The following is a 112,919-nucleotide window of genomic DNA, read 5'->3' on the forward strand; positions in this document are numbered from 1 at the left end:
TTCTAGCTTACCAGGGCCTAGTGCTGCGTTAAGAGTAGGGCTAAGACTAAGCACATACGGGTCCTGCCTTTGGCTCTGTGTCACAGGGCTTTGTACCTACCTGTCTGACCCTATATTTTCCTTTTAAGGTTTTCTTTAAATACTGGAGCTTTGATCTTCCCTGAGTCCTCTGTAACACTTCTTAGGAATTTGGTTAAGGCAGGTTCAGATGAATAATAGTTCACTGGCCTGATCCCTGACCTGCTGAACAGATCTTGAAATAGTAACTGGAAGGATACTGGCAAATATTTGGGATAATGATGGTTGCAGTTGGGAAACGGTTGGATTGTTTCATCCCAGAGAGGAGAATGAGCAAGAGGAAGGTGGAGCTGGGGGAGGTCTGAGGTGACTTCGTGGCTCTGGGCTGTGGTGGGCCGAGGTGTGACGTGGGTTGGTGGTGGGTGCTCTTGGCTTTTATACACCCATCAATCATCAAAATTTCCTGGAAATGGAGAGGATTTTAAAGGCTTGGGCAATGCAGGGCTTGGTCGCACCACGAGATGGTGCAGCTGTGCAGCGTTGGCTTTTAAAGGCGCCGTAAAGGAAATTTAGAAGACATTATCTCAAGTAAAATCATCACCACAGCTTTGGTTTCTGAATCTCCTACCAGGTTTTGCACTCCACTGGTCCACAGATAGCATCTTCCTTTGGTTAAAAACCTCCCTTAGTATTTCAGAGGCAATGTCTTCATTTGCCCGATGAATGCTGAGTTTCCTTTGGGAAAGGAGCTGGTAGCCCCACAGCAGAGTACAGGGCACATTAAGTATTTGCAGTAATTTTAGTTACTGATCATTTATTTTTCCTTCCATGAAAATGCAGAAACATATGATTAACACCTGAAAAATACAGAGGGAAATTAGTATTTCCTGAATAGCTGAATTCAAAAATACATCCTTACACCTTCCCTAGTGTGGTAAACCATTTCTGCACACACACACACGAAAGCTTTGCTACTAACCTTTTTCTTTCTCTTTAAAGCGGCATCATTTTGTATCGGGATTTGGCTGAAGCGCATCATGAGGACAGTGGACAAATGTTAAGTCTCCAGGAGGGGGAGGAAAAAACGAGGGAAGAAATCTGGTGCCAAGCTGGCAGGTGTATAACAAGGCATCACTCCGGAGCCTGTTCCGCATCCCTGCCGACCCACATGCCCTGAGCTGTGCCAAGACCTGAGCCAGCGCATGGGGTGAAGGGGGACAGCAGCCGGGCACCCAGGGCTTGAGGCCAGGCCAGAAGGGCTGCATCTGCCAGGGGATGTAGCACCCTTGCAGGGATGGATCTCCCTGTCAGTGCATTGTCTGGTTTTACGTGGCCATCACGCTCTCGTTTGCTGCGAGAAGGTGGATTTGCAATGTGTAAGCCCCAGCTGGCAGTCCATCTCCCTGCTTTCTGCTCTCATTGCATTTCCAGTTGATGGTCCTTCCCACCTGGAAGAATCTGCCCCATGAGGAGAGACTGAGGGAGTTGGGTCTCTTCTGCCTGGACCTCATGACAGCATTCCAGTATTAAAAGGTGGCTGTAAGGAGTATGGAGGCTCTCTCTTCACAGGGATTTATGGAGAAGACGTGGCAACAGCTACAAGTCACACTGGGAGAGGCTTTATCTTGAAATGCGAAAGAAATTTTTTACAGTGAGAACAGTCAATGACAGAAACAACCTCCCCAGGGACATGGTGGAGTCTCCATCGCTGGAGGTTTTCAAGATGGCACTGGACAGCGTGCTGGATAACCTTATCCAGGCTTCCCTTCCACAAAAGGTGGGACCAGATGCAAGGTCTCGTCCGACCTCAGCTGTTCCTTGATTCTACAATTCCCACGTGTCTTCTTCCATCTCCTGGCAAGTTGTCCCCGGGAACGGGATGTCCACCTGTCCTGGTGAGAGTGAAGGGCTCTGCAGCTCCAGCACCCAATGAGGATTTATCCAACCAGTGTATCCCCAACAGCTCTGCCACAAACTCTCCAGCATGCCTTGGACATGCTATTTGCTCAGTTGTTTCCCACTCTTTTGCCCTTTGTTTTAGAGGACTGAACAGATTTCCCCTAGTGTTAGTTGTTTTATTTCTCCAAGTGCAAAACATCTGGATCGGAGGTCATACTAAACCCCTTGGAATCCTCAGTAATTCTGGGGAGTGAAACCACTCTTCTCATTCAGAAGTGTTCAAAAACCATATGGATGAGGCCCTTAGGGGCATAGCTTAGTGGTGGCCTTAGCAGGCCTGGGGTAACGGTTGGACTTGATCTTAAAGGTCTTTTCTAAGCTGGTGGATTCCATGATTTAGTCACAATATTTTAATCTTGCTTGTATTGCCATTTGAGTAGGCAAACACAGTTACTAGAAAGGAAGTTGTGTGCTCACCAATGAGACAACATGGGGCCAGAAAAGTTCTGATGGGTATTTTCAGATGCACATGGGAGAAGCAAACCCCATCTGGCATCACCGGGGAATATCGTGCACCATGGGGGGAGCCGCTTGTGTTTAAGTTGAAGATTCATTCATCCTCTTAGAGCCATTCGTATTTTTTACAAGATGCAGCTCCAGCCTTGAATCAGTCTGTTTATTAATATAAGCTGCCCTTGCGAAGAGTGAAAAAGGATTTAAATAAGCACCGCAGGTTTTCCTGCCTTCCCATGGTGAGGGGGAGTCTGCCTTCAGAGTTAAATCCCAGGCTGGGATCCATGCCTGGGCCAAATTCCTGACTGCCAATCATGGGCAGCCTCCAGCCCCATGGGCCCTGGGGGTGCTGGAGCTAAGGGGATGCTACCACAAGTAACGCCTGCATGTCTGTCTGCAAAACAAAGGTGTTCTTTGTGCTCCAGAATTCCGATTATCTGTGAATACATATTCCTCATGAGAGGTAGAATAAAGGTGCAACTCAACTAATGTAACCCAGCCAATATGGAGAATTTAAATTAAAAGGAGAAAAATTCCTTGAGAGGCATCTCCCAACCTTTACAGTGATATATTGTGTGCCAGGGAAAAGGTCAGGCTCCAGTTAATGATTTGATGTTAAATATGTCTCTGATCTCTCCAGGATCCTGTTTCTCCTTGAATTGTTTCCATAGCTTGAATGCTTTTGGGGCACAGCTGCTTCTCACCTTCACTCTGATGGAAAGGAAGGAAATTACCTGAGTTCCCATCCTCCGAGGGGTAAGAAAAAACCCACAAATAATATGTTTTCTAATATCTTCTGTAAAGGCTTCTGCCTTGTCTCATTTGATTCCCTATCATCCTGGCTTTCCTGAAAATCCATGTTTTAGGAGCTAGAGGATAACTGCTTTTCATCTGCCTGCAATGAGTCATCTGCGGGTAGCAGAGGGAACCAGTTTTTCTGGCTGTTTCACATTTCCTAAATTTCAACTTCATAGAAAATCACGTTCTTTTAACTTCTTTGTAACCAGGTTGTCAGCTCTGGTGCTTTATTGATACGTTTTATAAAATACTGGTTTTGACAGGCGGGATTGCACAAGTGCTGGCTTCCACAGCATGGTATGGTGGGGTTGGACAGCACCTCTGGAGATCATCTCGTCCAACCCCCCCATTTTCTATACTTTCACCCATATTTAGGGATCTCATCAACAAAATGGTATCAGCTCCATCCTGGAGACAGAAGTGCTGAAGCAGAGCTACTAATTAGCCATAATAGAGGGTTCTCTTCCCTAATAACATTTTCAGCCTTAGAGGCAATATCCCCTTAGAACTATTCCATGATATTAGTTAAGCAGAAATCGGATCTTTATGAATCTCCATAATTCAAGAGAATGGCAGCTCATCCTCCAGCAAGATGAGCAGCTTGATAAATGTACAGAACTGCTCCAGCAAATGAAGTGGTTCAGGAGCTGATGAAACTTAACCCAGAGGGAAGTGAAACATGGTTAGCTGCCGAGATGGTTGGTGGGACAAGAAATCAAAGTTGTTTATAGGTCTCTGCCTTCAGGGCAGAAGAAAGCTGTTATTGTTTTGTGTTCCTCAGTGCCATTAAGGGGCAACATACTCATTTTACAGATGGGAAGAGGGGACACCATCCCAGATCATGTAGGAGACCTGTGGCACAGCTTTATCATGGGCCCTGCATCCCCTGTGTCCCAGTCCATGGTCCACAGTGTGGCCTCCCCAAGTATCAAGTCTATGCACTCACCACCCAGGTACAGCAGCATGGGCTGTGGGTGATGGGGTACTGCCAGTCTTTACTTGACTGGGGCATGTTTGATTTACTAGTCCATACTGGCTTGCAGCCCAAACCAGTAGGCATCCCATTGTCTTCATAGGAGAGCATCAGCCTCTCAGCTCTGTGGCAGTCCTCCAGCCGCAGATGTTTGCTGTGGTAAGGGGCCAGGCTAGCTATGAGAAACCTCATCCATTGCAGTGGTGTGTGCCTTTGTAAAGCTGAAGGACTGAAGAGAGAAAAGTATTCTTAAAAGCCTAATCTTGCTTGTGTCTCCATATCCTGCCATTGCATCAGCTTTGGTTTGGATCTGGGTCACCCAGGCTGTGCTCACATAATAGCCAAGAGCTAGAACAGCTTGGGTTCACTGATCAAATAAATTCTTTGCATCCTGGTATAAAACCACAAACCATCTCCTGTCTCTGCTTCCCCACAGGTATCAACTCCCAGTGCAGCACAGCACCTCAAAGTGGCCCATCCACAAACCTCCCATCTCTTGTCTCATGGCACAGGCTTGCTCTTGATGTATTATTTTGAGCAGAAGCTGGAAATTTGGAGCACAATGTCTGGAGCAAAACTGGGATAAGATTAAGCCTCAGATGTAGCCTATAAAATCATCTTGGTGCAATATGATCTAACAAGGACTAACTAGGTGAGTTCTAGTGGATCATTTTGATGGAGGGGGAATGCATGATTGCTCCCACAGACTTCTAGCTTCACTCTGGGATGTCAAAGGTCTCGCTGTAGGAGAAAAGATGTTTTAAATTACAATCTTTTATCAAAACAAACTGCAAAGTTGTGAATTCCCACAGACTTTCTGCTCATCTCTCCTGTTTTATGAAAAACAGTCACATTTTTAATAGCATTTTCTAAGTTCAAAACAGTTTGGTGTTAATACTTCCCATTTTTTCCTGAAATGAGCAGCAACTATAGCCTCGTTACTTTTATTTGCTAACAGCCTTAAGAGCTGGTCTGAGGGCTGTTATATGTAATTGCACTACTGTACTGAAAGAAACACAGAAATGGGAAAGCAAAGGCTGCTGCAGTACCAGTGTCCTGTTTGGCCTCTGAACACTCAATTTTAAGTTGCGGCTAGCCTTAAACCACTATTCAGGGGAAAGAACTGGAGGGTGAGATTCTGATTTCTGGATGATCCTAATCCAAGTTGGTAAGCTGTGTGAAGGCACTGTCCTGCTTTCCTGAATGTCTGTTCAGAGCTTAATCCTGATGCTCTGCTTAAAACTGCACAGTGGCAAGGTAGGAGGGGAGCATGACTTTATTGGGCGAGGGTGGGCAGGAGGATGGGAAGCACAAGCTGTCAGGTACCAAAGCTGCCTTGATATCTACAACAGAGGCAGCAACTTCAAAGCACTTCAGCTGCCCAAGTTGGGAAACATTCAACATCAGGAAAAATAACATCAGATGCTTTTTGCTGGGAAGACCTGTCTTGGGAGAAGCCTCCCTCGTCACAGGTCAGCCCAAGTCATTAGGTCCCTATGGCCAGAAAGTCATATCCTGTTGAGGTCAGTGTTTTCCCTGCGGTTACCTGGTCCAGGCGATGTTCATCTCCATTTGTTGCCTGTGCAGAGGTATGTAACATAGCTTTGCTCATCCTTCAGCTCTCTCAGCCTGATCCAGAGTGCATTGCTTACAAGAAATTTGAGCAAAAATTCCTTTAGTGATGCGAAATTCCTAAACCCTCCTATCTCAAAGTCATCTACTTAAACTCCTCCGTGGGGCTTTCCAAAGATCACTTCTTAATGCAGTTTCCCTCAGGGAGAACCCTTTCCTGCATGGTTTTGGTTACTGCCTTGAGCAAATTGAATTATCATGCTAGAGGAAGATAAAAGAGAGGCATTGTTTTAAACGCTGCTGCTGTTTTAGGGAAGGACCATGCAAAATCATATTGCTGTCAGTGGGGCTGTGGATGGAGTTGCACCTGACTGATTGTCTCCCAGCCAAACCAGGGAAGCGGTGCAGGTGATGGGTCTCTGAAGCCATGGGGAAGCAATCTGCAGTTCAAACACTATGAGGAGCAGAGGTGAGTTTTCACAGTGAGGATTAAAACTAGAGATGTGAGCAGAGAGATCTCCCTGCATGACAAATCCAAGCAGATCAAATACATGAATAGAGACCAGAAGCCGTGCTGCAGAAAAGGAGTGGGGAGATGTGGCAGCTGACAAGGTCTGGATCACTTCCGCCATCCTTCAGAAGGAAAAACAACCACGAGTTTAAAAAACCAAACCCTTGCCAATAAAAAAAATACCATCTCATTCGAGGAATATATTCAAATGGGGAGTTATGTGAAATCTGGGAAATATTGCTGCTGCTCTTCTGGATGCCAGAGAGACTTTGGAGCTGTGCTCAGTGCCAGTGTGCTCTAGGGGTGAAATTATAGATAAAGTGGACGGGGAGTGCCACAGAAAGGAGGGTACAGAAAGCATGGCCTGTAGGAAAGCAGCACACAGAGAGGTTATTCTAGAAGAGAGGAGGTTGTTGTCAGGATAAACACCTGCTTTTCAGCACGATGTCAGATTTGTCTCATGTCTAGAAGACAGCTCTACCTTCAACAAAAGATTTCAGCAATGTATTAGGACTGCCGCAGAGCTATGTCCTAGCTGCAAGGATGCATGCATGGTGCAGTTGAATAAGATGATTGTTGTAGGTCCTTTCCAACTGAAATCTTTCCTCTTTCCCTATTTTCCCTTTTTTCCTTCCCCCCCCCCCCTTCTTTTCCTTTTTTATTTCTTTATCCTTTTTTTCCCTTTTCCCTTTTTTTGAATAAGATGATTGTTGTAGGTCCTTTCCAACTGAAATCTTTCCTCTTTCCCTATTTTCTCTTTTTTCCTTCCCCCCCCCCTTCTTTTCCTGTTTTATCTTTTTATCCTTTTTTTCCCTTTTCCCTTTTTTCCCTCTTCTCCAACATGAAAGCAGGATACCTGGAGGATCTATGAACTCCCTTTAGTGGAGGTATTGAACAACAAATCCGGACTGCACTCTGTCAGAGTGTGAGTCTGCAGACTCCACAAGCTGCCAGTCACGTATGGCCTCTTCAGGATCCTTCACACTTCGTCGTTCCCTGTGTAAGGGGAGACACCCCTCATCTAGACAAACAGAGCATGCACCCTGCCACCATCACTGTACTGCTGGTGATGCTTCTTTCCCTGGACCACTCCAGCGTCTCTGGACAGCAAGGCACCATGTGTTTCTGCAGGTACATATCTGCAGCTGGGATTTTCTGGCACGAATGCATCTCATCTTGTAAAGCAAATGTTCTGAAAGCTCCCAGTGGCAAGGAAGGATGCTGATTTGCTGATAATTTGCTTTCAGGGCAAAGCACCCCAGCGAAGCAGCGTTAGAGGAGCCTTTGGGAAGTGTAATCCAGCTGGAAAGGCTGGTTTAGGAGAGGAGGAAGAGGCTGTAAGGAAATAGCTTCAAGCCTGCATCATCGGAGATTTTAAGTGCTTTGGAGTTTGGCTGAAAAGGCTGAGAGCTGGGGTGTGGGTTTTTATTGAATAATCACCACTTTGTGGGTGAAGTGAAAAATGTTCCGAAGAAATCTCTAATTTGTCAGTTATTCATGCAAACAAGCAGCTCTGCACCATGAACTTCCTATGTAGAAAGCACGGTCCTTTTAAAACGGCAGGTCCTTTTGCTCCCCAGGCAGGTTATCAGAGCAGCAATCCCCATGCTGCCTGCTGCAGAGGAAGTAAAGACTGCAGCTGCCAGGACCAGAGAGGTGTGCAAACACGCACATTGCTCCGTACTAATGGCTCTCCTTCAGCTTCACTCTGAAGCTGCCTCAACTGCCAGAAACTTGGAAACCAGTCCATCCTGTTCAAATCCCTTCCCTCCACCAGTGCGTTGGAGATGGGCTTTTCCCTTGTGGGACTGGAAAATGATTCATCCACCAGCCCAAGAATGTAACCCTGGAGGCATCGTTTGCAGCCCTCTCCCAGAACGCTCTTCTGGAGCTGGATTTCTGTGTGGAAGGAATGTGGTCTGGAAAAGTCCTCCCAGTAAATCTTTGAGCAAAGAGGAATCGTGTCCTGGTCTCATCCAAGATCTCCTTGTCTAGGAGAGAAAATGTCCTAAAACCAAAGGCGGATGCAGCAGATCTGCCCCAAGGGCCAGGACTCACTTCCTGCTCAGGGAGCGAGTGCCCTGCACCTTCCTTCTCCCGAGGCTGGTGAGCCTCAGTATCACCCTCCTCCTCCTCCTTATTTGCAAAGGCAGCAATGCTTTTGACTCCAGGTGAGGCACAACCCATGCAAACACATCCAGAAAGCCCACATGTGAGTGCACACTGGTGTCATCACATGCGAAGCAATGTCCCTGGCACCCCGCTATCATCTGTCCCCAGGCAGTTTTGGTAACAAGTGAAATTGCTCGTTGCATTGTGCGAATGCCTGCAGATAGAGCTGGTGTCCATTTCTCTCTGTTGGATAATATGTATGATCCAAATAAGCCAAGCCCTGGGTGTAAGGGTGGCTTTGACTTCATGCCAGAAATTGCTAAGGTAGTACTACCCTTTGCAGGATGAGCTCTTTATGCCAGTGCTGCTGTTCAGAAAAGCCAGGAAAACAAAGCAAGGAGAAACACTAAACTGGCCAGATTCTGCTGGGGAGCGGCACAAGGATGCCCCAAGGATGACCTCTCGCTGGTATTAGGAAGAGTCCTGTCCCACACAGAAGTAATGCAGGTTTCTTGTTTAGTGTCCAAACACGGTAACCAGAACTCCCCGGGAAAAGGCTCACGCAAGCTCCTCGCCATTGCTCTGACCAGTGCTAGCGTTTGCACAGATGAACCATCAAAAGGTTCTCAGGAGGACTTGGATGTATCAGCCTCAGGGCTGTTTTCAATGAAAATGAGAGAGCTTCAGGGAGCATCACAGTTCCTCACCAGCCTTGCATGCAGAGACTGATGGTGGCTGGGGGACACCATTTCTTATTGGCACCCACATCCATAGCCAGCTTTTTAGCTCCAAATGCAATACAGTAGGATGTATGGCTCACTGGGTAGTACAGGGAGTACAACAGCCTTGAGTTTCAGCTTTGGTTTTGACTTTGTGAAGATCATTTCTGCTAAGGCACCTTAACTCTCTAGACTGTGATGTTGCCTGCATCGTGGTGGCTGTGTGGAATCTTCTACCACTGGAAAGCTGTAATAATATAAATCAAGTTGTTTCCCTCAAATAGCTCCTCATCTTCCATTTTTGAAAAGTTCTGTGGATCCTAGTTAATCCAGCCATCATGTGGTCCCTCACTTGTGATCTTTGGGCTGGTCTGGCAAGGATTAGGTGGAGATGATGTGCGGGCCATAGGTCACACAGGGAAGTGTGTACAGCACCCAGCAAAGTGTCAGCTCTTTTTTCATCAGCTGAACCAAGGCTGTGATGAGTATCAATGCCCTTCTCATGCTTGCAGCGGTGGAGCTCCTTCCAGCAGTGTGACGTGACCAGCATCTGATGTATGGGGGTAATGGACCAAGCACACACGTCAGAAGTAGATGGTGCTCTGGGCCCTTTGGGACTGAGAAATACAGGGAGGGACAACATGTAGCAGGGTGACAGTTTCTCAGTCTTTTGGGTGATTGATTTTTCTTGCTCCTTCCTGGTTGGCACAGGCAGGGCTGCGTTCCTACAGACAATAGCTCGCTGCATGGCTGTCCCCAGCACCAGCTATCTGCTGCACCCTGAGCCCTGTAAGCGTGATCTTGGCTCTGCCTGCAGGTCCCCAGGCTCAGCAGCTTGCATGATTTGTTCTCACACCCCTTTGCCTCCTAAGACTTGGCATTTATTAGCTCTGTTGAGCAGATGTGAACAACAGGAGATACTAAAGCCAGCTCAGCTACCAGACCGCCTGTCCTGGGGAAATATTTACTCTATTTTGGTGAAAGACTTGGGAACAAACACAAAAGCCCCTGAGGAAAATCAAGATGTTCCCTCAGGGCACAGTTCCCATCTGACACAGTACATGGATGTCCCCTACACTCTCCGTGTCTCGGCAGCTGCTATGACACCAGTTGTGTGGGGGAGGCTGGTATGGTTTGGCAGCAGGGCTTCAGGATTTTATCCCCAGCCCTTAGCAGAGAGTAACTTTCTACAGTCACACGTGCAGCTGGAATGGAACGGGTTAAAAGTTAAGTTTGCAAGGGAGGGAGGAATTATTCTGTGGGCACTCAGGTACGGTCACCAGTGTGAGCTACTGGGTTTCCTACAGTTGTGAGTACTGCTGGTCTGCCTGAATGCTGAAAGACAAACAGAAAGGGCGAGAGCACCAGTAACCTTGGCCAGTAAAGCCAGTGTGTTCTGCAACTGTACCTTCCAGCACCCAATGAACCTAACCCACGTTGTTAAAACCATTACGATCCATTGGCTTTAGTGAGTGGTAAAGGACCAGCTTTATACCCCACAGGAGAGAAACCCAGGCCACATCTCCTGCAGGGCTAGGTGAGCTGTTGGGGACACAAGAACTTTCTGTTCTTGCTCGGACTTCCCATATAATCTTGTCCAAAAGGTATAAATAACCTCTGCTCGCTTCAGCTCCCAGTGAGAACAAGACATTAATTCCTCATCTCGCTTGCTCGCAGTGTGAGTCCCATGAAAAGACAGTGCCAAGGAGCCTGGGCCTCAGGGGGTGTCACCACCATGGCACGAGTGAGTTACCCCTCCAGTGCCCCAAGGGCTGCTGTGGGATAACCTTTGCCAGGCTCACACATGCATTAACCAGTGCTGGCACGGCTGAGCCTCCCCTGCCTGGGCAGCTTCTGCTGTGAAACGTCTCCGTTCTGCTGGGTTCATCTGACGCTGGAAATCGCAGAGGCTCTGCTTGATGACCCTGACCAAAGCGTGCTGGAATTTGCTGGGTTTCATACGGTTTTCATTAGGGCTGAGAGAGAGCCCCTGAGGTTTTGTGAAACTCCTGAGCCATCCATCTGTATAGCAATTTGCAAACCCGCCCCATCTGTGGGGATGTTTGGTTTTACTGATCCTCTGCTGTTGTCTTCCTCTCCTCACTGCCTTCTTTTTCAAGGTAGACACACTGCTCTACCTAGGGGAAACATCTGCTCCATACCACGGCTGAGGACTGAGGACACAGTGGTGACAGGATGCTCAGGAGGAGGTTGTTTTTTATTAGCAAGTTTTCAGGCTGGTATTTGAGTGATCTGGGTTTGTTCTTGTCTTTACTATCCGGTTTCTGCAGTGATACTGCTTGGGAATCGTTTTCCACCTGTATCCAGTGCTCCCTCCCTGGTATTATCCTTATAACAGCAGGTAATAATCCCTGCTACTGTCTTAGGGCAGACATGAGACAGGTAAGCATCTCAGTGCCAGGCTCCCACGATGCCTCACCCTGGGATTAAGTCTGCAATTCATCTGCATTTGCTTTGAGAACGGCTGAATCAGGATTTAAGATCTCTAGAAGACTGTAATTTAATAACAATAATCAGCAGCTGATGGTCCAAATCAGCTCAGCTGGTTATGGCTTATGTTAAAATGAGAGAACCTCTCAGGAGCAGAGACACAACAGTTTTGCTTTCCCACATATTTCTCCCCCATGGTTAGACTCTGCAAAGTCCTCCATGTTGCTTTGAAGTTCACCCCATTACGCTCTCCATCTCTTTACCTAAAGGCCCAGCTCCTGCTGAGTCTTCACTGCCACCAAGTACTTCCCTAAAGCTTTTTGGCATTCTGGAAAAGCAGGCTAGTTTTCTGAAGCCATAGCAAATCTAAGCTTTTCTAGCACAAACCTCATTCATCCTAGCAGACAGTAACATGGAGGACATCAGGTGCCCAATTCCAGCATCAGCATTAGTATGGTTTGACAGTGACCTTGGGGTGATGAGTCTGGGGGACTCAGGTCCTTCTGGAAGCCTCCTCAGACAGAACAATGTTCTGAATAGATCCGGATCTAAACCAGGGCCCTTGTGCCGCGTTCCTCCCCTGGCTGGAAGGCAGCCAGGGCTGCTGTTTGCCTGTGCCACGTCATGGTCCCACCTTGGCTATCCTGTTTGCTCAGTGCACCTGCTAATTCATGGTAGCGGCAGGCAAGAGCAAGTGGAGAGAGGTGCAGGGGAGCCCACGCCCGCAGTGCACACGGGCACTGTCAGACACCCCAGGGATTGCCACCTCCCTTGTGCCCAGGGAAGCTGCAGATTAACCTCCTGAAAGGTGATGGTAGTTCTCTTGCTCTGAGGCAGGAGCTGTTCACCAATGGGAGTCTGGGAGAGACACCCTCTGTGTTTCTCTCTGCAATTCCACAGATGTAACTTTGGAAAAGAAAACATGCTGCAGAATACTGCTCTCAAAACCTTCAGCAGAAGCCAGAGCTCGTGCAGGAAGACCAAGGGCTAGGGGGACACTGGCATGGTAAGAATGTTTTCATCAGCTGTGTTCTCTCCCATCAACATAGTCAGTGCAGTTATAGTCACTGAGGTATTCTCTCCTATGCTAGTAGAGGCTTAGAGTTGTGCCGTCCACATTCAAGGATGGGTTATAGACATTTTAGGACATAGAAGAGGGATTCAAAGCTGACCAGAAGCCTTGGAAAACCTTGCTGTCATGCTACAAGATGTCATCATCTCTGGCCCTCTCCTTTTCTTTTTCTGGGGGGTACTTTTTCCCATAGCCTGGGGAAACATGAGTCCCGTATCCCCAGTTCACAGCCCAGCATAGCTGGCTTGAAATGGGTTTTGCACTAAGATTGCCAAGCAGTAATTTGGAACAACAGCTACAGGTTCCTTCTGCCTCAATGTGGTAAACTCCTGTGCCAGAAGGACTGTTCCTGTCCTAACCTGGTGTAAGCTGCTGGCTCCAGGAAGCCGAACTGCATCTCTAGAGCTCTCACTAAAACTTGAAATGAGTATTTAGCCATGCGTCGTGGCTTGCCAAGGCCACTCCTTTCTTCTGAATTCAGAGGAAACCATTTGGCCCATCCAGACCTGCTTCCATGGGATCCTCCATGCACAGCATTGCCCAGGAGCTTTGCTAAAAAGGATCCTTTGCAGGATCAAGGCTTCTCTGTGTGCTGAAAGCCACTGACTGACACAAGCTGACCAGAGGAGCATGCAATGACTCCTTACAGCTCAAGACGATGTATCTCTGTCAATGCAGCATAGCCATGCACCATGGCACTGCAGCACAGGAGCACTCCTCACCCCCTTTCCCAGGCATCTTTTCCTGTTCCAAGACAATTCCATTAACGTTATTAGCCATTAACCAGCACTGTTACATGTCAGAGGCAGCTCTGTGCTGTTCGATCAGCTGGTGCTCTCACAGAGCACTTCCTTACCAAATCATTTCCTTGCAAAGCTCCAACCTCCACTGGTCCAAGCCTGCCAGGCCAAAGAGCAAATCTGTGTTCATTTTCCAGCACCAGACCTCCCCTTGCACACAGCCAGGCCAAATCCTGAGGCTGGAGCTCCATCCTTCTACAGCTGCCAGTCATCCCTGCCTCATCATCATGATTAGATGGCCATCATCGCCATCATGGTCATCATTGCAGGTCAGATGCAATGGCTGGCTGAGATGTACTTCTCAGGGGGTCTTTTGCTTCAGCAAGATATAAGCCCCAACAAGTGAGATCCTCACACGTTCTACAGTCAATATACATGCATGTATATTGCTTTCCCATCTTTTTCCCCATACTGGGGATCACAGCAGATGAGGGAACAGTAAATTATAACCCAATCCTCCTCTACTGGATCTGCAAGAGGCATGAGACCTGTAAGAGGCACTATGTAGATTTTCATCTGGACATCACAATTTTGCAGGGCAGAGGAATGCCTGAGCAAGGCTATGTGAGGAATGTATAGTAAAATGTCACATGCTTTGGTTGTGGGTCAAAGCAATCTCTCCTGAAACATTCTCAGAAATCCATTCATTGCTGTGGCTGTCACAAGTCAGGACATTTAACCTCACCTAAGAAGTGATGGGTCTTTGCACGGCTGTCTTGGGCAACTTGTGGGGGTTTTTTTCCTCCTTCCCTTGCTTTTCCAAAGTGTGAGGCCCCTGCGGTGTTATCTCATCTGCAGGGTTTGGCCCTTCCCTCTTCCTCCCAGAGCTCCATACCCAAAAGCAGGGTGGAAATACCTTTGCAACATGTCATTTGGCAACTACATCCTTGGCAGAGCCTGTTTCCCCGTGACAATGTTAACCTTGTCCACAAGCACGTGGGGTTGTCAAGGCTGAGGCGGTTGTGGGCCATTACACTGCCAAACCTTGAGTTTGCGCTTCAGCAGATTTCCTCCCAGCAGCTTCTGATTTACCCCAGTATCAACTTGTGACAATATCTTCAGTGTCTTAGGCTTGCACTAGGACACTCAAAACAGACTCATCTGCTATCTGTGTGCATGAAACAAAGAATTAAACCACATGGTCTTTGAGCTCTGGGAATAGTGAGTCAAGGCTTAGGACCAGAATATGAGTGCATCAGATCATGAACATAGGAATAATAGCTGGACAAGAACATCTCGAATAATGTTCTGCTTATGAAAGTCAGGCTATTCTGTTTCCACCAGTACTGAGTTAAACTGCTTGGAAATAATGTTTTCTGCTTCATAACCCTGTGGCATGACCAGAATTAGCAGGAAGCAAAAGTGCCTACAGCTCAGCCCTAAATGAGCCCATGTTTTATGACAAGCATTTTCTTTTCCTTTCGCATTGACTGCTTGACATATATTTCTACAGATTTGGGCTCTTTAAAAGCTCAGCATGATTATTTATTACTTCTTCACTGTGGTGATGGAAAGTGGGGAGAGGCAGCTCAAACATCATCTGTGCACGAGCCTGAAGTGCTTTATAAACTGTGGGTATAGGAATGACATGCTTTGTCCCAGAGCTCAAATTCATGTAGTCACAAACACAGAAACAGGTTGGTTTTAATCAGTCTATATCGGCACTGAAAAGGACTCAGGCACACAGCAGCTATTAATTAAACCCTTGGTGCTGGGCATAATGACTTCATGTGAGAAAAGGGGACAATGGAGTTTCGTGCTGATCCTCTGAGATGTCTTCACCCCATCTTCTGAATGTCTCCCACCAGAGCTGCTGGTGTATGACCCACACCACTGGGCCAGTAGTGGACTTGGGGTTGACTCCAGAGATAAAAGCAGACCCTGTTGTGGATTCCCATCTTCTGTGGACTGGAGGAAGACGCAAAACATGGTTCCTCTGTTCCCTACAACAAAGGAAGTCACTCAACGTGATGAATTTAAAAGAAGGAAAGAATGAAAAATGAAAGGTGAAAGCTGCTATGGGTTTTATGAGCTGTAGCCTGCAGCCATTGAGGGATAAATTGCTTGCTAAGAGTCAGTTTTGCATTTTCATCCATGAAACTAAGATCTATGAAGTGCTCTTCATATATGGGCACACCCAGGCTGAATGAGCAGGTTCAACCCATGCCCTCATTTGCAGCTATCTCTGTGGTGCACCAGTCTGTAGGTAATGTCACAGGTATTTTGGGTGCTCTTCCTATTACAGGTCCCTTAGGTGGTCAGTGGACAAGATCTGTGGAAACTGTTGGTTTAAACCTCTTCTGACGCCTGGTTTAGCTGATGAGCTGATACGTATCTATTTTCCATTTGCGTGGGTTAGTCTAAAAAATTAAGGAAATGGCAAGAGAAGCTTGATGTGTGGGAAGGGAAGGATTTGGATGGTTCCCAGTCCAGAGAGCTCATGTAGTCTCTGTCCCTGGAGGTATTTAGAACACATCTGGATGCAGTCCTGGGTCCCCCAGCAGCAGAACCACTGGATGATGGCAGTGCCTCCACACCTCTCTAGAGAGGGATGTTCCCTCCACCGCAGCCAGCAGCACCATGCAGGTGCCAGGCAGGACCAGATGGGAATGCGAGGAGATAGTTTATCTTCAAGTCATCCACAGCCCCACAGTGGCATCAGGGCAGCTTTTGGAGCAAGTGGCCTGCATATTACAGATGCTTTGTTCTTAGCAAAGAGCTACGATATCGCAACAAGTACCCACGGACACAGCCTTCTGCCTCAGAAGGTGGCTACAACAAACACTGCTGGCTTTGCTTGGGTTTATCATTACTTTTCTCCTGGGAGGGCAGCCTGGTTGCATGCTCCAGTGCTCTGTTAGGTCCCAGTTTCAGCCAGGAATCTTGACGGCAATCCTGACCCCTGCTCCCCATCGCCCTGGGCTGCAACACTCGCAGGGCTCCAGCCTGCAAGGACAGGGACACGTAGCTCCCTGAGGGCAGGAGCAGGCTCTGTCCTCAAGCCAGCTGCACCAAAACTCAGGACAAGTTGGAGTCAGCGGCTGGAGTCAGTCTTGGGCCCAAGCGCTAATGTGGCACTGAGCAGCACCACACCTTGCTTTGTCCAGCAGAGACAGGGAAAAGGGGGGGTGTGGGGTGAAAACCATCCCCTGCCCTTTCAAATCTGGACAAATCGGGTTTCTAATTAAAGCAGCGCTTAATCATTACTGCTCCGTGAATGCAGAGCTGGTGGATATTTGATGCAGTTGGTTGAAACTCTCTCATACCGGCTCCTTCTTCGTCCTTCCGTGAGCCTGGGAATGGGTGTGATCTCTGAGTAGGAGTGTCTCTGTGGTTAAGTAGAGGATTGAATTACCGAGCACTGCTGTTCCCGAGCTGACAAGGTAGCAGAACAGCAAACAAAAGTGCCTTGAAACTAGCTCACCAAAGAGGAGAGAAGGCGCTGGGTTTGGCAGAGAAGGGAGACCTGCGAGGACACCGTGCACTTTCCAGCAAGGTAGGTGCCTTCCTTGCACCCTCCTGAACTTTATTGCTAAAGCTGCTGAATGACTTTCGTTCTGTGGACAGTAAGAAACAACAACAAATAATTAATAGATTTAATAGGTTTTAAAGAATTTCTCACCTGGTGTCAGCCAGGATGCCTTTACTGAAAGCAATGAGCCCGTGCTGATTTGCTGTCTCTGGGGTTGGAACACACAGCTATCTCAGCTCATGAGAGCCCATCCCGGCTACATATCAGCTCCAAGGACACATGCTTTTCATTTAGCAATCTGCACAGGCTGGCTTTGATTTCACACAATGAGCAATTAATGGTGTTTTGTTTTGGCCTGGTTTGTTTTATGCTTTGCTGCCATGAGGATTAGCTTAAAGTTCGCCGGTCTTTGCAACTCATTACGGGTCCAGACAGCGACACAAGTTCTCATTGATAGCTCTTGTGTCATCTAATCGATAGATCTGCTAATGGCTGAACTGCTGGGTTGTTTTGCTCTATAAGTACAAACTGTTTTCTCATCCTGTTCCAGATGCAAATTGCACTGAGGTAAAAATTGAGTTGTAATGGAGTTGAGCTGCAGGCTTATTGCCAATATTTTGCTTAGGCGTGCCTATAAATACTTAACACAAAGGAGAACCGATATGAATTAGCATCTGTGGGAGGTTCACACTTATTCCAGGCTGCCCTAGCACAGTTGTAAACAAATGTTGCAACAGATGAAGCAAACTGGCCCCACCAGAGCAGCACTGAGAGCGTGAATCACCCAGGTGCACTTTACACACTGCCGCTAAATGGGCAGATTAGAACCTGAGAAACAGAGATTAGAGCATCAGCCTTCCTCTTCTTTGCCATTCCCTGCCTGGTGGGAGCAAATGTTAGCATAGGCACTAGCCAGCGCAGTGCACGTCAGGAAATCCCCGCCTTCCCTCACCTTCCAGGTAAGCCTCCCCTCCTCCTCCTCCTCCTCCTCCTCCCTGCACAAACAGGCTGCCCTTTTCCTCCTCCGCCTCCCTTCCCGCTGGCAGACACCTAGGTCTCATGACATTATTTCCCAGGCAGAACTTTGTGGCAACAGTTGCCAAGGTCTCCCAGCTGGGAGCAAAGGTTTTGTGCCATGGCTGCAAACGGCGTCACCCTGGTCTCCTGCCTTTCCTTGTATCCCTGGGGCTCCTCGTTAGGCTGAGACAATAAATCCCTGCTCTTGCACAGCCAGGGATGCTGAAGACGCTCACGGTGTTTCCTGATCTTTTCCATGGAGCTGAGCGAGTGTTTTCTGGACTTTAAGCATGAAGGTTGTTACCTTTTCAGCTATGGGCCCCCTGGAGAGGCGCGGGACATGTGGCATGGAGGAGATGCCCCAAGGATTCTGTGACTTTGGGCTGGATCTGTCCTGCATCCTGGGCCTCCAGCACCACCATGCTGCTTTGTCCCCAGCCAAGGAGGAAACCAGCTCAGAAACCTGTCCCATGGTTGGGAGATGCTGGGGTTCTGTTCTGTGCCAGGCACATCCTGCTGGACAAAATGCCTTCCATTTTAATAGAGCCAAATGCGTGATAGTCCACTTGGAAACAGAGCCGTGCAATGCCCTGTGCAGTGAAGGAGAGCTCTGGGTGCAGCCTTTGGGCTACCTTTAGGTTACCTGGCCCAGCTGCATTTTAACCATCCCTGGGGAATGAGCCATCACCCTCCCTCAAGGTCCCTCTTTCATCACAGGGAAAAGGCTCTTTTGCATCCTGCTGAAACTTGCTCTGGACTGACACAATGCCACAGACTGGGCTACGCATGAAGTGTCCAACTGCACAAGGAAGGACTCCAGTGGGGACACACCACACCCAAAATACCTCTGCTCCAGCTCTTTGTTTATTCACATATATACTTCAGTTTCTGTTAGCCTTCAGAGAAACAGATCGTACAGTCACCAGGGGATACACGCTCCTACGACTCATTAAAACCTCTCCTTTCGTGCTCTCCCTCTCCATATAATACAACCCTGGAAATGGGCCTAATTGTGATTTATCTTGGATGAGTATACATTTCCACTGTGTTCCCACCCATTCTGAGTGTAAAAGGAATGCAGAAAGGGGTGAATATTGTCACTGTGTCTTTGGGACCTCTCAGTCTGAAAAGTCCTGTGAGAAGCAATCTTAATTTCCAGCGTGGGGTGATGTGTATTTGATTCAGTTACCTCGATTTCCAAGGATCTCTGCTTGAAGCAGAAAACCTACCATTTGTTATGCATCTTTATCTGGGCCTATTCATGCTTATCTGAGGCAGTGCTGGATAGAGTAACACTGAAACTTCTTATTACCTTATTTCCACGTCAAAGACATGAGACATAGGGGATGCTAAATTGCATGGTTGAGCTCCATCCTGGGCAGTTCCAGTGGAATGAGCTATTCAGAGCAGCTGACCTCTCCTACCTAAAAATGTCCTGTTGCTATGCCCTTGGATGAAAGAATAGGTTTCTGTCTGGCCCTTTATTTAAAACTGTTCTTAAAAGAACAGCTGGACAGGCAGCACAAGAAATTATACTCTTTTCTGGGGGAGTTACAGAGACTGTCTAGGTATCTACGTTTTTTGCTGGGAGTGTGCTAGAGCCTGAATTACTATACTTTGTTGCTGCTTATGAAATAGCTGCCTGGGTCTGAGCAAATCCCATCCATTCCAGGCTTTCAGATGCCTGGTCCCCTTCCCTGTGCTCAGACAGAACTCCCATTGGCAGCTCTGGGTGCAAAAGGCAGTCTCGGATGAATGACTCTCTCTAAAGCTGTTTGCAGTCTTTGCAGGGATGATTTATTCATTTGGCTTTGTGCAGTTGACGTGTCACTTTGTCAAAGCTGGCCTTCGTTTCTGCCAAGTAGGGAGTTCACACTCTTCCCACATTCATATGCTCTGTCCTGCGTGGACTGGGTTTCACTTTTTATGACAAGCAAGTGCCAGACGCACAGGTGCGTGGGGTTAGGCTTTGCTCCTTGCTGTGCCATGTCAGGGGAGAGCTCAGGCATGCAGGAGCCCCAGAGCTGGGCAGCACAGGGTTTAGCTCACAAAATCATGATGTACCAACACCAACACAGCACGTGATACCATAGGGGCAAAGTTATGCCTTCATATTGTCCCTTGTACCTCTGCTCTCATTCCCACTAATCCACCCCGTCTCTATTTGCCCCATTGTCTCCCTGGACCCCTTTCCTACCACAACAGTGAATAGCCACTGAAAGCCATCTTGGGAAGAAGAGACAATCACGGGGTCTCCCTCAAGGAGCAATCACTTAAAGTGAGGAGGTTCAGGTAGAGACTGAGCGGCACCCACAAAGTCAGAGGAAGATCGAGAATGACCTCACAGCAGCCCACCCAGTTTGAAAGGGTTGAATAAACAGTGATAAGCACGCTGAACTCAAGCCTAGAGGATAACACTGGTATGGGTGATTGCTGCCAAAAAGCTGTGTGTTGCTGGTGCTCCCTTGGGAGAAGATCCTGTGAAGGTAACTCATACCTTGGGTCAGCACCCCATCCCAGCGGAAGCCTGGGTTGGATTGATTGGTACTGATACTTACGTGTTTTGACATAAGTTAGGTGTCTTTTGGCAGAAGTGTGTCAGCCAACATACATAGGCAAAAAGTGAACTTTACTCTGCAGCTCAGAAAATAACTCTTTCCCCTGAATAAATCCATTGCATCTCGTTGGGCTAGCAATGGAAATGTAGTCATCTATGGAGCACCATGCTTCAGTCCAGATCATTTCATTTGCAATTCAAAATGTAAACCTGTTTTTTTGCAGAAGTCCTGGGTTTCTCTTTTCACATTTGATGTGATGCTTGCATATCCACACTGGAGCAAAACTGGAACAGTCCTTTTGATAGTTAATCTTGCAACTTCCTACTGGAAAGCCAATGCTCTTGGAAGCATCTCTCCAGATGGTCTGAGCGGAGCCAGACCAGCACCCCTGCTCCATTACCATCAAACAAGGGTCTTGATAGCAAGGGTTATTCAACTGCACTAGTTAAACTGTGCACCAGGGAAAACCTGTTCTTTATCTTGCACACATACATACATGCACATATATGGATGCATGCACTTAAAATAAATAGAAAATGGTTATATGCAGCACCAGAATCGTAACTTTTAGACTTGTTTTTTATAAGGATGGACCAGGTGGGCAACGGTACTTGGGTTTAACCTGTGGTTTTATTTATGGCATTTGGCTTGGTTCATGCTGACAGATCTGGTGAGCAGAGTCTCAGGGCACAGTGGATGGGACTGAGCTCCCACGCTTAGAGAGGTGAAGAGCATCGTGGCAAACAGAGTTTTCCATCTGGGGGCTTTCCCTATAAGCAGAGGGGACAATAAGTCCCTCCTGACCAAGATTCAGTGGATCTGCCCTAGACCCAATGTCAAGATGAGGGGAACCACTCAGGGAGAGTTCTCTTCAGCACCTAAAACTAAGACATGCAAATGAGAGTGTGTGAATCCCACCCTCTAAGCCCCTCTCGTAGCCTTCCTCAAGGCTCTTTTAATCCTGCATAGGAAGTGGTGCCCTTTCCTCAGTTTCAGCTGGGGAAATGCCTTCTTTTCAGGGTTTCTCTTCAACAACCTTTCCGTAAGCTTCTGAAGTGCATGTGCTCCCCAGGGCTCAGGAAGGTCTTGCACAGGTGACCAACCACACGTGTTCTCCTCCCTGATGTCTCAGCTCTGGTTTTACTGAACTGCTGTCAATAGGTTAAATAATGCTCCATTAAAATGCTGATGTGGGAAAGAATCATGAGTTTTTTCTTAGGATGGTGAGTAATTAGCAGTTTGTGAGAACATTTCTAATCTGAACCACTTCTCTGGAAACCAGGAACAGGAATTTAAAATGGCTTCAGCTTTGTTTTCCTTCTGCGTGCATCTCCTGCCTTCACTGTGCCACGAAGCTCTGCCTTTGGATGTAGTGCTGGTCCTGAGCCAGTGAGCTCTCCCTTTCACCAGGGGAGAAAGAGCTGAAAGAAAAGAGAGATTTGTTCATAATGAATTGGCAAGCTACACGCTTGCCTTTCCCTTGGGATGGCTCTGTACCATTACTGACTCAGTAACCTCATGAAAAGGAGCTGGAGGTGGAATGGATACCCCTGAAGTAGGTGTGCACCAAGCTGCATTTTATTATTTGAGAATAATACACCTGGCACCATATCAGGGGCAATGCTGCTGCAAGGCACTTGCACACAGAATGCTTTTAACAGCTTCTTGTGCCACTGCTTTTTTCCTCAAGGATCTTCAGAGAGAGGTGGGTTTGCATGGGAAGAGTTTGTTACCGGTCACTGGGACTGATCTCAGGGGGAAGTTACTGCCGTTCAGACTCTGATGCTGCTTCTGAAAGCTTTGAGTCTAATAGGGCTGCCCTCAGCCTGCGGAGATGCTACCTGCCTGGGAGAGCCTGCTGCTTTCAAAGGCATCCTGGAGAACAAGGACTTCTTCGGAAAGCAGGAACTCAAGAGCTGCATGGCTGCTCTGACCTCCTCTATAGGACACCACAGCAAGGGCTGCCAACCTCCACGTTCAGCCAATTTGCTCTGACTTTTCCAGTGCCAGTCATTGCTGAGTGCTGGGCTCTGCATCCAGAGTGATGAATGTGGAAACTCAGACTTCATGACTTGGGAGTTGCGGCTGGTGGCAAGGCTTTCCGATCCAATTCATCAGTACATTGTTCTTACATTGTTGAGAAGTTTGCTGGGACAATACAGCTCTACTGTTCCCAGGATGAACAATCAGTTGTTAAAATTTTAGAGGAAGGATTCAGAAATAGCAGCAGTTTCGGAAAAAATCTGCTCCTACAAATCAGTTTCACAAGACCATCTGCTTGAAGATCAGACTGCTGGAAAGCTACCAGCAGTGAGATAGATAGAGAGGACAAAGGAGGTCATAAAGAGAGGTGTGGAGAGATGAGCAAGATTTTCTGGATGGAGAGAGCTGCTGAGCTAGAATTTATGGCAGGTGGAAATGAGGGGACTAGTAAAATCAGAGGACATAAATCATGAGTTGCCTGCCCATCTAAATCAGATATCCTCTGGGGAATCCAAAGAGACAGACGAGATACAGATTGAGGGCTGTTGCAACTGGGAAGGTGGTTATATCACAGAAGCTTTGTATTTCCTTTTGCTCATTGCTTTTAAATAAAGGTAGGATTGGAGAATTAGTGCAAAGCCCATCCTCATGTGGCTCACAAGGGGCTGACAGGTAAAGGCTAACATCACCAGTGGGTTTTTGGGGAAGACCGTGTGTAAACTACTAAGTCAGAGATGACAGAAATGGAAAGGGGGTGAAAGCACAGGCTATAGGAAGACACACTAAGCGGAAGGTCTGATTCTTGGTACCGCCTGAGAGAGAGATTGAAGATGGGGTAAATTTCCAGGGTTCAAGAGACACAGCTGGGTCCTGGGGAGACTGGTCAGCTTTTGTCAGACAGGGCGAAATGGTTATTGCTCTCACAGAACCTGGGAACTGGCTAGGTGGGTCCAGGTTTCTGCAGCTTTGAGCTTACTGAGCAGGGAATTCAAATCTCTCCTGAAGCACAGAGCACTTCTGGTTTGAGAGGCCATTAACATAAAATCAACTCAGTGGCTCTCCACTTCATCCCAGGCTCATAAATCTTCACTCACATTAACCCTGTACAGACTTTAGCATCTCAGTTCTCAGCATCCCAGACTTTGCCCAGTCAGCAAAGAGCTGGAAAGACCGGTCACCTGTGACAGAGGTAGCTGCTTGGATGAGATGTTATTTGGTGATCCCTGTCAGCCATTCATGGAAAAAGGGAAAACCTGCCCATCTGAACCCAGTGAAGTCCCTTCTTACTTCCAGAGCCGTTAATCCTGATAAGGTGAGCAAGAAGCTTCTTCACAAACTTAGTTCATCCTGTCCAGTGCTCCATCTCAAGTTTTGATCCATCTCTACTGAAAAGACGATTAAAAAATCCCTTCAACCCCATTCACGATCCACTCAAAGGATTTGGTAGCATGGACAGGGGATTTTCTCTGACTGGTGGAGGTGGCTGAACCATCAATCCATTTTATTGCCCTAATGCCAAACTGATGGGAAGGCACAGCTTGCTGAAAGTACAGCACCTGAACAAGGGCTCACAGACCCTGAGGAGTAGAGCCCAGAAAGCACATCCCGGCCATTTAGCTGTCTCATTTCAAAGACATTAAGTAAAGACGAGCCTGCCAGCTTTCCTTATAAGCTGTTCCAATAGTTAATTGCCCACCATGATCAGAAATAGCATCTTATTTCAAGGCCTGTTTTACATAATTTTAGCTGCCAGGCAACAGCTCTTTCCAAGGAGGCAGAAGTGCTCTCCATGGTCAGTTGGGCATGTCTATGAAGCCCTCTCCTTGGCTCACTGACCACACAATGCTCCTGAATCGTGCGCAACTTAGAGGAGGAGGGTGAGTCGAGTTGTACTTTGTCCCCTTTTGTCATCCCCCCGACACATACCCTGTTCCCTGCCACATCACCATGTCCCAGCACATCCAACATGGATAGTGTGATCCAACTTCTCTGATTGCTACCCTTCCTGTGACTGTGCAAGAGGACAGGAGCTGTCACCGACACATGCACATACGGACATGCATGTCACAGGTGCTCTCACCTAGGCAACTTCGGCTTCCTGACAAAAGAACGGATAAGGATATTACGTGAGTGTTTGGCAACATGAGAAAGAAGTCAAGCCCCATTGCTTGATCTCCCTACCTACCATTTCCATGTGAGAGAAAAGCCTCTTTTACTCGTCCTGCGACAGGAAAATAAGGCAAATTATACTGATTGAGTACTGTGCCTCTGAACAGTCACTCGCTAGGCACATTCACAGTTCAAAGCAGTGGTCCCAAGCTGTAGTTGATGAGCCACACAAGGAAACTCAACATTGAATTTCATTCCTCTGGGCAAAACAAGAGTTAACTGCTGTCCTCTCTGCAAACAAAAAATGGCACCTACTTGGGCCCAGATGCCCAACTATAATGGAGACAATGAAAGCAATTCAACAGCCCTGGTTTACCTCATCTAATGCCAGTCCAAGTATTCCCAATAATTAGGCCTTTCAGCCTGGAAAGGCTGGAGCCACAGCTGCTTCCTATTTTCCTGAAGCTGTACAGAGCATTACTCATTTCACTGGGGTTTTTTTATTACCGTGACTACAGCCTAGTGAGTATGCCGCCAAAACCCAGACAAGCCAAATCAGGCTTAATTCAGAATGTGCTTCAGGAGTTTGAAATGATCTCCTGTCCCCCTTCTGAGTCCTTATTTTCCCTCCCCACCCAAACAGCCTGAGTCTGCCTGAAGAAATGTCCTGCTAAGTCTGCTTTCCCGGCACATGCCAGGTTGACCAAAATGAAGTAGTGATTGCTGGCACTTCCACCCAGACTGTTATTCATTAACCAGTCCTGGGAGTGACCTTGACACTTAATTAGTCATCTAGTCCTTCCTGAAGGCAAAGCTTTTCCCCACACTGTGCTTGTTGGAGAGGAGTTGGGGAACATATTTAGCAAACAAGAGTGTTGCTGTGATTTTGGCAGTGTGTGAAGAGGAGCAGGTGTCATAAATACCCATCTGCCTTCACCCACCAGTTTTGTTATGAAGATCATGTTAGGGAAGGCTTTGCTTTTTACTCTAGAGGCTCCAGGTTGTCTTTGACTGTGACATCCGGCCACCGACATGTGGTTTCCAGGTCCTCTGAAATAACAAGAGCAGCTTTTGCTCTTTGCAGTTTAATTTATACCATCTTAACCAAGTGGTGATGACCCAGCAGAACAGCTACAAGCCAGAAGTTGCCTTTGCTATGCAGTGACCACCTCTCGGCTGTGTTCATTGTGTGAGCTTGTCTCCTTTTTCCATGGTGCAAGAGTCCCTGGAACTAGTGGACACAGAGTAGCTGGCCCTGGAGATGGAAATCGGAGAGTTACATGTTACAAATCTGGAGACAAAGAGGCGAACTACAGCTGCTCTAGTGCCTCTCTCCCCACTTTGCAGGTAAAGCTGTGTTTGTGTGCAAGGAAGCAAATGTCCATTCCTGGTACTAGTTGGTTTTGCCTTGGTGAATTCCCTGGAGGCAGTTGACTTCTGCTTCTTGTCAATTTGTATTTCACTTAGGGCTGGGCAAAACTGGTTAGATTGAGATAGAAACTGACCCAAACACCGCTGTTGAAACCCCACAGTGAACCCAAGCCCCAAAACATCCCTTTTCTTCTTTTTAAATTGGAAAAGTTTCTGCTCTTCCTGATTTCAGCACAGATGGGAAGTTTTCACTCCATAAATATTGAATTTTGTGTCTGGACAGGAGTTGAATTATAGGGTCATCTGACTAAAAACCCACATTAAATCATTAATGCAATAAGCTGTCTGATTATATTAAGTCATATTCCTATTATTTCTAACTTGGCCTCCAGCTGAAAGAAACTGGAAAGCCCAAAGGAAACATCCAGCCTTGTCTGTGCTTCTCACTGCCCCAGCTTAATGACTAAGGAGGAAGGGAGGGATAGCATTTCCCAGAAAAGTGGGGACCAGCACTAATGGAGAGGTTTCAGGTGAAGAAAGGAGCCCCAGGAGCAGAGGAAGTGTACCCAAGATCCCTGCTTTAAGTCAAAGAGGTGGGAATCAATAGAGCATTGCTCTATCAATTATCTTGGAGGGTTTTGTCCAGCATGGCTGTCTGTGCTTGGAGAAATCTCAGCATCCTTTGGGTTAACTTTTCCAATGGGAGAGGTTGGGATGCTGGACGAAGCAGGGAACCAGCTGTGTCTCACAGCTGGCCAGCTGCCGGTTTCCTGCACTGTTAGCAAGCGAGCAAAATGCCTGCTGCCTTCCACAGGGAGCAGTGTCAGTTTTGCTGGAACACTTCCCTCACATATAAACATCTTTACTGGCTTTGTTTTCAGGTCGTTCCTGTTTTGATGCTGGAAGGGAAAACCCTAAATAAATTAAAAAGATAGCTGAGGGAAGGAAGCTTCACTTGTTTTTTTTAATTTGAAAAGGGACCTTTTGCATGCAGTATTAAATGTCTTTTGGTTAAAAATCTGAACTGGGATCATGGTTTTGGCTTCAGTCCCTGATAGCCCTGGACTTCACAGTAGGTGAGTCAGGATGACATTCAGAAAGAGTCTAGCTCCTCTGTAGACACTGAAATATCTTTCTGGATCTGGCTTTTAATCTGTGTGGGTCTCAAGTATTGAATTGAGATGAAAAATTGAGATTAAAAATGTCTTTTTTTACCCCTTGCTGCCTGTCTTCCTGTCTGGAAGCTATATGGAGGACCTGAGGAGGAGATGATTATTACTAAATACACTCCTGGTAGGTAAAGGAGGCCACATGAACTCAGTCTTTCACAGTCATTCAGATATAACCATGTTCAAGAAGGAGTGAGCGTGTCTGACTCCTGCTACTGAGCGCTGCCAGACTGTGGGTGCCTGTTCAGTTTGCAGAGAGGTGTTGGGGCTGTTCTCAACAGTCTGTGTCTCTCTACTACTGCCTGTGTAAGGAGCCAGGGTCTGGCAGTTCTCCGCTGTGGGAGGTCTGGATGGACCAATGTTTCTGCCTAGAACGTCAATTATTCTGCTCTTACTTAGTGTGCAAACTTTTCAGGAGAATGGCCATCGGTTCTTACGACTTTATGGTGCCAATGCAGCCCATTTTCCCATGTTCTCATAGCACAAGCAATTAACATACCTTCTGGCAGGGGATCGTCTGTCTTTGTTCCGTCCTTCAGAAGAAGCTTATTCCATGGCTTTCTGCAATAGCTTCTTGTAGTTTTCATCTTACCATGGCTTAGTTGTGCCCAGTTGAGGCAGCCAATGGCACCGTTTCTTCTCATAGGTGGTTTCCTACAGCCGAGCAGAGGAGAGCAGACAGGCTGTGGCCTACAGTCAGTGCAGCCTTTTCATCCAGAGACACAGAAGAAAATGCAGTCAATCAAGTTGTTGTTTTTTAACATAGTACAATTGTTCAGTCTGTCATGAACAAATGTAAATCAGGGGAGCGCACTGGCAAAGCAAATGGATGCAAAACACAGAAATCAGTGAGCTGTGTTTTCTCTTGAAACTGAGCCTTGATCTCTGAGCAGGATTAACTCACAGAGGAAGGGCTGGTATGGGTCTTGCCCTGACACAAACACGATCTGTCCCATGGCTGCTACAGTGGAGCTGAGCTGCTCAAGAGACACCTGCCATGCCCTCCTTCCTGGAGGTCTGCTATTGTCTCTGCCACCCTTCATGCCATGATGGGAACAAAAGAGTCCTGATGTCAGGTCCAACACCCCGGTGAATCCTTTCTACCTATTTAAATAGGGGAAAATGACTCCACACCAGAGCAATGGTATCCTATCTAGTCTTTGCTGTGCTGCGATCACACACTTTGCTTGGCCCCCCATGAACATGGACAGCCTGGGAATGAGGGTTCATCCCACCTAACTGGTGATGACTGCAGCTGTGCTCCCTTCATAGTCAGCAGAGAGATAGTGACATTTCAAGGTATAGATTATCTGTACTAAGCCTCCACTGACAGTAAGAGGAACCCAGGAGACTAGCACACTTACTGCTGTATCCAATTATATACTTCTTTTGTTTTTCCTTCTTCCTTTCCCTTCCAGCTCAGACTGCAGGATGACAGACGGTGACACAAATCTCCCAACTATCGAGAGAAAGCTGGGACTGCAGATATGGGGCATAGAGGTAAGACAAAACGCAGTGATGGCATATGTCCTCTGCACCTGTGTGTGTATATATGTTTCAAGAAAGAGATATTCTTGAAGTAATCTGGGTGGGAAAAGAGGGTATTACAGATAAGATACGGTGGGAAACAGGAGACCCAGTATCTCCCTATGCAGCTTTCAACGTGTTATTGCTTTGGTTTCCTGCTCTGTGAAACAGCGATAATACTGACTGAGGAAACATGAATGTGGTGTCACTGAAGCTGTGTTTCCAACACTAGAAGCTTTCTCACCCCCTTCAGGAACCAATAAAAGGCTGCTTTAGCATGCTAGAAATTAATTCCCTGTTTCACCAAGAAGAGGGTTTATGCAGAGGTAACCTTAGTGTGTATGAGCAGCTGCTGTGGGCAAAGCACCCATTTTTGCAGCAGAAGCATCCCATGGAGTCTATTTGCACTTCATCCTTGTCTTTCCAACTCTGATCAACGGGTCACTGCAAGGAAAGATACTGCAGCCTGCAAGTTTCCTTCTGCTTGTGGTGGTATTTGATTGTGGGTTGGAGCCGGTCTGTGCTCAATTCTGCTTTTTCTGGCCCAGTTTTCCAAGAACATTCCCCTGCAATGAAAGGGCATAGACTGAGGTGCAGAGTCCACTCCGGGGAGCAGTGGGAAGGCACTCCAACACGTCTCCAAGTGGTGGTGGTCTTCTGCAGACCCCAGCTATGTTCCACATATCACAGGGTCTTTCCCTTTCCTCTCCAAAGCACTGTAGTTAACTTCTTCCCAGAGGTTCTGTAATTAGAGACAAGGGTCAAGCTGGTATGCTGGGGAGCAGGTCAGCCCACCAGAAGAATGTATGTCTCTGATTCCAGGGAACCACAGAGCCTGTCCAAGCCCAGGAGCTGCAGGTATTCTGGTGGATGGCACATCCAGGCACCTGCTCTGGGCAGGCATGGCTAGTTAATTGTGCACTTGTATGAGATTAGGGTACAATTTGGGTCTGGAGGAGTGAAGGACATATCAGTGTCCTCAAGTTTGTCTTTTCTCAGCACTGATAGTTGATATGAGCCCCTGGTAAAGTGGTCATCTTACCAGAGCTCTGAAAGTTATCCTTGAACTTATAAGTACTGAGTAAAAACCATGCCCCAAAACTAAATTTAGGATGGGATGTGCTCACTTTCCTGGGAAATTACCTACAAATGCAAGCTCTGGAGCACTTGGGTCTTCTTTCTCTATACCTACAAGATTGTAGAAGGTCAAGGAGACCTTGTCAGTCTGTCCAAGCACTATAATTTGTCCCTTCTCACCCCTTAGTACTTTGGGGATTTCCCTCAGAAGCAGCTTTTCCCAGCTCACAAGCACCACACAGATTCTTCCTTCTGCAAACCCCAATTATCACCTTAGTGTTTAGTGCACCGCAGCTGTCCTGTTTCACACACATCAACTTCTGGCTCTGAAGTTCTAGTAATGACCCAAACTCTCCTTTCCTTACAGAATATGAAGATGGTTCCTATACCTGAAAAGGCCTATGGGACATTTTTTGAAGGAGACTGTTACATAATTCTGCATGTAAGTAAGGCTGGCAAACACTGGTTGCTGTGGCAGGCAACTGGTTCAACCCTTTTTCTTTAGTTCTGACTTGGATCTAGGTAGCCTCACTGGTGAGAGCACCACTGTGATTGTGCATGTGTGTTCACCACCTAATCAAGCACCTGCATTTAATGGAGCTCTTGCAACAATATTGTATGCTTAGTAAATCAGAAGTCCTGAGGAGCCATTAGCTTAGTTATTCATTAAAATCCTTTATCTTCTAATCAACTGAGTCATGTCCAGGCATGGCAAAATAGCCAGTACATTCCTGGCAAACTAAATCAAAGACCACATTTGCATGCCTTGTAGGAGTCTTTTGAGGGTGTGAGAAGTGGCCAAATGGAAGGTCTCATTTTCAGCAGATGATGTGGGTAATGGAGGTGTACCACCTATCCTGCATCACACAAGCAGCACAGAGGCTCTGCAGCCCTTCTCATGTCCCCATTAGGACACTTCATCTGTCCCACACAAATTTGGTCCAGACCTACTTGCAGCCAGCTGAACCCAGGCTAACCAGAAGCATGAGGAACTTGGGAAGACCAGCTCTACCCTATGGGCTGTGCAAACTGCCTTGTGTTCCCAAACCTCTGTGGAAGGATGGTGTGTTGCACTCAGCCCCCAGAATTCCTTCCAAATCTTTTCATCTGCATACAGCAACCCAGGGCCCATTGTATTAAAAAAGTTCCAGACAGTGGAAACCAAAAGCACTTCCCACTTCCTGAGTCTGAGTGTCCCTCCTGCAAACATCTCCATCAGTCAAGAGGCAGCAAAGCCACCTCTATCGCACAATAAACAGTTGTACATCCACTATACATGAAGCCAGGAAACCAGGCTGGGATAGTGATATAGAATGAGTCTCCTGCTCTACTTCACCATGCAGAGCCTTTATGCTATCTTTCAATGCTGAACTGATTTGGTAGTAGCCACCAAAGACATGCTTTGGAACAGAATATGAGTGTCCTTGCAAGGAGTTTACTGTAAATACCAGTATAGATTTTGATGCTCATAGGCTCAATATCTTTTCCAGGTAGAAAAACCCTTTAATCAATCCACTACACTCCTTTGCCATGGCAGATGGGAGGATAAAAATATTCATCTTTGCATTCTGCATATTCAGTGGAGGCTCTCCAAACAAAGATTGTGTGCAGGACAAAGGCAGTTTAGTACAATGTATTAAATGGAGCAATTTTGCCACAAATTAATTATCTGTGCTAGAGGAACTGAGCTGTATTTTATTCCAAGTTCTTCTACCGTGTTTCGCTGTGGTATCACTGCACAAAGCAAATAAACAGAACTTAGTGTCAAATCCAGTTTATAAAATGAGCTTTTATTACCTTTCCCAGGTGTCCATAATGGAGTTTAACACAGTATGTGCTGAAAAATAACTGGCACAACTCAGATAACGATAAGAATACCTGTTCTCAGATCGCTTGTCTCCTCTTTCTAGGCTACTGGAGTTTTCTGTAATAAGACAAATCACAGCATGCACACATAGGCTCAGCTTCATTTGGAGTTATGTCTGTTTTGCAAGTCGGCAGGAATTCAGAGGCAGTTTGTGTTACTATGTAGTGTGATATGAGAAAGAGAACAGGAAAGAAAGGGTAGTATCTCCAGGCAAATAAACAGCGGCGTACATTACATTTAAAAAGGCAATCTATGAGAAGAGTCTCCCTTAAGTTTGAATAAAAAACTCTACAAAAGTACAGCAGGTTAAACAAATTAAATTTTGTAGTTGCACAGGTGCTCAGTTTTCCTTGATGACAAGAGTTATAAAGGAATATCAGACAGTAACATCCTTCAGTTCAATTTGTACATAAAGCCCATTAGTGTTCTCCTGAATAAGGTCCTTGGCTCCAGGTTGAGCTGCCAGAGAGAATCCTAAGGCTCCGTCCTGCCTCCCCTTGCCCAGGAGAAAGGCAGAACTGGGAAAAGCTCTGGGAAAGGTTGGTTGGTTTTACCAGGTTTTACCTGGTTTTTCCAGGTTTTAGCAGGTCTCCTGGGGCAGTGATATTATTTGAAACACACATATGGGCTGTGTCTTCATTCTGACTCATCTTTCCCACCTCTTCCAGACCAAAAGAGCCTCTCGTGGGTCTGCTGTGGATTTGCATTACTGGATTGGCAAGGATTCATCTCAGGATGAACAAGGGGCCGCAGCCCTGTATGTCACCCAGCTGGACAATGCGCTTGGAGGGAACCCTGTGCAGCACCGGGAAGTGCAGGGACATGAGTCTGAGACCTTCCAAAGCTACTTCCGCAATGGCATTATGTGAGTAGTTCAAAATACCCTGCAACGAGGTGGGTCATGGTCCCTGGGATTTCTCTGCTTCTCTATATCTCAGAGCCATAAGTGTTTCAAAAACCTGAAAAATATGGACAGTGATGAAGTTGGTCAAAATCCAGAAGAAAAAATTCTCATTTTGAAAGAATCATTTATATTCATTAAGTCTGGAACCATGACATTTTGTTCTACTGGTAATTTTCCCAGATATTTGCAGTAATTTCCTCTTAACCTCCCTTTTGCTCACCCTAGGGTCTTCTTTCCTCTCCTCCACACACTTCAGATAAATATGCCCGTTAAGGCACTTCAGACTAATACTCACTTTGAAGTGCTGATTTGTTTCATACTTCAAGTAATATTCATGTAGTGGAAGTAAAGTCTCTAAAAGACTCTAAAGACTCTAAAGACTCTAAACTTCTGCCACCTAAGAGATACTGTTGAATCCAATCTTGTGGTCTTTGCTCACATTGGGGTCTTTTAAGGTGACTTCAATAGCTGTCTTCCAGGGGGGCCTTCATTGCCAATAAACAGCTTAAGTGCCTTGCATTTAAACAGCTGAAGAAGACTCAGATGAAAACCGATCCTCGGTCTATACTCTATATCCCAATCTGGCTTTGTGCCTCTCTACAAGCTCTCATGAGTTTCCTCAGGACTTTCGTGAGACAGGAAATTGGTTTTACCCTCATCTTAAAGATGAGTAAGGGAGAATGAAGGTTTCGAAGGACATGTAGGTTTATAAGTCTATTTGGAAACATATCTGCTTCTGAAATCAGTACAAGTTAGGCTTCATCTTGATCTAAACCACATCCCTAAGATTGAGCAGGAAGTCTGAGGCGGAATGAGAAATTAAAGTAGGCTCCTTCCACATCTTTACAGGTAGACTAATCACCACAGCATCCTCTTGTGGGTATGTTAAACTGGACCAAACAAATCTCAAGTATTCTGAATCACATGCCTCACTACATTTGCCAGCCTTTTCCAAGCTATGATATCTTAGTTATCACCAGAATCTTGAGGTGTTCTCAGACCATATAGGTGAAAGTGTTTTCTAACCAGCTCTAACACTTTATTCCCTGCTACACAACAGCTACAAGAAGGGAGGAGTGGCTTCAGGATTTAAGCATGTGGAGACCAATATGTATAACATCAAGCGTCTTCTTCATGTCAAGGGGAAGAAGCATGTATCAGCCACAGAGGTAAGAAGAGACCTGTCTCCTTATGGATCATTTCTCCTTGCCTCTCCTCCTACACTCATTTTCAGTCAGGTTCACCTGATAGCTAGCTCATCTCTGCTCAAGGACCCCTACTACAGGGTAATTTTCAAGACCTCACTAGAGGGTTTAGTATTGTCATGAGAGAAGCCATTGGGCTCAGTGAAGAGCTGAGTGCTGGAAAAATGAGTGTGTCATTGCATACCAGTTCTTACATCCCCCAGGGGCAAGATCCAGTGGCTGCGATTTGTCTCCTGCAGTGCTCGTTGTCCTCCCTGGTTTGCCAAACACTTTCATTTCTTCATGACAGGTAGCACTTTCCTGGGACAGTTTCAATAAAGGTGATGTTTTCTTGCTGGACCTTGGGAAAGTGCTGATTCAGTGGAATGGACCCAGCTGCTGCATTGCTGAGAAATCCAGAGTGAGTAGAGGCAAAAGCCACTTCATTTACTAGTAATATTTTTTGATGCCTAAGGATAAAAAAAATAGAAAAACAGCGTTCAGTGTTTGCACAGTGAAAATCTCAGTGAAATCAGCAACACAGGTAAACAGAGAAAATCATGGTAAATCTTCTGCTTGCCCATTTGCTGGTATCACAGGCCCAAGGAATTGCTTTCCTTTAGTTCAGACCTGGCCTCAGTGTCTGTGGGCACATCACTAGCTCTGGCTCCAGAAAGGCATCCAGCCCCCTCTGGGGAGGTCCATCTCCATCCCTCTGTGCCCTATGGCTTGTATGACATAGGACTAAAAAGTCAGTAACACCAGTAGGTTTGGCTGCAGTAACTACACTAGGGGTAGATGAATTTCCTTTCTTTTCTGCAGCATCACTGGGAATTCAGTCTTTGTCAGTATGAGACAAGTAGGAATACATAACCCAAGTGTTGATACGTCAGATCCATAGCTCTTAAGGCACTTTGCAAAGGGGTCTTATTGTTATTTTCCTGATAGAAAAAGTGAGATACAGAGATATAATAAAGAAATCATGTCAATGGCTCATCAGCAAAGTTGGTGGCCAAACTCATAACCACTCATCATATTCATGAAAAGGTAGGCAGGCCCGCTCTTCGCATGATGTCACTTGATGAGCTAGGAGAGGTGGGAGCTTCACAAGAAAGGCAGTTTTCCAGGACACAATGGCTAGAGGAGAAGATTGAATACAGAATGGAGAAGAGACAAAGAAACCCTCAGGACACAGAGAAGGGAGAGCAGGTAGAGGGACAGCTGCTGTGAGGAACAGGACATGGCTCATTTCAGGCCTGGCAATCAAGCAGGTCATTTTCTAGGTCTACAAAGAGGGGCCCCTTTCAGAGCTATTGTGGTAAGAGACATGGAAAAAGAGAATTCAGTGGAAAATTGAGATTTCTGCCTAATTAGTTGCCTGGCATTCACACTGCTTTTTTTCACAGAAAGCATCCACGTTTTTTGAATACTTGAAACATTTAAATGTAAAAAGTCACCACGGAGCATCCAGGGTCCTGCAGCTCTGCAGCATCCAATCTCGTTGTCTTCAGCAATGTCCTCAGTGTGCGTGTCTCTCCCAGAGCATGTCACAAGATCGGTGGACCTGTTTATGTACAGCCAGACATGGGTAATGCTTCTTGTGGCTACCACATGCCTGTGCTTTGTGGGAGCAAGCCCCTGTAGTGATTCCAGCTTGGTCAGTATGAGACAAATAAGAACACGTAACCAAGTTATTGATAGGTCAGATCCAACATAAGCAAGATTTTCCTGAGAGTTAGTTCCTAAGCAGGCATTGCAGACATATACACTACTTTATATAGCTAAATTTGGAGGACACTAGAAGCTTCAGAGAGCTGTGGTAATCTGGCTGGGACTGTTGGTGCTCAATCTTTGCTTTAGGTCTGAGGGTCACCGAGTTTGTTCTCAGCCTCACGATTTACCCCCTGCTGATCCTTGTACAGGGTCTCATGCTGGCTCGCAGCATCAGGGACAGTGAAAGAGGCGGCCGCGCTCAAATTGGCATCATTGACAACGAGAAAGACTCCCCGGACCTCATGCAGATCATGAAGATGGTGCTGGGTGAGAGGCGTGGGGAGCTCCGAGATGCCATCCCGGATACAAAAGCAGATGAGCTGCAGAAAGCAAATGTTCGGCTCTACCAGTAAGTCCGGAAAAGTTCTCCAAACCCTGTCCTTTCTCACAGTGAGCACTGTGAAGCCTGACTCTGCTTGATGCCTCTGTGTTCCAGCGTCTATGAGAAGGACAACGACCTGATGGTACAGGAGGTAGCCACCCGGCCCCTGACACAGGATCTGCTCCAGCATGAGGTGAGAGAAAGCCATCAGCCTTTACAGTGAGAAAAGGATGGTGGGGCTTGCTTTATTTTCAGCTGAACACTTATTTCAATGGGATACCCCATTTCCTGAAAATTACCAGCCCTTCCATCATTCAGGTTTATCAGATGTCCTCTGAAAACAGGACAGTGTAGCCCTACCACAGCCTCAGTAGTAGCCAGTGGCCTACTACAGCCTCAGTGGCCAAAGGCAGGTGATTCATTGAGGCTGTTCTAACAGGAGATGGCAAATTGACCCTCTCAGCCAAGGATGACATTAGCTTGGCAGTCAGAGTCAAGGAGAGACGTGGGCCAGGAATAAATTCCAGATGGAAATAAGGCTTCTTAATACCCCATATCTGGGGATAGCCCTCCACCTGCAGAATTCAGAGCAAATGAATACTCTGCTCACAAAATCATGAAGATAGTTATCCTGCTGTAGCAAGTGGCTGGTCTCAGTGATGCACACTGGAAGGAGACTGCTTACAGACCCTCTGGCAAAAGGCTTTCAGAAAACAAAAGCTTTCCTAATATCCTCCTGGCTGAATTTTGGCAGAGAATTGCTCATCCTTAACTCTCTGCAGCACAAACAAGCCTATTCCAAGACAGTGTAGGGCTGCAAGGCTCCAGCTCCCTTATTCATGCTGGTGTCAGCCTTGTTAAATCTCAGTCTCCTTTTACAGGAATACGAAACTTTCATTCTTTTTTGTCAAAGTTCAGCCTGAAAAATGAGAAGCCTTTGGTCACACAGTTGTCTGGTTGAAGCACCAGCTCTCTGCAGTGGAGACAGGCTGCCTGGCAGCCACCTCATCTCCTTTGGGTTCAGGATTCTGCTGTGTTTCACAATGATTCAACACTTTCAGCTCCAGACTAGGAACACAGAATAGTCATGCAGATGTCTAACTCTGACTTTTCCTGCTCCTTTAGTAGCAGATTTGGCATAAATGAGCACCACCATCAGCAGCACTGAAGCACAGCAGGCTGAGGATTATATTTCAGCACTTTTCCTCCAGCCTTTCGGAGCTGGTGTTTGTCGGTTTGGGAACGTCTCTTAGGAGATGGTAATGGCCAGTTTTGAGCGATGCTTAAGAAAAATACATATTTTAACTCATTATAGTTAAAGGTCAGCTCCCTGGGTCAGGTGTGCTTGCACTGTATGGTTGATGGTAGGTGTGGTCCATTTATGAACCATCCTGTGTTGCCTTTGCTAATGATTGCACCAGGGTTGAAGCTCTGTAAGGCAAGGAAATGAGCTAAACCAAAATCTAATCTGAATCTTCATGAAGGATCCAACCAGAGTAGGCTACAAACAAGGACCTTTGCCTGTGTGGAGTTTTTTACATCTGTTTTTTCTGTTTCACCTCAGGACTGCTATATTTTAGACCAAGGTGGTTTTAAGATTTATGTCTGGAGAGGAAAAGCCTCCAGCCTGGAAGAGAAAAAAGCAGCCTTCTCTCGAGCTGTGGTGAGTTGTAATATAGTGCAAACAGTGTCATGGGAGGTTAACTAAGCGCAAATCTAGATCTGACCACTAATTGCAATTAAGTGTAGGTCTTAAAGAGCTGGCCTGCATAATAACAGAGAGAGAAGTTGCACATCTAAGCAAGGCAAGATGATGCAAACACAAAATTGCTAGTCACTAAATTGCACAAGAACAAAGACCTGCCACTGAAACTAGGAGGAAATTTATAAAGAAAATGAAGTATAAAAGAAAATCTTCATTACTCAGTAAATGGTGGACTGCTGGCACTGTTGATTGGACACAGAGAATCAGCAGGGTCAAGATGGGATTAGACAAATTCATGGTCAACAGGTCCATAAACAGGTAATAAAGGGGCTTTTATATCATCTCTAACATCCATGACCCAATATTGTGGCTGCTGAGGAGAGTGAAGGGATCAGACTGAAGCCAGCCACCAAGCTCGTGTATGCTCACTAAACAGCATCTCTTAATGCCGCTGTTCCAGGCAGCATGGACCACTGCTTTGACCCTGAAAGCATCTCTTGTGTTCCCAACCAAAGGTAACATCTTGGGCAAGTCAGTGAGAAACTTGATCTGGGCTTTCTGTAAAAGCCAGACCTTTAATGTAGGTGCTACAAGCCTCAACCGCAAGTCCATTATAAGCAACATGTCCTTTTCACATCACCAATGGCCCAGGTTCTGCATGTGAATTTGAAGGTGATACAAGGCTCTTCCAATGGGTAGAAAGAGATTGTTAATAACTGCCATTAATTCAGATTGGCAAACCTGAGGCGAGACCAGGATTCATGTTGAGAAAGTGCACATTAGCATAATGCCCTGGTGCTCCTCCAGATGAGCTACCATGAAGTTATTTTTTGGCAGAACGTGCCTCAACACTTCTTTCCATAAAACATTAGCCTCAAGGGAGCCTGAGCAAGAAAGGCATTTAGTAGGTTTTTTTACAAGTTGACATGCTGAAGTGAAGACTACAAGGGATCATAGCTTTTATTTCGTTTACTCAGTTATGTGGATACCATAAACAGACTCATCTTCCATGAGCTCTTACTAGGATATACTGAACTTCAGCAGCTCCATCATCAGTAAGGTCTTACCTGGAGACATCCAGATTCAATACAGATTGCACCTATTGTCTTAGAGAAGCAAAGCTTAGAAAAACTTCACCTTAAAGCTTATCTTGCAGTGCTCTTTTCAAAAGCTTAGATCAGGTGCTTTATATTAGGCAATCAGCTCTTCAAATTCTGGCCCTGGGCTACACATGTAGAACAAAAGATATCTCTTTCTTTCAGTGCGGCAGTTGGGAGGGATGGGAGGACCATCTGCTCTGCTTTTCCCTGGAGGTAGTGTGTGGCTGTAGTATTTACAGCAGAAGATGAATGCTCAGAAGCCCACAGTCAGGCTCCTTCCCTGAACCATGACTGATGGCACTGAACCTCCAGGTCATCCCAGGGCCTGCTGAGATAAGCATAAGAGTAGTTCCCAGAACTGAACAATGACTTTGGCGTTGTGGCAGAACAGATTAATTTTCTTCCAGGCACCTCTGCTGAAGTAGTCTTCTGACTCAATAGTAGCTCTATCGTAAAGAAATAATTTGGGTTTGGGGGAAAAAAGTTAAAAAAATAAAGCAGAGATTTGTGAGAATTTAGTCCTTTCAGAACACACATCGTGCTGTGGGGTACTTAACTGACTCCATCCTTTCACTACCTTTCAAGCCCTCTATCATAACACAGGAAGATCCGTCTTCCTGTTAAGAAAGGAACAAAATGTTTGTAAAAAAGCAAAGAACTGAACTAGGCTCTTGGGTCATGGGCACACCGTATCACTGCTCCCTCCCCTTCACTCCTAGATCCATCCCTAGAAGTCATCTACAGAAATATCTGAGACAGAGAAGGAGGCTTTTCATGAGACCCACTGAGAGACATTTTTGTCAAGACTAAGGCGCTATGTAGAGATTAAGTTTAGGATCCAAATGACTGGCCTGTAGGGATAGGGTGAAGTTCCCTAAATACAGAATAAACATGGCTATGTGTGAGAGCTTGTAGACACCTCCATTTGTAAGTCTGAATGCAAGTCTTGTGGTGAATCCTGTCCTTGGTCATGCCACTGTGTTCAGTGAGGGATGTTCACTCTTTGAGATGCTTCAGGTCCACATCCCTCTTTATGTCTGTAAAAAGCTTGGTGTATCCCCGCTGATGTCCTTTTTCAAACCCACTAGGGTTTTATCCAAGCCAAAGGCTATCCTTCATCCATCAACATTGAAGTGATCAGTGATGGAGCAGAGTCAGCCATGTTTAAACAGCTTTTCCAGAGGTGGACAGAAAAGGATGAAACACAAGGACTGGGCAAAATCTACACTAGTGGCAAAATTGGTGAGCATGTTTGTCCTGACTTTGTCTTTCCTACCTGGGCTAAGCAACAGCTGAGGGAACATCATTCACATTAACTGCCTCCTGCCTTCAGTATTTTGAAAATCTAGTGCACATGCTTCCCATACCTTGTATTTTCCACCTTCTTCAGTAGATGCAAAGGATTCAGGAGCTGAAAAGCACTGAGAACTGCTGAGGCTTCTTATATGAACCAAACTACTACTTAATCCAAATGTAAATGTTGACAGAAGATCACTGAAAATTTGTATGCAAAATTTCATACTTTCAGAACTTTTTTATAAAGGACTGATGCTAAACCTGATGAGGAAGTGTTATACGACATTCTGCTTTCATTTACACTGGCATCCACCCAAGACCCTCCTGACATCAATGGAATTATTCTGTATTTACACCAGGTGTAAACGGTGCCTCAATTTATCACACTGCTGAAGTGAATATTACAATGCATTAACCCCGGAGAGTAAACAATACCAAAGAGAGAGAACTTGATGAATGATGGGACGGTGACAGAGATGCTGGATGTCTCCATCAATAATAGCCTGAGAGCTGCAAATCTCTTTCCCTTACAAGTTTTCTCCACCTCTATCTCTCTGTGCTCTCCATAAATACTCTCTCTCCTTACCATAAGCTGGAAAAATGTAGCCATTTTATTTCTGAAAGCAACATTCTGGAAGGAATGAGGTATGTATGGATTTGGAAAACAATTATGAATTTTCAGTCAGAAGACAACTAGTATTTTTACTAGCCAGTTGTCACTGCAATGTGCATATGGCCAGTTGCCAACCTGTAACAGGTCAACACTGGAGCATATGAACTCTTGCATAATCCAAAATCAGTATTAGCTTACTAGTGGCAAGACTGGCTTCTTGCAACCGTAGACAAGGTTTTTCTCACATGTAAAACAGTCGTGTGCGTGTGTGAGGGTGATGCAGGGCATTTGTATGTTCTTGTTCATTCACTGGGTTCTTGTTTTTATTCTGCTGGTGCATGCAGCCAAGGTGGAGCAGGTGAAGTTTGACACCACTCAGCTCCATGCCAGACCGGAGCTCGCTGCTGAGCAGAGAATGGTAGATGATGCCTCCGGGGAGATAGAGGTGAGAGAGCTCCTTTTGCTAGCAGAGGATGCAGTAATCAGCGTTTCACACAGACCAGATGTATAGAGCTGTGATGCTGTGCCCACCTACCCTCCCCAAGGAAGCACAGCTGCAGCCAGAGCAAAGTGCTTGTGAACTCTAATGCATCAGTTACAGTAGCTCAGGGGCATTTCTTCTCCAACCTTTGACCAATGGAGCAAAGCAGTCACCATGATGACTCCTCTCCTGCCATGAGTGTGGGCCAGGAGACTGATACAGTCAAACACTCTCTGTTTAGGCCATATCAACCAAATTTGTACAGAGCAGAAGTCCCTCTCCCATTCTTGTGGCCTCTCATGGAAGATGGAACTGGCTGGGAGAGGGGCTGTGAGGGAGCTGGAGACTGCTTCTCCTTGAGGACCACTGACTGCTGAAGATCCATTAATGGCACATGTATCGTGACAGCCAGGAGAAAATGGACTTTGCCAGCAAGCACTTAGTCAAGCTGGGGGAACTGGCATCCAGGGATGGGTTATCTTTCCAACTGAAGACCTGAACTTCAGTGGTCTGCTAGCAAAGGGGGGGTGCTCTGTCTTTACAGACCCCACTGCTGCTCACCAAAATGTTTCTTTCACTAGGTGTGGAGGATTGAGGACTTGCAAATGCAGCCGGTGAATCCCAAGACATATGGGCAGTTCTATGGAGGTGATTGCTACCTGGTCCTGTACACCTACTTGAGATCAGGCAGGCCTCACTATGTCCTCTACATGTGGCAGGTAGGTCAAACAGAAACAGTGATTGCGTTGCCTATAAGATCGAAACTGCAAGAAGTAATTGCACAAAAAATTTGCAACCCAAGCATTCAGAAGAACTCAGATACCCTTTGCTCCTCAGTTGTCCATTGCAAATATCCCAAGCTGTGCTTTCTGGGCAGCATGGACACTGAGCTCAAGAAGGCATCAGTCTGAGACCCAGCAGTGTCAGAAAAAGTGAAGGATATTGGGGCTTATAATGCTGAGGTCAAACCTTGCAGTCTTTCAGATTGTCCCATAGAGCCTCAGCTCCTGGAGCCCTGTGGGTATATAAATACTTCTGCTTTCCTTTTTAAAGCATTTTTTTCCTCTCCTAAGAGGCAGAGAGATGCTTTGAAAATGGGATGCTAAAGTCTTCAAAACCAGGATACAAGTGAAATTTAAACATCTGGAAGATTTAACTCTGATCTCACGATATTATATGCAGGGCTTTGGATTGGCAAGATGTTACATTGTGCAGAGCTTTATACCCTGCATCTCATCAGCGTGCATGAGGCATCTCTCTGTCTTCCCCAGGGCCGTCATGCCTCTGTGGATGAAATCACTGCTTGTGCCCTTAATGCCATTGAGCTGGACAAGAAACATGGGGATGAGGCTGTGCAGGTGCGCGTGACAATGGGCAAGGAGCCCGCACACTTCCTGGCCATCTTCAAGGGCAAGCTGATCATTTACGAGGTAACGCAGCTCTGTCCATGTGGGCAACGGGAGGTGCAAACACTAGTGTTGGCTTGGCAGTTGGAATGGAAATAGTCCAGAAAAATGGGCTGATATTCAGGAATGACACTGCCAGGTCTGCATGGGCTGGCAGATGGAAGCGGTGGAACATTTCTACTGCTTCCCAAGTGGCCTGAACACCATATGTGTAAACACAGTCCTGGACTGACCCAGACTCAGCTGTCCACTCCTGAGTTCCAGTGTTAATGTGTGATATTCTTTCTAACTCTATCCCAAAATATTTTGCAGTTATAAGAAGGCAATCTTTCTGTGAATTACAAATTACACTATCCAGAATGGATATGCAAAATAGCTTACAAACTGTTACATGATTTGAATTGTCCCTGTCTGAATTAACTCCTAAGCCACTTTACTTGCTGCAGTGGCTGCTGACATCTGTGGTGGAGGCATTGCAAATGGCTGGGGAAGAGGGGGATTGTTCTCAGCGTTGGTCCCACCACATAGCTTCCGTGGCAGATGTTCAGTGAGCCACACACAGCTGGAAATCTGAGTCCAGCTGCCTTTCCCTGTCTACATGGCAAATGCTTTGCAGGCAGTAAGATCTGCTCACATTGAACTTGAGCATCTCAGTGGGAGCTGGTCAAGGCTCAGAGTTAATCAGGGAGAAAAGTGGAAGTTATGCCATGTAAGTTTTATTCTGACCTGGAACCAACAGGTACTTAAATTTCCTTACCTGCTCTGCACAGAACCATGTTCCATCATTACAGCTGCGAGCCCAACAGTCTTCTTCCTCCAATCAGTTGCACTCTGGATTTGATTGTCCTCCTTACCTCACAGTACCATCCTTCTCTCTGTTTTTTTGCAGGGTGGCACGAGCCGGGCTCAGAAAAGTGCACCCGAGCCGGCGGTCCGCCTCTTCCAGGTGAGAGGCACAGATGAGATGAATACAAAGGCCACAGAGGTGCCAGCCAGGGCCTCCTCGCTCAATTCCAATGATGTCTTCCTGCTGACAACCAGCCAAGTCTGCTACCTGTGGTGTGGAAAGGTGAGACTGCAACGGGTCCAGGTGAAACAGCTTAAGGGAGCCAAAATTGCTGATGCTGGGCTTGAGCATCCTACCTCCACTGAGCTATGGAGGTATACCCTTAGGCAGGCAGCCCATTAAATTCCAGTGCAGGAAGGTGCAAGCTGGAGAAATCTCCATCTATGAAGGATTAGCAGTAACACAGCCTCCTCTGTACAAAAATAACCTATGTTGGGGTTCACCTCATTTTAGATGTTCATAAAGCTTTCAGCTGAATAAAGCACTCCAGGTTCTTACAGCACCCCAGCTGTAACAAATTATCCAGGATTAGAGCACATTCATTTATCATGTTTCAATTTTAGGATGAGATGGTATATGAAACCAAAGCAGAAGTGATGCCCAGAGAAGTTGCAAAGGCCCCATAATTTCAAGTGTTCCAGGTCAGGCTGGATGGAGCTTTGAGCAACCTGATCTAGTGAAAGATGTCCCTCCTCATGGCAGGGAGGTTGAATTAAATGATCTTTAAAGGTCCCTTAAGCCAAACCTTTCTATGAGTGTTGTCCTATATGCCATTGGCTGCACTGTATGCCCATTGAAGGACTAGAAATGTATTCTGAGTGACTAGCTTAGATGAGACCCTCAAAAGCATTCCAGCAGGTCTAAAACTCTCTAGAGGGGAGGATAGAACCTAGCCAGCTTTTCTCCACAGATAAATTTTGCCAGTCTGTACCTAACTCCACCTCAACCTTCTGTCCTGAACACAGGGATGCAGTGGAGATGAGAGGGAGATGGCAAAAAGGGTAGCTGACATCGTTTCCAAGAGGGACAAGCACACTATTTTGGAAGGACAAGAGCCAGCAGAGTTCTGGGAAGCCTTAGGTGGCAAAGCACCTTATGCCAGTGAAAAGAGGTAAAAGTGACCTGCTTGTTTCTCCAGGTTTTGCCAGGCAACATTAAGCAAGGGATCAAAACTTTGATACTGTGTCCTCACTAAAGGGAGCACAAGGTTAGGGTATCACCAAAAGCTTGTTCGGAAACCACACTGAGATGTCTCTTTCCTAGATTTTGGTTCAGGCCTTCTGTGAAGTAGGAGCTGCAGGTCCAAACCCTGCTGAAAGGAGTGTGCTACATCCTCCTTTCCCACAGTAAATCCATTCCATAGCTTGCCATAAGAGCTACATGAACCACTTGCTCCATTTCTAGCCATTATTAGCTTTATGGGCAGCCCCATAAGATTCATGAAACTATATCTGCTTTTGAACAACCTGGATTTCCCCAGCCCTCTGGGCAGGTGATGGGTTCCTTTGCAATCAAGCAATGTGATGTGGCTTTCACCTGCCATCAGGCTCATCTCCACAATGAGAGAAGTGTTCTGCTTTTGCCTGTTTTTGGGTGGAGGAAAAGTTACCTTCAAAAATTGTTAGAATGGTTCAACAGTCCCCTGAGACCTGACATTGCTGATTTTCATGCCCTCAGATGAGTGTTGCCATATTCCCACCTCTTCCATCAAGGTCATGACAAGTAGTGGCATGTAAACCATGGGGAAAAGGTTTCCACCTCTCTTGTTTTTTCTTTCCCTGCTGCGCATGAGGAAGGTTTCAAGAGCAGATCACACAGTACCAGCCTCGCCTCTTCGAGTGCTCCAACCAGACGGGTCGATTCATCATGACAGAGGTGGTGGGTTTCTGCCAGGAAGACCTGGATGAGGATGATGTTATGCTGCTAGACACATGGGAAGAGGTCAGCACAGAACCCCCCTCCCCTTCTCCCCAGACACTTTCTGACAGGTTAGGGCTCAATTGGTTTGAATCCAACATTCAGTGTGAAATCAAGGGCAACATGCCTTCTGTCCCATCTCCAAACACTTCATGATGCTCAGTCAGACAAGCAGGCGTATGTCCAGTCCTCACCCAGGTACAAAACATGTGAGTAAGGTAGCATTGCTCGCCTTGCTTGAGAAAGGAGGATACTGAGGCACCTGGTCCATGCCCTACTCCAAGGTGAGAAGAGCTGGACATGCTCCAGTCTTTGCCAGCTCATACAAGGGGGTGGCACCCAGAAGCCCTCCCCTTCATTTTCTAGCACCAATGGTGACAATGTGCTTTAGGCTGTTGGAAAATGTCTCAGAGGAGTTTGCTTACTGAGTTAGAGTTTTGGCCCATGCAAGGATGGGATTTAGCTACCTTGAAATGTACAAGAGCTGTCTCCTGAAATATTTATACTTTATGCATGTCTCAAAAGGCTGGGAGTAAATCTGGGATCATAATCCCAGGGGACTATTGGGACACAGCCTTTTCAGTCTTATTTCTGCTCCAGTTGGCAGGGAAGAGTAAACAGCTGTGTCTGCACAGGTCCTAAGTACTCACTGGGCTTCAATACCTTCTCTCCTTGCAGATTTTCCTTTGGGTTGGCAAAGCCTCCAACACATATGAGAGGAATGAGGCAATAGCCTCAGCTAAGGAGTATCTCAAGACCCATCCAGCAGGGAGAGACTTGACAACTCCAATAATACTGGTGAAGCAGGGCTATGAACCCCTCAACTTCACAGGATGGTTCAATGCTTGGGACCCCTACAAATGGAGTGTAAGTTTCTAGAAAAGCCCTGCGGTGTGCACACATGCTCAGGGGTGGTTAAAGGGTGTTATTGTCAGTGAACATATCCTTGATGCTGCACAGAGCAAAACCGTGCTATGACACCTTGTCAGCCTGGGGTCATTCAGCCTGGAGAAGAGAAGGCTCTGGGGATTGCTTAGAGCAGCTTCCAGTGCCTAAAGGGGCTGATAAGAAATCTGAAGAGGGACTTTTGAAAAGGACATGGAGTGATAGAACAAGGGGGAATGGCTTTAAACCAACAGAGGGGAGACTGAGATGAGACCTTAGGAAGAAGTTCTTCCCTGTGAGTGTGACGAGGCCCTGGCACAGGTTGCCCAGGGAAGCTGTGGCTGCCCCATCCCTGGCAGTGTTCAAGGCCAGGTTGGACGGGCCTTGGAGCAACCTGGTCTAGTGGAGGGTGTCCCTCACAATGGCAGGGGTTTGGAACTGGGTGATATTTTACATCCCTTCCAACCCAAACCATTCTGTAATTCTATGTCCTGAGCTTCATGGCTTCCTGGTGCTGCTACCTGAGCAGCTTTTATTCCTTTACCAGCAAAAACTACCTGTTTGGTGAAACCAATATTTCTGTAAATATACATAAATGTGCTTGAATTCACAATATTCACATTTTTATTTGAAAAACCAATTAGGTTCCAAATCAGGTTTGTGATTTCAACAGAAAATGTGTTGGGACTGCTAGTAGTAAAATCTTCAGAGTGAAAACAGAAGCATCATAGAGAAAACTAAAAAAATAAAAAATAAAGAATACATTTTTCAAAATGCAGCCACATAAAAAATGTTATGACCCAGCTTTAAGGGCAAACTCTGGTGAAATTAAAGATGCGAGCAGACAGGCCTCATGTTCAGGTTTGCAGACTACCCGTCAGAGCCGAGGAGCTCCTGAGCGAGGTCACCCTTGCTCCCTACATACATACAAGCCTTCTTCTTCTCAAAAGCTGATTTACAAATAATAGCTCTTTGCTATGTAGAAATGGAAACCTGCCCCAGGAGATGCCTGGGAAAGAAAGAAATCCTTTCTCTCCTCTTTCAAACTCATGGGCTTCAAATCATTTCAGGAGTATAATGTGGAGCAGAGATCTGTTCATGTGGCCAGTGCATAAGGCTGCACCATGCAGTGTCTCTGACCCTGGTTATGCGCATAGCTGGGCAGAGGAAGGAGTGATGCACTTAAATCCATGCAGACCATCCACCAGCCAGTCCAGCCTGCCTGGGGACTATGCTGCAGCACAGCATGTATTGGGAATAAAGGATAATCCTGGGCGGGCTTTAGTGGCTGACAGCCAGAGTAGTGGTTCATACAAACAGGCAGGCGGAAACAATGGTGCCAGGCTGTGCACCTAAATTCCTTCCACCTGATGGCACTGGTGTGAGTGACTTAAATGAAAAAGGCAGCTGATGTGCAGCTGAGAAAAGCCCAGCTCCCAGGTGGTGTATTCTGAGAGCCTTTCCCGGTAGGCTGCTGCTGATTGTCCCTTCTCTCTCCTGGTGTTTTCAATGGACATCAGTGGTCAAACAGTTCATATTTTTTAGTTGCCCAGAGGGCTGTGAGTGAAGTCCCATGCTGGATCCTGCAGTTGGGACAGCCAGGGCAACAGCACAAAGGTCCTCAGGGGACTTCACGCTGCAGTAAGACTCATAAGAGATATTTTATTTCCCCTAGCTTGGTTTGCATTGTCTTTCTTTGCAGCCAGTGTGGTGGTAGAGAGCCTGTCTTGATAGCCAGATTTGGAGAGATAAGACAGCAACTCCCAAAGCAGCAACCCTTAAAACAACATTGATGCTTAGAACAAAGGTCAAAACTTGGAGGTTTTTTTTCTGAGGAACTGCTGAAAAACAAGGATACAGCTCATAAAATATGTGCCTCTAAAAATATCCCCTGTAGGCAGCTTCAGCAACTACAGACAAGCAATCCAAACTGTTGACATCCCAGAAACATCTGGTGTGTGTGTGTTCATTGCTCAGTTTTGGGTCTAAATCTGTTTGCTCTGCAGCCCATGTGTTTATGTTGTTTTCTTCTTGTTGGGGAACTTTGTTGGATGATTCTGCTAAGAACTGACATCTCCTGGCTGCTTAGGAAAACACAGTCAAGAGCTTTGCCAATGTATTTAGTCTATTCCTTTTGCAGGAAATAAAGGGTAGCTGGTAATACATGACACCAAATTATAAGAAGTCAGGGATTGAGACTTTAAAAAAACTTGTTGCTTTAGCTGAATGAATCAGAGAAGGGGGAAAAAGGAAAAATGTTATAAACCAGATTTTCATCCTTTACAAGATTCATTTAAAATTTTAAAAATGTAAATTCAGCATTAAATATGATTTGATTTTCCTTCTCCTCTCTGAAGTCTTTACATTTCCTGTTTTCACCTCTTATTGTTCAACTGCAAAGGCTAAAGTCCATTTGCTTCTTTGTTTTCAAGTGAAAGCTCAGATTTTGGCACAGTGTCCTGATCCCAGGAGCTGGGGTTTGCATAAGGCACCAGGTGGCATCTCAGTGGGCACCACTGGGCTTTAAATTCATACGATCTCCTGACCCTGTTAGAGAACAGGAGCATGTGCTAACTAAAGGCAGCCTGTGTTTTCTACAACTCTCTTAACCTTTAGGATGGCAAGTCCTATGAGGAGATGAAGAACAGCTTAGGAGACATGTCGGCTATATCCGAGATCAAAGTGGTGAGTTGCTTCTTGACCACATGGGTGGGAAACACCTGGGTTTAACCACCACCGCGTGCCCCAGCCTGTTCGCACAAAGGAGAGGACATAACGATCAGAGCAGGCACGGGGACCTCAGGCTGTCAGGATCAGAGCTGTGCTCCTCTGTGGAAAGCAAAAGGAGATGTGATTAATAACCCATAAATACACACAGATCTCCTGGGTCTTTTCCAGGCCTGTGAGCAGGAGATTGACCAGCTGTTTTCTAAGCTACGCATGTGAATAAAAGTGTGTGCAGCTATGACAGTGAGCAGTTAAATGTTTTATGAGTAGTTTGCAGTGGTCGTGTCCCTGAGACTCCGGACAAGTGACCCCTGGTCGAGAAGGACATACCCAATGTGAGATAGAGAGCACAGAGGAAAGAAGGTCCCAACAGTCCCAACACAACTGTCATACAAGATCAATCCTGCCCTGGAAAAGGGCAGGAGAAAGGCTGTAAGGAAGTGGCAGCAGCTTTGAATAAGGAAAGATTGCATATCAGGGAGGGGTATGCAGGTAGTTTAGAAGTTTTAGACATGGTAGATATCTAATCTCGCCTTCTGTCCTCCCACATGCAACTTACCTGCTGTTATCTTTAGAAGAATTGAGACTACAGTCTCATTCTTCTCAACATTTAACTTATATATATCTAAGTAGATATAACACAGTTAACTTAAGATACCATAAGTATCTTCAGTTATATCTAAGAGCTCTTATCAGTGCTGTGTTTTTAGCACTCCTAACATCAAGTTTTAACACTGATGGAGGGGCTGAACTAATGTCTTAGTTTAGACTTTCTCCTTTCTGCTTTGGAGTAACAGGCCAAGTGTTACTGATAGTCTGTGCTAGAAAGCGTCCCTCCAACCCCGATAGAGAGAAAGATCCTGGGACAACCCCCAACTTGATCTGCCAGAGCTTCTTGTCTTGATACGTTTTCCTCCATTTGGCAGGACCTTAACAACATCAGCCTGAACAAGAGCACCCTCAGCATGACCAACTTGGCAGGTTCTAGTACGGCAAATGCTTCTCTAGAGTATAAATCACACTTCAACCACAATGACAGCAACAGCTACAGCAATAGCAGCAACTACAACAGTGACAGGAGCCCTTCTCTGGTGCCCAATGGTGAAGAAAATTATTCCCGAGAGGTGCTGATGAACAGGGCAGTTGATGAACTTCCAGAAGGCGTGGATCCCACTAAAAAAGAGGTGACAGCATTGCTGGTTTGATGCCTTTGTAGCTTAACTGGGCGCTTAGTCATTGGCTAAATGCATTAGTACTTTAGACTAGTAAGTCCTTCTTTAGGCTTAAGGAGATACTAACTAGACACAGATCTCATCAAAAAGTAAGAGCTTCATGAGAGAGGAAATCGTGGTAGTTTTACTGTGGCTTAAGTGTTTCTAATTTTTTAATGACAGAAAAATTAATTTTAAGTAGTCATTTTAAAAAATATTTTCTTCTGATAGAATTTTATTTTTGCAGCCCAGCCTCTGTCCTTGGAGGGACAGAGGATCAAAAAGATAGTTCCCACAAGACAAGGTGACACAGCTGAGAGTGAAGCTGGGATTTGCATTCTGCTTGGGCTGTGGGTGTTAGTTTTCATTCGAAACTCCTTCAGGAAGGGACCATTCTGTCTTCGGTTGTTTGTTTTTTTTTGTCAGAAAGCTTGCATTTTGGCAAATCCCATCCAGGGACAGGGAGGAATGCCAGGTCTCAGATTTCTGATCAGCCCAAGGTTTTCAGCAACTTCTGTAGCTGAGTCCAAGCAAGCTGATGGGAGAGACACAAGGGGTTGATTCCCTCTACTCTCTACAACCCGTGTTTGACTGATGTCTTGCCCCAACAGATCTCCTGGCAAAGGACAACACCCTCAGCTAGGGAGCTGAGCAGCAGCTCTGCCCCACGGCAATGCCCATGGATGTATTTCAGCCGGGCTGTACATGAGTGCTATCTTCTGCCCAAAATCCCAGGGAATTCCCACAGGGTCTTTCTCAGTATCGGTGATGAGCCTGCTATCTACAAACCTCTCTCTCTTTCCAACAATGGGAGTGAACATTTCCAGTGGAATATTTGGGGGAAGGGACTGAGCAAGGGGGGGATGCTTTCACTGTGAATCACTGCCTAATAAACCACCCACAACCTTGGCTAGCAGAACTTCTCCCATGCACCAGGAATTGTCCTGGCCTCAGTGTGATTAGTGGAGGCCGAGTTCCAGCCAGAACATGCTAACCCTCAAAACCAGATCATCCCTTTGGGCTGGTGGGCTTTTATTCTCTCAAAGCCTGGTGCTTTGAGAAGTGGGATGAGGAACAGTTGCTGGGTTCCACTTCCCACCACAAGGACAGGAGCTGTTGGCCTGGAGTCAGAGGTCAGAGATGGCACAGTGAGGAGGGGATGCAGCTGATTGAGGTGTCCCAGCCTCTGCAAAAGCCAAAGCTGACCTGTCCTTGCTCTCTCCTCCCCCTGCAGTACTATCTCTCTGATGCTGATTTCTATGACATCTTTGGGAAGTCCAAGGACGAGTTCTACCAGATGCCCAAATGGAAGCAGCAGAATGAGAAGAAGCAGTATGGACTCTTCTGAGACCGCAGGGGCCATCTGGCATCCAGTGACTCTGGGACCAAACCTTGCTTTCTTAGGAGCTGCAGGGAAGTACAGACATTTGCTCAATGACCCCAACCCAACATCTCAATCAGGCCCATCTCAATGCAGTTATTCCAACAGCCACTGTTCAGGGGATGGCTCTTTTCTCCCACAAACCCAGAATCCAAGGAGGCAAAACCTTTTGCAGGAATGACTTCGCAGGATGATTTTGCCTCTTTTTGACACCTTATTGCTGATAGCCATGAAGACAAGTGTGTGTCACACAATCATATTGTAGCCTCTTCTCTCCCTTTTGCAAATTGCCACATGCACAAGGTCATGATCTTCCTTCATTTGTAGACGTTTAAAATTATGCAAGACAAAGGCCACTTGCAGCTGCTACATGAATTCTGGATTGGGAGAGGAGGGGGAAACCCTAGGAGGACAGAGGGGGAGCCTTGAGATCAGGAGAAAGGTAATGGAGTAGCCAGATATGTGGTGGTGTAGCTCATGGGGTGACACCAGACAGTTCTGACGCTTCTCAGCTCGCAGAAAAACTATTCACCAAAGAACAGCAAGAAGCAGTTGTAGACTAAAATGCATTGCCCAGTGCAGGTAAAACGAACAAGAACCTGACTTGGAAAAAAAACCCCACTTATTAAAAGCGTATTTATCAGGTGATCTTTTTCAAAAGGATGATGAGACTAAGGGCTAGACACAGCTGTTGTTGGGTTTGACTGCCAGACAAGACTGTATTTTCCTCTCATTCAGACAGCATCTCCAATCTCACCTGTCCTCCCTGAGCACAATCAGGTGAAAAGAGTCCATCTGCCCACAGGCTTGCCTTGGGGAAGCAGGGAGGGTTTGGGGTATGACCTGAGGCAGAGTATGTCCCACTGAAGGTTTTATCAGGGCTCCATCTCTGTGATGAGAGCTCATTCTACACTGTCAGCTTAGCCTAACTGGGGAGGGCAGGGGGAAATATGAGCGATCAGTGACTAAGGGACACAACTATAAACTAAAAGAAGAAACACATATGTTTAAGAATTTGGAAGATGTGGGTTTGCAGCTTTACTCCATTCCCAACCTGATCAGTGATTGCTAATAAACAGCCAGCAGAAGCACTCTGAGTGTCTTTGATCAGCATGTGGGCAGGATGGCAGTAGGTAAAAGCTCTGCAGGGCCAGAGATCCTTCAAACGCCTGGTCTTTAGTAGAATTTGGATTTTTTTTTGAAAAGTGAAAAACAAACTGAGGAGCTTTTGAACCCCATCTGTTCCTGAACACCATAGCCATGACCATTTGTCCCCCCCATGCCCATATACCCTGCTCCTGAAACCCCACGATGTTCATGAAATGGACCTGCCCGAACCTTTGCAGGTGATGGGGTCTTCTGGATAGATCTGTGTGTTTAAGATTTGATAGTCATTTCAAATTACCTCCATGCTCCTGCCACCACTTGTCCAATTTCCGCTTGAGGGTCCAGCCGGAAACCCATTGAATCCTGCACCCCACCCCATGAAGAATAAGGTAAGGGTCAGAGACACAAATGAGCCAAGTTACCTGCATGATTGCTCCTGCTGTGTCCACACTAGATACATTCACTGCCCATTATCCCTATTTCAGTTGCTATTGCCACTGATGGAAGCAACAATATTTGCATCACCCCTCTGCGGTATGCTCCTGCCATCTCCCAAATTAACGAATTGCATGTGCTTCTCCGTAAGTGCCACCTATCAGCCCTGGGTGTGGGACTAATGATCATCATGTAATCAAATGGAGATGAGCAGAAATAGAGTCGGGTTTTGGAGATCAGGCCAGTTTGCTACAAATGGCTTTAATTCCTGCTGCCACAATGCTCACCAACGCTTGAGAGAAGTGCTTCTGCCAGAACTTGGAAACCAGAATGGGATTTTACAGATAATAGAGCCTTCTGGTATTTGGACCTGTGTAAACTGCTGCTGTTCTCTCCTCGTTGGGAGACTTGTTTTTACTCTCTGCCTCTGATTTCTAAAGGAAGGATTCTCACCCACATTCTCCTTTTCATGCCACTTGCTGCTTTTGTTGTGGCGTCTGGTGGGCCATGTCCTATTTCTGCTGCTCTTTACACCAGAGCTCTTCCTTATAATGGGGCTCCAGAAATTCCTAATCTACTCAGAGATGACATCCTATGATAACAGCATGGACCATGCTCCTTCCTTTGGGGAGAAGGGAGACCTCGCAGCATTATCTATCCTGCTCTGGTTCATTCCGTCTCCATCACAGCTACTTTCCACCTGCCTCCAGTAGTTTTCCCCCAGCTGTGCCTACCTGTCATCAGGGATGTTCTCTTTTCCCACCGATCTTGCCTACTGTTATGTAAGTAAGTGCACAACAAGCAGACAAACTCCTGGCCTCTCTGTGTTGTCTATATAAGCCCACTCTGGCCCTGGATAGTGTGGTCCTGCCCCACATCTCTCTCCACTCCCTGTCCCCCACTTCTCTGGTACTGACTACAGCAGCCAGCTGAGGGCTCGTTTAGCTCAATAATCCATTGAAGTCTAATCCTGCAACACCAAACCACGAATAATTTGCTCTCAGTCAGCTCAGCAGGTTAATCTGACTCACCCTGAGTAGGAGTCAAGGATGCTCCTGCCTTGGCCTTCAAATGGGTCTCCTGATACAAATGCCCCATCCCAGAGGTGAGCTGAGAGAGAGCCCGTGGCACTGCAGGACACCCTGTTCAGCCTTTGTGGCTTCTGCCACTCTTGAACTCTTGGTTGTTAATTCAATATGAACCTTTGAGTTGTGGGTATAATTCACATTTAATCTGGCAACAGTTTACAACATCACACAATATTGTAGTGAAGAGGGAACTTCAGTGTGTCCGGCAAGGAAAACTGCAGCATAAGAAACTCCAGGTAGGACTAAATGAAAGCCAGTTTTGCTGTGGACCCAAGAACTACGAAATCCAGGCTATTCTGGACTCAGAAATAAGTGGGAAATGGAAAAGATCTAAAGGGACATTAACCTCTTTGACAGCAGCCTGTCCTCTCTACCACTGGGCATGGAAAACCCCAGAAAGACTGATAGCTTGAAGAACTTAAGCAGGTCTTATCTCCAATTTCATGTGTGCTGCATTCAATTAAGACAAGGCAAATAATTACAAGTAATTGGATTTTTCCAGATTGTTTTACTTTAATATTCTAACATACTGTTAGTAACATAGTTGGCACTTCAAAATATATATTATTTTATTTCAACAATATTCCCTTAACTTTGTACTTGAAGAAAAATCACTTGTTGCCATAAATACTCTGTTGCTGTTCAAAACACTGTTGTCTGTCTGTACTAGGTTACCTCTACAGTGCAAGTGGGACAGGCTAACATTCACAACAGCTCCTACCACCACTTCCTCTGTGTTAAAAAATTATGTTTTTCTATAAAAACACAAACGAAGAAAGTTCTACTGCATTTCAAAAAAAGGCCTACGGTCAGTTGAGCGTATTTCTACTGACACTGACAAAAGACATTCTCTGAGGTCCCTTTGAGCGGGTTTCGCTTTGGGTTAGAGGGAATTCTGCAGTTCGGCAGCTTCTTTCTCCTTCAGAGGAGCAGAGCGAGGCTGTGATTGCAAAGAGCCCTGGCCGAGAGCCAGGCACACAGGCAGAGTAGTGTTCATGTATTTTTCATTATAATACAAAAGGGAAGCAGAGTTATGTAACGTGGGGCTTTGTAGTGCAGCTCTCTTTTTAAATCTGTAACAGGAAAGAGGGGAATCGAGTCCCCGTTTAAGACTTCATACGGTGAAACACAGCTGACATCTGAAGCTGCAAGAAGTCACCTGGCATCTGGCCACCGATGTCAACGGTAGGGTGGGTGTTTTCTTGCACAGATGCTTTGTCCAGATGTCTGACCAAACCCAACCCAAGAGCTGTATTTTGCTCAAAAGGAGTTCCTATCCTCTCATTAAAAGCAAAATTTAAAAAAATCATACACTAAGTGAACTAAAACCACAGCTGGATTGGTCAAACAGGTACAAAAGGATTAATCTCAACAGCAGCATCAGGATGTTTCCAGCATACAGAAGGAAGAAGGTTGATGGCTATCTCACATCAGGGGTCCTGTGGAGCACCACGGGCTGCTCCAGAGAATGTGCTGGGGATTTGATGGGACCCTGACATTGGCAGACTTCACATGCTGAATTCCTTCTACATCAATAAGGAGGTTCACTGTGAAAGAGCTGAGATGCTAATCACAGTCCTCAATATTGATGTACACAAAAAGGGTGGAGGAGGAGTACGGGTCTCCGTTCTTGGTTAGAAGATGGATGTGGCGGTAACCTGGAAGCAGACACACAGATGGAAAGTGGCCTTTAGTCCAGCTGGATAAATATTTGGTAACATTTGCCAAGACTCTGCAAAAACATCTCTGTCTCAGAGCTGTTTGCTCTCAGTACCACCCAGAACAGGTAGGTCTGAGAAGCATGGCTCTGAGCGTTGGTAATGATGTACTGTGCCCAACACCACTGGTGACAAGGGGCTCCCTTCCCCATAGACAGTGTTAACAGCTGCCCAATAAACCGTTTATCATTTTGCCCATATCCCAGAGAGGGGACCTATTCTGACCTGAGGTGTGATGGATGTGGATCACTCCTCTGGGACACTGGAGCTTCCCAAAGGCTCACTGTTGTGAGGAACAGGGAATAGGGCCTTACCTTGCTTCAGACTGGTGAAGGGAAGGGTGTACTGCCCAATGAAGTCATTCTTGGTCGACATGTCAAAGTCTTCCACCACAAACCGGACCAGGGCAAGTGCAGGGATCTCTATGTCAAATGTAAACTCTTCATCCCATTTTGGGTTAAAGCCTGGGCAATATACACAAGAATGATGGTCAGAGCTTTTGACAAACAAGGAAAGAAGCAAGAGATGCTCACAAGCAAGGATGGCAGCCAGAGATGCTTGCAAATGGATGGAGACTTTGCCTGACTGAAGCCAAAGGTCATGGCAGGGGCTGAGAGCATTGTTCCCAGCTCTGATACTGATTTCCTACCTGGTATTAATAAATCTTAGCTTAGGCTACTCACTGCAGACCTCAGCATCACAGTCCCAGAAGACAATGAGAAGCAGGAGGGAGGTGAACTCAGCTCTGCTCTACATGTTCTCAGTGGCTGATATATGGATGTCTCTGGTTGCCACTGGACCACCTGCAAACTTTTGCAGCCCTAAACCAGAGAAGAGCAGAAAGAAGAACTGTGCCTTTGTGTTGTAACAGCCTCACTGAGTGCTGGAGTACATCCAACAGTCACTACACAGGGCCTCAGTTTCCCTATCTTCAAGAAAGGTTTACGATTACAAAAGCATCATCAAGTCTATGGACAAAATGTTTTATGTCTCCTTGTGTAAGGGCAGTGACTGAGACAGCCAGATGAGCCCTACTTCTGTTATGGATAAGGATCTTGCGGTCCGGACTCACAAAGCAAACAATACCAGAGACTGTCACATCAGGTGGGAGTTGAAGAACAAGCTCAATGCTCTCTCTCCAGGTCACAGTGGGTGCTCTCTGCAGTGTCCATAAACCACTCCCCAGAAACAAACAGGAGAGGACACCCTGTTTGAAACCCTCCCGGCATCAGCCCAAGAACAGCAAAATGTCAGCTGTTCATAGAGGATTTGTAGTTGATTCTGCAGGAAGCAGAGATCTTTCAGCTGGCCCTGAAGATGCTGAGATGGGCCTGTGGACAGTCCCATAGCAAAATACCTACGCTGGTGCAATTTATTTGGACTTTCATATGATTAAATTAACTGGACTGTTCAGAAAACACACATCTGCTCCTTACCCCCTTCATCTTTGGGGAAAAAACAGTGTTGCTGATTCCATGGGAGCAGAAATCATGAAAGTCAAGGGAAAGGCATCAGCCCTAGGACAGTAGTTTCACTGTACTGATCCTCTAGGGAGGATTTTCAACCCATCTCAGAGCTCTGGTGGGATGCTTAGAGCTGCTGAGCCAGCAAGTTTCCACAGCTTCTCGAGTTCCACAGCTGCTCTGCTATGACCTGATCTATGACCATAGACCCTTCTCTGGTCCCACTAACACAGAATCATAGAATCATGGAATCATTTAGGTTGGAAAAGACCCTTAAGACTAAGTCCAACCGCAGAACATCAAACCAGGTGAACTGCTGAAGCATGGTCACATATCTGAAACCTCAGCCCATGAAACACAACCCCCTCACTGCAGCTGCCCCTTTCCAACACTAATGTTTTCATTGTTTGATTCACTTTGCATTGAGTAACACTCCCTCCAGCATCACCCCAGTATCACTGCAGCCAACCAGGGACTGGTTGTGGGGCAGGGTGTGCTGAGCAGCCCTAAGGAACAGGCCTGGCAGGTCTGAAACATTCCCTATGCAGCTTTCACTCGAGGCATTATAAAAATCATTATAGGTAACGGAAATGGCCATGAGCTTTAGGAGCCAGGCCAGATTTACTCAAACAGGAAAGAGGAAAAGGGAAACATTGTTAGCAGGGAGGAAAATATGCATTGGCTTTCTAGCACTTGGCTCTTACTCCACACGGAACAGCAGTGTGTGTGTGTACCTGTGTGTTTGTCAGCAGGAGGGTAATGACTGATTTCTCAGACCCCTACTGCCTCGCTGCGCTCCCAGGAGAGAGCTGAACTTGCCCTCTGCAAACTCAGAAGTCCCCAGTATTCACTGCACAGAGAGAAATCCCTACCATGTTTGAGTGAGGACAAATGGCCTACAGGGAAGTGCAATGTCTGTGAGATCTCCGAGGTCAGCGGTGGGTAAGGCTTGAGCCAGGCTCCTTGGAGGTGGGAGCTTATGGCTTTCATCCGTCACCTGTAATATTGCTGTGATGTGTGTTAATTTGTGCCACTTTGGGCAAAAGAATGAGCAGATGCAGCGTCCCTGCCTTGTGAGGGGGCTCTGAGTTAAAAGAAATGTTCTCCTTTTGTACAGAGAAGATGTCAAGTTTTCAAGGCTAAGGTTATTATTGCCATCTTCCACTACTCCCTTACAGAGAAGATAGAGCCATGCTTTTACAGATGTACAGCAAAAGCTTAATGCATAATAAGCACAAATTGCAACAGGGAAATTCCTGCTTAAGCATAGGAATATCTTATTTTATCATGAGGTCGGTCAAAGACGGGATCACTTGAGAAAGCCCAGACAGTCTGAGGAACCTCCATCCTTTGAGATACTCAAAATTCACCTGGGCAATGCTCCCAGCAACTTGAGTTAGCATCTTCTGTGAGTTTGTGACACTGCCTAGTGTGGGGAAGCTTGGGTGCACCTGAGCAAGCCTGGCCACAGGGCAGCAGTCTTGGCAAGGAACACTTTGCTACACAAAATGAAAGGTTTACTGCCCCATGGGAGCACTGCATGGAACAAAACCCCTTACCATTGTTTTCAATGACCTTGGTCTGTTTCTTGTTGTTATCCTGTTGGACACCGTGGATCTCTATCGTTACCTTAGGATCAACAATGGAGTTTTTGCTTTTGTTCACCTTGGGCAGCTGCTGACCAGAGATGATCTGTGGAAGAAACAGAGGAGGAGGTCAGGTCATCATTAGGAGAGGGGACTCCCTGGCCCACTCCCTTCTCCAGGAGTGCAGGACCTGCTGCAACACACTGTTGCTGATCTTTCAGAGTGAGTGACATCCTTCAGATGAAGTTGTCATGAGCCAAAGCACCTTAGGAACACTGCTCCAGCCCAGCCAGCTGGCTAAGAGATGCAATTTTCTAACTGTCCCCACAGCGGTTAGATGATACTTGTAAACAAGAGTGGTGACTGTTGAGTGCATGTCTGCCTTATGTTTGTGTAATGACAGTGAATATTGTCATTAACCTCTCCTATTGCCAAACATTAAATATGTAAGTCTCTGAGGATGAAAGCCCATGCAGGACTGAAGCAGAAACCCAGTAGTGGGAAATTAGTAGGGCTGGGATACAGCTGGCCAGAAGGAGAAGGTATAACCTACATGCCCCCCCCCCCCCCCCCCCCCCGAAGGTGGATGCTACTGAGACAGTTTCCAACTTCTATTCTTACTTTAAGCAGAAGTTTCTTCTTTGTCCCCCATGTTCCTTCTGTGATGGATTTTGGATTGAATTTGGTTTGCTCATCCCGGAGGAATTCCGGCTTTAAGACGTACCCAGAAAACCCATTGTCCTGGAATCGACCCTGATAGACATCCATTTCTGTGCCTGCTGTCTGGAAATTTAGGGCAACTGCAACATAAATAGATAAATACAGTCACTTTCAGATAAATCAATGGTAATCTTTTTATACTAATTCTGTTCATATGAAATTGCACTTCATGGACATAAATATTTGCTTTTCCACACTTCAAAGAACAGTGATAAACTCTGACCCTCACAGCCTGCTACCACAGAGGACTTCTTGCAGAGACGTTAGAGGCAGGAGGAGCCATTACAGCCATCTCATTTGTCCTCCTGCCTTCAACAGGATCAAAAAGTGTCCTATATTGAATTTATGTCACCTGGTTGAGCAACTGCATGTTTTAGATAAACCTATTTATTTCTGTGCTAAAGGAGTTATCTCCTGCAGTGAAGCCAGGAAATCCTTCTCAGATTGTTTCTCTGGATACTTAGCCTCATTATAAAACCTCCTTTCCAGCCCAGATATGCTTATTTTCATTTGCCATCCTGAGGGACATTGATGCCTCTGTTGGTTAGACCACAGAGTTCTTCATGTTTGAACTCTTTGTGTAGAAGTACAGAAGCTGTGACCAAAACAGATATACAGAAAAGGCTCTCCTAACAGTTTTGAGGGGGGCCAGAAAATGGTCTATGAAAAGTCATTGAGCATTGGCTGAAGGGCTGACCTCTCCCAGTGACCACTGAGCCTCTCTGCCTGCAAAGGGCTTGAGATCACACTTCTACATCAATTGAAGCCCCTCCATAGCCAGGCCATGGGTGAGCCAGCCTGGGTGACCCTCTCTGGCATCCCACTTGCACCCACCGATCTGGCAGCCGACGTTCCACAAGTCAATGGGGTTGTAGTTGGAAGAATCTGTCCTCCAGCCTGCAGGGTAGATCCGGCTCAGGTGCCTGACATTGTGATGAATAAAACTGGTTGCTACGGAAAAAATAGAAGAAAATGGCTCTTTTAGTGAAGGCAGCTAATTTTGTCTCCTCTTGTTATAGAATCATAGAATAGTTAGGGTTGGAAGGGACCTTAAGATCATCTAGTTCCACCCCCCCTGCCATGGGCTGGGACACCTCGCACTTAACCATCTCACCCAAGGCTCTGCCCAACCTGGCCTTGAATACCGCCAAGGATGGAGCATTCACAGCTTCCCTGGGCAACCCATTCCAGTGCCTCATCACCCTTACAGCATGAACTTCTTCCTTATATCCAATCTAAACTGCCCCTGTTTAAGTTTTAACCCATTACCCCTTGTCCTGTCGCTACAGTCCCTAATGAAGAGTCCATCCCCAGCATCCCTATAGGCCCCATTCAGATACTGGAAGGCTGCTATGAGGTCTCCATGCAGCCTTCTCTTCTCCAGGCTGAACAGCCCCAACTTTTTCAGCCTGTCTTCATACAGGAGGTGCTCCAGTCCCCTGATCATCCTCGTGGCCCTCCTCTGGACTTGTTCCAACAGTTCCATGTCCTTTTTATGTTGAGGACACCAGAACTGCACACAATACTCCAGGTGAGCTCTCATAAGAGCAGAGTAGAGGGGCAGGATCACCTCCTTCAACCTGCTGCTCACGCTCCTTTTGATGCAGCCCAGGACACAGTTGGCTTTCTGGGCTGTGAGCTCACACTGAAGCTGGCTCATGTTTATCTTCTCATCAACCAACAACCCCCAGTCCTTCTCCGCAGGGCTGCTCTGAATCTCTTCTCTGCCCAACCTGTAGCTGTGCCTGGGATTGCTCCAACCCAGGTGTAGGACCTTGCACTTGGCATGGTTAAACTTCATGAGGTTGGCATCAGCCCACCTCACAAGTGTGTCAAGGTCCCTCTGGATGACATTCCTTCCCTCCAGCGCATCAACTGAACCACACAGCTTGGTGTCATCAGCAAACTTGCTGAGGGCGCACTCAATCCCACTGTCCATGTCAGTGACGAAGATGTTGAACAAGACCGGTCCCAACACCGATCCCTGAGGGACACCACTCGTTACTGGTCTCCAGCCGGACATTGAGCCATTGACCACAACTCTTTGTGTATGGCCATCCAGCCAGTTCTTTATCCACCGAGTGGTCCATCCATCAAATTGATGTCTCTCCAATTTAGAGACAAGGATGTCGTGTGGGACAGTGTCGAATGCTTTACACAAGTCCAGGGAGATGACATCAACTGCTCTACCCCTGTCCATCAGTTCTGTAGCCCCATCATAGAAGGCCACCAAATTGGTCAGGCAGGATTTCCCCTTAGTGAAGCCATGCTGGCTGTCACCAAGCACCTTGTTGTTTTTCATGTGCCTTAGCATGCCCTCCAGGAGAATCTGCTCCAAGATTTTGTCAGGCACAAAGGTGAGACTGACTGGTCTGTAATTCCCCAGGTCACCCATTTTCCCCTTCTTGAAAATGAGGGTTATATTTCCCTTTTTCCAGTCGTTGGGAACTTCACCTGACTGCCATGATTTTTCAAATACGATGGACAGTGGCTTAGCAACTTCATTCACCAGCTAAATTGTTGCTGCTTTATATATACTGCTCCTCTGCCTAGTGAGTTTAGCCAAATGTGAACTACCTGTATAAAATGCTCTTCTTGGTAACAGCCTCTATGATATTAAGTTATTCCCACTTTCTCAGTGGCATGCATAACCAAAGAGATCATAACCCTTGTCTTTCAGGTTTGCTCTTCCTTGTGCTTAACCACTGTTCCTTTATGGGGGACTGGGACAGAGGATGGCCTTTTGCCAGGGCAGAACATACATACCAGACTCCTGGGCTAATTTCAGAGCTTTGCTCTCCGTGAACGATGACATCTCATAGAAAGCCCGAGGATGGCTGGGGTCCTCAAAGCCATTGAAATGGACACTCTTGCAGTAGACAACTGTATCTGACAGTTCCTTGGCCAGCTTCAAGGTGTCACTCTAAAAGCAGGAGAGCAAGAGTTTCTGCAGTCATACTCAAAAATAATAATCATGTTTTGTCTAGGATGCCTGAGGCTTCTCTTCTCCACCATCTTCATGTGAAAAGGGTACATACTATCAATATTCAGTGCACCCCTATGCAAAAAGAGGGTGGAAAAGGGGCAGGCTGCCCTTGCCATATGCCTTGCCCTGCATGGAGCTCTAATCCTGCCTCTCAGAGTATCACTTCCTCTCAGGCCCATCTTGGCCTGTCCAAGTGTCTTTACTTCCCAAGTGTGACTACCAAGAATATTTCACCTGGGCCATGCTTCCTTCTGCATTTATTTGCGTATTATTATATGAATGAATTAATGAATTATATAATGAATTTCAGCTTGACTATCACAACTCACAAGTGATTAGGGCCACAAACACAGTAGCAACCAACCCAATTAGTCTGTAGTGGAGAGCTAAGAGAGGATTTCACACAACAGATGCTTTGCTGTTCTAGCACCTTTGTTGCATGATGCTCTCCATCTGGATTCTCTCCTTGGTGGTGGGATACCCTTTCTGCTGCTCTCTGCGTGACCACTTGTATTTCAGCATCAATGGCCGTCTCCACTTGTTAAACTTTACAATAGAGTCTTAGCAATGAGTTTTCCCTACGGTCCTGGTCCCAAGCATGCAAGCCTGGAAATAAGGGAAAGTGAAGGACGTTTTTGCCTCCACAGAGCTTGGGCTTTTTCTCCCTTGAACTAGGAATCCCTTACAATGCTTTGATGCCTCCTACTCCACAGCCACATTCATTGGTGCAAGAGTGAAGCGTTAGCCACCAGCTCCCATTAGAGGCCAGAAAAAAAAATGACAGACGTCAAAATTACACACATTGTCAACTACAGTTCAGGGAAAGAAGTAAGATCCTCAAAGAGTGAGCAAATCAGCAAAGGAAAGCATAGATCAGACCAGATCCAGAGGCAGTGTCAATCAGCTTTGCTGTCTGTGGGATTGAATGTATTTACATCTCCTATGAACCTGGTTGAGTGACCTACAGTCTGAAAAAATGAGTGTCCACACATGAGGGAGTAAAATACTGGTGTAAAGGCCAGAATTTTCTTCCCAAAATGGTAATTCCAATTTCTTTGGAAACAGACCACCCTTCCCCATAGATCCATAGCTCTCCCTATCCCTCCTTCCTCCTGTTCAGAAACATATGGCCTGTGAGGGTGCAGCTATGTCTCAAAATGTGGCTAGAAAAGCACTAGTCTCTGATAACAAACAAAGTCATAATGCTCCCACGACAAATAGATTTCTGGAAATCAGACAGACTGAATATGTGCCCTTCCACTGCTTCCAGAAATGCTACATGGGCCGTCCCAGCTGCCAGGTCCTCCAGCCACATTTTAAGGAAAGAAGCCAACCTTCATGCTTGGCTGGCTCTGCAAGATCTCTGCTTGTTCTTGGGACAGAGATCATTAAGGTGAGCAAGGACCAGGATTCTTAGCTCCAGCTGTTTCAACAATTTACCCTTTCATATCCCCAGCTGAGTGGTCAAAACCACACTGAAAACTGTCTTAGCAGGGGACATATTAAAAGTCTATTTCAATTGTTTTGTTTTGTTTGGTTTTTGGGTGAGTTTTTGTTTTGTTTTAGGCATGGTACAAAATCCACCTATAAAGTTGTTTCCCAGCATGAGTCACGGGACAGGCTAACAAAACAGGATTTCCTGATGCAGAGTTTCAGAGCCATTGCAATTGGCAAAGATCTTGTTCGTAGCTTTTCTGTCTTTCCAGGTCTGCCCCTTTTCAGGACTCAGTTAATTCTTTTACTTACCTTCCCCTTCTGCTGTATCTCAGTCTTTACAGATTCATCTTCTATTTCAGCTGCTTCATCTTCATCAGAGACATCCTCTGCCTCCAGGTTGTTGTTCCCATTTGTTCCAGCAGGGTCCTCGTGTCTACTCAGCTTCTTGCCTTTCACAAGGATCTTCCCTTTTAACTGCTGCACAAGGAAAAGTGTACAAAATAGCTGGTGATTAGAAAAGGTTCTAGCTCACCCTGAAGGAGCAAGGGTATAACAGCTCCTCAGCTGCAACTCCAGGGCTTTCTGGAGTTGCATCAGTCACTGGTGGTTACACAGGTAAATATAAGTCTCTATTTCCAGAGTTCTTGCCTTGCCTCTGGCCAGCCTCTGAGACCACAAGCCATGAGTTTGAAGACGCCAGATAGCCCACTGATTCCCTCCTGATACAGAGATGACCCTCCCCTCAACTAGAAAACTAAAATTGTTGTGCTGTTTAGAGGCAGTAAAAATATACTATTTTCAAAACTGAATGTGGCTCAGCAAACAAGGCCAAGCCTGGAGGTCAGGGCTCATGGGAGCTATTCATGGCACTGTTCTGCCCCTCTGTGTGGCCCTGAATTTTAATCTACCCCAGCCTCTGCAATGTATGGTTATAAACATATGCACAACTTGGAAATGATGACAGCCACACAGGGACTGAAGCAGTGCAGCCCTCTGCTCCACTAGGTATTTTAATGGGGGGAGAGGTATTCTGCCAAGCGGACATGGGATTTTAATATGTAAAGGATCTTGTCAGCACCCTAAGGTGCTGACAGCCTAAGGAAGAGTTTCCAGACCCTTTCCAAAGATACCTCCTTTTCTGAAAAGCGCTTCTCCTGTGACTGCTACCATGGTACAGCACTAATCATAAGCAGCAGCATGGGCCAACATAACACAGCTGGCTGCTGAGCCAATCCAAGGAGCATATTTGTTGTGCTGATTCAATTCTCACCAGCCTCTTTCAAAGTCCACAAAAAATCCTCAGGTGTAGAAACACACCAGCCGTGCACGGTTGCTCACAGACCACCATACCAGAGATGTATCTCTTGTGCAAGACCTAACTGTGGAAGGCTGAAGCCTGGAGAGGGCTGACTGAACCCAAATGATGCAGCAGTGATGTTGGCAGCAGGGAGGAGTGCTGAGAGAATGGTGACTGTCTGGGTGCAATCTCTAAGTGACAGGATTATGCATTAAAATCAGGCACACACCTCAACCCTGCAGCCTCCAGTGAGGTCAAGTGAGAGACTTGTCGCCACCTGGATGTGTTCAGTAGTCCTGGCTTTGAAGGGTGCTAGTACTCCAGAAAGAAGCAATCTCGGAATTAGCAAATATAGCCCTCGGTCTGTGTAGCATGTTCCACTTTTCTCTGCAACACCCTCTACTTGCACTTTCCACAACAGCAAAAGCAACAAACCCCATCATTCTCAAATGACAGGGCTGTGGAAAACCAAGAACCTTTTATAAAGCAGCACAGGCATTTTCAAAGAACACAATTCCCCCTTTGTGGGGGCAAGCAAATTGCATCACATCACATCACACAGACCAGCCCAACTCCTCACCACCCCAAAGCTCTGGATAAAGCTTGGTGCAAGCTGAAATTTGAAACTGGTACCTGAGGAATCAGCCAAGAGCATTTTAATTCAGCTAGCACAAATGACCTGCTTACGCTGGGGTGCTTTCCCTGTCACTCAAAAGCTACACAAAGGCAGCTGGAAGGAATGCACCAGTTAGTTACTGGGAATAAAAGGCCCAAAGGAGCATTCAGAGCATAGCAGTATCCTTCTGCCCATCCCCAGACAATCCTCCATCCTCCCAGCTCTCTTCCAGGCAGAGCTGTGACACTCACAGCTCTTCACATCCGTGGCTGGGAAATGAGTCGGCTCATCTTTAGAGTCTCAGGTCAGTCTGCTGTTCATGTCTCTTCCCACCCTCCTGCCTCAACATCCAGCTCTTCACTGTTCTTCTACAACACCTACTGGAAGAAGGTGAAATCCAGTTCTGTGTGAGTTTTGAGGCTCCAGTCAACAATCCAAATGGACAAGACCAGAGGGATTGCACGGGGGACCTTGTCCTTCATAGGCTGCAGATATCATCCTGCTATGTAATACATTATCTGCCTCTGCTTTCTAGCATCCCATAATAAGTGCTACTGCCTTATCTCACAGCTCAAGAGTAAAGAACTAGAGACAAGGTATTTGCGGCAGATTGCTTGATTCTTAATTACCAGAAGGGATACTACCCTCTTGTAAGCTTCTCCATGTTCTCCCCAGCTTCTCCACAGCATACCCATCAAGTGGGAGGTGTAATTTCCAGCACAGACCATCCTACATGGCTGAATACATCAGCAGTGAAGGCACAGCAACACAGCCTCCAGCTTGTCTCCTCATCACACCCCATACCAGGGCTCCCAGCAGTGGATCCTCAGTGCTGCAGAGGTTTAGTATCCCCTGTGCAGATAACTTCTACCAAGCCTACAAAGCAGAGCAGTCCATGTGCCACCTAACTCCAGAAGAGATGCATTAGCTTATTGGTATACAATGAGGGGTGAAATTCACTTCAAAATAAAATATTTTCATTTCCATTTCCTGCTATTCTATAGTTGCATTGCACTGAATTCACCCTGCAGAAGCTGCCAGTCCCAGTCTTCTTTCATTTAATATGAGTGCTAGGAAGCAGTCATAAATTTGAGTGCTTGTCTTCTCTAACAAGATTTTAAATAAGCTGGTGCAGGCAGACACAAACACACATATGCACTTGTTCTATCTCTCTTGGTTCCCCTACATGTGATATTGCTTCTAGCCTGAGGCAAAAGACAACTCAGCTCATCAGTGCTCCATTGTGCTGATCCCTGCATTACCACTGCTATACTGGAATTGGTTTCTGGGCTGCATGGCTCAAAGTGATGTTGAATGGGGACACTGGACACAGCAATGGATGGGAGAGCTGGTGGGACAGTGGAGTTAAGGGGTGGCAGAGGCTCCTGCCACCGCACTCCCAACTACGCAGGCTCATATCCCTAAGGGTCACCTACCAAGGCAGGTCTGTTAAACCCAAAGCCACTGTTGTAAACAAGGAAGCCTAGGAACAAAAATCTGTAGGACTTTCCAGATATGCCTGATATGCTGAATAGTTGCATGCAATGTCAGAAACTGTTTTAGTCTTGTTCCAGGGCTGGTCTTTGCAGCATTTCTAGCTAGAATGCAGGGACAGGTGGAATTAGCCCTGTCAGAGCCCTGTAATCTCCAGATCAGGGATAGGGTAGAAAGACCTGCACCAAGCAATCGGCAGCAGAGATGGATCAGTTCTTCCCTGACACTGCCTGGAGCTTTCATGTGGCTTTTAGCAGTTCATCCTACAAGCCTTTAATTTACTACTGGGATCTAAAGACAGCAGCTTGAGGGAGATATTTAGATGCTTTGTGTAGCCCAACACTGTTCCTGACTGGAGCCCAATAATGTGGTGCCCTGGGCTGTGGCATGAATCGTTAGCATGAATCCAAACTGTGTCGATCTTCCTGTAACTACTGACACTGCCTTGATAACACAATCTGTGGCAAGCAATGCTTTGCCTGTTTTTATTTACAGCCTTTCAGCCTCAGACAGAGCCCAACTTTTTTTTAATATAAAAAATACTACATTGTCCCAGGCTTCCCCATGTCAGCTTCACAAGGAAGTGGAAAATCCAAGAGGCTTCTAGTTTGGCTTTTTTTTTTCCCCTTAATGTTTCAGCTTCAATGTATTTTTCACCAAAAAAAGCAGCAATTCAGCTCTTTGCACTCTCCTAGTTCACACAGCAGGAAGGCAGAAGAAAAGTAGCAGAAGGAAAAGGACAGGTTTTGTTGTGTTGGCAATTTTTCTCCCTTTAAACTAAAGAGATCAGTCCCTCCAATGGAGCATATAAGCCCAAACCATTCACTAAGGTAGATCTGGGCTGTTTTGTTCAAGCTGGGGCCACATGTCCATCTTGGCAGGAGAGGAGACAAGCGCAGGAATGGGAAAAACATCTTTGGGAAGCTGGGGTTCACACATCACACATTTCTTTCCATGGTGTTTCTCCTTGCTTTGTTTCATTCCCCTGGTCACAAGGTAGTGTTCTGAAAAGCCACCAGCAGCCTTCCTGATCCTGCACTAAGGATAAATAATAATCCAGGTGGTGACACTGAAGACTGATTTTTCCAACTTGCTAACAGCCTGCAGAGACCTGCCTCCATGCTGGGTGTATTCTCACCCTGGGAGAGTCACTTCTTAAATGTAGTCACCTTGTCTGTGTCAGTGCAAAGGTCTTGCTGAAGCAGCAGCACTAAAGTTATGATTCATCCTAATTTATTGTACTGGTGCCCAGGGACCAACCCAGATCAGCTTCCCTGTGTGCTAGGCATTGTATCAAGCGACGCATGACAATCCCAAACAAAAGGGAAAAGAGAATCAGGGAGAGAGAGGATGAACAAATACAGAAGATATTTTGGGTGGATCATTTTCCTCTCTTCTCCCCTGATGACTGCCGGCTTTATCCCACCCACAAACTCCTTCCAGCTCTGGCTAGGCATGCTCAACCAATTTTTGGCAAATGATTTCTTTAGCAAAGAAATCCAATTTAAAAGGAACTTCAGCTATCCACACAGAAACCCCTTTCTCCAAAGTGCTTAAGAGAGAAAGAAAACACAAACCCAAAGGGTGAAGAGATTAACATTTCATTTTGGCTTCTGTTTTGGAAACTTTTTTTTCACATCAACATTCCATTTCCAACATTTTTCTAATAGTCAGCTAAAGACTTCATAGTGGTGGTCCACTGTTAAGGGCTGTATACCTTCTTTGCGTGCAGCGTCCAAGCTCAGCTCCCAGCTTCGTGGCTGCCCTGATTCATGGGAATCAAAGGGGCATCTCTATGCAGCCTTCTGCCTCCCCTTGTTCTCCATGGACATCTTCATCCCCACCACCCCACCAGGCCATTCTAAGTGGGAGAACACTTCATGCTATATAGATTTAGGCTACCTGTATGGGTAGTATCCAGTCTTGCTGGATTAAAACCACAGAGACACCTTGTAGTCACTCCTTGTGGTGCTAATGTTCTCTGTACATGCAGCAACCTAACAGTGCTTCAGAGGATTAGCCTGAAGAAGGTCATATTCAGCTTTGGGTTGTGGGGAGAAGACACAAGACAGACTCTCAGGATTCAGCTCCTCTGGGAAATGCCAGAAAAGCAACCTCCTCATGGGATGAAGCACATTCTTGGTAAAGGAACCAGGAATGTCCTCAGTGCTGCAGGAATATCTCCTCTGAGACCTTAGACAATAAACAAAGAGCAACCAGGCATTTTGTGGTTGATGTGCACAGGCTACTTCTAGATATTCCTTATTCCACAGTTGCCCACAGACAATCTCTGTTCCTCAGCAAATGCAGTTCCCACCAGTCCTCAGGTATATTGCCCACTACCTGGCACCTAGCAAGAAGACAGGCCTCTTCCACCCTCAGAAAGCAGAAAGTGCTAGAGTATCCTTGTTTACCTCTGGGGAGGGGAACTGGGATTTGTTTCCATCTACTGGGGCAACCAAGAGCATGTCCTGCAGAATTGTCGTCATGTGCTGAGCCATCACCTTCTGCTGGTCGACACTGCAGTGGTTCTCCAGGGAGATGATGACAGGGTATGGTGAGGTCTACAGTAAGATAGCAAATTACATCATCAGTGAACTCTGCAATTTCACCAGTCTACAGCAACTGATATAAACCCCAGTGCTGTTTTCTCTGCAAGTGAGTGGGACAACTGTAAGGTCTATCATTCTATTAAAATGAGCATTTGTCAAAAATGGACAACCTGTGCAGTAGCTACTGCTGGTAGCTTCTGGAGATGATGACCCAATGACAGGGCACCAGGCTGGGTCAGGATGCCTCCCACAGACTTGCTGGGGCAGTTTAATGAGGCTCCCTGTGCCTCCATTCTCCACTTGCACTGTGGGTCTGAGCACCTTCCTACCTCAGAGGAAGGACTGGGAAGGGAGGGTTTGAAATCACTGGGGTTTCTCAAATCCTTAGGTGACATGAATCCTCCTTCCATTTGTGAATAGGCCTGACCTGGTTCCCTGTGGTCCCTCCTGGTCATTTTGTGTGCTGAAGTTATTGGCATTGTCACTGCTTTATAGCCCCAAAGGAAAACTGATACTAGTAACGAGTGCACTCAAGGAAAATAGCAGAAAGCCCAGTGAGTCTGGACAGACCCACGGTATTTTTAAAGGCTGCTGGCCCAGAACTGCCATACAAGATTCCAGACTTGCTCATTCCTTTTAAAACAGAATAGAAGCAGACTTTCGCATCAGTCCCTCCAAAACACATGCACATGGGTTCCTCTAAACTAACAGCAGGCCCTGAGACACCAAAACTACACAAGTCATGGGCTTGTTTGCACTTCCCACCAAGGATGCTCAAGATATTGGGCATTATTTTTGGTGCACTGAGGTCCAGGATGCAGCTGTGCTGGTATAGATTCAAACTCGTCCTTGGATATAGTGCTCTGCAACTCCCCAAAATGGACCTCTGCAGAAAGCAGATGAATGCCCACTCAGAAGGACACATCTCGTACCCATGAGAAAAGCTAAGGTAAAGTCTTCATGGCTTATATTCTCTGTTGGGAGGGCAGAGACCCGCTACCAGTCTTGGACTGTGCAATATGAGAAATCTTAGGTGGTGCCTCATCCTTACTTTGAAAGCATAGTTCTTGATGGCCTTAATGACATCGCTGAAGAGGATCTTGGAGGTGAGAGTGTAGCCATGATAAATGACAGGCTCTGAGTTAGGGCCATCCCAGCAATCCAGTTCCACACAGCGGCAGCCTTTAGTGAGGGCTCTGGAAACAAAGAAGGGATCTGGTTGGGTTCTAAACCTTTTGCTCCATCTCATGAGGGTGCATCAGGCACGGGTATTGCCTGGGAAGGCTGACAGGAATTTTAGGAAGGAAGGAAGAAAAGAGGAGCTTGGAAAAACAGGAAAACAGATGGCAAAAGGATGGGACCAGGAGAGCTCAGAGTCAGCAAAGAGAGCTCAAGGTTGAGCAAGGAAAGCGTAGTGGGATCTGAGAGAGGAGGTAATGTAAGTCCAAGGTAAGAATTATCCAAAGAAGACATAGTGAGTGCCAGATGAGAAAGGCCAGTCATAACTGTGCCCCAAAACTTTTCCCAAAGATTGTGAAGAGAAGAAAATCAAGAGTGCTGCATTGGAAGAAAGACAGTAAGACATTCAGCCTTAGAAGCCAGTCAAGAAGCCTGGATGATGTGACTTCTTCATCTAGGTCTAATAAGACATGAGAGATGAATCCTCGGAGCTGTCAGGGAGGGAGCTGTGTGAACTCTGCCACAGCTGGGGAAACTGCTGAGGGCCAATTTCCCAAACTGAGTCTACAGACTGAATTTCTACTTGAAACTCTTGCCTCTATATATCCGTATTTTCATTTTAATTTACTTTCCAGTGTAGGTTCCCCTTGTACAGACTTACCTGTCTAAGAGATGATCCTGTCTTTTTTACAGTTACTCCCTACAAGTTTCAGTTAACACAACTCCTTTTAACTTATTGCAGTAAGAATCACAGAACAATTTGGGTTGTTGTAGACCTCAAAGCTCCTCCAGTTCCAAGCCCCTGCCACAGGCAGGGACATCTTCCAGTAGACCAGGTTGCTCAAAGCCCTGTCCAGCCTGGCCTGGGACGCTGCCAGGGATGGGGCAGCCACAGCTTCTCTGGGCAACCTGTGCCAGAATCATGGGGTTTCTCGGGGTTTCTTTTCAAGCAAAATATAATTTTGTAATTTTAAGATCCTGTAAGAGGAATTCAAGCAGCTACTGAAAGGCAACTTGTGACATATTTCACTCCCTTCTCTTTTGAGCTTGTGATTCTAGACAGCCATTGTTCCCTGAGAATCAGAGAAGCACTAAAGTCAGAACTGAAGTCATTGGTTTGCTTACAAGGAAACACTGTCTCACTTGATAAAAATACAAGACATAGCAGAAGCAATGCAAGGTGGTTCCCACATGATTGTAGACATTTTAAACTACACCTAAATGTAGTAATTATACATCTAACAGCCAGGTGTACACCACATGGGGCCCAGCAGAGACCCTCGTCAAAGTGCTTTGAAAACCAGCGCATAGACAACCGGGCTTAGAAACAGCTTACCGTGATGTGAACATGGGACAACCCACATTACCTGGTCTCAGGGTGGGTGATAGCTTCTCAGTCCTCTTGTACCTTACAATATAGATGCACCCTATGTCTTCTACGAGAGAGGGATCAACTATTCAGACACACAAATACATACACACAAATACACAATCTTTACCTGATATAGGCTTCTGTGCTGCTTGGACCTGTGAGCTGGTCTTCCATGAGATAGGTATTGTGCGAGGATGACACCAAGTAGTGACTGAGAGGTTGAGTCATGTCCTGGTAAACTTTACGGTGGGAGGAGTTGAATATATTCCCATCATCGGACAGCAGGTACATCAGAAAACCATCTTTGGTCATGGCGTTACCCCTCTTGGCTGCCAGATAAATAGACAGAAAACCCTACTGAAAATCCGATATCACCCAATGGTGCCGCCATCCTCACCACGATGCCTACTGCTCTCCAGAGAATCACAAAGGCAAAATGTGCTCCCTAGGCATTCAGCTAAGAGTAAAGATATTGATGCTGTTCAGACACTGATGACAGCTTCGTCTGCCTGAACACTCTTTTAAAACTCCTTTACAAGCATGGCTTTTCATGACATTTACTGTCCTTGATAACACCTTAAAAGTGTCAAAACCAGCCCTTACCTCACCTCTCTAGAGAACTATAGTATAAAAATCTCTGTTTGAGCACTTCAAGCTTCCTCCATGCCAATAAAGAAAAGTTGTCAGATGCCTAAACATAGCCAGATAAATCGTGTCTAGATTATCTGATGAATACATGATTTGCAAAGAGTAAATGCAAAATTACCCAACTTTGTGGAGAAATTGAGCTCTTCCCATCTTGAAGGTCTGAGCTAGATCTCAGTCTAATCCCCAAGTCTGACATCCACAAAGCACTGTGCTTCTCCTGAAGGTATACCCAGACAGTGCAAAACCTATGATCCGGTGTTAATTTCTTGAACATGTCCTCCAAGGTACTCCAGACTGGGGACTCACTTAATTTCTGATCAGAAGACATTTCTGTGATTGCTCTCCTAAACAGCTGTCACCTTCTGGGCCCTTTACTCAGATATCACCCGATAGCTTTTCAGGTGTCCACATTCAAAAACATCTGCCTCCATTCCTGCCTCTTGAGAACAGAAATACTGCTATATTCTTAACCTTGCAAAGCCACAAGAGGTCTTGGCATTTGAATAAACCATCAGACCCTTTCCCTCAGGAATTTCATCACCTCCTACCCAACTCTATATCAACCCCTCTCCAGAAGCTCAGTGTACCCAAGTCAAAATCGAAGACAAGTATTTCCCAGGCTCTTTTGTGCCCTCCTCTCTTACAGTTGCTAATGTTCCTCTAGAAGACTGGTGTTTTAGAAGCAGCTGTGAGAAGAAAATGACACACATGGCTGCAGAGGAAAACAGCAGCAAAACAATTCATAGTTCATCACAAAAGCAAGATTTTGAACCAAACCAGATATGGTTTCCAACCTACCTCTTTCATTAGGCTCGTATCTCTGAATTAAGGCAGGAGCAGCAACAACAGCATCTTCTTCTTGCTGTGTCTCATAGAGGAACCTCACCAGGTTCTGGCAGGACATAAACCCTTCTGCATCTGAGTACTTTTGGAATATCTTGTCTATTTCTTTCCTCTCTGTCAGTATCTTGTAAAATTCCTCTATCTCATCATCCTCCAGAGCCTCTGTTTTGGACTTGTCACAGTGCTGTAAACGTAGAGGGGAGAAGGAGTGAAAACCTTCTTTCCTTCTGGCATATGCCAGCCGTAATCTGCACCAGGGCTACACAACGCAGAACACAAAATAATTGGAAACAGTTACTGGCCAGTGAATGAGAAGCAGTTGGTCATTGACAATGGTTCTCATTGACAAGGCCAACAGTCATATAACAGTTACAATTATCATTATTACTCATATTAACAGTGTGCTGAAAAGTATCAGGCATGGCCCATGACCTCAAGCTCTACTGCACTGTACACAGTGCAAACCGTAAGTTAGGACAGCTCAAGACAATGTAAGTACAAATCAAAACTCAAGAGAAATGTGACTCTTGATCTCACGGGGTAGAGCAATATAGGGAACAACTAACTCAATGCATCTTAAACCACTGGTAGGGACTGTGGCCTAAAATCCAGTAAGTAAAGTAAATTGAGCTTTCCCCTTGACCTTAGTGGGTCTGAGCTCAGGCCTAGAGAGACGGTCAAAGCTAGTAGCAGGGCTGGTTGCAAAGATGGCATCTAAACCAACTTAAAAATACTGCTAAATATGTGCATGTTCAGGTATGAAAAAAATCCCTCTTTCCATGGAAATTTTCCATTCTCATCCAAAATACATGAAGTAACAAAATCTCCACATAACCCCAAATCAGATACCATCTTCTCAAGGAGCTGCGAGTCATATCCTTTCTTTGAGGTCTGAACTTCTCCACCAGATAAGAGCTCTGACAGAGCGCCACTGTCAAGGACTTGACTGACCATGAAAGGTTATGTATTTGAGATATGCAAATTAGTGTCCCCATGAAGGATAGCAACTTTTCCAACAACAAATATTTCTAGTTCATTTAAAATATTCCCGGGTTCAATTTTTCATCAGAAATTATATTTTTCTGTGGCAAATCCTGATATTAATGTTGTAGTTTGTTCCTAGCAGAATTCTTCACGGAGAGGTGAACAACTATTTTTCAGTCATCTCTGGGATCTATACCCCTGCACTCAATATTGGCTGAGAAAAAAAGAAAGCTGCAATGGAAAACAAGAGCCTATCTCAGAGGAAGATCCCCACTTACATCAGGGAGGGTTATACCGCTTCCAAGTGTTTTCCCCTGCAAATTTCAGCAGTCAACCCACTTCTAGTTAATGCCTTGTTATTACAATGGTTCCCTCTCTCTCAGTATCTAAAGCAAGCAGTAAGACCCTTAAGTAGTATCCCAATCTAATACAGCCCACTCACATCTTACATTTTGGTAAATCAGAAAAACGTCATTTTTGGCCTGGATGCCAAAATCCCTGCAGGACATGGCTTGCTTTACTTAGTCTTTGCCCTAAAAAACTCTTCTTCTTCAGGCCTGAACTCAGAAGTGTGCTCCAACCCACTCAGAGGGGATATTGGTGCATTTCATTTCACCCTTGCTATGGACAAGATGCTATCAGTTACTATGACTTAGCTGACAGATGGTAACATGCCAGACCAGAGGAATTAAACTGTTTTCTGTCTTTGATCTGTTATGACATGTGTAGAGCTATTGTCCTAGGTTTTATGACTGAAATTCATGTCTCACTTTAACAAGCCATCATACTAATCTCAAGCTAACTCTGCTAAAGATCTCAGTGATGGCCATAGTGGCTTTGGCAGTGCTCCAAGCAAGATGATAGTGAGGGAATTTCATCCTTTGTAAATTCCCCACTGGAGTCCTTCACTGTCTGTTTATGGTGCACATATAAACCCAAACAAAATGATCATGACGCACAGTGTTTCACAAACTGAAACAACAGCAAAAAGTTCAACTTGCCCTGACTTCAGGATCTGCTGAGTAGAAGCTATGGGCTTAATCTCAGGGACAGGAGAACCTGTGAAATGCTCAGTACTACAGACACCTTCAATAGGTTTCAGCAGTACATGAGCTGTCTTTTCCTTGCTGCTTTCCATGTCTATAATCCTGTTCTGCGGCTTTAGCAGATACCATGAATTGGTGGAGACTGCAGGGATGCCATGAATGACAGACATTCCTTTCTTTAAGAAACAACAGGAAAAATTACATGATATTACTTCTACAAAATTGGCATTATAAGGGATGTGCCTTGGGAAGTTTGTTCATTAGTGGCCATTAAAGGCTGTGATGGATATAGGACAACACATTTGCATCAGTCATATTCCAGAACAGATCAGATGCCCAGTATAAAAGTGAGGTCCTTGCTTGGGCTACAAGAGCTCCAAATTAGAAAAATAATCTCAACACAAAATACTGTGGCTTACCTCACTTGTATGGATTGGAACCATGATTTTTGAACGAACCTTGTCCTGACAGGAAAAGTCAGAACCTTTCTGATGCACCAGAATACACATTCAGGTTGAAATGAAGAGCACTACCAGAGAAGTTTTGCACAGTTTCTGGTTGCATTGCATACGTCTTACTCAGGTGTGTCTAAAACCCAGATGTGGACAGAGAGTTAGGTGATGAAAGGCAAGAATAATGTGAAAACAAGCCCTGTAGCTCTCTCTTGGACCCTTCACCAAGCCTTCCTTCCTGTGACTAAATGAAGAAAAACTCACACAGACAGAAAAGATCACGTTTTTAACACACTGCAACGTCTCTCAGTCCATCTACCTTTAGGCAGTATGTAAACTGAAAATCAAACTGCTTTAGCAGTAAGACAGACTTTTCTTGAAGGCACTTTAGCCCACAAGAGATCTGAATTAACCTTCGAAGACCCTCTTTCCAGTGGCTATGCAGGAAACCTATAACAATTACATGTCTAATGAGGGTACTTCAACTGGCTGTCTGCATTTAGATGGCTTAAATCAAGGCTTAGTAATTACTTGGAGACCTTAAGCAAAAACAGGATTGAACTTCTTCAAGTTTCTACCCCTAGAGCTGTCTTGTAACTATTGCAGTAGCAAAGGAGGTTCACTGAATGGAGACTGCACCTCTAAAAAAAAAAAGGGTGTTCTTTTCCGATTTTCAATGTTTGAACATGTAGGGAGTGACTCATCTGACATATGTGAGATGCATCCTTTAGGATGAGGTAAATCACACCCTGGTCTCCATTACTGGGTTGACCTACACAGACTGCAAAGGATGTGCGTTAGGGACTACTTCCAATGTAGAAGTCTGCATTGCAGACATCTAATTCGATCAGAGGAATCCTAGCCTTACAGCTATTCTTCCAGGGTCTTCCTGAGAAGGGAATCAAGCATGGGATATGCCAGCCAGAGCAGGCAGTACATCTGGAAGATTTTGCAAGCTGAAATTCTTCAAGATCTGTTGATGACCTTCCCCAATTCTTGCAGAGTTGCCAGAGAGAAAGAGACCTCATAAAGCAACAACTAGGAAACTTGTACCTCTTTGGGGGAAGGTCCTAGTGAGATCTTGCCAATCTTCCCTTCTATCCTCTTACAGGAAGAAGCAGGAGAATTACCGTCCAGTGCCCAAACCCACCCACATGTTTAACACTGATCAGAAAACGCATTTCTAAAACTGCATACCCATGAATTCAAATCCTGCTTCAGACAGGATGGAAGTCTGGAAATCATCCAGATGTTTTATCTCACCTCAGCAGGAAGGCTTCTTCAGAGAGAAACCAAAAGCTTAACAACTGAGAAATTTTCATGCCTTTCGTTTATTCTGATAGGCTCACCCAGCAAGCCAAATCTTGAGAATTTAGAATTGTATGTCCCTGACCAGATTAAATATGCCTTGGGGTATTAAATCAACAAGGCTGGTGCAGGCTTGGGAGCAATGTTACGTATCTATTATGCATCTGGTCTTGCTTTTTGTTTTTTTTTTCTCCTTAATTTGCACTTTCTTTTTACTTATACTGCCACTTGGCACCCTCCTCCTCTGAGATGAGGATCTAGATTCGTAATTGTAACTAAACCGATTTTAGCCAGACTTCAGCATTGACATGTGGTTGTGGTACGCAGAACTACTGAAACACCCAGGACTCAAAGAGCACTAGAACTTTGTTTTTCCCTTTATCTCACATTATCCATGTTTGCATCTCACCTCTAAATCCTTGGCATCAATAGCAGAGAAAGAACTTAGCACACATTAACGAAAAACATTGTGCTGGCCTAACTTAGGTCTTAGTGGGAATCTGCTGAGCACCAAAACCCAAGAGTGCTTCCTTGGTACAAGAAAAGATGCTAGGAGCTCACTTTAGCTTAGGTCTCCAACAAAAGGTGAAAGCTGTGGGAGACCTTGACCTCAGACAAAAGTAAATAATTTATCTGCTTGCTCTCATTACCTGAAAAATCTTCTTGGCATGATAGTCATCAACTTCAATGTTCACTTCTTTCAGGAAATTCTTGAGCTCTTTCAAGCTCATCTTGTTGTCTTTGTTTTTATCAGCTTTCCGCAGGCAGGTATGAATCCAGCTGCAGGATGATGTAAGGAAATCTTTCCAGGTCAGTGCCTAGCCTAAATACCACCCTTCTGCTGCCCACGGCAGGGAGGAAATCCTCTTATAAAGGCTCTGAACCACCTCTCCAGCTACTGCAAATCAGCATGCTACCACTGAACAGCCTACATCATCTCACCTTCTTCTCTGAAAGAGCAAAATGGTGCTTTGGCAGAAGCAAAATGCACTGTAATACAAGCTACTGTGACCCAGGAGAAGCTTTTCACCATCTGGCCAAAGGCTGGATCAGCTTTCTGTACCCTGCAGGAGTTTCTGGCCACAGCCAGAAACAGTCTGATTTCTCTTTTATGACAGACAGTACATTCTGCTCTAGACTGTTTAAAGGGGATAGAGGAAGCATGAAAAGAGCTCTCAAGTACAACTTGGTAAACTCATTATTACAGATTTGATCAGTATTCAGTATACCAAAGTGAACAAAGAGCAGAGATTTTCTAAAAAGAAGCATTAATACAAATTTCTGGACTCACCTTCAGCTTCTGTATTTTTTCAGGGATTTCTAGCTATGTCTTAAGAACTCTGTTGTGGGCAGAATCAAACCAAACTTTGTGGGTCTTGGCTACCCTTCATGAAATGCATGGGATCTAATATTGTATCATACTGTGATAGTAGTTCATAAGAGCTTAGTTTATAATAACTTTAGTATATCTATGGATCTGGAGTAATTACTAAAAAAGTGAGCTATTTAATGTGATGTCAGATAATCTGAATTGGATTTCCCATGTTCATTCAGTCTCTCAGGAAAATAATGTTAGACAGTTGAGGTACCTTGCTTTTTTAAATAACAAAAAACTCATTCTTTTTTGCATCATGGAACTGACTCTTTCTAATTTGCTTTACTGTCAAGTAAGAAAAGCATCCCGAAAAATACCCTATTTTTCAATAGAAAAATGATCAAAGTAACGATTTGATCTCCACAAATATAACCTTCTGTATCTTGCACGGGAAGCACTGCTTCAAATTCATTCTGAAAAACATCTTTAAAAATGCCCAACCTGTATATTAAGCAGAGTAAACATCAGGATCAGCAAATACCAGCTGAGGCATTTAGTACCATAACATTTTAACTGGGCCTTTCGAAATAACCCCCAAAAAGGGCATTAACTGACTGCCTTAGGGTCTGTAGACATAACCCTAAAACAAAGCATTCACCACAGCTACCACTGCATTCAAGTGTTTCTGAACTATGGAGGTAAGTGTAAACTGTTTGTAAGTATTGTTTGTCTCATGGAAAGTTGAACTTTCTGTCTTTAAAAATCTTGGCAGGTGCTAAGCAATGACCTCACACCCTTCTGTCTAAGCCTGGTAATATTAATATTCCCTTTCTTTAGACACGGAAACCAAAATAAAGAGAGGCTGCATTTCCCAGCTCTCTCCAGGGCCCTGAACCAGGGTCTGATTCTTCCCAGAAAACCAAGTTCGAGTCATGAAGCTCCCATGCACAGAGGATGCTCTGCTGGGAACACAGTTCCATCCATGGCGGGTGGAAACCCGTCCCCCTCCACAACATGTGCTCCAGAGAGGGTCTGCTCAGCATGTCAACATGGTGCCAACAGCAATGCCATCCATTCATACCTGACCCTCACACCCCAGCTCCCCTTCACAGCCCTCCTTAAAAAGAACAGGCAGGAGTAATGTGCAGCACTTGTGAGCCAACAGGAAATCCAGTCTGTCATGGCCAGGTGAGCAGCAGGGTTAGGCAGCACTAACTGTGTGTAGAAATTACTCTTTTTGCTGTAAGCACTGCAAAAAAACCCACCATTTTAGAAGTCTGCAGTCATTTCCATGGAGGATGAGCACCCAGAGGTCATGCATATATCCAAAGTCAACCCTGGAAAGCAGTATGTGGGCAGCAAATGCATCTGCAAAAGTGTATGCCAGGGTCCTGCCTGTGAATGGAGGATGCTTTCCTGCTCTATCCATTCCAGTAGGAGGTAAATCAGAGAGCCCACAAAAAGCACAGGCACACAGTGGGCCCTCTCACTGCAAGGGCAAGCAGCAAAGAGAGAAAAAGGAGACTAAGGACAACTGAAGCCTCAGCCTGTTGCTGCAGCGAACCGCAGAGTTTAGTCCCCAAAACACTCAAACTCCCCATGCACCTGGATCCCTCAGGTTTGAGAGGATTTAGAGGAGCTGGATGACCTACACACTTCAGTTGAAATTCTCAGCTGATACAAACACCATTTTGCAGCCCTGCTTGTGGGTCTCCTTTCACCTTACGCACCCATTTGGGCCTCCTGGGTGGACTTGGAAAAAGCTGTTCCCATGCCTGTATACATCCGGAGAGAGCCTGCTTCCTGCCTCTTGTTTTTACAGGATCTGCCAGCTCCAAGCCTACCAGCTTTCTATTAGAAACCAAAGAGGAATGACTGAAACTATCTGGCAGATATCCCATGAATGTGCTCAGAAGAGAAATGCTGCAAAACTTCTGGTAAGTGTTTTCCAACCAGAAGAAACGCTCATATTTAAATCCCAGAATTGAAGCAGATGGTGCCACACTGCTAAAATGAAATGTCCCCTGTATTTTCTGGTCTAAAGTCTTCCCTGCACACATGCCTGGAATATTTGTTAAATAGTCTCTGCCAGCTTGTTGCAGGGTTGAATCTGAGGCTTAGTGAAACAGCACTGTATGTTTAAAAACATCAGAAGTACTCATCAAGCATGTGGGGCTGGAAAGGACACATAAGACACTAAATAAAACACCTTGCTAACACAGGCAACTCCATCATATTATAAACAGGACAAAACCCATCTGAAACTAGAAAGGTTTTTGTTTTCATATTTGTTTTGAAAACCTTGCACATTCCTTACTTGCTTTGCAAGGTTTTAGAGGCTGGAAGAGATACACTGCAAGGCAACTCTCCAGTCATGGGGGACAGGCAGGGGACCCAACACTTCTCCTCATGCACTGCCTTGTCCCATCTGTGCTCACAGATGTGGAGAAAGCTTGTGAGGTTTAAGGAAGATCTGAGTGAGCCCACACTGCCAAGCAAACCCAGTGAAGACAGACTAAATTTAAAATCCCAGGCTTTAATTAAACATCATCAAATTTCAAATGAGAAATCATGCTGTTCTGTAATTCCAGGTTACGTTAAATGGCCTGAGACAATCCCAGATTGGAAGCCAGCACTGCACGGTAATTACTCTTCCAGAAATACAGCTTGCCTACCCACCCTATTTAGCTTCTATTCTGCTTTCCAAAGACAGAGAGGCACTTTTCCATGCTGGAAATTTACAGCCTTCTTCCCTTGCAAATGTCATTGTTATTTTTCCCCCTTTAGCAATCTTGTCATTTCTTACGGGGAAGTTTTTCAGCAATATATTCAACCTGACACACGCCAGGGACAACTTTCTGTAGCCCAGATTTTCCCCACACATTGAGGAGTGGAGGAAGCCTTCACATCTAAAAGAGAACTGCCAGGGTACCACATTTCCAACTTGTCTAGGGACTGCTCCCTATCACTATGGACACACAAATGGTAACACTGCTGAGGAATGACTTTACAGCCTAGGGCTTGAAAAACCATCCAAAAAGACACTCATAGTGCAGGAGATAAACACAGCACATCAGAACTACTCGAGTCTGATTCCTTTAAATGAGCAGCACTATTAGTTGTGGAAAGTTGTGCAAGTGCAAAGGTTGTGCAAGTGCTTATTAGACTTCAGAGAATCCACAGAATAGAAAAGCCTTATGAAAGCTCAGCATTCATGTGCCACCTCCTTCAGCATCAGTACATCATTACCCAGCAGGGAATCCACATGGAGTGAAGCCTTGACTGAGGGCAAGGCTCCCTGCTGCCTGCTTATGCTCAGACTCCTGCTCTGTGACTTTCCCCAGCTGAGGATTTTGCTTCTACCCTCCTCTCCACAGATGTGGAGATGAACAAGGCATGAAACTCACACAGCTTTCTCTGTCTGAGAACACTATCTGTTCACTCTGATAGCTGGATGCCTATCTTCACAAAGCTTAAAGGATTTTATGATTGATGCAACTCTGTCAAATGAGAGTGAAATCAGCCAGCAGGTTCAGGTCATGGTTAGTGTCTCAGAATTACAGGCACTGGAGAAAATCCATCAAAAACTGTGCCCACAGATAATTTCTCATTTTATGGATGTGAGAGCTGTGACTGCAAAGCAACTTAGTAACTGAAATGCAGCCCCAGGGAAAATTCCCTGTGAAATCATCAGAGACAGGATTTCACCCAATAATCCACTCCTGCTCCGTTTCACAACTAACTCAGCCTCGTTTCCTGCTCTGCTAATTTTCCTTTCTGATGTCTGAACTGTCAGTAGAGCATTCACAGATTCTTTTGGGGCAAAACTTCCTCCCATGCCGAGGCAATCAAGGAGTAATTTCACCAAAGTCATTGGAGCTACCCCACAGTAAATTTGGCAGTCAGAAGAGAAGAATCAGTTCCCTCGCCTTGTATTACTGAGAAACGTGATAGACAGTACTGTCTTTTCATGCCTCACCAAGAAGTGCCTGTCCTGGAGTTTACTGCAATACAAATGAAACAGACCCCTGGGAAATACAAAAAAAAATAATGACTGTTTTATCTGGAGTTCCCTGAAAGAGGCAATTCTTTGCTTCAAGAGATATGTTAAGCCTGAATTGACTCTTGCTGGTATCACCGTAAAACAGGGGGAAAAAGCATTGGAAACCAGAGAGTTTGCCTGAGTGCAAAACCAGTGCGAGAGAAAACTCGGTGCCCACGGTTAATACGACAAAAGGGTGTTAGTCTACTATCTCCACCCACAGAGAAAGACAAGTGCATCTTTGTCTGTGATTAATCACTTTATAACGCAAAGGATACTGTTGGAGTTTCTCTTTCTGGTTCATGGAGTTGCTGTGGGCTATGATTTTCGCAAGGCCAGAGATCCAATGGTTGGCATCGTCCTCCGAACTCGCAATGAGGTCTAGGTTTTTCCGCTGGTCTTTGAAAATGATGGAAAAGCAGCGATACTCTGGGACATCCTTGGCATATTTTTCCATGCCTTCTGTTTTATGGCCTGCCCTCACATCCCGAATATCTTCAATGGAGACTGTGGAAAGAAAGCAGAGCCTGCTGTCAGCAGGGGTTCAGTCAGGCTTATCTGTACTTGGTGAGGGATATTAAGAAAGTACTCTTTTTTTCTGCAGCCTCTGGAGGATACCCTTCCCTCTTCCCCCTTCCCCAAACTTTGTCACTAAATAAAGCTCAAATCAAAAGGAGCAGAAAAAGCAAGAGATTTTTAAAAAGAAAAACCTTTCCCTGTTCTTTATTTAACAAAGATTCAGGATATGTGCTAGATGCCATACTGCGATATCATGTTTATGAGATATAAATCACTGCCAAGAGCTTAGTCCCAGACTTTGGAGCATTCCTGACTTGATCTCTGCCCCTGTCTGAGGGTGGGGAGAGTGGAGATGTGCCTCCCTGTGAGCATCACCTCACAGGAAAATGAGAAGTGACTTCAGTAAAAGGAGGGCAGGGGCCAACCAGTCATTCCTTAGTTTGCAAAAAAGTGAGAAGGCAAAATTTAAAATCCCATATATTCTTCTCAGTCACACAAGTGCGAATTAGGGAGGCAAAGACCAACTTCAGAGAAGTCTGGTGTCACCCATACTCCACCCTCACCCCTTTCAAGGGTAGACTTGATCTTTTCCATTGCAAGACAGTAAAACACTCCTTTCAAGTCTATCCTTCTCCATTTCTACCTCTGCCCCTCAGCTAGTGGAAATGAGCCCTGAAGTCACACCATAAGGCAATCCAGAAAGAGCAGTGCATTCGAGAGACTACATTATTAAACAAGTGTAAGTAATGGAGAGATGCCTGCATTGCTCCTGAGAGCATGCAGCTGCCCTCAAACTGTGCTAAAATTGGGCAAGCCCCCAGCAGCATGCATAGCCTCTTTATGTCTTTCATGGCTCACTTAATACATCTGCAAAGGAATGAGAGGAAAAGCCAGAAACTGCTTAATCACATTTGACTGCTGAGAAACTTAAGACTGAAGTAGAGATGACACCTACACACAATAATGGCAAAAATGTTTGCCAACAGTGATGGAGCCCATAAGTGAGAAAGCCTCACTGCATTTTCTCCAGTTAACATTTTGCAAACATCTACGAATACCATTTCAGGGCACGCATAGAAAAGACAATACAGCTGAGAGATATTCAGCCACCTTCTAAAACAAGCATGCAGACACAGACAGATACAATCATAGAATTTGGGGGGAAAAAAGGAAAAAAAAAGCTTAACTTCTCTATCTCAAACTATAAATTACAGGTAAAATTTAATTCCTTTGTCAGAGATGTGTGAGACAAATTTTATTTGTGCTTATATTGTTGATAAGTGGCACATGCCTATAAAGTATCCCCACTGTTAGCTGAACAGGAGAAACTTGCCTTTAAACATCCATTTTATCCACTCCTTTATTTAAACAGGTGCAATGTCACCATTAAAATGTCCAGTTCATTCAAAGTCAACACTGCAGAAAAGCACAACTCAGTATTTACCCTGCACATTTTCAGCGTGGCCTCCCTGCTATCATCCAATATTTATCAGCTGCTCTTTAGAGTTTGAAATCTTCCCTTTTTTTCCCAGGGCAGTCATGATAATGCTCAGCTGATGAGGGGGGAACATGACCACCCAAAACTTCAGTCTTCAAAACTCAGTAACTTTCCAAAACCGACACCTGACATTTGCTTTAAATTCTTACCACATGTTGGGGTGGCCAAACATCTTCCACTGCACTTTGCTGGTTTGGTTCCTATACAAGAACATACCATGAGAACCTTCAAGGAGCTGGCAAAGCTCCTCCCTGACAATTATGAGCAATTATCTCTGTGTGGTCTTTCATTATCACTTTGTAAAGGCCAAGAGTTGATCAGTTGGAGGGGAGGAAAAGGTTGGGTTGGGATGGGCTGCCGTGGAATTACGTTATCTGGCCAATTTACTGTAGAGTGAAAGTTTTTGGTTTTGAGTACTAAAATCAGCCTTAAAAGAAAAGGGCTGCAACTTCCTTGCAGCTGCTTTGCTAATAAACAGCCTTGCTCTTAGCCCACTAAGTAGGAAATTAGGCAAATGACTGTGATTATGCCTCAGGTAGAACTACACCCTTCATATAAAGGATGCTATCATGTTTGGATGGATTCAGTTCAGTCAGAAAGTGTAAAATGTTTAGTTAGGGTCCTTTTATAGCCAATGTAAAAAAAAAAAAAACAAAACCAAAAAACAAGAACCTTTTGGAACACAAATATTCTGTCCTGTTCAATCAAAAAACTTTAGGGTAAAATAATTCATACTCTTAATCCATGGCTACAGTGGACCCTTGAACAGAAAGTAAGTCCAGGCTGAGCATCAAAGATGCAGACATGCATCATGCAGGTGGTCCGTAAGTAGATGATTCTTCTCCACTCTGGGTCTCTTCTGGTTATAACAGTGCAAGTGGAAGGATCATCCTGTTGTTCCTCATCACCTGCCAATTGCTCACCACTTCTTGGCTCATAGAAGTTATTGTCCCTTCAGAATGGCTAGCTAGTCTGCTTGTGCAATCAATCCCTAAACTCTGGGTTGGCAACAACCTAGGGTTTCCAAGACTAGAAAATCTGATGTTAAATATTGGAAATTTAGAATGGATTCTTTGGAAACCATAACCTGGCAAAGTGAATCCACTGGAAAAGAGAGCTGTGTGGGAGGAAAAAAAGAGTGAAAACCTGTGTCTGGAAGAGCTGTCTTGATCCCTCTGGGGTATTCCGAGAAGAGGATGACAAAGAGCACAGAGCTCTTCAGTGCAGAAAAGGTACAAGGAAGGCTGAAGAAAAGGATTGGTGTCTACTGTAGTCACTCAAGAGATAAAGAGAGGAACTATCAATGCAGTTAAAAAAAAACAGGGTAAGGGAGGACACTTTTTAAAGCTTTCCATAGCTTGGTCATGTGTACTGCTTTCAACTATCAATAAAAAAGATGAAGCCAAAGGAGTCAGCCCAAGCCATCTGCAAATGTTATCTCTTTTCTGGAAAATCTTAACCCAGCATGAGTACATTATCAGCTGCTCCCAGACAGTGAGCATACTGTATTAGCAGTCCCAAACTAACTGTGTGCTGAGCTGAGCTATCTGCATGGAGAAATCAGAATAACTGAGGGACAGAGATGTTTCACAGCAGAGGAACACTTACAGAACACAGCCATCAATCACAAATCCCTGCAACCTCCCTGTTCCTTCCCCATCACGCCACAGCAGGGAGGTAACCACAAGCAGAAGAGAATCTGGAAAGTTTGCATCTACTTCTCCTCAGTATTTACATCTGCTGAAGCAGTGGTTAGTGTAAAGCCCAAAACATGAAGCACAGCACAAGGAACCTTGTGTCCTTCCTGGCCTCCAGACATCAAGTCAAACAGGTTACATCCTGATGAGCCTTTCTGGCTGCTGAGGATGCCATTCAGCCACTGCCACAGCCAAAGGCTCCCCGCTGACATGGACATACAGCAGCATTCCCTGGAGCCAGTGGAATTACTCGTGTCTGAACTAGTCTCAAGGAGATGCTGAGAACTTTCTTTTTAATCCTCCTTTCAACTGTCATCACTGGATACTGCCTTTGTGCTCCTCCTTTACCAATGCTCGGCCCAGTGTCTCTTGTTGCACCCACAGCATTAGCAGGCATGTGTGAGTCAGGCCCGCAGGAGGTAGGCGGCCGGTTTTAACAGCTTTGATATTTTCAAGCAACCAACACGTATTTTTGGGGTATTTCTCTTGATTTGAATTTCTCTCTTCACAACTTTCTAGGAGCTTGCAGTTACATTTGCAAGATCATCTCCTCGGGCAGAAGGAAGAGGAACACCTCTCAAAGGAAAACAAATCTGTGATTCACACTGATGTGCCGGTAACCAGACTTAGAGAGTCTTCAAGTACCCAAGTCCAAAACTGTGACTCACAAAACCTTGTTGAGCCTCCCCTGCGGCTCCACCTGACCCAAAACTCCCCCACCCCCAGAAGTTAGATTCTTCCTTCAAGGCTGCCTGCCTCTCTCCAGCAGGATCTGGGCTGGCCTGACCCTCCAAGGTGGCCTTGAAACACACCCCAGTGCAAGGATTTTAGCCTTGCATGCATGTGGAGAGGGGGTGGCCATTTGAGCGAGAATTATTCCTGAAGGAAGCAATAGGAAGAGACATAAATCAAATCTCCCCATCACCCTAGAAACCATAATCCCAGAGCTTTTAGGCTTCAGGAATGTATTCAAGTCACATGTATGCACTACAAGCCACTGGGCAGGCAAAACTACAAGTGTTGAAGAGACATAAGGACAAGCCTGACAAGGTGCCTAATTAGCACACTGCTTTGAGAGATGAACTCTGGCCACTGGCCTCTCCATCTCTTCTCCCATCACTGCTCCTCAGACTCTGCTGGGTGCATGGACAGTAAAATACTTCAGTAATCCTAAAGAAAACAGGGAAAGGAGGAACAGGGGCGGAGGGCAATCACCCTTTGCCTCCCTCCTGTTTGACTGGCAACCTTTTGAGAGGAGATACTTTGTCAAGAATCTTACAGAAAACAGGGAGTACAAGGAAGTGAACCTGCGTCTCCTGCCGCAGCATGTGAAGGACAAGGACTGAAAATTGCTTCTCCTTCCTTGTGCCTTTGCTGATAAGGAGACAGAGGAGGGTCAATGTATAGATACACTTGGTGGCACAACTGAAAGAGCTGCCCTTGAGTTACTGTGCTGTCTTTGGCTGGAGTACAGTTACTTTTCTTCACAGTATCTACTATGGGGTAATGTTTTAGGTTTGTTCTGGAAACAGCACTGATAACACGGGGATGTTTTAGGTACTGCTGAGCAGTGCTTCCACAGCTTGCAGCAGTGCTTGCCTCTTCTGCTCCTCACCCCACCAGGGAGCAGGCTGGGGGTGCCCAAGGAGTTGTGAAGGGACACAGCCAGGACAGCTGACCCCAACTGACCCAAGAGATATTCCACAAGGATGACCCAAGAGATATTCCACATGACATCAGTTCAGTAATAAAAGACAGGGAAGAAAAGGAGGAAGGGGGAACATTCAGAGTGATGGAATTTGTCCTCCCAAGTAATCATTAGGTATGATGGAGCCCTGCTCTCCTGGAGATGACTGAATACCCACCTGATATGGGAAGTGGTGAATGAATTTTTTGTTTTGTTGTGCATGCAGCTTTTGCATTACTAATTTAACTGTCTTTAACTCAACCTATGACTTTTCTCACTTTTACCCTTCCGATCCTCTCTCCCATGCCAGCAGGGGGGAGTGAGTGAGCAGCTGTGTAGTGCTCATTTGCCAGCTGGGGTTAAACCACGACAGTTACTCATTAGGGGAGGGGAGCTGTTTTCTTCACTCTGGGGAAAATACTCCTCAGATCCCTTCCTTTCCTTATCCTACTTGCCTGTTATTAACAAGTGATCTCTACAATGTGGCATTCAGTCATGTTGAATTACTGCACCCCGCTCTAATTGTTTCAGTAAGTCACTTCTATTCACTGTCAGGAAATGCAGATGAGAAATGTACTCAGCTGTTAATAGCTTGCACACAATACTGCATGTCTGCAGAGAGGTCAGACCTTCACCAGCTGCAGTTCAGCCAGGCTGGCTTAGCATCTTGTCAAGAACAGATGAAAGCTGCTGCCTGACCCCAGGACTGCCCTGCCAGCAAGGATATCTGCAGTGAGACTACATGGATTTCACAACACACTGAACACGTGGGGCAAGCTGGCACTGCATGCTGCTTCTCTCTTTGGTTTCACCCCAGAAAAAGCAGTTTAGTTGATTTCAGTTTCACCACAGGTGGCTGATGCTAATGGCCAAACACAGTTGGGATCAGGGCCTTTGTAATCAGCACAAGCTGGAGCACCATCAGCTCCCCTGGACCAGGAACACCAAACGCTATCCATCACCCTCATCCCCGAGGGGGCTTTCACATAATGATTTAAGGGTGGCTTTAGCATGAGCCCCACTGTGCTGCGTCTTCTTAGTCCTGACCGCACTGCTCTTTCATCTCCCTGCATGTGAATTACTGCAGGTCCCAGCTGCTAATTCCTCATCCATTCTCTTCTCTCCCCCTCCGCTGATGTGCTCAGCATGTTGTTTTAGCTTGAGATCTGCTGCACAGCAGTCAGCCCTCATTGCTGGTGTGTGTCACCAGGTGACAACCAGTGATATAATGCACATGTAATTTTACAAGTTGTTTGGAAATACCTTTTAATATCAGGTCTTTACTCAATCTTTCTGTCTACCCATCACAGCTTGGGGCGTTGATGTAAATAGAGTGATCTCTATTTACATTCCTTCCACACATCACAACCAGGACCCTGCAAACTATTTCTGCAACTAGTTTCTACTTCTGCCATTACAGTGCCACTAAATCTGGATCTAAGGCTCTCAACACTTCTGTCTTTGCATTTAACATATGCTATGGAGAATAAGGTCAATATTTGTCAGCACACTGCCTGTGATGAAAACTGTCCCAGCAACACATGTGATGGCCTGATTTAAAATTAAATCTAAGAAACAGGCAGCTCTGCATTTGAAATGACTTGTTTTATGGGTTGAGTGATTTTGATACAAACTAATGAGACCCACAGACAGACGGTTTTGTTTTCACAGCTGATGGCCGCCTTGCATAACACATTCACATCAGCAAATATTTTTCCAGGAACAAGTACATGTCTGACTGTGAAGCAATGATCCTAAAGAAACTGCCTATCCAGCTCCAGAAGGAAGCTGTCAGTGCAGTCAACTACCTGCTGTGTGTATAGAGGTTGCTGAGAGTTTCTATTGACTTTAGGCATTTATCACGGAGAAGTTAAAGTTTTCACTTCCCAACTCAAGAAGCACAGAGCAAGATCATGTCCTTTCTGCTCTTCTGCAAGCAAGTTCAGTGCCTTAATTCAATGGAGACAATTGTTCATTCTTCCACAAAAATGGTACAGTATGTTCATCACATGACATTTTAAGGGCATTCCTAACTTTCACAAGAACCCAGAAACGAAGGAAAAAATTTCCTGATGAACACTGGTAACAGGCTATAAACATAAAATTTTTGAACTATATTTAAACCATATAAAAATAGCCTATAATTGGGTCAGAAGTCTGAGGAACTGGAGCAAAATCTGTGCATTTTTAATAATCAATTATTAGATCAAAATATCAATTTCATTACTTTAAATCACTTGCATAACATGATGACAATCACATGACGTTATGCCAATTATCATTTGCAACCCTCAGTTGCACAAGTAATTTAGGTCACCTCTGTAAATTGCTCCCAAAACTGATTCTTTAAATGAAAATACAGGGAAAAACCCAAACAACAATAGTAGTTTTTAAGTAAAGCTTTTGGCCTGAAACTGAAACATCTCATCCAAAACTCCTAAACTTATTTCCTGACTACTCTGCTCTCGATTCAACGACACACCCCCCAGTGAGTCATCCTTGGTGCGGTGGGAGCTCACTCATGGCTGTCATAGGAAACGTCATCCCCCTGGGCCTCCAGCAGAGGAGAGCAGGAGGTAGCAAAACACCAGCTTCTCTGGTGCTCCACTGTAGTGCACCTACATCTAAATAACTTATTTAGTCTTTTCCCTCTGGCTTTGAATATTCTGTTTCTCCACCAAAAGCTCAAAAAGATGTTTCACTGGAAGGTTTCAACCATCCTTACAAATCCCCAGGTTCAGACAGTTTTTAAAGGAATTGAGTCTGGCTTAAATGAGCTCACACTAGGGATTTCAGCTGGTATAAGAAAAGACTTTCAAAAATAGATTTCACTGAATGCAGCACATGCCTTTTTGTTCTTCTTTCCGCTTAGATGAGACCTGATGTTTGACCATAGCTAAACAAGACAGTGTTACTAACAGGCTGCTGCTCTTTCAACACAAGCCCCTCTTCCCCCTTCGGCTCTCCTCCCTCCCATCACAGTGACATGCAGGAGTGAACTGGTTCCAATTGAACTGTTTAGCAGCCCCATCACACAAACTTTTTTTTCACCCCAAAATTATTAATCCTGCCACTTGAACCCTGTTTTCTCAGCCCAGGAAGAAAGCCATCACATGCGTAAAGGCCTCACAGGCCAAAAAATCACAAAATAGTTTGGGTTGGAAGGAAACTGCAAAAGTCATCTAGTTCCACCCCTCCTGCAAAGAGCAGGACATCTCCAACTAGATCAGGTTGCCCAGAACCACATCCAGCCTGGTCCTGAATGTCTCCAGGTGCACCCACCCTCTCTGGGAACCAGTGCCAGTGTTTTACCACTCTCATTGTAAGGAATTTCTTCCTCACACCCAGCCTGAATCTCCCTTCTTAGTTTAAAACCATCACCCCTCGTCCTTTTGCAACAGGCATCGCTAAAAAGTCTCTCCCCATCTTTCTTACAGGCCCCTTTTAAGTACTGGAAGCTGCTCTAAGATCTCCCCAGAGTCTTCTCTTCTCCAGGCTGAACATGCCCAACATTCTCAGCCTTTTCCTCACAGGAGAGCATTCACCCCAACTGTATCTCTACATGACATTTAAGATAATAGAAAGCAGCAGTGTGTTTATGGACCTGCTGTGCAGCTCAGACACAGGATTTAGCAGGTCATGGTGAAAAACAATTTTTTAAAGGTTCTTTTGTGTAGTTCTTCATGCCAGCATTCCTATGTTTTTGCTAGAGCAAGCCAGAGAGTACACACAAGGCATAACATGTTTGTTGGAAAACAGTAGATTTAAGATGCTTCAAGGGTTTTTGGAAAAAACTCCTTCCTTTGGCCTAAATGAAATATTACAAAAAATAATGGATAATAAAGAAAAAAAATGGATTAGGTACTTTCTATGTGCATAGAAATGATATTGGAATGGCAGCCTATACCCCAAAGAGTCCTGTCACAATGCTGTTCTAAAAGGAAAAAGCCCTGGGTAACAGAGCTATCATGGCAGCATCCAGTCTAAATTTCTAGTTGTTTAAAATAAAGACAACAGAGGAAGGTACTGGTCATACCCCTGTATCCAACCCAGGCAACATCTGTGCCTGTGACAACCCTGCTATGTTGGGTTTTTTAACTTCAAGCATCTGAGATTTCTCTGTCTAACTTTGGCGGTCCCCAGTTTTATCTACTAGACATCACCACACAATGGTTTACAAATAGCTTTGCTGTATGATTACAAGAACAGTAACAAGAATAACAGGAAACTGTCCACACAAGAACATAACCCTTACCCTTCCCAGACTTTTCTCCTCTGAGGTGTCTCCATTTGCTTGCTGTCAGCAATGCTGCAGATAAGATTAGACCTCCTGCTAAAACCTTCCAGTTTCCATTTTGCTCATTCTTTTTCCTCCCTAAAAAAGGGCAGCTTATCTGAAGTTCTAGGAAGGCTTTATACTGGAGGGCAAAGTTACTGTCTGTTAACAAGGAAGGGTGACCGGCTGGAGAAACTCTCTTTGAAGTCCCTGATTTTGAGTATCAAATCGTGAACCTGCACTCTTCCTCTGATTTGACCACCTTCACACACTGGACCAAATAAGGTGGCAGCCGTAGTGACAAAGCCTGCCAAATGACACTGACCAGGGATAATCCCCTCTATACCTAAACCCAAAGCAGCCTGGTGAAGTTAAAAGCTCAAGAAAGAAACTCAAACCCAGAGACCACTCTGAAAACTTGGGAATGGAAGGTCTCAGAAGACCAAGAGAGGAGCAAGGCATGGGAAAATGGATGTCCTTGGGGTTATGGCATGGGACTGGGCAGTCAGTACTCATCTCTCTCATTGACTTCCAGGTTGAGGTGTCTCCAGAGTAACTGCTGAAAGCAGCCCCAAGGTGGGCCTCCAACCCTCCTGAAAGCCTGCACCACAGGCACTGCTTCACATCCTCCCAAGTACGACAGAGCCTACCCCAGAACACTGGTAGGTCAGCCTGGCACCAGACATGCTCTTGCAGTCAACTGGGAGTAGGAGCGCAAAGCCAGTCTGGCCGGAGCCCTGCCAGAGCTTGCTTTTTCAGCACAGCAAGGACAAACTCTGCTTCGACTGCCTTGTCTCCTTTCCTGCTGTTCTGATGACAAAGAAAAGAATCTTCATCTGGGAAAAGGTGTGCATACATGAAGACATTACGGAGCATACGTGGGGGTGTGTGTCAGTAGGCAGTATTCCTCCATCTTCACTTTGCACTGAGGACACTCCCAGCTCATAGCAAGATCTCCTTCCCGCAGTGGTACTGCCTCTGTCTCCAGCAGCATGGCAACTTTGGTCGTGCTCAGTTAGAAAAGTGTATCGTGAGAGCTGTAAATGTACACCCACATAGACACACTCCCCATCTTTGCTCAACACTCAGCTCAAAGGATCTGATCTTGATGCAGGGCTCTTATTACAGCTCAGTATATAAAAAAATCACAGTTGTGCCAGCTCTCTGCCACTGCCCCAGCAACAGAGGCAATAGGTTCAACCACAGTTTCTCCAACCAGACATCAAGGTCCCTGGAGCCACAGCATAGGGACCCCCTCTCATTTACTTCAGAGGATCAGGTGGGGTCAGGCTGGAGGTGCTCTCAGCCCCCATCATTTGGAAACTGCTGTCTAAAGAAAGCAATTCTGAAAGTCATTCTTCTCAACTCATGTCCTTATTTGCTTTCATAGAATCATGGTTTGGTTTGGAAGGAACCTTAAAGCTCATCCCGTTCCAGCTCCCTGCCACAGGCAGGGACACCTTCCACTAGACCAGGTTGCTCCAAGCCCCATCCAAGACATTCACTGGGAAAAGACTTTGCTTTTATATGGGACAGAGCTCCACAGAGCAGGCACTCCAAGGGAGCAAACATTCCCCAAGGCCTCTATGTGCTGGGTTTTTTCATGGGTTATTGTGTTGGTACCTAAACAGCCTAGCTGAGCTCAGGACCCTGCCATGCTGGGCATGCAAACAAACAGTAAGGGACAGCTTCCAATACGAAGCATTTTACAGCTAGATAGAGGAGGAAAAAGGAAATGTTTGGGGAAGGATGCACAAAGAGATTAAATGAGGTGCCCAAGGTCATGTGAGAGGAGTGTGGCTGTCAGGGTGATAAACCAAACATATTTTGCCCTGCTACCTTTCTCCTGAAAATCTTATCACTGCTTGTGGGAGGGGGGTACTTTGGAAGACCCACCCTTCATTTATTTAATTATGACTGTTATCAGAAGGATTGTGTAAATAACATGGGCAGTGCGTTCTACATTTCAACATACCTTAAAATACATTCCACTTTATTAAGTTACCTCCTGGCTTTACAAGTCTATGATCAATGACAGAGAAATCTGTCAGAAAAACACTGGATGAGAAATAAGAACAGGCATAAACAGATATAAACACACCCTCCCCAATCCCACTTTGATCGCACAGTTGGGATCCTTGTCTCAATCATGGCACTAAGCTGGGTGATGCTGGCACAGAACGGTTTACTCTGTGTCCATAAATGGTGACTGCTGTAGCTGAACTCTTAAAAACGGGGCAGATTCTGACTTTCCAATATAAAGATGAGGACAGGCCTTCCTTCCCAGAGATAGCTCCTGCCAGCCCTTGGATCTCGACATCTCTGTGGTTCATCGTAAGGCTTAAATACCAGCTTTCTGAGGGAATGTAGGTGGAAAAGAAGTGTCCTGCCATAACCCTGACCAGCAGCCCAAGCACACCATACCACACCACAGATGTTCAAGCCATGTATCACACGTGAGGTTTCAGACATCAGAGTAACCTGAACTCTTGCTCTGGGGAAGAAACAAGCCAAGCAAGGCTGCTGAGACCAGCATGGCCTACCCCACAATGATTTTAGGCAGTAGCTCATGAGCTTGGGAAATGTGGCCATTCCTGACATGGCAGATTCCTCCCAGCTGTCTCTGGAGCTGACAGCATCACGCAGTTTGTGTGTTACTGGAGGTATGAAGGATCTGGGCTCATTGCTCCACACTGCAAGCATAATGGTCCTGGTTCACTTCAAGCACATCTGCCCACAGAACCCCACGCCTATGATGAAGCAAACTTTACTTACAGATCTGTGACTCTGGAGACCTCAGCATCTTCTTTGATTCCTGCCATATGGTTTTGCAGTCCTCCTGGAGCTTATAAAACCGCTCCTTTCTCCAAGAGCCTGACTTCACTTTTAGCAGCTGGCTGCCTTTCAGGAGGAACTTCAGATCCTTGTCATCTTTCAGCCCTGCAGAGAAATAGTAGTTGTATTGTTGTAAGATTCAACTCAAGAAATGATGCTCATAGGGTTTTCCCTTCCACAGGACACTAATCACAGACATAGACAGAACACTACAGTGCAGCCAGGTCCAGGGAGGACTACAGAGCAGAGAGACTCAGGAATCTGTCATGTCATACTTTATGCTCACAAGAGGCTGGAGCCTTGTAGATTTCTTAGATTTGAGTCCAAAGGCTTTTGTACCATAATTCTTAAGTGCTTTACAAACATAAAATATCTTCTTCCCAGCAAATACAGTCTAATGTTAAGAGGCAAAGCCTACAACAAAACCAACAACATAACAGTAAAAGCAGGCAAAAGAAAGTTGTGTAACTTTTAATTGGAGTACTGTCAGGAACTTTCAAGTGATTTCAAATCCATTCTGCAACAGATTTCCTTTGTGGAAACAGGAATACACAAAGATATCTCCTTTCTCTGGCAAGCAGTCCCCCTATCCGCAGGGGGATTTTGAAGATCAGTGTCACGAAGCCCAGGACATACACAGATAAGTCTGGTGAGAGACAGCATCACATCAGTAAGGTAGCAACCATGTTCCCCTAATTTCCCAGCTAGTATCCAAGAGGACTTTTATCCTTCTTACCCTACTAGGCCACCACAATGCGAGTGATAATAACCAGACCTACTGGTTCCATGAACTCCAGATTTCACGGCCTAGATTCAGAAAGGCATTTAGCATCTAGAGATCAGGCATCTGCTGAGACTTTGAAAATACAGATTGGGCTTTCTAAACGTTTCAAATGTCACAGCAACATACACATTCCTAAACAGGTTTCACATACATAAACACCTTGGACAATCTGCCCCTCAAACAAACCATTAATTACAGATCTGGAATGTGTGGGCTGGGGAGGTAGAGAGCATGAAACATGAGAAACACTTCCTTGGCTTTCTGTAATAGGCACCTTGCATCTCTGACATTGCATGAAAGGCTGGTTCAAAGCTGGTGAAACAGCACTTAACTTTGTAGTACTGATCAAGCACATCCTGACTAATGGGTTTTTTGCTAAACTCGTCTTGACAATGCAGATAACCACTTGGCCTCTTGCAGCCACCTGACACATCATGGGAAACTTTCCAATGCCACATAACACAGTGTATCACAAAGCAGAAATCCAAGTTAACTGATCTATGCAGTAACATTCATATTGCAGTGTGGCATTCCCCTATGGCGCTTGGTTTGCGGTTTGTTAAACAGGGCAAGGCAATAAACTACCAAACATCAGTTCAGGTCTGCTTGAAAAGCAAAATCCAGCATGAGAACCAAGTTGCCAAATCCCCAAACTCCTGACAATTCATACAGCAAAGTGAAGTGCCAGGTCCTGCAGAGCACCAAGGCGGGTCATGGAGGCAGCAACAAAAAGCAACACCATGAGTTTGTAACTGGGATACACTGACCTAAAGATCATTGACCCAAAGATCATTTCTGATTGCCAAAGAAAGACTGATGTCTCCATAGGAGATAAATATTAGGGATGTCCAGTGTCCACTCAGTGAGCCATTCACACACTTTACTGGTTTTGCAGATGTCAAGGAGTATGGCCAGGGCGGAGCTGGCTGAGGCACCCAGAGTTGAAAGTGCCACAGTGGGAGCGGGAGATCCTGAAAAGGCATCTGTGGCCTCTCTCTTTCCTCTACATTCAATTAGCTATTTATCTCATTAATTAATTGTCTTCCCATGCTACAGCATCCCTTGGGCCTCTAGCTCTTATTTGGTCTGGAGGTTCCCAAGAGGAGAATTTGAATGCTTCCTCCTCTAGAAACCTCAGAAAGAAACTCATCAAGAGAAGAAAAAAGCCGTATCTTGCAAAGCACGGAACGGTGAAAGACTGAGCCCAGCTATGGGACCTGGGACACCCTTCTGGGTTTGCTGAGGTTCAAGCATGGTCAGGGGTTGACGAGAGGCCAAGACCACCACAACAGACACCACAACAGCTTCACAGGTTCTTGGTCTCCTGAGTTGTGTTGTTAAGGCTTCCCTTGCATGGCAAAGGTCTTCCAAGTGCAGAGAAGATACCACAGACTTAGGCTTCACTAACAGTACTGTGGTACCCCTCAAGGTTCCTGGGCAGGAAACATACTTCTTCCTTCGCTCTATCACCCACAACATTCCTGTTCTGGCTCCCAGCATCATTCCTTCTCTTTCTTCAGATCCCAACCATGTGAGGCATGATCATGGGACTAGGAGAAAGACATGCCATCCTAGGGTGACATGAAGAGGAAAGCAGGAAACCCACCAATTCCTTTGGGTACCTATGTGCGTAAATGTGTAATGAGAAACCCCTGTGAAATGGGGCATGTCTCATTACACAGACACCACATGCAGCATGGGTAACATCTCATGCTATCTGGACATCCCAAAGAGCTGCATCAGTGTAATACAGGCAAATCTGGATGGGCACATGCAGTGGTCAAGCGCAGACTCCTCTCCTCCACACTTGATTCACAGAGGTCAGATACAAGCTGGAGCTCAGAGCCCTTCATCCTGCTCACCAGCACAGCCCAGTCAGTGCATTAGTGTGGGTCAGAACTCCCCTTCCTCTTCAGAAGACCTAACTATGGGTTGGGAGCAGCCCTCGCACTCATCCTTGGCCACTGTGCCTGAGGAGCAGGCCAGGTGAACTGACTCAGCAAAGGAGGCCACTGTACTTCCCAAGAGCAGGAGCGAAAGATGAAGCCAGATGATGCATTGCGGGAGCACGGCAAAGATCAAAGATAGCTGGGAGCTTGAGTCAGAGGGCAGTGAGAGAAGCCAGGGAGGGGATGGAGACAAGCTTGCCTCTGTGATACAGCAGGTTTGGCCAGGAAAGGGTGAGAGGACTAATCATGGATGTCCAACAGCTCCATCATTCCTTGATGTGAGAGGTCTTTCAGACAGAGAGCAGCCACACAGAGTTGAGCTCTGCCAGTGGTAAACCCAAGTATTGACTGAATCACCCAATGGTGGGCCTGGAGGAAAGAGGGGCATCCCCTTAACCGAGTGGGCACAGCCTGTTCCAGGCCTTCTCTGTGTCTGTCTAGCAGCAGTTCAAGCTCCGGCACCTAAACCAGCTGGGAAAGAGGGCCAGTGTTTCGGGCCCTGCCTGCTATGCCCAGACCAAGCACTGCCACAGACCCTTTAAATGACCTTGGGTGAGTCACTTAGATTCTCTATTCCTACCTAAAAAGCACCAGCATTTTTGTTTGGCCATAGATGGAGCAGAAGACCCTCTGATCTGCTGGTACAAGAACCACAAACGCTCTCTGATGTGCCAGCTGGTCGTTAGTCTCAGCTGGTCATGGGAATTATTTTCCAGGAAAAAAAAACCACCTTTTCTCAGCAGAAACCTCATTTCAGGTTTTATGCCTGAGCCAGCTCCTGAGAATTTGTGCCTAACAAAGCCATAGAGCTGAGGACGGTCGCAGTCCAGAGCTCCATCTCACAGTAATGGAAACTTGTATGAAAGAAACCAGAGTCATCACACACATGCATCATCTAAAACACACTGTGCAGCAGGATAAGGATATTGGTTTCCAACTATATAACAACATTAGACATGAGAAGCACAATCACTGCACTGACATAGATGTCCAAATCCTGCTTGAAACGTGGCAGAACTGTGCCTTGCTTAGCATCCTCTGTGAAATACCAAATACATATTTGGCCTGCAAAATTTCCAAGGGTCAGGACCCCCTTCCTGGCAAAATATCAATCACACACTTTAGAAACAGAATATATTTAGTGTGCAGTAATGTTCAGAGTGAAAATCATGTCTGGCAAAGGTAGGAATTCCTCAAGCAAACACGGCGCTGCAATAACCATGAAGTTAATATACTGCACTATGAAGCTTTAGACACTAAGACATCAAAAATATTGACCTTTGTCTTATCTGTCTCAGTTTTACAGCAAGCAGGAAACACAATAAAACAATAGCTGTCACGGAGGAAGCCAGGCTTGAGTTCACTATGGAGATAGGTACAATGATGCCATATAATACAGTGATAATCTGTATTTCTGCATTGCTCACTTGCAAAGCTGCTGATCTGACATAAATACATTAATTACAACTGCTACAAAACAAGCCACCTCCTGCCCGCTCTCCCTCTCCCACCTGGTTTAAAATCAGGCATAAGTCAAGTCTGCCAGCTTAAAAGGGCAGAAATCCTTCCCAATAAAATCCAAAGAACTCGGGTGGGTAAATGGCGATTTTCCATTTCCACCTGCCCTCTGTAGTCACAGAAATTAAGGGACTTGTATCCACTCGGGCTGTCTCTCCAGAGAGCAGGAACCAGCAAGGAGTTCATAGCCAGCCACAGAAGCTACAAAACAATCTGGGTTTCCTCTTTCTTTTCATCTGGCAAATGCAGACCTCTGAGTGGTTCCTCGGGCTCTTACGGCAACTGGCAATACACCACTGAGAAGTCCTAAAATCAGGCAGGAAAAGGGCACTGCCTTCCCCAAACACCCTCAACAAGCGGCAATTCAAAAAGCTCAGCAAGAGATTTGGAAACCGACCCTTTGCCAAAGAGGTCCCACTTTGATGCCTCAAACGAAGTGGTTTACACATCTGGTGGGTGGTTACAGGCAAAGGAAAGGAAAAGAAACCTTGGGAGTTTAAAAATAACCACGGAGTTGCCTTTAGGGTGGAGCACCGCCTCTGCGCAGGGAAAAGAGGCAGAAATGAAGCGGCTGCCAGCATGTGGAAGTGCCGAGGGTCTGGCCAACTTGTCCCTTACCCAGCCTCATGCCATTCAATGCTGCCACTCTACGGCTCTGCTCCCGCAGGATGTTTTCCTGGGACACGCTGCGCCTGGGCTGCCTTCGGAAGCACTGCATGATCCAGTGTGGAGCCCAGGGAGAGGCGTCGCGCGTCGAGAAGGCCGGGGGGCTACGCCACCCCTGCGGGGATCGCTGCTCATCCAGGAGCCTCCAGCGTGCGCGATGTCAAACGGGGCTCCAGGGAGGGCGCGGAGGGAGGCAGCAGCGGGAGAGAATCAGAGGAAGGCAGGGGAGGGCAGAGTCCAGCTGGGGGTGGGACCGTGGGAAGTCTCTCCTCCTGCTTTGCTCACCAGCACACGCTGGATGCAAAATCACACCGAGCCGCTTGCCAGCCCCTGCCCAGGTAGAAGGAACAAGTTTTCCTACAGCCCTATGCCAGTGGGTTTTTAGACATCACTTCCATGGGCTGGAGGAGTCCCAGATACTGCTTGCGGCTCTTAATCAGTGACTAGGGCTTGTCAGCTTAGCCTGCCCACAAATGCTTGGATCGGAGGGAGCTTGGCTCCACCCTTTCTCTTCTGTGCAGAGCTACTCCGTGCTGTTCCCACTGACAGGCAGTGAAGAGAAAGCTAGAAACACCTTTTAGCCAGGGCAGACGCAGCCCAATAGCTGCTTGGAAACTGTGCTTTAATGCTCTTCTTTTTCCACCTAGAGAAGAGCATTTTCCTAAGACTCTGGATAGTGTCTTCTCTGCCACCGATTTCCTGTATGACTTAGGTGAGTCACCCTGTATTTCTGCATAGCTCTGGCTTTATTCTTGTAATTCAAAGTTATCCTGGAGTCTGGTACAGGAACAAGCCCCCCTCAGTGGTTCAACAAGTCACTGATTGCACAGAATCAGAGAATAATTCAGGTTGAAATGGACCTCTGGAGCTCTCTAGTTCACCTAATCACCCACTCAAAGTGGAGTGACCTTCAAAGGTACATCAGGTTGCTCATAGCCTTGTCCAGGTGAGTTTTGGATATCTCTAAAGATGGAGACTCCACAGCCAATCTAAATCCCAGTTCAAGTGCTTAAATGTCCTTAGTGAAGAATTCGTTCATTATGACCAGTATAAATTTCCTTTGCTGAAACTCCTGACCACTGCCCATTGTTACAGCAATGGCTGGGACTAAAACCCATTTCTTCCCCAGCCATAACCACTTCTGTGGTGAAATACAGCAGCTATACTTACTAAGTTGTTCCATCTTAGGCAAGTTTACAGACCTTATCACAGACTGTGTGTTTTTGTCATTGCCTTTGCTAGCTGCTGCCCTGCCAGGCAAGACAAGGGTGAAGATACTGCAGGACATGGAATCAAGTTGGGGTGAATGTCTCCTACTGAAGAACCAGCATATGCCCAAGAAACTTGGCAGCAAACCACATGCCACCATTTCTGCTGGAGACATAACTGAAGGCTCTCCATCACCAGCATTTCCATCACCACCCCCTTCATATTTAACAGAGGTTTTAGAAACATTCTCTATCACCTCATCTCTGGTGATCTGTCCATTTTTCCCTTCTTTCTCTGCATTTTGAAGGAAGGTCTATCAATACTCACAGATAAACACCAAGGACTGGTATATCTGACCAGCACAAGGTCAGGATTAGAGTCTTTAATCACTGCCATATGCCACACATAAGAAACTCTCTGAGGACAAGACAGAGCCATCCTATGTCCTTGAACAGCAGTACAACTCATAATGCTTTATTTACACATGGCAACTACAAATCACAGTCAGCAAAGAAGAATAAAGGTGCTTTCTGGATGAGACATTGCTGAGCATGTTAGCTAGGCGGTCAGTAGGCGTCTGAGGAAACCCTCCAGCCTTTTGTGAGATCCCTGCATATATACAGGGGCTGGATGTCAGAGCCATAATCTCTGTAGTGCTCCCCAGGGAGCTGGGAGCTTTGCTTTTGCCACCTCTAGGAGGTGGGCACCATGATGTAATGGCTAGATTATATTTATTAGCTAGCAGTCTCTCAGTACTTCCCATATTTCACATTGTACTGGAGAGATTGATCCAATTAAAGCAGCGGGGATGAGAGTGCTCTCCCATACTTGCCTTAGCAATGCAATTTGCTTCCATGCATCAGCTGATGTCCAACAGCAGCCAGAGTTCCATAGGGATCAATCTGGGAGCACACAGAGCCCCTGCGCTTCGTTTTGTCATTAATTCCTAATAAGCAGTGCCAGCAACAGCACTGCTCAGGGCTTTCTAGGCTCTCAGAGAACATCTTACTGTACTTATCCCTGAAGCTTGAACACACAAAGCACAGGATCGGCAGTCACCGAGTTTAAACACTTTCTACAGAACAGCAGTGTGTGTGTTTGTGAGTGCTTCAGAGATGTAAGGCACTTAAAATCAGTTTGGTTTTAAAATGAAGACAAATTCATCGGACCAGAAGTGCCCTCCTTTGGGAAACAACAGATCTAGATCTGTTGTGGTCCTGAGGTCATTTAAAGACAATGTCACATCCTGCAGACAAAGCCTGAGGGGTAAATGTGACACTGTGGGTTACATGGCATTGTTTTTTGGTGTTACATGTTGCTGTGTCATGCTCTGGCACTGGAGGAAGTGATTCCTGCAAATGGCTTAGGGAAAAATTCTCTAGCCCTTATTCACTGCAGGCAACACCTGACTGGGTCTGAAGCCTGCAAACACTCAAGCATGCAATTTTAGCCACATGACCAAAATAAATGGCACCAGTCACATGAGGGAAGTTATTCATGTCCCCATGCCCAGGACTGGGGCTGTGCTAATTATCCTATCAATTCCAGCTGGATTACTCACTGAGCAAATGGAAATCGATGTGAACAAGGATGTCAGAATATGGTCCTAAAGTTAGCTTTAATATCCAGGAAGCAGACACTTGAAATAGAAAGGCTGTAGAGTCTGGTAGGAAATGGGCTATGTGAGAAAACTATTAATGCACAGGCTGCTCTTCAGACACTTTTCCAAAATGAATTAATCTCCATTACATCCTTATCTAAGGGAGCTAAGGAAACACTATTACCACTTCAGAGAGGAAGAAGCAGGTTGGTTTTGAGCTCTTTAGGGCTGGACTTGTTCTCCCTCCACCATCGTGTTTGGGCAATACCAAAAGTGGTGCAACCCTAATGCTGATCATAGTCTCTTTACACCACGCTGACACAAGTGACGTGACAGAAGTCAGCTGCCGTTTTGCCCAGACTTGGGAGACTTTGGGCCTGGAATGAAAACACCTGTGCTGGTGATGACCTCACCACTTCCCCACTGCATCATGCACATGATGTAAATTATTTATTATTACTGCTAATGCCTATGGCAGTTACATAACAAATAACAAATATCATGCTAAGGGGAGATTTTCCCACTAAAGAGGCCAAAGGTTGTGCCCTTGCTCTGTATTTGCTGCCCAGAAGAAAAAAATATGTCTATTTTACATTACGCCATTCTTTGAAGACACATTTTAATTTCATCTTCCCTCCCAGGCTGCCTCACAGTGAAATTCAATAGAATTATTTTAATAAGAGTAATAGCACAGTCATAGTGTCACTGCTCATTAACGAACTGCAGTGTCTACCCCTACACATTCCTTGGCTTCAGCAAACCTGAGAACATTCAGTCCAGGTGAACTCAGAATCCATGAGAGTTTGGGAAAGCTATAGTTCAGCTGACACATAGTAACGTGACAACCTTCTGTCACTTGATGGAACACTCAGAACATGAAGTTCTTGGTCGTAACTAAAGTCTGAGGATTGCTTTTGCACACTTAGTATGAGGAATATTGTTAGTGCAGCAACTGCTTGGAAATGAGCGCAACCGGCTGCAGCACTGGGCAGAGGCTGCTGTTTGGAAAAGCAGAAAATTCACCAAGTGAAAGGGATTTAGTTGGTTTCTGCAGTGCTTTTGCAAATCACCGATGTTACCTGTGAAGTGCCTCTGCAGATGCCCGTTTTGTCATCTGTCACCACCCTATAATTATATCCAACCTGGCTTTTATATCAGCTCCTTGGCAGGCCCGTGCCTGGAATCAGTGCGGTCCCAGCAATGGCTACTTGTCACCAAGCTGAAACCCTGCCAGAACAGGACAGAAAGTCCCATGTCTGCAGGGTCCAACCTGCCCTACCTTTCCCTCTGGAGTCCATTCTTCACTTCATTCATGCCCTCTCACATCCCACATATAGAAACCTCACTCTTTCCTCCTTCCTTGCTACCTCCAGGACACCAGTCACTGTTCTCAGCTTTATTGTCCCCAGTCACACCTCACATCCTCAGAGGACCATTCTGGCACAGCAGAGCTTGAGAATAGTCAGTTTCTCACCAGCAACAGAAAACGTCAGTGACTCCTCTACACCAGCCCTCCCCTCCTTGCTTCCTCCGGGGAGTGGAGACCAGGGGGTGGATGCTGCAACCATAACCATTGGTGCATCTCTGGCCAAAGATGCTCCTGCTTCTTGACAGTGGGCGCATCTCTGGTGCATGTGGTATGTACCAAGTTCCACCTTGTGGTGACACTGAGAATGGACTTCTCTACAGAGCCTGTGGCAGCATCAGCAAACCTTCTTCTCTTCCTTACATTTGTTCTTCTTGCCAACTCTACTTCCTTTCCGGGGTGCTTGAGAGGTTCTGCTGAGCCGGGGCAGGGTGACCTTAAAGTTTCATACAGCAGGAGTTCTCCCCAGGTATCATGTTGTGGCTGCCCTTCAAAGCACTGCCTAAAACCTTCCTCTGCTGGTGTGCTGGCAAGAAGTCCTATGATGGGCAGATTTCTGGTGCATTTACAACAGTGCTGTCACCATGCCCAGTATTTTTCAGCACCACTTTCTGTATCCTTTGGCTGCCTCGCCTTGTCTGCAAGGTTTCTGGGAGAATGGTCACTTCTCCAGCCCTGGTCTGACCAGCCTGCCCAGCCCAGCTATCTTTCCCGAAACGTGGCTGGCTATATCCAGACCGCCTACTGCAAAGGGCTGCAGGACCAGGCCATCACCCAGATCATGCTATGGGCTAGCTTGCTGTGGATCAAAACCATGCTGAGGAATGTGCTGGCAGTTAAACAGTGCAGAGCCCTGACTTTGGTTTGTATAGACGAAGCCAGGCTGCCTGCTCAGACATTTCACAGGCAGTTCCAATTGTGACCTTTATTTGTGAAAATCTTCATAAATCTTTCTGCCAGTCTGGGTCACTCAAAGGGAGCTTGGATCTGTGCCCAGGTTGTGACCCATCAAAACCTGTGTTTTTACTGAAATCCAGATAAAACACCTTACTGAAGTTCACTGCACCAAACCACACTGAAGGTTTGGTTCAGACCTTCCAATGGTCCCTGCATTACAGTGCATATAGAGATTTGGCTGCAGAGCGAGAGGCACTAAAACAAACACTGGCTTGCAGTAAATTATAGCTTTTCCAGTCGCTGGTGTGAAAAGAGCGTGAATAAAGTAATTGAAAAGAAGGATATCAACTTGATAGATAGGACCAGGAGCCACAGCCAGAAGCACTCTGGCAGCTTAGCTGCCTAATTTCTAAATTGTGTTTCTGGGCACACACTGATGAGGACGTTCTTTTCATAAAACCAAAGTCAACTGTAGGTTGGTCCGAGCTTTTTTATTTTTAAGATCCCGTAACAGCTTTTCTTGACCTTTTCTTCAGGAGCTGAAATTTCTTCTACAGACAAAGTGCAGGTCACTCGTCGCATTTCTGTAGCAGGGCAAAATTTGTGCAATAATTAAATTGCACAATTGAATTATGCAAAACTAGGGGAGCATATATACGTTATTTAATTTCCCCCCCCCCCCCCCCCCCCCCAGTGATTTATCTGGAATTTCGTCACTTCTAACTTTAGCCAAATACAGCAAACAAGACTTGTCTTGTGTGGTTATCTCAACACAGGGCTTTAAAAGGCATCCATATGAGGGGCAGCCTGAGGTGTGAGAATGACCCCACACACATTGTCTAAACTGGCTTATTTAAGGTGTGGAAGTATCTTGGTTTAGAAGAAACTGTGACAAAATCTTCTCTACCTGCATAAAGGAAAAGAGAAATCTCCATGTTTGACAAGGCTCTGCAGCTTTCTGTTCTTGTAGGCTTGGCTGAGTAAGGACTGAGACCCTCCACCCACTGTAAAGACATGGCCTGGGGGGTTAGTCTTGTAGTATTTAGTTATTTAACATGCACTGAACAAGAGGCCAGGAGAAGACAGAGTACAATTCATCTCTCTAGAGCTCTAAAAACCTAGCATTTCTTGCAGAGACCCACATTTAGCCAGCTGAATCCCACCCCGAATGATCAAATCACTAAGTATTTGTCTGCAGCTTTCCTTCATAAATACCCAATTATATATTTCAGTCCCCCTGTAAAGGAAACTATACTTTGCTCCCAAATTATCAACACCTTTGTCTCCCTCATCTGCCTACCCAGTCAGCTGAGTTTCCAGATCCTGCACAAACCATCTCTTCCTCACATACCTCTCCCAGTTGCTTTTCCCTGTAGATGGCTGTATCCTTTCATCTCTGCTACACGCAGCGGTTTTCCAAGCAACTGCATTTCCTTCTTCCTCCTCTTTCATTTCCTCATTAAACTCTATTTTTCTCCAAGCATCTTCTTTCCCTGAGTCACCTACTTTTGAGCCACGTCTTGCCCCAGTTAATCTGTTCTTGGGCCTGATGGTAGGGTTTGCACACGAGCAGCAATCTCAAAACTCACTGCGGGCTTTAATTTTACTAACAGACATTGCTCAGATTGGAAACTTAGCAGCTTTTGTGTCAAAATGAAAAAAGACCCCAAATTAATTTTACTTGTCCTGTAATGGAACAAGCTGCATGTTCAATGTTCTGATAAGTGTCAGTATTGCAAGTTCTCCTGCACTACTGGAAACACTATGGCTCAAAAAACTCCCATGAAAAGCATCAGGCACAACCTGCATCAGATGAGGTGTGCTAGGAGTATTTTGTTTGTAGGAAAGGAGATCAAAGTCACCAGGGCTGATCCCAACTAACATTATCTCCACCCACAGAGGCTGAAGCCCAGAAGGAGCCTCCTCAGTGCTCTCAGCTAAGAAGGGCAGGTAGAGATGATTCATTTGGAAATTTAAATCTAGAAGTTAATGCTCAGGACTAGCTGCAGAAGAAACAAGGAAATGGCCTATTTTCTAAGATTTTACTAACCCTCCCTGCTGATTCTCACCCTGGGCTGTGGCAAAGGGCATTTCCGTAACAGGGCTGTGGCATTCCCTGCACAATGTACACAGTGTCTTGGATGAAAAAATCAACATATAAGAACAATGCATAGTACAAATTAGCTATTCTATACTCTGCGTGAGCACAAGAGCTCCCAGTTCAGAATCAAACTAACTCATGATTCAAGACAAAGATTATTAATAGCTCACGGAGTTTAGCAGATTCACTGCGTACTAAATGTGGATGACTCTTTATAAAATAAGCAACAAGAAGCCCATTCAGCTGAATTCACGCATTCAAAATACAAGGCACAGACCACTAAATCACAGCAGCTACTCCGGCTCTGCAGAGACAAGGGAACACGCTCAGTTTTCTTCCCAGGACTTAGATCTCTATCCAAATGTGGAGCAAACAAAACTATATAAAATTTTAGGAGACTCTCATCCATAGTAATACCCACTTCTGCTACCAGAACATATCTCAGGTGTCTCCTACTTACTGTCACATACTTTACTGAGACTGAGCCATGTGCCTGTGGCTAATTCTGACATGGTAAATACAGCTGTTGCTGTATCTATGTTGGAAAAAAAAAAGGAAGAGAAAAACTGAAAGAATTAATTGAGTTTCAACATACATACATACAGCCATAGGGAAAACATATCACAAACCACAGTGCCTGTCACCATAGTCTTACAAACTACTTTGCACAAGTCTGATTCTGCTAACAAACTAACATGTGAGCAACTTTTCTTGTCTCAGTAGTCTGGCATTCAGAGTGACTTTGGCACTTGTGTGTGTTATGTGTCAAGGAATTTCAGTAAATACTTTTTTAAAAGCTTGGCTCATTCAGTATCGTGTATTTTCTGCTTGAGAGAAGAAAACAGATTAACAAATAGCCACTGAATTCTTCTTGGCTCTTAACCCCAGAAGGCTAAATAATATTTACTGAAAAATGACCCACAGGCCAGAATAGGAAATATTTCAATAGTTCCAGATGTATTTCTTAGCTTTATTTCCCCAGTGGTTCTATAATGAATGAGATACCTACAACAAATACAACATTAACCTCTGTCTCACCTTCCTGTCAGATTTCTAGCATCTAGGAAAACTTGAGCCTGTGGGAATCTTTTCACATTTCTCCTGGTAATGCTAAACTGATTATGTTTATGGTCAATCACTTATTGCTCTATTGATTTATTTTTGTTCATAGCTCATCTATAGTAAGAAAGCATCTACCTCATGAAATAAAAATAGGCACTGTAGCCTCTTCCCATTTCTGTGGGATCACAATATCCCATTTCAATCTGTAGCTATCACAGCTCTGAGTTCCTTCTGCTCATCAGAGTAAGTAAAATACAACGAAGAGGTAACAAAGCAATCTATTAAAGTCATACAAGGGAATAAGAGATATTTCATTACCCTGTCTGTAAGGCAAGCCTCCCAGTCTTGGTACCAATCAAACCTTCTTAAATACCACTTTGCCTAAAGGGCAGAGAGGACTTCTTTCGCAGAAACATTACTTATTTTGTATTTAACATTTATAGATAGAGTCTTGGGGGCAGACCCTGAGCCGAGGTGATTTATCTTGGCTCTGCTGTCTTCACCAGAGCCCAGAGAGTTTATTTAGCTGAGCAACCATCCCGCTCTCAGTTTCACCATAAAGGGCAGGAGATTTGTATCAACTTTTCTGGATTTGCGGACACTTACCCAGCCATGACACCTTTCCCACCAACGCAGCTAACCCTATTACAGAGAAGAATCTGTCGTATCTCTCTCTGTAATACCGACTCTGTGCTGCCTTACTTCCAAATGAGAGAATGGGGAGGCAGAGGAGAGAAGAAAGGAGGGATAGTAAAGCTCTTGGACAAGATAAGAGAGCTGAAACGCAAGGACATTTCTACAGACTTACTGTTACAAGCGAGGAAAGTACCATTCGCTTCCATTGCTGCAAAGTAAGCCGGTGTGCAGCAGCAGCAGAAAGGGCTCCGGGAAGCAGCTGTGCCCACAAGTTAGCGCTGGCCCGGGGTGGGAGCCAGAACCGTGAGCTCAGCTCCCGCTGCTCCAGTAATCCCCAACGTCAGCTCCCTTCCGAGAGGCCTGCTCCTTCCCCTTGGCTAGAAATACTAGGTCTTCGCTATGACTCCTCATTTATTTGTCTCCTGCATCCGCACACCGCCGTCTGCCCGGCGCATCGACTGAGGGAGCGTCCGAACCCCAGCGCCGCTGGCCCTGGCTCCTCCCCGCTGAGATCTGGCGTCTTCACCGCTGGCCCAGCCTCCCGCGTTTCGCTACCGCTGCAGCTTCAGAACGATGCTTCTTTTCCTGTTTCTGGCACGTTATCACGTTCCTCTCCTTTCCGGCAAGATTTCCAGAAGGCGCCGAGTGCGGCAAATCTGTCCTTCGTGGTACCTCAAAGCAAGAAAAGGGCCTCAAGCAGATACCACTGATCAGAGACTGGGTCTAAAGAGCTTTTGCATAGTAGTGGGGCATATTTCTTTTCTCAGGGGAAAGAAGAAAAAGCAGGTCGCAAAGTGCCAATGTAGACATAGAAGCTGTAACCACAAACACTCTCAGAGGCATGAGGTTAAAAGCAGAAGTTACAAGTTTTGCATTTGAGATAGTGGGACAGAAAAAACTACGTTGTCCTGAGGGTTTTACTGAGTGGAACTGATTTCTTCCACTCTGTCCTCTACTCTTGAATGAGGTACGTTTTTAAGAGCAGGAAGACAATGCTGGCAAACGAGGAGGAAAAGAGGGAATCCAGTGTGCAAAAATAAAGTTTCCCTCTACTTGAATGTTTGAGGGAGGGTTTCAGTTATTGTTTTGCTGTTGTTCATTTCAGTTTCTTGTTATTTAGGTTACGTTGATGCAACTAATGGATGGAGTTGTTGGCAGATTCAAAGCCCTCACTCCTCAGCAGCGGTAAGCCAGCAGCACCACTGACAGAAGGGGAAAGTCCCTCTCCCGTAACAAATCTGGGAGACACGATGAAAAATACTTTAGGACTAAGACTGTTTGTCACTCCCTGCCAGGAACTGGGCTGCTCCTTTAACAGCCCAGACTTGCTCTCAGATAGTTTACAGTCCACAAATATGAGGCTACTGCCGCCACCCAAGGAAAACTGCCCTAATATAGCAGAACTCCTCATGCTAGTACAAAGCTAACAAAACCAAACAAGTGGAGGAGAAAAAAAGAGGAGAGATTTCATCCTGTGACTCCTCAAAAGACTACTCTTCTGTCTCAAGGCCACCAGCATAACATGGGGGGGGGGGGGGGGAGAGGGAGGAAGGAGTGTCGTCATCTCTGCTAAACAATTTCCAAAGGACTCAGGGAGGAGCATTCCTTTTGCAATCCCACACACAAGGAGACATTGATTTAGACAGGGGCAAACTGGCAGCAAGGTAGGATGCTGGCAAGCGGAACAGCAGCTGGAGGCACCCAAGAGGTTCCTTGTACAGCCCCAAAAGCCTCAAGGTAGTGGGATTTCTGGAGAACACCACCAAAACTCATCCTTTCAGGAGATAGGGAAAAGTACTGGGGGGGAGTGTAGAGGAGGCTGGTGGCTGAGTCAGCCAGACTGGAAACTCCAGTAAAGCTGAGGTGATGAGGACATTACGGTTTTTATAAGGGAGGAAAAGTAGAGAAGGGCAGTTTGAAAGTGGTGATGGGAAATGGCATTATATTAACTCATTCATTCTTCTCTGTATCATGCCCCATTGCATCCTCGCATTCTTCCAGAGGTGGAGCATCCACAGCTTCTCTGGGCAACCTGTCACAGTGCCTCACTACCCTCACAGTGAAGAACTCAACACAGAACACACCTTCATTAACCCACTTGCTCTGTAGCTATGTAAGTGAGCTTGGAAGGAGTTAAGTGTCAGCCAGGCTGGGTAAGAAGCCTGCCTCCCTCTGTAACACACCCTCCAAGAGGTCCATATGTAGGGGTGCTGAGATCATCAGATGAACTGGAGTTATAGGAAGTCAAGGAGAGCTCTCCTTTCATCAGACACCTGCACCCCTTTGCTTTCTCCTCTTTTGTTTGTGCACACACAGCCCAGGACAGGCAGCAAACAGCATTTGCAGTGTTCACAGCAAAAAATGTTCACAGGGTTCAATCCAACAGTGAACCATAAATCATAGCAAACCCAAAGCAAAGCACTTTACCTATCTCCACTCCGAAAGCATGACTCAAATGTTGATTTAATTGTATGCAATGGAAGGACTAGCTTTTCATCTCAGAGGAATGCTACATCACCTGATCGCCAAGTATTTCCTATGGAGAAGATGCCTCTTGGCTCCCTCTGCCTTTCAGACTCTCACACACACCCTCCTCATCACACAGAAATGTTCCCTACCTCCTCTCCGAAAGATAACAGCAAAGTGCTTTGTTTGCTTTGCAAAAACGGCTCAGGATTTCCATTGCTGTGACACAGCAGGAGTGTAAGAAGCATTTGGGGGTTATATGGCCAGCAGGGAGCTTTGGCAGCCATGTGTCTGGATTTTTTTGTCAGCAGGAGGATTACTGAAAGCAGCACAAAAGAAAATGTCATATTAAATAGAGTGCATGTCAATGCAGAAGCGGGACTGGAATTTTTCAGACACTTCTGTTACAATCTGGCTATTTGCTGAAATGTTTTTTTCGTATCTTTTCCCAGACTGTTTACTATTTTAGATAGGGTGTCTTACCATCCTCAGATCATCCAACTGTCCTGTAAATCAGTTAATAATAGATGGACAGCAAAATGTAAAATTCTCAATTGCCTTTTACATTTTGGGAACTGCTTGGGGCCCTACTTTGGATGCCCATTTCCAGTCACCCTGATGACTCATCTTTTATAAAGGTATCATTACTCTTCTGTTATCAGTACTCTCTGTTAGGTGGACACAGTTCTTGTTGATTACACATCACTCATCCTACCTGTGCTAGATCTGGGTTTCAAAGGACTGATCCTGCCACTGAGTCTGCTACACCCAGCATTTACTTATTGACAAATTTTTCTCTGGGTTTCTGGCAGCTGCTGATCCTTCACCTGCAAGAAACACATTGCAGTGTGGGGAAAAGCAGCCTCACGGCTCAGCTGTCAGAGCTCAGTACCTCTGGAAATCAGGTTTCCTTAGGAGATACACTGGGAAAACCTCAGGAATGGGATTTATGACTGTCCAAGGACTATGAGATTATTGGGTTTATGGACAACTCGCTGGACAAAATAATTCATGGTAGTTTATAAATTAGGCTGGAATGGAATTAACACAGTATCATAAAGTTTATTGAACAGATAGGGCAGCCAGATGCCTTGTTTATCACCACAGAACACTGTGCCAAAACAT

At 45.7% G+C, this 112,919-nt stretch overlaps 2 protein-coding genes across 6 annotated transcripts; one reads left to right on the forward strand and one right to left on the reverse strand.

Moving 5' to 3' along the window:
* Window positions 1–16,352: 16,352 nt before the first annotated feature.
* VILL (villin like) lies at window positions 16,353–52,429 on the forward strand. Of its 3 annotated transcripts, none has more exons than XM_061474497.1 (20): window positions 16,353–16,934; window positions 28,536–28,617; window positions 30,089–30,163; window positions 32,257–32,453; window positions 33,553–33,661; window positions 33,987–34,097; window positions 35,599–35,798; window positions 35,886–35,964; window positions 37,336–37,434; window positions 39,665–39,818; window positions 40,830–40,930; window positions 41,548–41,685; window positions 42,238–42,396; window positions 43,262–43,441; window positions 44,185–44,330; window positions 45,016–45,160; window positions 45,815–46,003; window positions 48,638–48,706; window positions 49,675–49,932; window positions 51,194–52,429. In XM_061474497.1, the coding sequence occupies exons 2-20, from the start codon at window positions 28,549–28,551 to the stop codon at window positions 51,305–51,307; spliced, it is 2,592 nt and encodes an 863-aa protein (XP_061330481.1). In that variant the 5' UTR covers window positions 16,353–16,934; window positions 28,536–28,548; the 3' UTR covers window positions 51,308–52,429. The 3 variants fall into 3 exon arrangements, with proteins under 3 accessions (XP_061330481.1, XP_061330480.1, XP_061330479.1); XM_061474496.1 differs by lacking the exon at window positions 16,353–16,934 and adding an exon at window positions 21,510–21,579; XM_061474495.1 differs by lacking the exon at window positions 16,353–16,934 and adding an exon at window positions 26,951–27,024.
* Window positions 52,430–54,458: 2,029 nt separating this feature from the next.
* PLCD1 (phospholipase C delta 1) lies at window positions 54,459–109,845 on the reverse strand. 3 transcript variants are annotated; one of them, XM_061474499.1, is made up of 15 exons: window positions 109,501–109,845; window positions 95,481–95,645; window positions 83,307–83,535; window positions 78,322–78,451; window positions 73,837–74,065; window positions 72,518–72,719; window positions 70,891–71,035; window positions 69,702–69,851; window positions 64,190–64,357; window positions 62,224–62,380; window positions 60,292–60,408; window positions 59,359–59,537; window positions 58,711–58,843; window positions 56,003–56,152; window positions 54,459–55,628 (listed from the first exon to the last, which is right to left on the reverse strand). In XM_061474499.1, exons 1-15 carry the CDS (start codon window positions 109,532–109,534, stop codon window positions 55,537–55,539), a joined length of 2,280 nt encoding a protein of 759 aa, XP_061330483.1. In that variant the 5' UTR covers window positions 109,535–109,845; the 3' UTR covers window positions 54,459–55,536. The 3 variants fall into 3 exon arrangements, with proteins under 3 accessions (XP_061330483.1, XP_061330482.1, XP_061330484.1); XM_061474498.1 differs by lacking the exon at window positions 109,501–109,845 and adding an exon at window positions 100,410–100,679; XM_061474500.1 differs by lacking the exons at window positions 95,481–95,645; window positions 109,501–109,845 and adding an exon at window positions 85,195–85,279.
* Between the last annotated feature and the right edge of the window lie 3,074 nt (window positions 109,846–112,919).

Source organism: Pezoporus flaviventris, unplaced genomic scaffold (assembly GCF_033815535.1).
Source record: "Pezoporus flaviventris isolate CSIRO_AGI_PZ_B2104156 unplaced genomic scaffold, CSIRO_AGI_Pfla_v1 ptg000079l, whole genome shotgun sequence".
Lineage (NCBI taxonomy): Eukaryota > Metazoa > Chordata > Aves > Psittaciformes > Psittacidae > Pezoporus > Pezoporus flaviventris.

What these genes read in the sequence shown, in the direction of transcription:
- VILL (XM_061474495.1), top strand. Translation starts at nt 26,981, where the DNA reads ATGGTTTTGGCTTCAGTCCCTGATAGCCCTGGACTTCACAGTAG. An exon ending in TACTTCCGCAATGGCATTAT is followed by an intron (nt 32,454 to 33,552) that starts GTGAGTAGTTCA and finishes GCTACACAACAG; the next exon opens with CTACAAGAAGGGAGGAGTGG. An exon ending in TGGATCCCACTAAAAAAGAG is followed by an intron (nt 49,933 to 51,193) that starts GTGACAGCATTG and finishes CTCCCCCTGCAG; the next exon opens with TACTATCTCTCTGATGCTGA.
- PLCD1 (XM_061474498.1), bottom strand. Translation starts at nt 100,509, where the DNA reads ATGCAGTGCTTCCGAAGGCAGCCCAGGCGCAGCGTGTCCCAGGAAAAC. An exon ending in ATTGAATGGCATGAGGCTGG is followed by an intron (nt 95,646 to 100,409) that starts GTAAGGGACAAG and finishes ATTTCTCTGCAG; the next exon opens with GGCTGAAAGATGACAAGGAT. An exon ending in AGATACAGCAGAAGGGGAAG is followed by an intron (nt 62,381 to 64,189) that starts GTAAGTAAAAGA and finishes TCCTGCTTTTAG; the next exon opens with AGTGACACCTTGAAGCTGGC.